This window comes from Schistocerca piceifrons, chromosome 6 (assembly GCF_021461385.2).
Source record: "Schistocerca piceifrons isolate TAMUIC-IGC-003096 chromosome 6, iqSchPice1.1, whole genome shotgun sequence".
Classification (NCBI taxonomy): Eukaryota; Metazoa; Arthropoda; class Insecta; order Orthoptera; family Acrididae; genus Schistocerca; species Schistocerca piceifrons.
In genome coordinates, this window is record NC_060143.1 from 380,608,820 (window position 1) to 380,752,998 (window position 144,179).

Consider the following 144,179-nt stretch of genomic DNA (forward strand, 5'->3'; position numbering starts at 1 on the left):
AACGCGAATCAAGCGAAGAGATGTGATAGCATTTGAGGCTTGATAGTAGGTTAAGTGAGGACTCAGCTTTAGTTTCCAGGATCGGTGGGTGACGAACTTCGTAACCCTCGCAAGAAGCGCCTCACAATCCCAACCACGCGTGCACGCCGGCAGCGGCTCCGGCCTGACTTCCTTGCTGCTCAGTGATAACCGACCAACTACCTCACACACGGAGACGGTCAAACGACCACATACACGTCGGACGATAGGACTATCGATCCTACGACCAACCAACGGTAGTTCCCGCTCCAGTCTCCTTCCGTAGGACATTGCATGTGTGTCCCCAGCGGTCGGCAAATACTGTCTGTCCTCACCTCACTGGTGCTCCGTCCCCGAAGCTCCTTCGTCGCCGACCGCTGCTCCGTCCCCGACTGCACTACTGGTCTGTCTCCAAGTGACACACAACCGTCCGGCAATACTATCGGTCGCTCCAGAGATGGTACGACAATGCACTATCGATACGCGCTGCTGCTGCCACTAACGGGCAAGTAAGATAGGAAGTTAATGACGCCCGTAAATGGATCAAGAAAACGAATCGGCATTACCTTAATAGGAGATGACAAATAATAAACGGCATGAACACGAACCGTGCACGGCTCACTGTCTTACATCCTTCATTCTTAGTCGTTCACTCTTACTATTCCCTCTTGGCTCTTGTACATACTGTGTATTACCCATCTCTCCCTATAGCTTATCCAATTTTTTCCTAAAATTTTGAACATCTTACACAATTTTACCTGATCGACAAATCCTATGAACGTGTCTTGACTTTTTTTAGTCTTGCTTCCATTATCAACCGCAATGTCAGAATTGCCTGTCTGATTCATTTACCTTTCCTAAAGGTAAATTGATCATCATCTAACAAAACCTCAATTTTCTTTCCTTCTGTATGTTATTCCTGTAAGCTACTTGGATGCATCAGCTGTTAAGCTGATTGTGCGATAATGCTCGCACATGTTGGCTCGTGCAGTGTTCCGAATTGTGCGGATGATCTTTTTCCATAGGTCAGACGGTACGTCACCAGATTGATACATTCTACACACAAAGTGAATTGTCGTTTTGTTGCCACTTCCTCCAATGATTTTAGAAATTGTGATGGAATGTTATCGATCCCTTATGCCTTATTTGATCTCAGGTCCTCCAAAGCTTTCTTAAATTCTGGTTCTAATTCTGGATCCCCTATCTCTTGTAAATCGTCTCTTTCTTCTCCTATTACATCAGACAAATCTTCCCCCTCATAGAGACGTTGAATGTACTTTTTCCACCTATCCGCTCTCTCCTTTGAATTTAACAGTGGAATTCCTATTGCACTCTTAATGTTACCACGTGTGCTTTTAATTTCACTGAAAGTTGTTTTAACTTTCCTGTATGCCGAGTCAGTCCTTCCGACAGTCACTTCTTTTTCGATTTTTTCATATTTCTCATGCAGCCATTTCGCCTTAGCTTTCCTGCACTTCCAGTTTATTTAATTCATCAGTGACTTGTATTTCTGTATTCTGTCAAATTACGACCAAGTGTTCTTACCATTTAAACCACAGATTTTACGTATTTTAACAAAGGGCACAGCTGGGGAGAACAACAACCGGCGCAAACAAGTCAAATAAAATTTTCCATAACTTTTGACAAGAACTTTATACCCTTGCTCCGCTGGGCTGACTCAGCGTTTATGCAACCATGAAACTAAGGTATAACGGCGTGAATTTTAGAATTAAAAAAAAAAGCATTTATTAAATGAAGGACTAGGCACTGCCTCTATATCTCCAGTGAGAACCAAATTCCGATACCGTAGTTATCCGTGGAAATCAGTGAAATGAAAAACATATTTAACATCGGACGGCGGGTGCTTTTCTTTTTCCTCCCTTTTTTTAAATGTTCAATATCTAGAAACTGTACCCGAGCAAGATTTGTTATACGAGTAATTATCAACGCAGGGTCAGAATCTTACGCAGAGACACATCCCTTAAGCACAAGGTTTAAGCCACACAAAGCAGATTATATATTTTACTCTTACACCATGCAATAAATGAAACCCAACAGGGCGATGATATGACAAAATAAGGAATAACTAAGAAGAGTCTATTTGCATCAAGGCACCCCACCTTCGAAATAGAGTCAACTGTGCCGAAATCAAGTGCGAGGTGTCCAAAGCCGGAGCCATTACAGCTCCTAACATTGAAAGAAAGAGTGAGGGACTACCACATTACATAAGCTGCTAAACCAAAAGAATGAGCAGGTCACAACAGGAGTAGCTTCCCATACTAATAAAAAAACCTGGCCAAGTTTTGAAGCATATTATACTATGAAATGTATAAAATGTAGACTGGCAATGGCAAGGAAAGCGTTTCTGAAGAAGAGAAATTTGTTAACACCGAGTATAGATTTAAGTGTCAGGAAGTCGTTTCTGAAAGTATTTGTATGGAGTGTAGCCATGTATGGAAGTGAAACATGGACGATAAATAGTTTTGACAAGAAGAGCATAGAAGCTTTCGAAATGTGGTGCTACAGAAGAATGCTGAAAATTAGGTGGGTAGATCACATAACTGATGAGGAGGTATTGAATAGAACTGGGGAGAAGAGGAGTTTGTGGCACAACTTGACAAGAAGAAGGGATCGGTTGGTAGAACATGTTCTGAGGCATCAAGGGGTCACAAATTTAGCATTGGAGGGCAGCGTGGAGGGTAAAAACCGTAGAGGGAGACCGAGAGATGAATACACTAAGCAGATTCAGAAGGATGTAGGTTGCAGTAAGTACTGGGAGATGAAGAAGCTTGCACAGGATAGAGTAGCATGGAGAGCTGCATCAAACCAGTCTCAGGACTGAAGACAAGAACAACAACAACATACTATGAAAACGAGGGGTACTGGAATGGCACACAATAAGTGGCTGCTTAGGCCCCAAAAACGAGAAAAACAGAAGTTACGCCAAAATTCAAAGAGTTTCTAGACTGCAAATGCTTAAGGTAGTAGTGGAAACTGCCAATGACCGCTCAGGCGCTTAGAATGAGGCGAAAAAGCAACATGGGAACTTAATTCTGCTGCCACGAATGAGCTATCTTGAGCAACTAGATTACCACGCAGCAAATTAATCAATTCAGGAAGACTTGAGTGAACGTACACTAAGAAAGGGCCTGACCCCAGAAGTCGTTGCACATTCAAAAGCTTGCCAGTGCCTAAAGTCAGTATGCCTCACCACTAATTCGTGCCATGTAATTGACATCGAGAGAAGAGGACGTCACCGCCCAAGCACCGCCAGCACAGCTCACTAGACCCCAAGGAAAGGCCGTAAACTCATGCAGACAAGGCAGGCAGATTGTGAAAGGAAATGGAGATGACACGGTTCTATCTCCCCGATTTTTTAAAAATAAAATAACTAATTCTTCTTCACTTGGCTCACGCAAGCCCGCAGAAATCTATATTTGTGGCGAATCGCAAAATGAGTTTAACAGGACTTATTTTCTGCACGATCTAACAAGGATTAGCGTAGCGTGCCTCCACTTTTAAGATGACACTGGGCTTCAGCACAAAAACTCGGTCCCGCACTGTACCATTTGTTTTTTCATCAGTCCCCTAGAACTACTTTTTTTTTTTATGGATCAGGTAGTGGGGTGGCGGAGGCAAGGTGGGCAGGGGTCGCTACCGGAGGCCTGGCCACGATGTCACCTCCCTCCCATCCTGGGGATGTGATGTGGTACAAAGGATGCAGATGGTTGGTGTATGACTGGGAATTTTCTTATTTTTTTATTCATTTTTTATTTTTTTTAAATTTTTTTAACAGTAAGGAACTGAAAAGTAATAAGTGCACTCGTTGCGTCGAGTTGGGGACGTACGTAACTAAAAACATGCTAATAGTTGTAGAAAAAGGCATAAAGAAAGAGAGCAAAGTGCGGGGCTAAGGAACCCATGAAACAAAACTGAAGGGTGGAATCCATACCACCATTAACCAGTGGTACATCTTGCACCGGATGGGAAACAAAAACTGCAAAGACCTTTTCGCACCGGGGACAAAAAGAGGAATTGGGGCAAATACTGCTACAGGATGTGAGGGTTCACGACGAAACTCTCCATCTGCTGTATCATCCAGGTATGACTTCTCGTAATGACCAAGGTAGATCCCACGTTGTACCGTGTAGTGTTCTATCATCGTCTTGTAATTTTAGCTTCTCTTACCCGTGATGTTCCAGCTACGTGAAGGGTCGTGGAACGCACTCCACAAATAATTGGAAAAATATTGTCGATACTTTGGGTTACGGAGGACCTTGCAATGTCGTTCCTGCAAATAGTTCCAAAAGTCTAAAGTGTCCTTAGTGCCATCTTGAAACAAATAATGCACTGCATGTCCACGAAGCCACGTCATTGCACTAGTTTTAGTGCGTGGGTAATACGTTTCATCCGGGAATGAGATAGTCTTGGGGTCGATATGATTCGGCGTTACGCGAAAGAAGTATGCTGACATTTGCCTCACTAAGTGCCACACTGCCGCAGACTCGCCACAGCTAAGACGGTGTTCATCGTTGTCTTGAACGCCACAGCTCGCGCACGTGGGTGAGTCTACCATGTGGATCGCATGTAGCCTTGATCTGGTCACCTGCTTACCGTTGACAGTGATATACCACATCGCTGTGACGTCAGTGTCCAGTGTTACGTGGTGAATTGTCCTCCACACTACTCGCCAGTTGACGTTCGGGTGCTTCCTCTCCACGACGTTATCGGGTCGTCCACGTTGCAGGACCCTATAAACCGTCTTTGCCGTCGCCAGTTGAGTCGCTGGTAAGGCAAGTCGAACGTAACTGAGTTCGAGGTGAAAGACACCGATGTAGAAGAGCGAGGAGAGGACATGGTGTATTGGCACAGTCGGCAACAGGGAGGGCGGTGCTAGTTCTTCTATTAACAAACTGGTCAGACTGTCCGGACGGCGGTGCCATAGTTTGACTAATGTGCTCACAAATAGGGCGATCGCTCTGTCATAAACGTGATAAAGGCCAAGCCCTCCCCTGTCCGGGGAAAGGGTGAGAGTCTCATATTTGATCTCAAAAAGCATTCCTGAACTCACGAAGGACCCAAAAGCCGCAAGTATACGGCGAGCTAACATCACCGGTATAGGTAATATCTGGGTGATGTGCGGAATGCGTGACGCTAAATGTGTGTTGACATACTGGGTCCTTTGGACGATGTCCAGGGCTCGCAGGCGGTTGTTGGCAATTGCAGTCCGAACATTTCGTAAGAGCCGTCGAAAGTTGTGAGCAGCGGTCCGTCGTATATCGTCTGTGAAATCAATGCCGAGACATTTGAAACTATCTCTGAGCTGTAAGGGGGTGACACTGTTCTCAGACAATCCGACCCCAATGTTCATCGCCACCGATTTTGCGACGTTGATACGACTACCAGTGGCCATGCTATATTTCGCTATCCAATTCAGTGCGCTAGCGTTGTCGTCACCGTTGTGGATGACAATCACCAGGTCGTCAGCGTACGCTTGACATCGGAAACTGTGGCCTCGTAACGTCATACCTGTTAGCCGTTGGCGCAGGCCGCAGAGAAGTGGTTCCATGGCCACGGCCTAAAGTAAAGTGGACAGAGGGCAGCCTTGGCGTATCGATCGTGAAATGGTGAGGGGCTGCGTAGGTCGGCCGTTGACGATCACCTTGGACGTCGCGCCACGGAGCAGTCGCATGAGGACAGTGACGAATGGCTGTGGGTACCGCATATGTTGCAGGACCGCTTCCAAATAGTCGTGGTCCACTCGGTCGAAAGCTTGACTAAAATCGATTGCCGCCAGTGCACCCTTCAGACGACATGCCCTCGCCAGTGAGATCAAGTCGCGATATTCACTGAGTGCCGTTTGAATATTATTGTCGCCTCCTAATGACGTTTGATCGGGTGAGATAACATTTCGTAAGGTCTGGCGTATCCGTGCCGCTAACAGTCGAGAAAAGATCTTAATGTCGCAGTTCAATAGGGTCAACGGGCGGTAGTCCTGCAGTCGTGAGCCACCGGACGGTTTGTGAATAGGAATAATCATCCCTTCCACAAGGGCCGCAGGGAGCGGCACATCCGGGGATAGTAGTTCACGACAGATGTCCGTCCATAGGGAGGCTAATAAATATTGAAATGTCTGGTAAAATTCCAAGGGGAGGCCATCAGGACCCGGAGACTTGTTGACAGCTCCTTTTCTAATGGCGTCGATCACTTCTTCTTCTGTAATTTCTTCCATCAAGGTCGCTTCCATTGCCGAGGTGACGGTGCCGTAAATCGTCTGAGAGACGTCCTCCAGTGCTGTCGGATCAGGGGTCTGAGCGGAATAGAGCTGGGAATAATGATTGTAGAACCCTGTGTTTATGTCTTGTTGCGTGGTGAGGCGACGACCGTCCTCCGTGTCGATGAAGCGTATCAGCGCTCGTTTGCGTCGTTTACGTTCACGAAGGACGTGGAACATTGACGGGCGTTCGCTAGGTATCCGATCCTGCGTCCTCTGGCGGATGACTACCCGCTCTAGGTGGCGTCGCATACGGCGAGGATCTGAGCCTTAGCACGGTGGACCGCCGTTTGCCGTTCCGGAGACGGCGCCATAGCATCGCAGTCACGCAGTACCCTGAAGCAAAAGTCGAGTGTATGTCTACGCCAAGTAGCGTGGTCACGACCGTAGGTTATCAACGTTCGCCTCAGTGCCGGTTTGGCGCAGTCCAACCACCAGCGGATCGTTGTGGGATATGCACGGAGGCGGTTTTCACACGAATGCCACGTATCCTCAACGGCTTGGCGGCAATCCGGGTACGACAGGTGAGCGATGTTTAATTTCAACGGGCTGCGGCTTCTCCACACTTGTTGCCGCCGCAGGGTGACGGCACAAATTTAATCTGAGTGGTCCGAGAATGCTGCAGGCCACAGTTCCGCATCCTGTGTTCCAGCGGCGAGAGAGCGTGAGACATAAATCCGGTCTATACGACTGGAAGAGTGACTCGTGAAGTGTGTGAATCCCGGTCGGTGGCCGTGAAGATGTTCCCAAGTGTCCACCATCTGCAGGTCTAGAATTAGCGTCTCGAGTTCCGGGAACGGATTATGTCGTGAGAGTTGGTCTCTGGGCGCCAGTACGCAATTGTAGTCACCTCCAAACAGCAGATGGTCGTGGCGGCCTTGGGAGAGCGGGGCGACGTCTTCCGCAAAGAACTGTGAACGTTCGCGACGTTTGTCCGTCCCGGAAGGTGGTAGATATTGATAAGGCGGACACCCAGTACTGTGAGTGCCATTCCTCTTGCCCCAGGCAGAAACAGGATATCGTCCGCCACTATCCCTTCTGGAAGAAGTACAGCGACACCGCTGCCTGTAGGGGAAGCTGGAGAGACGCAAGCATCGTAACCGTACATGCCTGGGAAGTCGTCGACATACACTTCCTGGAGATGGGCTATATCGATGGAAGCAGAGTTCAACATATCCTGAAGCAAGGATAACTTAGCGCGCGTCCGTATAGTGTTGATGTTTATAGTTGCAACGCGATAAGTTTGAGGTCTATCCATAGCACCCGTGTTGGCCATCAATACCCTTGTAAGGCTGTCTCGTCACTGTATCTGATGGCGGAAAAGGATCAACACTGGTGGGGTAAATTTCCCCGCGTGTCGTCCGACACGATGGGTAAGAAATTCTCCTCACTGTCGTCCGCTCAGCCGCCATGAAATACCATCGGCTGTTGGTGGCTGTTAGTGGCTGCTGTGGCACTCGGTGCTGACTCCATCGGCTCTACTGGCTGGGAATTGGCAGCGGCTGTCTGCTTGTGATCCTGCTGTTCTGTGGGGTCGGAGGGGCTGAAGCCGTCACCACGGCGATCTGTTGAGTTTGAAGTTTCAGCGGCCTCTGTACCGCCGGTACCGTCGTTGGAGTGTCCATAGTCCATGTCAGACGATCACTGCAAACACTCGTCCGATGGAGCACGCCGCCGTCTCTTGTGTTTGCGCGGGGAACGCTGTTTACGGACGTGTGTTTCAGTATCTGAATATGGGTGGATTTCTTCAGCTGCTCCGGTGTCTGGTAGAAAAGCCGCTGTCGGCACAACCCGTGGGTCAATGTCCATCTTGGCATCCACGCCTTCTTGCAAGGTCGGTCGGTGATTATCTTCAGGTGGGGGCGCCGCTGTAAAGGCCGGATACTGTACTGCAGAATCCATCATGGTCTCGCTATCGGGGGCGGCTATCGGACTAGTGTGGTCAGCATCGGAAAGGGTTGCTGCCCGTGCAACTTTGACGTAATTGAGAGGAAGGGTCGTCACGGTAGAAGGTGTCATAGATTCACCTGTCGGGATTTGAGTAAGCCGTCGTCGGAGACAATCCGACCGGCCGTGCCCTTCTTGGCCACAACCAGAGCAAGTGCGTGGCTGACCGTCATACATAATGATCGCCCTACATCCGCCGATGACAGGATATGACGGTACATGTTTGGTCAGTTCAATTTTGATCTGTCGTACCCCGTTCGAAAGGGAGTTCGAAGACGCGTATCGTAAGGAGGCCAAGCCTCACGTGATCGATAGAGACTGCCCCAATATGGCCATCAGAATGTTTGAATATAAGATCGTTCGCATGTGCGCGCACGATTCTGTTGCACACCTCGTCACTTCATAACTTAACGTAGACAACACTGCTCGTGATGGAGAGATGGATACCAATTATGTCTCACGGTTCAATTTTAACGTCGTCACGTAGAAAACGTTCCACTTCAAAAGCTCGCGGTCATGCATGATCGGGTTGAAAACTGATCTTGATGGTGGTTTGTCTGTATGAATGTGCCATGTTGCGTTGGTAGTGATGGACTCTAAACTAGCGACAACGCAGTAGTAAACAACTACCGGCACTCGCGACCGTGCGGACGGGACGTAAACAAGACGCCCTCGCCGCAGCGCTGCAGAAAGCAGACTGACCTTTAAACTCTTTACGACCATGATTGTAACGTCTCGTTATCTTCTGATGGGCATGGTGGAAATTGCGTCTCGCCCTCCTCCATTTCTGCTGAATAATTTCCGGATTAACCTACTCGAGAAGAAGATCACTTGTGAACCATAAGTTAGCTAAATGGAAATTCACCTGATAAGCAAATAGGCCAGGGTGGTCATTAGAGACTCCTGTCGAGACGCACTGAACACGAAATTGAGCCAGGGAATCGAAAGATCCTACTTCCTTTGAGACTTTACCTAGAAAATGATCAGTGATGGCCTCGCTCCCCAAAGGAATTTTGCAGACAGTCCGAAGTGGTGGAAATATGGTTAACGAGATTCTCAAAACAAAACCGTTTAAACACTTTGGAAATGAAAGCCTTAGCATTATCACTCACAAGAGACCTAGGTAGTCAAAAGGTGGCAAAAATACTCAGAAGGTGGCCAATGATCAAAGGAGCCGTTACGCTGCTGCTTGGAACCAACCAATAGAGACGAGAAAAAACATCAACGACCACCAGGATATACCCGTTATCAGCATGAGTATGAAAAGAGGTTCTATATAATCGGTAAAAAGTTTCTCCATAGGACAATGCTCCCTAATCAACCGCAAAGCCCCTTACGCGAGTTGGAACTGGGCTTAGCGCTCTTGCAACTTTCACACTCCCCCACCAATCTCCAAATATAAAGGCGGGGCAAGTTACACATTCCTTAACCTTAGCAATGGCTCTATGATTACTGAAATGGCCAACCACTATGGTATCGTGAAAGTAATGACAGGCAAACAAATTTTAGGTTCGTACTGATCGTGGCGACTATAACGAAGTGCGACTATAACCAAGTAACAAAGTAGGCCTTCGTGCAGGCTATACCCAGAGACCTGTCCTGTGGTAATAACCTCCTTTTAATCCTGACGGTTGTAGGATCAAGGTCTTGCTTCCCCTTCAAATTACACACATCAAAAAAAGTTTTGCATCTCCTCGGTTCCGAGAGTTCCGGACCCTCTACAGGAAACTGGAATAGACATCAGCATAAACATCATTTCCAAACTTTCTTTTGCTCATGAAAACCACACATTTCATCTCGTACCACCATACAGGGACACGTTCAGAGGTAGTGGTCCAGATTGCTGTACACACCGGTACCTCTAATACCCAGTACCACGTCTTCTTTCATTGATGCATGCCTGTATTCGTCGTGGCGTATTATTCAAAAGTTCGTCAAGGCACTGTTGGTCCAGATTGTCCCATATATCAACGATGACTAGGCGTAGATCCCGCAGAGTGGTCGGTGGGTCACGTCGTCCATAAACAGCTCTTTTCAGTCTATCCCAGGTATGTTCGATGGGATTCATGTCTGTAGAACATGCTGGACATTCTATTCGAGCGCTGTCGTTATCCTGAAGGTAGTCGTTCACAAGATGTGCACGATGGGGGCGCGAGTTGTCGTCCATGAAGACGAATTCCTCGCCAATCTGCTGCCGATATGGTTGCACTATCGGTCGGAGGATGCCATTCACGTATCGTACAGCCGTTACGGCTCCTTCCATGACCAGCAGCGGCGTACGTCACTCATCCGTGAAGAGAACGTGATGCCAATCCTGAGCGGTCCATTCGGTATGTTGTTGGGCCCATCTGTTCCGCGCTATATGGAGTCATGGTTGCAAAGATGGATCTCGCCATGGACGTCGGGAATGAAGTTGCGCATCATGCAGCCTATTATACACAGTTTGAGTCGTAACACGACGTCTTGTGGCTGCACGAAAAGCATTATTCAACACGGTGGCGTTACTGTCAGGCTTCCTCCGAGACATAATCCGTAGGTAGCGGTCATCCACTGCAGTAGTAGCCCTTGGGCGGCCTGAGCGAGGCGAGTCATCGACAGTTTCTGTCTCTCTGTATCTTCTCCATGTCAGAACAAGATCGCTTTGGTTCATTCCCAGATGCCTGGACACTTCCCTTGTTGAGAGCCCTTCCTGGCGCAAAGTAACAATGCAGACGCGATCGAACCGTGGTATTGACCATCTAGGCTTGGTTGAACTACAAACACGGGCCATGTGTCTCCTGCTTGGTGGCATGACCGCAACTGATCGGCTGTCGGACCCCATCTGTCTAATAGGCGCTGCTCATCTTTGGGCGGATTCAGTGACATTGCTGAACACTCAAAGGGTCTGTGTCTGTGATACAATATCCACAGTCAACATCTATATTCAGGAGTACCGGGAACCGGGATGATGCAAAACTTTTTTGATGTGTGTAGTAAATAGTTCATGGACCTCAATCAATACCTGTATTGCTCAATCCTCGGAAGTACTGCCCTGTTCTTGATGATCCTGGACCTCGCCGTCGAACATGCGGCTAAAGATATCCGCCACCCGATTTTCGGGACCCGTAAGATGCCTGACCGTAAAACGAAAGGCGGAAATCCGGATCGTCCAGTGCGCTATTCGCGCAGTCTTCCGGTGGCATGTCAGAATCCTGGTTATCCGTTTCTAGAAAAAATTCCCTGTGCTGAAGATAAACCTTAAAGTTGTCGAGAGAAAAGAGAACAGCCAATGCTTCCCATCCGTAAACGGAGCATTTAGTTTCAGGTGGAACAACTTCCTAGATGCGTAAGCTATGGGTCGCCGCTCCTCAGTTTGTTCTTGCAGAAGAACATCCGCTATTTCACAAGTAGCAGCATCCATTTGGACAACAAACGGGCGTTCAAAGTCGGCAACAGCCAAAACGGAGTGTTTACTATGGGCCTCTTTATTTGCCTCAATTGATGCTTGATAACTCTCGTCCCAGTGTAAAAAAAGAAAAAAAATCTGTCGGACAAGGGTGATGAAGGGGCCCAGCTAACTGAGCAAAATTTAGAACAAAGTAAAATATTAGTCGTGTCAATATACCTAGTCACAGCCTTCTTGTTTCTGGGTGTAGGGAATTCACGCAATGCCTACTACGACCTTGGCCGATCCTAATACCATCGGTGGAAACTAAATGCATCAAAAACGATATTTACTGACGTGCCAACGTAATTTTGAATTATATGGTTGTGCGAATGTGTGATGTCTGTAGACACCATGCGGAAGCTGCAGCTAATTTTAAATGATTTGACGGTCAACCCTGCCTCGCTAAGGCGCTCAAGAACCACCTAGGCGCAGGCGTTTCAAATGATCAGAAAAGATGGCGCTATAAACCACCACATCGTCGAGATAGTTATATATACCTTTCAGCTTCAGATCACCGAGACACAATCTAAAAAGTGAGACAGAACAGCCGCTCCAATGGACAAGCTCAAAGGAACCCTGTTGAACTCATACAAGTTCCCGTCCGTAGAGAAGCCGGTAATATGTTTAGAATCCTTGGATAAAGGGGTCTGATAATGTTCTTGATCAAGAACCGTAAAGAACTTGGTCCTAATGGACCACGTAAAAAAGTTATGTAAATCAGGCAAGTGTAGAGATTCAAAAACAGCGCTTTGGTTATTTAATCTATGGTCAAAAACGGGATGGAAATCCCCCCTCTTGGCTTTAGGTACTAGAAATATGGACGGTGCATATGGCGATGTAGAGGGCCTGATCATTCCATCACGTAACATGCCGTCAATCAAAGAACGTAAGTTCTTAATTTTCAGAGCTTACCGAACAGTCGCCTCATCAGTAAGGATGATCTTATACTGAATCTTATTCGTTATGACCAGCTTGTCAGTTAAGACATGTGGGATAAAACTAAAACCTTGAACAATTGATTGGGCTCATCTGGACTCAACTAACCGTGCTCAAATTTTCCAGATGGGCCCAACACACTACAAACTTCCAAGGAACTATGACAGGAACATAAGACAAACCTCTCAATAGGACGAAACTTGAACTAAATAACTCTCTTCCAAAAATAAAATGTTAACCCAGTACGCTCGATAAAATTGCATTCCAAAATTCAATTGGCAGACAAGTTCTTCACCACTACTAAATTATTCGGCTATGAAAAGTTAACAGTGCCTTTGGCTCGCAATTCCCCTACCAGAGACAACACTTGCCAATTAACATCCCGGCAACTTCGGGAGGAAGGGCGCAAGCAAGGTAATTTTCAGATAGCCCTGAATTCCAAATATCACTGGTAGTCAAGAAAGGAAACCGAAGTGCCAGAGTCAGTAAGTGGGCAAATAGGTTCTTCTTTAAACTGAGCGCAAATGTAATGAAAAGGCTCCCCTACCACAGCTGGAATGTGGTGACAGCATTTCAGGAGCGGGTATTCCGCTCCCTTCTGTTTCCGATGGAGTCATTTGTTTGGTCCCTCCCTCCAGTGAACAGGAAACTAACGTTCGAGATACCCCGTATGATGACACCGAAAATATTCCCAAGCCCAGCCCTTTTTAAGGAATTACCTTGGTAGTGCTAGTTCTACAAGGTTCGCAGGAGAGCTTCTGCAAAGTTTGGATGGTAGGAGACGAGGTACTGGCAGAAGTAAAGCTGTGAGGACGGGGCGTGAGTCATGCTTGGGTAGCTCAGTTGGTAGAGCACTTGCCCGCGAAAGCCAAAAGTCCCGAGTTCGAGTCTCGGTCCGGCACACAGTTTTAATCTGACAGGAAGTTTCATATCAGTGCACACTCCGCTGCAGAGTGAAAATCTCATTCTAATTACCTTGGTATTCTTTAGAAACCACAAAGACATCCTGACAGTGATGATCCATACTTCCACGTTGTTCGTTTGTGTAGCCTAACTCCTCAATAGCGGAAATTAAGGAATTCCATTCAAGGAAGATGGAAGGTCTCTTAGCGAAGTAATACACGAACTGTTAACCGAAGCCGACCACTGTGGCTACGGTCGCAGGTTCGAGTCCTACCTCGGGCATGGATGTGTGTGATGTCCTTAGGTTGGTTAGGTTTAAGTAGTTGTAAGTTCTAGGGGACTGATGACCTCAGATGTTAAGTTCCATAGCGCTCAGAGCTATTTGAACCATTTGATGACCGAACTCATACTCTTCAATATATTGTCAACTATTTGGGTTTTAGTAAACTACAGTTCCAAGGCAGCGACTTGGGGTTGGAATTGGCTCAGTATACCTAGCCAAAGTCTCATTGGTGACTTGGACCCGCCAAAAGTATTTTCGCTCGAATTCATTTTTAATATGGGGTGAAAGCTTAAACTCAATGACACACCTTCACACACTTGTCAGTCCCCTTCCCATTGCAAAATTTCGGAAAATACACAGTTTAACACGCCACATTTCAAGTTGCTGAAGTAAAATATCAAGTGACATGGCCAAGCGTTAGCATGGAATTCAAAATTAACAGTAAGACACAAAACAGATTCTATCACGATCAGATTCTCCATCGAGAATTGTTTAATATCATAGAGCAAAAAGCCCATATGGCGAGGCAATTTACCAAAGATATCCTCAGCTCACTGCTGAACCCTTGCTACAAAATGATCACTACTTTCGAGCATACTTGTCCGGACGAGGATTCTTGCTCGCCAGTCACTGTCCTCAAGTCATCTAAACCGATTAAACGCCTTACACTAGCTTCTAAATCCCGCATCTACGCACGCAAATCTTGAGCGACTTTACGCTGTTCGGAATTAATTTTTAACTGCGGTTAATTAGTTAATTTTTAAGAGCGGTTGTCCCAATGAATTACTTGGGCTTGGATCGTACAAACTTGTTTACTGGTAGGTTGACTAATTTCTACAAGATTTACATTTTGGCATAAGGTCGATACGGCAGGAGCGCAGTCAGCTAGTGCGGCACCTGCCTCGCCTTTGGCGTCAACGGTGAGGATCAACGGGCTGTCCAAGGCTGCACGCAGACGAGCCACTAACTCAGTTAAATATTCGTCAGAAGGGAGTTGTATTCTGATCTCACAGTCCAAGTGATTTTTCGTAAGAAGGGAAATACCAGGAAAATGGCGAGACATCATGCTTGGAAATACTCCTGTAGATAGGACAGAATTAGTTACAACAAGTGAATTACAATGAGCAAATACAATAAAAAAGTAATGACTAAAAATAATTACATAAGAAATGCTGAATGATGCAATGGGGAAAAGTCGGAATTTTAGCCCAAGAAACCATGCTCTGAACAACCATTGACACTGACATATCAGAATGCAGCTTAACCAAAATGAAACACGTGAAACGACTGGCCCAGAAGAAGGTACAGGCTGCAGTGGCCTGTAGGAATACAGTTGCAAAGGCACTATAGTCCAAGAGTTCCATAAGGAGGCACGACACACTGTCCGTGACGCTGGTACGGACTAAAACGCTTTTTAAGTCTGGACCACCATTGGAGGCTCAACACCATCGCAGCTATACCGCTCAGCAAGATGGCTACGGCTGAGTACACACGCACTGTGGGTATCACAAAACAAGATGATAGAATAGAAAAATAATTCCAGAAATACTACCGATGTAAGGTGTCAGGCAAATCCAACAGCTTCCTTGAAAACCCTGACATGATAAGCAAATCCAGCAGTATGTCACATAGCTCCGAATAAATCCTGACATTAAATTAACCAAAGTAATACGATCAACGAGTGAGCAAATGGAATACCACAGACTAACACAAGAACGCCTAAATGAACGTCATACCTTCCAACCATGAAACAGACGCAGTTCCGAGGGAAGAAACGAGAACAGAAGCCGAGAGCAGAACCGTGTTAAGCTAGAAGGCCCTACGATAAGGGACGGACAGCCACGTCACCACCCAACCACCAGGACCACCCCCCAGCCCATGTTAAAAGATAGAGCCCTCCAGAAGAACAGTATAGATCTTACGATAACACTAAAAGGGCCACACCAGCTGCAGGTTTTAGCGTGAGACTTTTTCGCGTCTCTGTTACGTTGCAAACGTTAAAAACATTGCCCCACCATGAAAAGTATAACGTTTCTCATTGGATAGACAGAATTTTTGTAGGCGGAGCTTAAGGTTAACATTGAGACCCTGATTGGTCGGATGAAAACACAGCCAGATAGTTTTTTTTAAACCAACTTCGGTAAATTGTAGTACGGAGAACTTAGGAGAGAGTTGCTTCCGAGACGGCGAGGTGAATGGAGCTGTGCCGTCCGCCGCCCCCTGATGAACACCGACAAGGTAATGAACGCACGCGATGCCGAATTTTTTAGCGCATAAGGCTTCACTCATAACTGCGGAAGTCTCATCTGTTACATCCCCTTTTAACGTAATACTAGTGTCGATCGTCAACTGAAGCTCATGGTATTCACATTTGCTACGTAAGTTAAAATCTGAAACGCAATGATTTTTCTGTTATATAATTATTGAGAAGCCACATCAGCCACTGTAATTTACGACAAGTTAGATAAGTAATTAAAGAAAATTGGGGGTCACTGTAGACCATTTTGATAGTTTTCTCTTTTATGAAACTTAATTTAAACCTAGATTATAGATGTGATATGGCATAGGTCATCCTTCGATCCATTGTAGAACTTGGAAACCTACTCAGGGAATATTGGTTCACATTTTTGTTGAACGCAGTTGGTTTTTATCATCCTGTATCAAAATATTTCCTTTTATCAATAGTGCAATTTATAAACAATGTTTTTGTGAGAAGAATAAAATTTCCAATGCTAAACTTAACTGCTTTTTCGACGTTATTTTACCAGTTAACTAAAAATAGGAAAGCCTTGAACCCCTTCCACTAAATTTAGTTAGTATTAAGATTATTTTACAGGGAGTACAGTGCAGCTGACACTGTAATCATTAAGTATTTGGTTATGTCATCGCTAGTCTCACTGAACTCTTCTGAACTCTACATGTCATGTGTGGTCTGGCGTCTCCTTACCAGAAACAGGTCCCAGGTTCATACTAGTCAATGCCCTAAAAAACACGCTCCGAGCATCGTTGTGCATAAGTGGTAGGGAGACATGACTTAGAACAAACAGACACCACGCAAAATGTTAGAGAATGGCGACCCTGCCAGGATGGTAAAATTCCATGATTGAAGGTCGACCACATGCCTAACTAGGTCAGAAAAATATCTTGCTGAAAAATTTTTGCAACAAAAATTTTTTTCCTAAAGTTACAAATAGTCGAAAACAGTAGCTGCAGCGATAGATAGTAAGAAAGTATTCATTAGAGCGTGAGACATTCTAGCAGAGACAATAGCATAATTAAGTTATGAATTTTAATATTGTTAGAGTTAAGTTTTCTCTGCAATGCAAGCGCACAGGTGGCGGATACATTGTTGACAAGTTGGTTTTGACCCAACAAGTAAGTGAATGGATTGTCAAGTCGTGTGTGCAAAACGTTTATGAAACGCGTGAGATCGTATGAGCGCATGTTGACGCTAAGTAGGGCGCGTGAATTGCTTTTAAAACGGAAAATAAGGGATTCGGTAAGATTAGCAATGGTAGATCGAGACCTTGACCGAATTGATGTAGAGACCCAGCATGAAGATGGACAGAGAATAGAGGACAGTACAAAAGACGATGCAGTATCACGAGAAATAGGACAGATAATGGACCATAACGAGGATAATGTACGCCAAGGCATAGAAAACGTAGGTCAGCATACGACAGAGGAGCAGGAAAGTAGAGAGACAGACGATGAGGATTCTAACTTGCGTCTTGAATACGTAGAACCCATAGTACAAGTAATGAGAGCTCCCTCACCACAGAGTACAAGGAATTCGAGCAGAAACGTGTCACCACAGTTCAATGCAATCGGTTGCGAACCAACACTTGGGCGAAAACACAGAGCGTAGGACGTCGAAAGAAAACGCAATAGGACCCACCAATCTGGCAGAATTATTACAACAAATTACGGAAACCATGACAAGGCAAAATAAAGAAATAGCAACCAAATTCAAATTCAGAATGCAGAAAACACGAGACAAATGCGTGAGAGAACAAAACAAAAAAATTCAGTTACACCTAAGTCATATTGAAGACGAGACAAAAGAATCTCCAGAGGTGATAGGAAACTTAGTAACAGGTAACAATCAATTGAGAACAGACATTGACAAGGTACAAGCGGACGTACAAACATTGCGTAATGACACTCAGGGCGAGATCAAAACATTACGTAACAACACCCGGGGAGAAGTCAAGAAACTAGAGAAACAGATAAACGTAATTACTAGACAAGCAGCAGGTACAGCGCGTGAAATTGTTGAAAACAGTGTGTTACGCAAACGTATCACAAAAGCAGCGCTGAAAAGATACGATAACCGCATAGTCAAAATAGAAGCGCAAACGAGTATCTGTAACAGCACCGGAAAAACAAGCAATTATCGAAGATATCATGCATTTGCGATTCCAATCACAGGCGGAAACTAACATACGTGAAATCAGACAGCCTGCACAGCAACAAACACGTTTCGAAATTCTTGATGAACAAACGGCACCACAAACACATGCGGAACAACAAATGTATGTTTCAAGACAGTTTGGATCTTGCAATGAAGCAGCAAGATTAGCCAGACAAGATACCGAACCAATACCTGACAATGGAAAGCCAGGTCGCGAAGAGTACAGTGCAATGCATTCAGCTACACGTTCACAACCGATGGAAGAAAATTATTGCGTACCACTCCAACGATACTACGCAAGGGTACGCGAAAGTTACAGTGGACAATATCCAATGGATCTACCACAACCGAAAGAACGACGGGAGAAATGATCAGAAACAAAAGAATCGCGAATTTCATATGGAACTATGACGAAGTACGACAACGATCATTTCCTCACAGTCAGAAAATTTCGGTACTTTCGGAAAGGAAACTCATTACATCCACGAACTTTTATTGATCAATTCCGAGTAGGCTTACCAGAACACTGGACGCCAGCACACAAATTAGACTTTATATATGCACACATGTCAGGAACAGTCGCAGAAACCATGCAGAATGTTGCAGCGACATGCCGATCGTACGAAGATTTCAGAGAGAAGTTTCTCTCACGATATTGGTCCAGCGAAGCACAGAACAGAGTGAAGTCCGAATTATTACAGAACTCTTATTTTGAAAATTCAGAAGAGAAGAGTCCCGTGAAATTTTTCGAATTAATGGCAAAGAAAAATCAATGCTTAGATGTAACATACAGTGACGGAGAGTTGATTAAATTATGCGCGATGAAGTTACCGTTGAAATACCAGCAACCATTAGTAGGTCGCGGAGGCAATGGCGTCGAAGCATTTAAAGGTATTCTAAGGTAACTAGAGTTCATATTTTCGGAAGATGACGCAAGAAAAAGAAGAAGCGCACGTGAAAACGAAAGCAAAAAGCAGTGGAATCCACAAGACACAGTACGAAGAAACAATAATTACGAACCAGGTGATAACTTCGCACCAAGAAACGACAATAGATTTCAACAAAGAACCGGTTATGGAATTAGAAGAGAACATGGCAATAACTATAATTCACCCAGGATCGGCAACAACTATTACAGAGGGAATAACGACAACCGGAACGGGTATTGGAGCGCCAATAGACCGACAAATTATCAACAAAGAAACCAATATCAACAAGCGGAGCAAGAAAAGAGAATACAGATAGAAGATGTGGAGGTAAGATCACCAAACCCTGAAAAACGTTCGAATTGACAACTAAGCGCCCATGCCAAAGGGAATGACGCACCAACCCAGGACAATTGCAGCACCTTGAACAGAGAAGTAAATACCTTATCACGAGAAGAGGAGAAGGAAGAAACAAATCCGCAGGGACCAGATGAAAACGAAGACAGGAAAATAACAATATCGTGTTGGGACGAAGTTAATTGCGAGAATACTGACGAGGAAGATGAATTACCAGAGGCATGCACAACGAATGTAGGAGGAAAGAGCGAAGTAATGAGTATTGCAGAGCTATTTGAGATGGAAACCAGGGAAAGTGAATTTAATGAGGATAATGCGCGGTCGACAGAAGTTGAAAATAAGTTACTAGTGGGCACACAACCCAACGAATATAATGAAAGAAGTTATGATGCGATAATTAGAGCATTTAGATGCGATTATGTGGAAGTAGTGACGAAGAAGGAGAAGGTAGACGAGGAGGAGGAAAAAGTAGAGGATGTTGAAGAAAGCGTAAATGAAGGAAGAAATAGAGAAGAGGAAATAAAAGAGAGAGAAGTAGCAGTCGAAGCTTATCCTACAGAAAGTTCGAATTCACAAGGGAAATTCGTGAAAAGACTCATGTATGATTCGGTGGAGGATTCGTTGATGCAAGAAGAAGAACAGAACCAACCCTTTCAAATTCAACCAATTGTGAAGGCCATGGTAAAGCATATCCCAGTCAATATTGCAATTGATAGCGGAAGTGAACTGACTGCGATCTCAGAAAGTTTATTCATGCAGTGTAACGCCAATGAGGAATTGCCAGTTCTGAAAACACGTAAGATTAAAGTAAGAGGTCCTATTAGAAACAATGTTGTGGAAGTTACGAGACAAACAAGGTTAACTCTTTCGTGTCAAGGTCAAAAGATCGAAGCCATGTTCGTGATTATACCTAAACTAACTGTAGATTTGATTATAGGTGCAGATTTTTTAAAAGAGAGACGAGCGATAATAGATATGGGGAAAGGTAGCGTAACATTCGGGAATGTCACACTTCTCTTTGAGCAAAAGCTAAAATTAGAAGAAATACCAGTTATAAACAAACAATTAAGAATGACGCGAGATAAAGAGGATGAAGAATTAGAATGGTATGCACAAAAGGGGGAATCGCCTAAACTCATGTTAGAAGTCCATAAAGGAATCGACAAAAAATTGCAAGAAGTTGAAGGTATTTCGGAACACAGTAAAAGAGAATTAGATGGTATTTTACGAGATAAAGCAGAGGTATTTTTACCTAAGACTGGCAGTACTAAACACTTTCAGTACATGTTTGAAGTAAAACAGCACAAACAATTTAGAGTGCCATCCTATACAATCCCATTAAGCTACAGGAATAAAGTATTCCAGGAGATATCTAAAATGTTAGATGATGATATTATTGAACCAGCTACCTCCACATATAACAGCCCGCTCCATATTGTACAAAAACGAGATGGGAGCATCAGGTTAGTGCTTGATTCCAGACCGATCAACACAATCATAATCACTGAGACAGATCGCCCAGAAAAATTAGAGGAATTGATACAAAACTTCCATGGTGCTAAGATATTTTCATCAATTGATTTACAGAGTAGTTTCTGGCAAATTGAATTGGCCCCAGAATATAGAAAATTTACAGCATTTATCGTATTCGGTAGATGTTACCAGTTTAAACGATTGCCATTTGATTTAAACATATCATCAGCAGCGTTTATTATGGGATTTAATACTATACTCAGTTCTGAAATTTTACAAAAAAATACTTGTTGTGTTGACGATGTGATTATAGCAGAACCCTCTTGGGAACATCACAACGACACATTAAATCAGTTTTTACAGATCATGAAAGAGCATGGGGTCACAGTAAATATAACAAAATACAAATTTGGAAGGCGAGAGGTCAAATTTCTAGGACACATAATTTCAGAGGAAGGGGTAATGCCCGACCCAGAAAAACTAATGGCAATCAAAGAATTCTGTACTCCATATAATAAGAAAACTCTCAGAGGATTTCTAGGTCTCACTGGATTCTATAAAAAATTTATTTGGATCGGTTCTCTCGCAACACCACGCCTATGTGCATTGACTGGAAAAAACACGCCATGGGTATGGGATCAACAAGCCAATGAAGAATTTTTAAAAGTGAAAAACGCACTAACAACAGCACTGATTTTAGCACATCCTGATCTAACACAAAATTTTTGTATGGCCACTGATAGCGCGTAAACAGGTTTGGGAGTTGTTTTATTCCAAGAATACGAACAGGCAGGGCTACGTTCACATAGAACAATTGCATTTGCCATTCGTGTACTCACAAAAAGCGAGAAAAACTATTCAGCCACGGAGCTGGAAGCATTGGCCATTGTATGGGGCTTCCAACGTTTTCGATACTTCCTATTCGGAAGAAAAACAAAATTATAAACTGACCACAAAGCATTAGAATTTCTGTTATCCGCCAAACTAACTCATGGGAGGTTAGCCAGATGGATGTTAATACTACAAGAATTTGACTTCACTATTACACACATACCAAGACCAGCGAATGTATTAGCAGATGCTTTATCACGATGTCCACAGGGTGCATCCAATAACATAGGTTTGGAAGCAGCAGAAGACCAGTTTACAATGTACTGTACGAAACAAGTACCTTTCGAAAACTACATTAAGACATCATTGAAAAACATAGGCAAAGAACAGGACAAGGATCCCGAAATACTAGGAATCAAACACAAGTGGAGAAGTAAGGATTTTCCAGACATTCGACAGCAATATCTCGTAAAAAACAATCTTTTAATTTTTAGACGAAATGTTGCAACGAATGAATGGTTAATTTACATCCCAGATGAACTAATTAATAAGTACATATGGTATACACATTTAAGTAATGGCCACTTTGGACCAAAGAAATGCTTTTTAAAAATAAAACAAACAAGCCATTTTCCTAATATCGAAAAACGAATTAGAACAGTATTAGTCAAATGCAAAAAATGTATGAGGGCTAAACACGTCACTTTCCAAACCAAACCACCTATGTTTCCAATAATCCCTAAAAAATTAAAACAAATAGCTGCAACAGATTTGATGGGGCCCCTCCATTCACAAAAATGGATGTATTTTCATATTTGTCATTTTGGAACTTACTTCTAAATATGTTACCTTCACACCATTAAAACGGGCAACAGGTCTTACCATAAGTAGAGCATTTAGACAAGATTTTCTCAGACAAGTAGGTCGAGTGGAACGAATAATTTCGGATAATGGCCCACAATACAAATCAGTGCAATGGCAGAACACGTTAAAACAACACAAAATAAAACCCATCTACATATCTAAGTACAAACCTAGCATAAATCCAGCAGAACGATCTATGAAGGACATAGGCACTTTATGCCGATCATATGCAGGCAAAAGCACAACACTTGGGATATATACCTTAAAGATTTTCAAGAAGTAATAAATGAAATGCCACATAGCACTACACTACTACCTCCAGTTACTGTAATTTAAAATATTGAACCCCAAACATAACCAGAGAAAATGTTGGATTTCCTATTGTACCACGTAGACAGCACAAACAAGTCATAGCAACAGCACTCTCCAACATCAGAAAGGCAGCCATTAAAAGAAAAGAAAGAGGAGATAGAACAGCAATTAAAAGAACATTCTCAGTAGGCCAGTAAGTATTTGTAAAAAACACAGCATCTCTCCAGCAAACAGGAACACAAAATATATAAGTTTTACGCTGCATACAAAGGACTTGTCATAATTAGCCAAATTGCTCACGATAATGCTGTGGAACTAATGAACCCAAAAACAGGCAAAACCTTAGGCCTTTACCATGTGAGCCATATCAAAAAGTTTGAAGATTAATTTTATTACTAGTAAATAATTAGCACAATATTTTAAGTTTATGTTGCAGAAAAGATAGTCAGGGGAAAGAAGACTGAAGAGAGTGGAAGGTGGAAAAAAGAAAGTAGTTTCAATAAAAACAAAAACAAAAATAACACCAATAGTAGCATAGATTAAGGTGAAGGGATAAAGCATGGATAGTCTAACAGCATGAAATACTAAAATGCTATACACCACGACACTACACAAAGATAAAAAACGAATTTGAGGATTCTTGTAGAAGTTAGACTCAAAATATCTTTGAATTGTAACATGGAAAGGGCGCCGAAGTTTGTAAAGCTTTTTAAAAAGGAGTTAAACATTGTAGGTACTAGGCATATGTTAGATGAATATAAGTAAAACTTTTAGTAAGAACCATTGTAAAAACTCTAGTAAGGACCAGATGCAACGACCCACAAGTTGCAACGTGAGAAGTATCAAGAATGAAAAGGACGTAATTAGCAAGACACGATTCCTACAAGGCAGAAGCGTCGAGAGAAGGGAAAGGACAGCGACCGGTGCAGGGACAGACAAGCAAACATCGGACTTCCACCGTTCGTAAACCCCGGGACGTCCTGACTCAGCGGAGCGAGCAAAAAATGGCCCGACGAGAAGACCGCTTGGGCAAGCCACCACTGGCAGAAAAAACAATATGTGTAAAAGTCACACTACTGCTATTAAACAGCATGCTGATGCACGAAACAGGAGAAAACTTCCACAAAGTAAAAATGACATGCCCAAACAAGTTATCAAACTGTTACTAAGAGGAGAACTTCAAAGCGACTAGTTATCAATAAATATTTCCATATCCTGCCCAGAGAAGAACCAAGAATCAAGTAAGAAGCAGAGAAAAAGCAGGAAGAACAGAAGTTGAAGATTCGCGAGACTGAGACCAAGAAAGAAGATGGGTGAAGAATAGACGACAGACCTTCCCAAATCCCTATCCTATTGTAAACTAGTCGTCTGCAAAGTATTACAACAAAAAACGACTGCTTTCAGCGATACATAGCGATGACTTTCACGCATACAAAGCCAGTAAACCACGAGATTTTGCACTCACATTCCATTATGGGACTTCCACAACAGCAACACACACTTAAAAAGCCAACAAGGAACGACAAACGAAGCTGTACATCAAATACTTGCCCACATCCATCACCTTTGTGCAAAAATATTCGCCAAGCTCATGCTTAAACATTCATAGGATTGTGTGAATGTATGAAATCAAATTATGTGATGTAGGAATTGTGCAAAAGTAACGTGTGAAAAACTAAATAAGTTAAGCACGCCAGACAGCTAATAAACTACAAAATAACAGTAATTGACTATGGACCTAAGGAAAAAATAGACTATCGATAAAAATAAGTCATTAGTTCTGAAATGGTCAGTATATAAAGAACAAAAGTAAGGCATAATAAACACTAAAACTATATGCCACTTTCTCCTCATAAAAATAAAAGAATAACTATATTTTAACTATTTTCTCCTTATAAAAACAAAGAATAAAAAATTATCTTGTTGGATGTTTTCCTTTTTTTTAAATTACCATTTGTTAGGATAATATCTCAACACTTGTGGATGTATATTTCTTTGTCAAAGCAATTCTTGGAGATAATTTTTATTGTTAGTGTAACAATGTTGAAATGAGTGCCTCGAAACAAAAACATTTTACTTGTACATGATATTTAGATAATGTGTTAGGAATAGATTTTACTTAATTACTACATTTATAAAAAAACAATAGTTCTAAGAAAATCGATGTGAAAGACTCCTCACTTTCGATAACAAACTTCTTAAAAAACAAACTTCACACTTAAATAAAGAAAGAAAATAATTAAAAAATAATAATTATAGTAGCATAAAAATATTCTTCTCTTGACAATATAAACATATTTTTGAGAATAATGTCGAAGAATACAAAAATATAAATTAGTAATACAAACTGGCATAGAACCAGGATAACGTGGCTGAACAGTAGGCAACAAAATTTAGATAAAGCAATAAATTTTTACTGTCATAGACAACGATTTAGTCATTGCCTAAATTCAGTGCAAAAATTAAGTTCGAAGGGTGGTGATATGTGAGGTGTCAGGCAAATCCACAACCTTCCATGAAAACCCTGACATGATAAGCAAATCCGGCAGTATGTCACATAGCTCTGAATAAATCCTGACATTAGATTAACCAAAGTAATACGATCAACGAATGAGCGAACGGAATACCACGCCTAAATGCATGTCATACCTTCCCACCGAGAAACAGATGCAGTTCCGAGGGAAGAAACGAGAACAGAAGTAGAGAGCTGAACCGTGTTAAGCTAGAAGGCCCTACAATAAGGGACGGAAAGCCACGTCGCCAGCCAACCACCAGGACCACCGCTCAGCCCATGTTAAAAGATAGAGCCCTCCAGAAGAACAGTATAGATCTTACGATAACACTAAAATGGCCACACCAGCTGCAGGTTTTAGCGTGAGACTTTTTCGCGTCTCTGTTACGTTGCAAACGTTAAAAACATTGCCCCACCACGAAAAGTATAACGTTCCTCATTGGATAGACAGAATTTTTGTAGGCAAAGCTTAAGGTTAACATTGAGACCCTGATTGGTCAGATGAAAACAGAGCCAGAAAGTTTTTTTTTTAAACCAACTTCGGTAAATTGTAGTACGGAGAACTTAGGAGAGAGTTGCTTCCGAGACGGCGAGGTGCATGGAGCTGTGCCATCCACCGCCCCCTGACGAACACCGACGACGTAATGAACGCTTGCGATGCCGCATTTTTTAGCGCATAAGGCTTCACTCAGAACTGCAGAAGTCTCATCTGTTACAGCCCCTTTTTACGTAATACTAGTGTAGATCGTCAATTGAAGCTCATGGTAATCACATTTGCTACGTAAGTTAAAATCTGAAACGCGATGATTTTTCTGTTATATAATTATTGAGAAGCCACATCAGCCACTGTAATTTACGACAAGTTAGATGAGTAATTAAAGATAATTGAGGGTCACTGTAGACCATTTTGATAGTATTCTCTTTTATGAAACTTAATTTAAACCTAGATTATAGATGTGATATGGCATAGGTCATCCTTCGATCCATTGTAGAACTAGGAAACCCACTCAGGGAATATTGGTTCACATTTTTGTTGAACGCAGTTGGTTTTTATCATCCTGTATTAAAATATTTCCTTTTATCAATAGTGCAACTTATAAACAATGTCTTTGTGAGTAGAATAAAATTTCCAATGGTAAACTTAACTGATTTTTCGACGTTATTTTACCAGCTAACTAAAAATAGGAAAGCCTTGAACCCCTTCCGCTAAATTTAGTTAGTATTAAGATTATTTTACAGGGAGTGCAGTGGAGCTGACACTGAAATCATTAAGTATTTGGTTATGTCATCGCTAGTCTCACTGAACTCTTCTGAACTCTACATGTCATGTGTGGTCTGGCGTCTCCTTACCGGCAACAGGTCCAAGGTTCAAACTAGTCAATTCCCTAACAAACATGCTCAGAGCGTCGTAGGGCGAAAGTGGTAGGGAGGCACGACTTAGAACAAACAGACACCACGCAGAATGTTAGACCGATTACGAGCTAAGAAATTTGCAACTCGGCTCCTGCGAGACAGGTTGGGCAGAGAAACTCTTATACAGTCAGAAAAATCATGCTACTTGCAAATGTTTGATCTACACTTTCAGACAAGAAGTGGGTTTCTCGGAGCGAAAATTCACACTAGGTGATCAGGGAACAAGAGGGCTTAATTTCATAGCCTCGATCATCTACCTGCGCAACTAGATTGCCACACGGCAAATTAATCAATTCAGGAAAACTTGAGTGATCCCTATACTAAAAAGGGCCTGAACCGAGAAGCCGTTGCACACACGCGGATAGCCCAATGCCCAAAGCCACAGATTCTAGCCACGTGACCACCTTGACACCGAGAGAGGAGGACGTCGCAGCCGAAGCACCACCAGTCCCAGATCACTGCTACCCAGGGTGAAGCCTCGCTTGTCCGATCGCAACACCACCATCACGCCCCTTAGATAAACAACTCTCTCTATACCGCGGCCGCGAGCTCATTCGGACGAGGCGGACAGTTTGTAAAAAGGAAAGGAACCGAAACGTCTTAGTAACTCTCTCCTCCTAAACTGATATTTCGCCTTCTACTCCTGTGGGTGGAGCGAACTGAGCCACTCACATAGCAACACAAATTCGAATTCTGTGAAAAACTTGTAATGCTCTCAATTGTAGCAGAAAAAGTTCAATAAAATGTTTCAAACCGTTTTATGTTTCACAAGAGCAAATTTGAAGACAATCATTGATAATACTGAGAAATTAAGTTCACTTTAAATAGGTTTCTCAACCAATGAAATGCAAGAAGCAGAAATTGTTTAGCTTTTAGGACTAAAGGCAGATGACAAACTCTACAGGAAACTCATTGTCTAGAATTAATGAAATGCCTTCGTTCAACGGCTTGCAGCACATATGACTACTCACATAGCTGGTTTCAAAATAAAGAAACTAGTTTATTTGGCGTATTTACATTCAGTAAGCAGTTTATAGAAACGGTTTCTGGAAAGTTACACTTATAGCGATTGTACTTGGAGAATACACTATATCTAGTGCCATATGTTAGATGTCAAGCAGATTGGCTTTGGAAAATGTAAAGGCACCACAGAGGCAAGTATAACGTTGTGCTTGATAATGGATGGGCCGTGGTGCGCCTTTTCTGGCACAGCAACTCTTTGGCACGACTATCCATTACCCGGCTGTACTACGATCTTTTCCCCTGTTGTGATTTGGCAACTCCTTCTGCTCTATTGAAGAGTACTGTAGCATTTGCAGGGCTAGCACCCTACATATGCACCCACCACATTCGCAGACATGCTTTGCGTTCCAAGCATATGCCCCTGCAAGTGTTTGTCAACAGAAGAATCACTGAGTTGTTTAACGCTAGGCATCCTGCAGTCACCATAGCGTCCACGGGCCAAAGTCATCGAGATACATGGTGTGCAGTTCATGGTAACTGTGCTGCAGTCACAGGCACCTATTCGAATCCATGTAATCACGTGTTCACGTGACATAGCGTCTGTACTTTTCAGCGGCTGGGTATTCAGTGCACCACTCAGCCTCCTGCCAGCCAATTATGCTCTGGCTTCCAGACTAACTGCCAGCTGCCTTGCATCTCCATTACAGACCCAGCCTCAACTATCGATACTACCCATCAGACAGTCCCACCTAGACCTCGCCACGAACGACTTCAGAGTATCATGCTTTTCTGGACTACCTATGATCCACTGTCACATGGGACCGCTAAAGGCCGGCCGTTGTGGCCGAGCGGTTCTAGGCGCTTCAGTCCGGAACTACGCTGTTGCTACGATCGAAAGTTCGAATCCTGCCTCGGGTATGAATGTGCGTGATGTCCTTAGGTTAGGTTTAAGTAGTTCTAATTCTAGGGGACTGATGACCTCAGATGTTAAGTCCCATAGTGCTTAGAGCCATTTGAACCATTTTTTTGGACCGTTACTGACTCCTCATCAGTGGACTGTACTCAAGCTCGCTCATCTTGGAACTGTATTGATACTCTTCTACGCACCTCCCTGGTCATTGCCATTATGACATTCACGGATTTTTTCATACTGAGCACCTTCGATTTATCGACAAGGATTAATATTTCAGATGCAATCAAGTTCTGTTGTCACTCGTTCTGAGTAGCTTTACTGAGTGTAGTTCATGTTTAATATACACTTGATATTCCAATACACACATATCAATCACAACTCTAGTACAGCAGTCGGTCAAGACTACCAGGTAGAAACGTGACTTCTGCGATGTCACTTTCCTTTCCAGTCTCTTGTGCAAATTGGTTAGCCTTTATTCTGAATTCTTGTGCCCTCCACACGGTTCGTTAATGGTGTGGTGTCCACCAGTCGTTGTTTGTTGTTTCATTTGGCTTGTTTGCAACTGTCTTCATGCACTTTTTTGATTTTTCACATTCCGTGCTTGTGTACCATCTTTTACTCTTTATTCAGCTATATTTTCTCTTGTTTCTTATTCGTGCCAGCGCAGTTTCATTCGTTGTTCTAGTTTTTTTCGTTTTTTGGCTGTTTTCTTTGGCTTTTTTACATTGTCTCTGTAAACGTTTCTGGTCTATGGGAATCTGTGTTTATATGTCATATTTTATCCCTTATTCTGCCATGTTTTCTCTTGTTTTTGTCTCGTGCCAGTACAGCTTCATTCATTGTTATCTTGTTTGCGCCGTTTCACTACACCCCTTAGCTTCTCTTGCATCCTGTCAGTCCTTGGCCCTCTTCTGTGCTTTTCCCTTAACTACTTGCCATGGGTCCCAGCATGTTGGAATTTTTACCCCTGCAGCTTTCTCATTTACAGGGTCGTCACTTCCACCATCTGACCAAACATGCTGTTAGTTTGATCCAGAAATATTCGGTAATTACGCCAGCACGAGTTACCGACAGAACCGGCAGAACGGAAAGCTTTTTCATAACATGTGGCACTTCCTGCTCAACATCAGCCTTCTTTGAAAGCTCCTCGTCAGCTCCAATACTCTCCCTGTCATATCTAATCTCTGTTGCTTCTGCTTCCTCTGAAGTTCGATTCTGAATTGGAGTGATGCGCTTCTTTTCTTGTTACACTGAACTGCCGCCTTTACACCTTTGCTCTTTTCGATATTCTTGTCCTGGCTGCCTCCAGTCTCTTGACCACTGGTTCCTTTTTCTCAGGCCCCTCTGCCTCTGACTCCTCGGCATCTGGTCTCTCGGCCTCCAAATGTCCCTCCAGTCCGTCTGCCTCTAGTCTCTACGCCACCAACTCATCTGCTTCTACCTCCTGCCCCTCAGGCTCTACTGACACTGGCTCCTCTGCCTCCTGGCTGTCACCTCCAGCTGAAGCACCTCAGCCTCCACCCACCTCTGGCCACTCTGTCTCCAGCCCCTCGGCATGTGACTCATCTGCTTCTAGCTCCTCTGCTTCTGGCCTCTGTATATGGCCCTCCAGCCCCTCTGCTGCCAGCCCTTATGCTTTCTGCCCCTGTACCTCTGGTCTCCCTGCCTCTGTCACAACCATCTCCAGCACACTCCTTGAGCTCTGATACCCTCTCTAGCTCTTTGATATAGACTCTGATACATCACTGGTCGTTGTTACAGTCTCCAGTGTGACGCATCATTAGGCTCCTCTGTCCTCTTCAGATCTACTGCCACCTACTATGGCACACCTCCATGCTGTGGGCCACAATGGCTCAGCAGCCATGGTGCCATTATCTCCAGCAACACCAGCTCTTGCACCTCTTGTCCTGGTGCATCCCTCTCCAACACCACCCAAGGTAATGCCATCAGCACCCTTAATACTGCCTGTGGCTGTTCTCCAGGTTTCAGCGCCCTTGCTGCAAGCCCAGGTGCCTCTCACAGTTCCAGCAATGCCGGTGCCCTCAACATTAGTCGCAACACCCCAGCAGGAGCATTGCCATCGCCTCCCCCTTTGCTGTTGCCCGCTCTCTGCTATCTCTCACTGCACTGGCCAGTACTCCTCTAGTTCACTCTTCATCAGCTCACACTCCACCCTGCCACTCCACAGTCCATGGTCCTGCAATGATGGCACACAGCCTACTGGTCCCCCTTCCCACCTTTACCCTTCCTATGCCGTCCACTGCTGTTCAGTGATGGTGTCACATTATTCGTTTTTGGGTCCACTGACCAATGCCGGTTAACTCCTTACATGTCTGAACCGTCATTTGATTCCCCAGGATAAAGGAACAACTAAACGGGCAGTAGACAGGTGCAAGCCATTTATCAAGAGTCATTTGTTACTTCACAAAAGGTCCAAGAATATTTTATTGCACAAATGACAAAAACACTAATAAAATACAAATGATAATGGCTGCTTGCAATGACGTAATTAAGAAGGCGCAACTAAAGAGTGACAATAATTAACGCCAGCAGCAGATTTAAAATGTTAACAGCAACTCAAATGTCAACAGAAAATTTGGTAAAATAATAAAGGAAAGGCATTCGGGCAGTTACTCCAAAATTTCTTCAATTAAACCAACTGATGGTTGATAAGTCAATTTAAACGAATAAGTTACACCAATTTCGGAAGGACTGACAAGTAAGTAGCACAATCAAATGTACCGTAACTCAAACAAGCACTTAGCGCTGGGGAAACAATGTCAGCAGTGATGCTAAAGATTACAATTCCAACATTTGGATGCTCAAAGAGGGTGCCTGACATTAATGAATATAAAAGTCTAGTAACATGAAATTTCACAAGTCTTGTATTTGACAAGCTGAGGGCCGTTAAGAACTAATATTGTATGCTAAGAGCACAGGAGGAACAATTCTCAACGCAAATATCCAATATTTGATGAAGCAGAGACGCCCCTTAGGCATAATGAAGAGACTGGCATGGAAAAATAATAAAATACCATTTAACAAATTGAGCATTATATAGCCATTAAAACTATTGTGCCAAAACCATACTTGAAACAGGGAAAACATGGGAGGGGTGGTTACGGCCGGCCAGGTCTAAGTAAGATGGTTTAGAATAACTGGCGCTTCATGTTTAATTAACGTCCGCTTGTTACGAGACAGAAACTCAACTTACGCGGGAAGATGAACCGGTGGATCGTGAAATACGTTTTGCAAGGGGCTACAGTTTCGAGCAGGCCTTGGTAGATTTGCGGAAGGGTGATAGTGATAATAAATCAATTTTTGGAAACGAGGATGACAGTGATACTGATGGAGTTTGATAGAGGAAGACATACAGGTCGCAGATGAAGTGGATATGAGTGACTGTGAAGAAGGTGATAATTGTAGGCAGGTAACGAGTGCATCTACTTTTGTGTCTGGAAGCGGACAGATAACATATAACACAGTACGACCTGATGTGCGCAAGCAGGTTTCGGGGAATGTATTACGTGAAACTGCGCATCCTCCACGTCACCTTAGACCACAATTACAGACAAGGGCAGATTGTTTCAGGCTTTTTATCACCAATCACATGCTAAGTGTAATAGCAATCCATACCAATAATCATGAAAAAGAAAAAAATTCTTTACCCAACTCTTCAACGCTGATTGAACTTGATTCTACAGAGCTGCAGGCATTCTTTGGTCTAATAATAGCTGGCTTGCATAACGTACGTGGGAAACCTTTGAGTGAATTTTGGTCAGAAGTATATGGCTTACCTATTTTTCGAGTCACAGAGAGCTTTTCAAGATTTCGTGATATTTTGATGTGCCCTCAGTTCGATGATAAACTTACAAGGGAAGAAAGAAAAGCTGGTTCTGGGTCAAAAGCTGAACCTATAAGGGCTGCTTTTGAAATGTTCATTGATGCATGCGTTTCATCTTATGTCCTTGGACCTCATATTACAGTTGATGAGCATCTGTGTACTTTCAGAGGACGATGTCCATACAAGGTGAAATCTGGAAAGTATGGGATAAAAGTGTGGGCTGCTGTAGATTGTGAGACCAATTATGTTATAAATGCGCAAGTGTATACTGGGAAATCTGCTGAAGGAAGCGAAATAAATGAAGGGAAACAAGTAGTACAAGATTTAGTTGATCACTTGAAGGAAACTGGTAGGAACATTACCACTGAAAACCGTTTTACACGTTTTGATTTGGGACAAAAACTTCTTGCTGATAAATAGACACTTGTGGGAACTCTTTGGACCAATTGAAAAGAGGTACCAAAAGAACTATTTCCATCAAAACAGATGCGTCCCTTATCGACCACTTTTGAGTATGCGCAGAATATTGTTTTAGATTCGCATGTTCCTACACAAAATAAATCAGTCATTTTGTTGTCCACTCTACTCCAAACATTTGATGTAAGTGGACATGAACACAAAAAAACCTGAAATAATAATGTTCTACAACTCAAAAAAGTCAAGAGTTGATACAGTTGATAAGATGAATAGACATTATTCGGTGAAACGTGGAACAAGAAGGTGGCCACTTGCTGTATTTTTTGATATACTAGATTTAGCTTGTCTCAATGCTTACGTTATGTATTGTAGATTTTTACATGATATGACAAATAAAAATGCAATGAGAGAATTCCTCTCGGAACTAGAAAAAGAACTAGTCAAACCTCACATTGAAGGATGAATCCTGTCGCTCCAGTGCGGAACACAACGCATTTGTTCAGCAATAGTCATATGACACATATGACACGGAGAGCGATTATGAGTGTGTTTCTAATAAAATTCCATGTAAGTGATATTAAACGTAATATTAATAAACTACAGTAATGTTACATAGTGTTTGGGTTATGAATAGTTTATGTTAAAATAATTTTTGGAACTAAACAAACTAAACAAAATGTGTTTCCATATTTCAAACACAATAAATAATTACAACTTACATGTAACTTAATTATATTAAGAAACTATGGAGCTGTATCAACCTTGTGCACATGTTTTTCAATAAGTTTATAAATACGTTTGTGGACATTTTTCAGATTTTATCGCCCTAAAGTTGCTTGAATCACTTTGGGGTCAAGAAAGACCCTAAGCATACAGTGTGTTTTTCAAGAGCTGATACAATGCGAGGGTTGTTCATCGTTTATGGACCCTGAAGATCATCTGGCGTCCTCACCATCCGCTCCTAGTTGCTGTGCTCGTGAACTGTTAGCGTCCGGTGCAATACAACCCCAAGCTGTTTGTCTTAAGACATCCATGACTTCAGCCGCCTATCGCTTGCTAGCGCTGCCAAACGGATGTGTTCCTTCCAGTCTTCCGACCAAATCGGCATGACCTCTGCGCTGTTCCGGCAGGACATCGAAGCCTTTTTCCCTTCATTTACTGGACAATGTTGGGGTCCCTCGCCAGTTCGTACAGTTCTTGCTTCTTTTGCACATGCAGAATGTTAGGGGTTGAAGTGCAGACATTTTATTGGTGACTGAGGACAGTGTACTGGTCAACATTACATCAGTATTTACTTCATTTGCAGATTAATAATTATAGGTATTAGTAGTAGTATGTTTTTAGGTTGTTAGTATCTCCAAGTACATGTTGCAAGAGCAAACCATTACTGCCTATTTTACCCTGTCCAGCATGTCAGGTGATAAAGTGTGGATGCGTGGACACAAATAGGTTACTTTGTACGAACAGTCATTTATTTTGTATGTCCAGTGTGTTAAGAGTATAACTGCAGATAATTTTATTGGTGAGTCAGGACAGTGTACTGATCAACACTACATCAGTATTTACTTCATTTCTAGACTAATAATTGTAGTTATTAGCAGTAGTATGTTCTTAGATTGTTAGTGCCCCCAGGTACATGTTTCCAGAGCTGTCCATTCACACTTATTTTCCCCTGAACAGTACGTCACATGCTGAAGTGTGGACATATGGACACAAATCGATTACTCTTTTGAAAGGCGTTGTCCACTTAATGATGCAGTTAGGAGCACGCAGAAAACCCCAGTTAGTAAATTATATGACGTGTTTTCTGGAAGACAGAGAAAAACAACTGACAGACTGATGCGAGTACATATACTGTGTAATCACAAGTATCCGGACACCTGTCTGAAAATGACTTACTAGCTCGTGGTGCCCTACATCGGTAACGCTGGAATTCAATAGGGTGCTGGCTCACCCTTAGCCTAATGACGGCTTCCAATCTCGCAGTCATACGTTCAATAAGGTGCTGGAAGGTTTCTTGGGGAATGGCAGGCCATTCTTCACGCAGTGCTGCACTGAGAAGAGTTATAAACGTCGGTCGGTGAGGCCTGGCACGAAGACGGCGTTCCAAAACATCCCAAAGGGGGTCTATAGGATTCAGGTCAGGGCTCTGTGCAGGCCAGTCCATTGCAGGGATGTTATTCTGATGATGGTGAAGTTTGGTTTGTGGGGCGCTCAACTACACGGTCATCAGCACCTGTACAAAGATCCAGTATTTACACAGTCCAATGTTTTTCACAGTGTAATCGAGCCACTGTCACGAATGATGATGAAATGATGAGGACAACACAAACACCCAGTCTACGGACTGAGAAAATCCCCAACCCGGCAGGGAATCGAACACGGGACCCCGTGATCCAGAGGCAGCAACGCTAGCCACTGCACCACGAGCTAGGGACGGGATGTTACTGTCGTGTAACCACTCCGCCGCAGCCCGTGTATTGTGAACATGAGCTCGATCATGTTGAAAGATGCAGTAGCTATCTCCAAATTGCTCTTCCACAGTGGTAAGCAAGAAGGTGCTTAACACATCAATGTAGGCCTGTGCTGTGATAGTGCTACGCAAAACAACAAAAGGTGCAAGCCCCCTCCATGAAAAACACGCCCGCATCGTAATACCACCGCCTCCGAATTTTACTGTTGGTCTTACACACGCTGGCAAATGACGTTTACTAGGCATTCGCTATACCCACACCCTGCCATCGGATCGCCACATTATATACCGTGATTAGTCACTCCACACAACGTTTCCCACCTTTCAATCGTCCAATGTTTACGCTCCTTACACAAAGCGAGGGGTCGTTTGGTATTTACCGGCGTGATGTGTAGTTTGTGAGCAGCCGCTCGATCATGAAATCCAAGTTTTCCCACCTCCCGCCTAACTGTCATAGTACTTGCAGTGGATCCTGATGCTGTTTGGAAGTACTGTGTGATGGTCTGGATAGATGTCTGCCTGTTATACATTACGACCCTCTTCAAGTTGGCGGTCTTTGTCAGTCAACAGACGAAGTCAGCCTGTACACTTTTGTGCTGTACGTGTCCCTTCACTTTTCCACTTCATTATCACATCGCAGACAGTGGACCTAGGGATGTTTAGTAGTGTGGAAGTCTCGCGTACAGACCTATGACACAAGTGACACCTAATCACCTGACCACGTTAGAAGTCCGTGAGTTCCATGGAGCTCCACATTCTGCTATCCCACTATGTGTAATGACTACTGAGGTCTCTGACATGGAGCACCTGACAATAGGTGGCAGTACAAAGCACCTAACATGAAAAACGTATGTTTTTGGGAGTGTTCGGATATTTTTGATCACATAGTGGTTCAAATGGCTCTGAGCACTATGGGACTTAACATCCATGGTCATCAGTCCCCTAGAACTTAGAACTACTTAAACCTAACTAACCTAAGGACAGCACACAACACTCAGTCATCACGAGGCAGAGAAAATCCCTGACCCCGACGGGAATTTAACCCGGGAACCCGGGCGTGGGAAGCGAGAACGCTACCACACGACCACGAGCTGCGGACTGATCAAATAGTGTTTTACGGTACCAGTGATCACATTGTATTCTTGTATTACACGCACGGTGTTAGGGATGCAAGCGCAGATATTGTGATCATTGGCACGAACATCCATCACCTGTATAAGGGAATGACGAGAATGAAAATTTGTGTCAGATTAGAACCCGAACCCGGATGTCTCACTTTCAGTGAACGGTCGCCTTAATAACTTTGGCTATCCGTACATGAATCAGAGCGAGATGCAGACGTTCATATGTCGTCGTTGCTGCGTCGCAAGCTATACTAGAATATACATTATGTAATACCCATAAAACGGAGGGTATTTTAATTGAAAGTCGCTGACAGGTATCGGCAGATAAATACGATATGACTGTACCCGTGTTGTTAAGAAGAACAATCCACTGTTTCTTCCGACATGCATGTATGTTTCAAGGAACATAGAATTGTTTCTTTTAACAAGACAGATGTTGCATTATCATATCACCCCTGCGTGTGTGTGTGTGTGTGTGTGTGTGTGTGTGTGTGTGTGAGATTTTTTTTTTTTTGGGGGGGGGGGGAATACAGTCGTCGTTCTGGTAGTAGATGGGCAGATCTACCCCAAACGACCGTCTTGGCATCTATCAGCCAGTGGCGTCACTGAAATGCGATAATTTTTGGATGGGGAGCTAAGTGGGGGCTGGGCAGCACACTGCTCTCCAGGCCATTGTCGGGTTTTGAGAGATGTAGCCGATATCATTCGGTTATGTTGCTCCTCTATTGGCATTACGAGACCGACTGAACTCTTTTCTAGCCCTCCCACCAGTGAAACATCCCTACTGTCACCAGGAATCGAACCCATGTCCTGCACATGGTAGCCATCAACAGTGACCGTTCGACCACAGAGGCTATTAAACAATTCTAGTGGTTGCAGGGGGACTTGGAGATGTTGTTTTGGTAAGGAACCAGTGTCCGGAAATGTACTGTCTTAATGTAACATAAGATTGAGGATACCATCAAATTAAAATCTCCAACTTCGAGGTACGCACACAACGGAGACAATTTCTAACCTGTGTGCTCAACAAGAGAAACTTTACGAGTCATCTTCGCCGATTTTTCTTCTACATGACAAACGTCTACGTGAGAGTCGAGCGAGCGGAGCGTCCATGGAGGACTACAGTCAACACTCCAAGTTGCAGTCGATCCAGTTTCTCGTAGCCGCTGTTGTAGCCTGACGAAAATGATACATGGCACAGATAAATCGAGACTGATGATGGCGCCCTTTTCTCAATTGGTGTGCACACTGTGACGCGTGAGTTTTGAAAGTGATCCATCGTTGAAACTTATTTCATACCCAAACCCTGCGTTTCCGCCGGCCGTTGTGACGAGCGGTTCTAGGCGCACCAGTCTGGAAACACCCGACCGCTACGGTCGCAGGTTCGAATCGTGCTGCGGGCACGGATGTGTGTGATGTCCTTAGGTTAGTTTGGTTTGAGTAGTTCTAAGATCTAGGGGACTGATGACCTCAGATGTTAAGTCCCATAGTGCTCAGAACCATTTGAGCCTGCGTTTCCGGTGATGCTTTTCTTTCCAGAATGAGATTTTCGCTCTGCAGTAGAGTGTACGCTGATATGAAACTCCCTGGCAGATTAAAACTGTGTGCCGGACCGAGACTCGAACTCGCGACCTTTGCCTTTCGCGGGCAAGTGCTCTACCAACTAAGCTACCCATGCACGACTCACTCTACTAAACAATGTTGTATCAACTTTCCAGTATCTTCGTCAGGCAGCCGCCTGTGCTTTTGGCCTGTTATCTGCACTGGTGTTATCTGCACATGTTGTCAGGCGTTGTCGGTGGATCACGATAGCAAATATACTTCAAGTTTCCCCACAGAAAAAAATCCGGGGACGTCAAATCCGGTGAACGTGAGGCCCATGGTATGGTGCTTTGACGACCAATCCACCTGTCATAAAATATACTATTCAATACCGCTTCAACCGCGCGCGAGCTATGTGTCGGACATCCATCGTGTTGGAAGTACATCGCCATTCTGTCATGCAGTGAAACATCTTGTAGTAACATCGGTAGAACATTACGTAGAAAATCAGCATAGCCGGCCGCGGTGGTCTCGCGGTTAAAGCGCTCAGTCCTGAACCGCGCGACTGCTACGGTCGCAGGTTCGAATCCTGCCTCGGGCATGGATGTGTGTGATGTCCTTAGGTTAGTTAGGTTTAAGTAGTTCTAAGTTCTAGGGGACTGATGACCACAGAAGTTAAGTCCCATAGTGCTCAGAGCCATTTGAACCATTTTGAAAATCAGCATACGTTGCACCATTTAGATTTCCATCAATGAAATGGGGGCCAATTATCCTTTCTCCCATAATGCCGCACAACACATTAACCCACCGAGGTCTCTGATATTCCACTTGTCGCATCCATCGTGGGTTTTCCGTTGCCCAGTAATGCATATTATGCCAGTTTATGTTACCACTGTTGGTGAATGACGCTTCGTCGCTAAATAGAACGAGTTCAAAAAAATCTGTCATCGTCCCGTAATTTCTCTTGTGCCCAGTGGCAGAACTGTACACGACGGTCAAAGTCGTCGCCATGCATTTCCTGGTGCGTAGACATATGGTACGGGTGCAATCGATGTTGGTGTAGCGTTCTCAACACCGACGTTTTTGGGATTCCCGATTCTCGAGCAATTTGTATGCTACTGATGTGCGGATTGGCAGCGACAGCAGCTAAAACACCTACTTCGGCATCATCATTTGTTGCAGGTCGTGTTTTTACGTTTCACATGTGGCTGAACACTTCCTGTTTCCTTAAATAACGTAACTATCCGGCGAATGGTCCGGACACTAGGATGATGTCGTCCAGGATACCGAGCAGCATACGTAGCACACGCCCGTTGGGCATTTTAATCACAATAGCCATACATCAACACGATACCGACCTTTTCCGCAATTGGTAAACGATCCATTTTAACACGGGTAATTTTTTTTTTTTATTGAGTTTCGATTCCCCCCGAAGGGTTGGGTAATGTATCACGAAGCAAATACCGTCCGCACTGGCTGAATGTTACGTTCAAAAATGGTTCAAATGGCTCTCAGCACTATGGCACTTAACATCTATGGTCATCAGTCCCCTAGAACTACTTAAACCTAACTAACCTAAGGACGTCACACAACACCCAGTCATCACGAGGCAGAGAAAGAATGTTACGTGATACCACGTAATTATATGTTTGTGGCTACTACAGCGCCATCTATCACAAAGCGAAGAAAGTGGTCCAACTAAAACATTCATATTTCTTTTCGTACTACACGAATATATGATAAAATATGGGAGTTCCTATTTATAAAAACGCAGTTGACATCCGTTTGACCTATGGCAGCGCCATCTACCGGGCCAACCATAGCGGCCATCTGGTTTCCCCCTTCAAGCTAGACGACTTTCGTTCTTTGTAGTTTTTTCGTTTGATGCTTATTTCGTGAGATATTGGCCCGGTCACTATCAATGGACCACCCTGTATTACCCGTCTATATTTTACCCCTATTTTTTCAAGAATTTCGAGGGCCTTGCACCATTTTACATTGTCGAACGCTTTTTCCTGGTCGTGACTTGAAGAGTCATAAATAGTATAGCCGGTTACACCACCACCGACACCTCCCGCCGCCTTGATCCCCCTGGTTGCTCCTCTCCTCTCCCATCCCCGCCCCGTGCCACATCTTCACTGTTGTGTCCCCCCTACCCTCCATCTCTACACCCTACATCTCCTTTTCCCAAGGTGGCTTCCATCCACTCCCCCTCCCGGATGATGCCCTCTCTCCCTCCATTTATCCCTCCTATCAACTCTGATCCTCACCCCACCTCCTTTCCTCCATGATTTTCTTGGGCTCCCTCTCCCCCCCTTCCATCCTCTTTTTTCTCCACCTACCCTCTCTCTGCCCCCCTTCTCTCCCCTGACTCCTTTTGCATTTCCCTCCTCAACCTTTTCCCATTCCCTCTCACGTCTGCCCTTCACCTCCCCATTTATGGGTCGTCTCCCTCTTTGGTTTCCTCCCCCCTTTCGTTTTTCCTCTCCTCTCTCCTTGTTTTCCCCCTCATTTGTCCAGGTCCACCCCCCTCGCCCCATCTGCCCTAGGCTATGGTGTGTCCTCTTTGTGCCGACATTTTAGTGCAGTGTTTACAGTGAGTGTTCAGTGTTGTGTGTCTTTTCCAAAGAGTTGCGAACGGCATCATACTATCGCTGGGTGTGATTTTATATCTCTTGCAAACAGAAACCACACTGTCGCCATGTTTTTTAATTGTCTGTATCCCATGTTACCTGTCTGCGTCCTGTGTATTTTTATTCGCTTTGCCAGCCCTTTGCTTTATGTATTAACTTTCGCCAATTTTCCACAGTTTTATAATTTAAGTCCCAGTTTTATCGCCTGCTTTTATTGTTTCTTAACTTCTCCTTACATTTTAAAAGTCTGTAGGCTGCAGAGCAGCGTAATAAACTGCTGCCAGCCCGCCCCTCTTCGGGGGAATTGAAATACAATAAAGGAAAAAAAACACCTCCAGGGTAAGTTGTCGAAACGGAGTGAAAGAGCGAGTTAAGTCGATGACCTAGTCGGTATGTAAAGCATCATTTTTTTCCGGGTGATGAGATCGTTCGTGGCCTTTCTGAAACTGTCAATCGCATTTGACGTAGCAAGACAACCAGGAACTCTTATTTGTATCAGGGGTACGTGGTTCGCGAAGCATGTTCAGCGATGCCTGTGGGGAGTGTTTTCCGCCAGCTGCGCTGGCCACCCCGCGCTTGCCGCGCCGCTGCTGCAAGCCCTGAAGCCTCCGCGGAGCGCCCTCATCGGTTCTGCTCGACGGTGCGGCGCGACGCGACGCGATCCATATTCAGCGGCGGCCGCGGCGTGGAGCGTGGAGTGTGGAGCGTGGAGCGCTGCCAGACCACACCACAGCGCGGCCCAGATATTTGTCTGCTGGCGATATAATTTCAGGGCGCGATGGAGCGACGGACTGCAGTTCCGGAGTAGCACAGCTCTAGACACGATGCCAAACTATCGAACATATCTTTCATTCATTCCGTGATGTCACTCACACTAACAGAGTGGACCTTGAAAATTCAACATCACATTTCCAGATAAATTGTGTAGCGGAATAGCTCATATCCTGATTTGCGATACAAAATAAATATATTTTCATATGAGATTTGCCTTTAGTCGTCATTTAATGTCATAACCTTGCCTTTCTATTCGGGTCTATATGAACCGAATCAGCTATAAATTTCGATTCACGTTATTTAACTGCCAAGATAACATAATGTGGTAAATTTTTCTGAAAATGGCCCGACGCAAATATGAATACAGAAAATATTTATTGGCAATTGCGAATATGAACCACCATCGACTTTATATTGGAATGACGACGATGGAAGTTTGTTTCGGGCCGGAACTCAAACCAGTTTTCCCACCGCTTCGCCGGCCGGTGTGGCCGTGCGGTTCTAGGCGCTCCAGTCTGGAACCGCGCGACCGCTACGGTCGCAGGTTCGAATCCTGATTCGGGCATGGATGTGTGTGATGTCCTTAGATTAGTTAGGTTTAAGTAGTTCTAAGTTCTAGGGGACTGATGACCACAGATGTTAAGTCCCATAGTGCTCAGAGCCATTTGAGCCACCGCTTCGGCTATGTGTGCACGAATCACGGCCAGTTCCAAACTTCCAGATTTCGTCGTCTATGTGTCACAATCTGTAGTCGTACGTTACGTAGATTTAAGTCCAGGAAGAACGTATTTATTGAAAGTCGAGGACTTGTATAGGTGAACAAATACGAAATAGCAGTGTCTGCGTTATTAAGAAGTACGATCTTATCTCGTACCAGTATTATTACCCTAATGTGAAATAGTCTTTTGTAAGTTACATATTATGGTACTAATGATGATGGACGGTATGGCCGAGCAGTTCTAGGCGCTTCAGTCTGGAACCGCGTGACCGCTACGGTCGCAGGTTCGAATCCTGCCTCGGGCATGGATGTGTGTGATGTCCTTAGGTTAGTTAGGTTTAAGTAGTGCTAATTTCTAGGGGACTGATGACCTCAGCTGTTAAGTCCCATAGTGCTCAGAGCCATTTGAACCATTTGGTACTAATGATCTTTACGGTCCTAACTTACTCCGAACTATCATAACCCTCTTCATTTACAGAAAAATGCTTGTTTCATACTTTTTACAGGGAATTGTATACCACTTCTTTATTATTTTTTAATATTTTAGTTAGGCGACTTTCTACAGCTGGTAGACACTTAAAGAACTGCATTTTAAACATGATCTGTATGAATAAATCTTTATTTTCTACCGTATTCGGTCATTCACAACATCATCACCGGCAGAAAAGGGAAACACATTTGATGGAAAGGCATTTCAACTCTATCTTAGTTGTTTCGAAGGCCTTCATCACTACAATGATCATACATGACCTTATATTATTTATCTTGACCTTAAATAGTAACAAACTGGTCCTACAACAACACACGAACAAGAATAAAGGAAACTTCCTGGCAGATTAAAACTGTGTGCCGGACCGAGACTCGAACTCGGGAACTTTGCCTTTCGCAGGCAAGTGCTCTACCAATTGAGCTACCCAAGCACGACTCACGGCCTGCCCTCACAGCTTCACTTCCGTCAGTACCTCATCTCCTACTTTCCTAACTTTACAGAAGCTCTCCTGCGAAGTGTAAAGGAACTAGAGTGAAGGCTGATCCCAGTATTTAAAAAAAATTACCATCAAAACAATGGACTCCATTACCGACCACTTTCGGGTACATACAGAATACTGTTTTAGCTTCTTACATACTTAAAGAAAACAAATCAGTTATTTTGCTGTCTACTTTACTCCCAAAATTTGATGAAAGTGAGCATGAACACAAAAAATGTTCTGCAATTAAGGTCAGGAGCTGAAACCGCGATGAAATGGACAGGCATCATTCTATGAAACCTGGAACAAGTAGGTAACCACTTGCTGTAGTGTTTGATATACTTGATTTGACGTGTTTCAATGCTTGCGTCCTGTACTGTAAATTTTTACACGATATGAAACGTTAAAGTGAAAGAAGAGAATTCATCTCGGAACTGGGAAAAGAACTGGTCAAACCCCACACTAAAAGACGAATTTTATCCTCCAGTGCAGAACACAAATCATTCGCTCAGCAATAATTTCTTCAGGTTCAAAATGGTTCAAATGGCTCTGAGCACTATGGGACTTAACATCTGAGGTCATCAGTCCCCTAGACTTAGAACTACTTAAACCTAACTAACCTAAGGACATCACACACATCCATGCCCGAGGCAGGATTCGAACCTGCGACCGTAGCAGCAGTGCGATTCCGGACTGAAGCGCTTAGAACCACATTTCTTCAGGTGTCAGGTATCTTCTTAAGGGGAAGCAACATGATAACGAGAATGCAGATGTTCCAAATCTGAAACGAAAAATGTGTGATTCCTGCCCAAGATCAAAGGGCGGGAAAGTGAATCAAGGAATGTCATTAGTATCACAATTTTTTCTTAAAAATGATGCCAGAGTGAGAGCGTTTTGTAATGAGTGTTCATCACATGACGTGGAGAGCGGGTAGAAATTTATTTCTAACTCTGTTCCTTGTGATTGGTAATACACATCGTATTAATCAATTACAGTATTGTCCCGCAAGTGTGGCAAATGAGTATTTTGTGTTAAAATAATTTTTGGAATCAAACGAACTAAAATATAACGTAGTTAGTATATAATTACAACTTATGCATAATTTAATTAAAGTATGCAACAACGGAACTGCAGTTTCAACAATGTGCATGGGTCTCAAAATAAGTCGTTATTATTTTTGTGGAAATGTTTTACATATTATCGCCATACAGTTGCTAGAATACTTTGAGGTCCAAAATGATCCCATACAAATAACATGTTTTCCCGGACCTGGCATCATGTTAGGGTTAAAATTGTGTGTCCAACCGGGACACACGGACTAGTCTGTGAGCAATATCTTGTTTTCACACAAGAGATTCTCCCGCTATGTACGCGGTAGGGCTTCTGTGAAGTTTGGAGAATAGGAGAGACGTACTGGTGGTAAATGTTCGAAACAGGGAGGAAGTAAACTTTATCATCAGACCGTGTGCCTATGCTCTGTGCTAAACCTAGAAATTTTCCAGAGCAGGTTGTGCGTGTATGAGCTGGCTGTTCTCGGAATGCACGATTCAGAATTTCTGGAGTAAATGTGGCTGTAATGCAGAACGTTTTCACATACAGCGTCTGCCTTTATTTTATGAGCATTTCCACGAGGCTCTCTTACTCTCTAAACGCGTAACTTAAATAAAAGTTAGCCAGGGCGAAAAGTTATAATTTAATGGAAAATGAAACCTATGAAACTCTGAGTGCGCCTCCATAGTCAGTTTGTCAGACTGACGTTAGGAGGACCTTAAATTCACTCAACTTGCGTAGATTATTCCTTGGTGGGGGAACTAGAGCGGGGTGCACTAAGCCTCGTGAGGGCAATTGAGGAACTGCTTGAGTGAGATGTAATGACTGTAAGGTATGCTAAACCGACAAAGACTACGAACCAGGCTTCCACCCCCCCTCCCGCCCCTGCAAACGACTCTCTCTCTCTCTCTCTCTCTCTCTCTCTCTCTCTCTCTCTCTGTATGTCTCCCCAACTCCTTTTTTTTTTAATCATCAGTCTTCTACCTGGTTTGATGATGTCGTGGTTTCAGCGATAACGCCGCCAGAGTTCTACATAATTTCAATCCTGCTGCAATTAAACGATTCCTAAGGGTCCCTGACGACACAGCAGGTGCAGCGTGTACCCATCTTTGTCACTGGATAATGTTCGATCTGCCACCTTTGCGGGCACCTTGCGTCGATCTTAACGTAGTCTGTACTACGCGGTCTATAACTGTGAGAATGTTCCACAGACCATTGTTGAAAGCAGCGAGACATTACCGAAACACTGCGCGCAATATGTGCAGCAATCCATCGCAAAGTCCATACAGCTTCTTGCGGGTCGACAGTGCGTGCCCCAGTCAAATAACCGAAGCTGTTTGGCAGGAGTACGTACTCGTAAGTGAGGCTTTGGTATACCCTAGAGTGAATGCTGCAAACGCTGTACGCCTCTAAACTCAGCGCAGTTACTTCCTGAAGAGCCAAAACAGAAGATTCGCAGAGCGGCCGCCTGAGTATCACCTGGTCGCCGATGACAGCGAAAAATGATATTGATTGGCGACTCCATGTTGCCTTGTGCACTACGACCAGGTAACAGGTACACTTGAAAAAAGAGACAGCATTGGTCGTATATTTTTTACTATTGCAAAATCGATTTTCTGTCACTGAGTGACCATCTTCAGTGCTATATTGTATAACTTAAATTGGGATGCACTGTTGTCACTAAGCTTACGGCAATCACATAGACTGAGGTCGCTGTTTACCTGCACTAACACTACCACCTTTCAGTGTGCGCAAATTATACCCTGTTGACACCGAACACAGTCCTTGAGGGTGTTGCATTTCTTTTCCGACAGTGTACACCGCATTACAATAAAGCCATATGGCAGAGGCTGACGTGGTGTTGGGTTGGTACAGCGTGGTCTTTAAGGCAGGATTGTGGATTTTTTTTAACTGTATCTGTATTCTGTTCCAGCTGCTCAGCTGTCCTACATATTCAGCTGCAACCACCTTTAGTGTATTGAAAGCGGTTATCCAGTAAACGGTGTTTAAGCGATCTTGGCCTTTGAATTACTTCTATCACACAGTGATCGCCCCATTAGGCACTATATGTTCACTGCAAAATATATCCCAATGGTTTACAAATGTTAATCTACATTCAGATCCAATGATGGCACCTTTAGTGTGTTGAAACCAGTTATCCAGTTAGCAGTATTTAAGCGATCTTGGCTTTTGAATTATTTAGCAAATGGAAAAAATTGGAATTTTCAATTGCTGCTTTAGATAATGTAGCGAGACCATTTCGGACAGACTGAAAGAGCAGACCGTAGATGTCACCTCGCTCTAAATACATTCAAAGCTGTAAAGCTGTGCCTTCCTCAGCCAAGGTTATGCTCCCCATGATTTTTGACATCCGGGGTTCCATAGACAGCGAGTTCCTCGAGCACCAAAAAGCCATCAACAATGACGTGTACTGTGAGACACTCTACAGCCTACGCAAATACATTAGCAGGAAACGGTCTGGGCAGCTCACGGAGGGAGTGATTTTACTCCACTATAAAATGCGTCCAAATGAGTGAACACGTGTTTTCGTGGAGTAGAATCACTCCCTCCGTGAGCACCAAGGTGACAAAAAGTATAATGCCCAAGTTCCAGTGGGAGCAACTTGATAATCCCCTCTACAGCCAACTGTCAATACATGTCACCGTGCTACTTCTATGTATTTGGTATAAAAAAAGCACTCCGTCGTCAGGCCACAAGTGGCCCATCGGGACCATCCGACTGCCGTATCATCCTCAGATGAATATGCGGATAGGAGGGGCATGTGGTCAGCACACCGCTCTCCCGGTCGTTATGATGGTTTTCTTTGACCGGAGCCGCTACTATTCGGTTGAGTAGCTCCTCAATTGGCATCACGAGGCTGAATGCACCCCGAAAAATGGCAGCGCATGGCGGCCCGGATGGTCACCCATCCACACGCCGTCCACGCACGACAGCGCTTAACTTCAGTGATCTGACGGGAACCGGTGTATTCACTGCGGCAAGGCCGTTGCGACATGTATTTGGTAAGAAAAACAAAAAATCAAAAGGAAATACTTCATCTCTGACGACAAACTGAAGGGCTCAGTGGAGGACTGCCTCCTGTCACAGCCATAGGAATTCTGGTAACAAGGAATCCTTCTACTCGTGAAACGATGGGATAATTGTGCTCTGGTCTCTGGTCATTACTTTTGAATAAATGCCAAGATTGTAACCTCAAACCTTTTGTTTGCACACCCCTCATATATATATATATATATATATATATATATATATATATATATATATATACACTCCTGGAAATTGAAATAAAAACACCGTGAATTCATTGTCCCAGGAAGGGGAAACTTTATTGACACATTCCTGGGGTCAGATACATCACATGATCACACTGACAGAACCACAGGCACATAGGCACAGGCAATAGAGCATGCACAATGTCGGCACTAGTACAGTGTGTATCCACCTTTCGCAGCAATGCAGGCTGCTATTCTCCCATGGAGACGATCGTAGAGATGCTGGATGTAGTCCTGTGGAACGGCTTGCCATGCCATTTCCACCTGGCGCCTCAGTTGGACCAGCGTTCGTGCTGGACGTGCAGACCGCGTGAGACGACGCTTCATCCAGTCCCAAACATGCTCAATGGGGGACAGATCCGGAGATCTTGCTGGCCAGGGTAGTTGACTTACAGCTTCTAGAGCACGTTGGGTGGCACGGGATACATGCGGACGTGCATTGTCCTGTTGGAACAGCAAGTTCCCTTGCCGGTCTAGGAATGGTAGAACGATGGGTTCGATGACGATTTGGATGTACCGTGCACTATTCAGTGTCCCCTCGACGATCACCAGTGGTGTATGGCCAGTGTAGGAGATCGCTCCCCACACCATGATGCCGGGTGTTGGCCCTGTGTGCCTCGGTCGTATGCAGTCCTGATTGTGGCGCTCACCTGCACGGCGCCAAACACGCATACGACCATCATTGGCACCAAGGCAGAAGCGACTCTCATCGCTGAAGACGACACATCTCCATTCGTCCCTCCATTCACGCCTGTCGCGACACCACTGGAGGCGGGCTGCACGATGTTGGGGCGTGAGCGGAAGACGGCCTAACGGTGTGCGGGACCGTAGCCCACCTTCATGGAGACGGTTGCGAATGGTCCTCGCCGATACCCCAGGAGCAACAGTGTCCCTAATTTGCTGGGAAGTGGCGGTGCGGTCCCCTACGGCACTGCGTAGGATCCTACGGTCTTGGCGTGCATCCGTGCGTCGCTGCGGTCCGGTCCCAGGTCGACGGGCACGTGCACATTCCGCCGACCACTGGCGACAACATCGATGTACTGTGGAGACCTCACGCCCCTCGTGTTGAGCAATTCGGCGGTACGTCCACCCGGCCTCCCGCATGCTCACTATACGCCCTCGCTCAAAGTCCGTCAACTGCACATACGGTTCACGTCCACGCTGTCGCGGCATGCTACCAGTGTTAAAGACTGCGATGGAGCTCCGTATGCCACGGCAAACTGGCTGACACTGACGGCGGCGGTGCACAAATGCTGCGCAGCTAGCGCCATTCGACGGCCAACACCGCGGTTCCTGGTGCGTCCGCTGTGCCGTGCGTGTGATCATTGCTTGTACAGCCCTCTCACAGTGTCCGGAGCAAGTATGGTGGGTCTGACACACTGGTGTCAATGTGTTCTTTTTTCCATTTCCAGGAGTGTATATATATATATATATATATATATATATATATATATATATATATATATATATATATATATATATATATATATATATTATGTTACGAGTACTTCTATCCGGTACATTACATTATAGCAGACTACCTTCTGCATTATATAGAGTTTAGAGTTTTAGGAAGAGCGATATCTATTTCCCACTGTTTATATAGGGTATTACAAATGATTGAAGCGATTTCATAAATTCACTGTAGCTCCATTCATTGACATATGGTCACGACACACTATAGATACGTAGAAAAACTCATAAAGTTTTGTTCGGCTGAAGCCGCACTTCAGGTTTCTGCCGCCAGAGCGCTCGAGAGCGCAGTGAGACAAAATGGCGACAGGAGCCGAGAAAGCGTATGTCGTGCTTGAAATGCACTCACATCAGTCAGTCATAACAGTGCAACGACACTTCAGGACGGAGTTCAACAAAGATCCACCAACTGCTAACTCCATTCGGCGATGGTATGCGCAGTTTAAAGCCTCTGGATGCCTCTGTAAGGGGAAATCAACGGTTCGGCCTGCAGTGAGCGAAGAAACGGTTGAACGCGTGCGGGCAAGTTTCGCGCGTAGCCCGCGGAAGTCGACGAATAAAGCAAGCAGGGAGCTAAACGTACCACAGCCGACGGTTTGGAAAATCTTACGGAAAAGGCTAAAGCAGAAACCTTGCCGTTTACAAATGCTACAAGCCCTGACACCCGATGACAAAGTCAAACGCTTTGAATTTTCGGCGCGGTTGCAACAGCTCATGGAAGAGGATGCGTTCAGTGCGAAACTTGTTTTCAGTGATGAAGCAACATTTTTTCTTAATGGTGAAGTGAACAGACACAATGTTCGAATCTGGGTGGTAGAGAATACTCACGCATTCATGCAGCAAATTCGCAATTCACCAAATGTTAACGTGTTTTGTGCAATCTCACAGTTTAAAGTTTACGGCCCCTTTTTCTTCTGCGAAAAAAACGTTACAGGACACGTGTATCTGGACATGCTGGAAAATTGGCTCATGCCACAACTGGAGACCGACAGCGCCGACTTCATCTTTCAACAGGATGGTGCTCCACCGCACTTCCATCATTATGTTCGGCATTTCTTAAACAGGAGATTGGAAAAGCGATGGATCGGTCGTGGTGTAGATCATGATCAGCAATTCATGTCATGGCCTCCACGCTCTCCCGACTTAACCCCATGCGATTTCTTTCTGTGGGGTTATGTGAAAGATTCAGTGTTTAAACCTCCTCTACCAAGAAACGCGCCAGAACTGCGAGCTCGCATCAACGATGCTTTCGAACTCATTGATGGGGACATGCTGCGCCGGGTGTGGGAGGAACTTGATTATTGGCTTGATGTTTGCCGAATCACTAAAGGGCCACATATTGAACATTTGTGAATGCCTAAAAAAACTTTTTGACTTTTTGCATGTGTGTGCAAAGCATTGTGAAAATATCTCAAATAATAAAGTTTTTGTAGAGCTGTGAAATCGCTTCAATCATTTGTAATAACCCTGTATAAAGAGGAACACAAGAAATCCGAACGCCCTATCCGCTGTGGTTGTCAGTCAGTCAGCGTGTCTGCTGAGTGGTCAGAGAGGGGAGGCAAATCCGCTTGTTTGACGTATTGAGGGACGACGACAGCCGACGCGCAAAGTCAGCGCTGATTGGCGATTACCCCCAAAGTCCCCCTGGTTCCGTCGACGCCCTCCGCTTCCCACGTTTGTCGCGAAGTGCCTCCCAGGAATATGAGTTCGCCTTCCGACATATTTAAAGTTAGATGTGCACTCACGTAGAGCTTATTTGTTGCGCTATTAAAGGACTGAGGGAAGCATTTATCACATTACCCTCGGTATTGGAAGCAAGGCTTGAGAAAAAGACGAGACTGTCTTCATCCAGAAGCTAGAATTCAGTACCGCTCACTTCTGTCTCGGATATTTTTTTTTTCAGCAGTGTTAGTTGTATCGCAGTGTAACATATACAGACGCAACAGGCCCTGTTGCAAAAGTTTTTGTTGTCTGACAGTTTGAAAGACACTACCACTCCAAGCGGCGAGATAGCAGATGCAAGATTAATGTTCATTTTTAACTACGTTTTTACTTCATAAACGGAATAGTTATTATATTTTAGCGTTCCAAGCATTGTTAAAGTATCAACAAGCCTAATTGATAGTGAAATAAATATAAAAACAGCCGAATCTCGCTGATGCAGTGGCGTACGTTACACACATACTTTCGAAAGTGTGCGTAATGGATGCTTATTTCGCTGAAAGCAAGGGAATACAAACACATATTTCATGCATTAGAAGCATATGTTTCTGTAATTGTCAGTGTCAATGAAATTCACCGACATCCGAGTAACTTAGGATGTTATTTTATTGTATTTTGAAAGCTACCAGTTTCAGCATTTCATTATGCCTTCTTCCGGCTTCATATGCACCTCTCAAAACGAACGAAGATGTGACATCTGGCCATAAATCACTGGATGTCGTGAATTCAATCGTTACACTAGTACTTCATTAGAAGACTTGATGCCATCATTGACATTGACAATCACTTAACCAGCTGATGTCCCTCGTACGTAATGGACCAACAGATATGTATTTCTGTTCTTATTGTGAAAGGCGTATTCCTTTTGACGTTTCATTATCACGTCTGTGTGGTTTTCCCTTCAGCTGCAATTGCGGTGGCTTGTTTCGTACGTTAAATAACGGAGGTATTGAAATTCATACCAGTTTCGTAAGTCTGAGATTCACCGGTTTGAGTGGAAGTGTAGTGACGGAAACTTCACGTTGCTGAGTAGATATACGACGTCTTTCTGCAAAAGATGATTTTCGGTAAATATATGTAAGGTGCCGTTTCGTACCTACCTAGGTTCCTTACTAAGCTACAGAAAGGAAAGTATGGTATCATTTTCCAGTTATTGCCGATTTTTAAATCACTAATTGCCCTTCCTATTGTAAAAACTTCATTACAAGTCTGTGTAAAGGATACTATTCGCATTCACTCGATATCGTATTCAGAAGGCAGCTTTCTTGCCGTTTTCCGCACAGCTGTCCCAGTGTATAACAAATATGAGCGGAAATGTGGTGACTCAGTGCACTAGGTAGACTGTGGTCGTATGTTAACAGTGACAGACAGTAGAAAGGATGTACTGTATTTACTGATGAAGAGCTGTCCGATACGTATTTACTGATTGGATTTACTGAATGCAACGGAAGAGCGGAACAATGCCTCTGCGCTAAGCTTTTCACGCAGTAACGAAATTCACATCTCATTACATTTCCATCTGCGCCACAACACTGCCGGAAAAACAAAACAGAACCCTGCATTACTTTGTCGATGCTTACGGGTGAAGAGTACTGTGGGCGTGGATGTTGTCAGCAGCATGTACCATGAGTGAGTGGAACTAGAGACACAGCGCATACCGTCGACTTTTGCTACGATGTGCAGTAAAGGTGCACAGGTGAGTAGAGGTGGTAAATCAAAAGAAAAGTTTCTCATACCAAATACTCAGAAAATGCGCCTGAACAACCCTCGAAATATTCTCAGTGGACGTCATATACCGCCTGATTTTGTATGTTACGTGGAAAATACACCACTAGCCATTAAAATTATTACACCATGAAGAAATGCAGATGATAAACGGGTATTCATTGGACAAATATACTAGAACTGACATGTGATTACATTTCACACAATCTGCGTGCATAGATCATGAGAAATCAGTACCCAGAACAACCACCTCTGGCGGTAATAACGGCCTTGATACGCCTGGGCATTGGGTGAAACAGAGCTTGGATGGCGTTTACAGGTACAGCTGCCCATGCAGCTTCAACACGATGCCACAGTTCATCAAGACTGGCGTATTGTGACGAGCCAGTTGCTCGGCCACCATTGACCAGACGTTTTCAATTGGTGAGAGATTTGGAGAATGTGCTGGCCAGGGCAGCAGTCGAACATTTTCTGTATCCAGAAAGGCCCGTACAGGACCTGCAACATGCGGTCGTGCATTATCCTGCTGAAATGTAGGGTTTCGCAGGGATCGAATGAAGGGTAGAGCCGCGGGTCGTAACACATCTGAAATGTAACATCCTCTGTTCAAAGCGCCGCCAACGCGAACAAGAGGTGACCGAGACGTGTAACCAATGGCACCGCATACCATCACGCCGGGTGATACGCCAGTATGGCGATGACGAATACACGCTTCCATGTACGTTCACCGCGGTGTCGCCAAACACGGATGCGACCATCATGATGCTGTAAACAGAACGTGGATTCATCCGAAAAAATGACGTTTTGCCATTTGTGCACCTAAGTTCGTCGTTCAGTACACCGCCACAGGCGCTCTTGTCTGTGATGTAGCGTCAAGGGTAACCGCAGCCATGGCCTCCGAGCTGATAGTCCAAGCTGCTGCAAACGTCGTCGTACTGTTCGTGCAGATGGTTGTTGTCTTGCAAACGTCCCCATCTGTTGACTCAGGGATCGAGACGTGGCTGCACGATCCGTTACAGCCATGCGGATAAGATGCCTGTCATCTAGACTGCTAGTGATACGAGGCCATTGGGATCCAGCACGGCGTTCCGTATTACCCTCCTGAACCCACCGATTTTATATGCTGCTAACAGTCATTAGACCTCGACGAACGCGAGAAGCAATGTCGCGATACGATAAACCGCAATCACGATAGGCTACAATCGTACCTTCATCAAAGTTGGAAACGTGATGGTACGCATTTCTCCTCCTTACACGAGGCATCACAACAACGTTTCACCAGAGAACGCCGGTGAACTGCTGTTTGTGTATGAGAAATCGGTTGGAATTTTTCCTCATGTCAGCACGTTGTAGGTGTCGGCACCGGTGCCAACCTTGTGTGAATGCTCTGAAAAGTTAATAATTTGTATATCACAGCATCTTCTTCCTGTCGGTTAAATTTTGCGTCTGTAGCACATCATCTTCGTGGTGTAGCAATTTTAATGGCCAGTAGTGTATGTGTGGGGAGGTTATAATATGGAATGGTATTGCCTGTGCTATACTACCAGCTTATTGTCAAACAATAGAAGTTTGTCAGCTACGAACGAGGGTAGTTGTCAAATCAACTAGGTCGCTGATCCGATCATAGCCACTGCTTAAATTTTGAACAAAAATAACCAACAGTGGTGACTGCAGACTTCCGGAATATGAAATTAGCCTCTTTCTGCCAAAGGCCTTGTCGTAGAAGCCGGAGGAACGCACAGAGTCTATTAGCAACCTCTTGCCCTTGAGGCGGAAATTGCTCCTGAAAGGCGGAAGAACCTACTGTTATGAACTGCACGGAGATACAGAATTCAACGGAATCCATTCAATGGAGAACACGTAATATGGATCTGCATAACATGTATCCTTCAACTGAAAATGTGTCATGAAGATCGCTCCATTGGAAGAAGATTTTGGATTAGTCCAAAATTTAGATCTACGGAAAGCACTACTAAAGGTGAGGTAAATATGAGAGATTGAATAGAAGTAAAAGGGTGCATTCCACGAGTCGGGGCTTGGAATGTCATACGTTTGAACGTGGTAAGGCCGCCAGAAAATCATAAAATGGAAATGCCAAGGCCCAGACGCTGTGGATGTGTCGAGAGGATGTGGCCTTCTGATTAGCCTAATATAGGGTACCATTAGCATCAGCAAAAAATGTTATTGGAGCAGTACGAATCGTTATAAATGTAATGTAGGGCAGAGAGTGAGTTATTGTAAGTAGCCCATTGATGACGTTGTTCTCATCAGAATCGACAGCAAACCAACGATAACAAGAGATATACATTCCAATCACACTTCTGTGAGCCATGCTGCGGCTCGCGTGGATGCTGTTTGTAGGTTTCTGTCCTCTGTTGGAGGCCAGACTGTGTCGTTTAGTTGACATAGTTGCGGTTGTTCGTCTTCTTCTCGTGTTGACTGGCACCACTCGGTTTCGCAAGCGTTGCCTGTCTGCTAGTGGCAACAGAGGCGGTTTTCGATATGTAGTAACTGTGACCCTATGTTTGGGGCCGCGTGGTGGTTCTTCCGGGTCGTGTTAGTGTGCACTTCGGTTAGGGACTGTGGAGGAGCCAGGTCCGTGCAGTGCCACAACACGCCGGGACCACTGGCGGCGCGCATGGACTGCCGGATCGAAGGCCTGCGGTCACGAGGGTGCACGACCTCGTCGTAAACCGGTTCCTGCAAGTTTTAAGTTGAGTGCATTTGGATTCAATTAGAGAAACCTCCACCACTGCGAGATCTTGGGATTCTCCAGCGACTTGGGTTCTTTTTGCTGCTCGTAGTGTTGCCGAGGTGAAGAGCAGCGAGAAGAATGCTGGGGGAAGGCGGATCTGATTAGCTTTCCTGGACTTCTAATTACGATTTACTTCGTTCATTTGTTACTATTTGCCAAGTCCAACCAGTGGCCGGTAACGCCTCAGTTACCTGCCCTGGGGGTTAGTGTATGTAACGGCAGTGTACGTTTCCTCGCCTTGCCGCTGCTGTCCGGTGAGGCGTGTAGTTATGACAGCTTTCTTGATTATAGTTTGGTTGGCGATTCTTCTACTCTGGTGATAGTGATTCCCTTCTCGTTCCAGGAGCACTAAGCACAGTTCTGCGGGTGGAGTCCAGACCTTCAGTTCCAGCTTTCGCATATTTTTACATCTTTGCATTTGGTTTATTGTACGTAAAGTAGCCTCAGCATCATTTGTCATTCGTTAGACTGCAACTAGTCTGAATTACCATCTTGTAAAGTGAATGCAACTCTTGGCTGCCTATCTCATCGCTCGCGAAAGTGTTTTTTTGCCAGACCTACTCAGAGGTCGATTCCCTGGTGCACTATCTGTGACTGGCCCTTGTGTCTTATTATTGTATTTGCTGTTTTATTGTATGTTCCTAAATTTTTTTTATATAATTGCCATTCTTAGCGTTACAGCAGGTTTAAATGATTGTGCTACCAAGTTTAGCATAATTTTGTCTCACCTGTCTGGTGATCCGTTGCTTGTCCTTTTAAACTCACCTTTGCTGTTGTATTTGCTGTTTTACTGCATGTTGTTTAAATATTTTATATAATTGCCATTCTTGGCGTTACATCAGGTTTAAATGATTGTGCTACCAAGTTTACCACCATTTTGTCTCACCCGTTTGGTGATCAGTTGCCTGTCTTTCAAATTAACCTTGCTATTGCATTGCTGTTTTACAGTATGTTTGTTAAATTTTTTTATAGTTGCCATTCTTGGCGTTAAAGGCCTTCAGACATGACTGTGGTTAATTGCCTTAAAATTCTAATTGGGATCACGTTGGTTTGTTTTTCAAGACATTATTTGCTGCGTCTGTATTTTATGCCCATTTGGTAAATTGTAACGCATTGAGAGCACTATTAATTACACAGCTGTTTATTCCTTCATTAATTGTGTATGGTATCTTTATTTATGGCTGAGCCTGGAATTATCGTTTTAAAATAAATGCGTGTAATTGCAAAAGGAAACCAACTGTAACAGATGACGGCCCCGTTCACAGTCGTAACCGAATCCTGCCTTCCTTGACTATCGGGTATCATACTGAAATAAAGATGTTCTTCTAGTGAACGAAACGAGTTACTACCGTGAAATAACTACCAAAACAGTCTTCAATGAAAGACTTAATGAAGTCTTTGTACTAGCTGATAGTGTGTGATACGTCACATTATGAAATAATGTGTGTATAGTGTGTATAATTTGTGTATAGTGTATAGTGTGTGACTGGGAGTGACAAATTACTTGACAGAGTAGCACTAATGTTTGGCACTATTAAATAGTGTGCCCTCGGTAGCTGAGTGGTAGCCGGCGCGGTAGCTCAGCGTGTTCGGTCACAAAGCCGGTTGGCCTCTGTAATAAAAAAACTGAGTGGAATGAACAACAATCGAACTTGAACGGATGTCATTGTGACGTCCGCAACGATCAAACACTACGATCAACAACCAACAAATTAAAAAACAAAGTGGTCAGTGTGACAAACTGTCAATCCTCACGGCCCAGGTTCGATTCCCGGATGGGTCGGAGATTTGCTCCGCTCAGGGATTGGGTATTGTTTTGTCCTTATCATCATCGTTTCATCCCCACCGACGCACGAGTCGCTGCAGTGGCGTCAAATCGCAAGATTTGCAGCCGGGGAACGGTCTACCCGACGGGAGGCCCTAGTCACACGACATTATTATTATTAAATAAATTCTTTGAGAAGCAGTGCTGTACAATAAGGATAAACTGAATGCGGTAGTACCTGTATAAACAAATTTGCCTTCTTTCGTGTGGATGGAGGTGTCAATCCTCAACCGACCATCCTCATTTAGGTTTTCCGTAATTTCCTTAAATTATTTCAGGTAAATGAAGGAATGGTTCCTATTTACAAAGGAAACGCCCCTCGCATTCCCCTCAGTGAACAGCCCGTCGAAAACTGAACAGAGATCAATGATGGAAACAGGAAGAAGGTGTACTGTACCGTGCAAAAAATAGCAAAATAGAAAAAATGAACGGTTGAAGGAAAAGAAGTACAACATGGAGCAGTCTAAAATAGCAAGGACGTCATGGTTATATAATCCGCTGTCTTGGTATCGACGTAACGGATGACATCTTAGGCACGACGACCCTTGATTATCGGAGCCCCTTGCAACACATTCGTGCTAGACTTATGGATCACCGTCTCCGTGGTTTGGACCTTCATCAACGGACTGAATTTATTAATGTCTATCAGGTATCATCAGTTCCGCATACAGCGCAAACACTACCGATGCCTAAACATATCATGGTGGCATTCTGTTCATTTGTCAGTGTTCGAATGGTATTTAGAGAAAGAATGGGGCGGATTTGGTCTTATCAGTGTTCATGATCGAACAGAGTCTCTATAGTTTAGTATTCACCTCAAGCTTTGGCTACGATGCCCAACCAGCCTCACGGGCTTATTGTTGGAGGCTCTGGTTCCATCTTCCCTCGACCCTCCGGTGGAGCTTACTGAGATTCCGGTGCCATTTTCCTATTGTGGGAGGTTTCATCCGGAGTATAGTTACCTACAGGATGTTCTCCCCGTCTCTAGCTTACCAACGGCCAGTGACATCCATCGCATCCTGCTTCGCCGCCGGTCGCCTAAACTCGTCGAATTGACGTATCTTACCGTGCATTGGAACGTAGTATGGCGAACTGTCAAGGTCGTTACGCTGGAGTCAGACGTACGTTAGATCTGGTATTTGATGGTTAACAGGGGAGAAATTATTCGAGAGAGACACCATTGGATCCATCTTGCAGATTCGCCTTTGTGTGTGTAATGCAACGCCTAGAATACATACGGACACCGGCTAGAATGCGTGCCAGCGGACGAGATCTGGTATTTTGTGCGTCAGATTTTAGCTCCTTCTTTTTCGGACGTCGCCTGCTTATGTCGATTCCCGCACTCTCCTCCACTCGGAAGCTGTTTATTACCCGAGGACGAAACGCAACGCTTTCACGTGAATGACAGGTCACGCGATTCATTATTTATTAGAAGTGGTGTCATAGGACTCATGGCTTTTGGAACTATTTATACGATCGTCATTGTGCCGTTGTGACGAACTCTAAGTACAGTCAACAATTTTCGAACTTCTTGCGGAGCATCTTCCACAACCCGCTCCGTAGGTGGATTATTCACGGCAGGAGATAAATCTGATACATTCACACGTAAGAGATTGAGGAGATAACAGTAACTACACGGCATCACGAGAAGACATTCCACGTAGATGAGGCGGCGTCGTCCGTGGAGTACAGGTGCCTCCTGTGCGTGTTAAAGAAGTATAAACTTTATGTTTTGTTTTCATTTTTTTTCAGAGAAAGTAATGGAAAAGGGAATTTATTTTTTGTCAATAAGTAAATGAATAACCTCCTGTGGCCATTTACCCTTCCATATGATGCTTTTTGGTGACGGAGATATCGTGGCCAGACCTCGTAATATGACCCAGGCCCACATTTCTCCGGAGATCATTCCTTCTATTCCTTTACCCTATGGTAAAATAAGTGCTTAGCGTCTGCGCTTAGCGAGAGGGTTGTGGCTGAGGGAGATTTAGAACACGGCTCGCACACAGTTCAACAATGTGACCACTTAACCACGACGACATTGCCGTTTCAAGCTGCACGATATTGTACTTCTTGTCCTTCGACCGTTCACTGTTTCTATTTTCCTTTTTTTCACAGTTCAATACACCTTCTTCCTATTTTCGTGCTTGATCTGTGTTCAGTGTATCCACTGAGCCATCTTATCACTAAATCTATGGGGGTGAGATGGGGAGTTTCCCTTGTTACAGTTGTAAAACTATGGTGCGCTACAGCAGACAACCATAAGAAAGCGTACACTATGGTAGCTTTCCTAGCAGCCTTAGTCAGTTAAGGTCGTACCCGTATTACCTGTATGTTGGGTGTATTGCCTATCTTGGGCGCTACCTCATAATGATCGCTTTCTTTACGCATGCTGTCAATGACTTACTAGATTCCCCTAGAAACCGGATAATATGAAACCTCGACATACTGAGTGAGGATATATAAAGGGCACCATAACCTACGGACCATTTTTGTTTCACATAATTATCCTCCTGTCTGTTAGTTAAGAATAAAGAGTATTTATGGCAAAATTGAACTTGTCAATGTTTCATTCAGGTTTCATTCGAAAATTGTTGAGTGCAATAAAAATAAAAAAGACAATACAGATTTGTGGTATAGTGGTAGTAAATGCAATTTTCTGAACACAGATGTAATATAAGGAAAAATCCGCAACACAGAAATATATCAAACATCGCTTCAATAATTCGCCTAAGTTTTTACTGTTCATAAACAATGTCCGGATCTATCAGTCATAACAGGACACTACTGCCTTCGATGAAGATGAAGACCGTTCTATAGAGTACAAAATAACAACAATAATTACGCATTCTTGGATCAAGATTAACAGCTTTAGTTACTTAAAAGCTCAGAAGTTACGCTATCAACTAATTTTCATTACTTATAAAATGCAATTTACATATTATAAAATGCAGTTTACATTCTGTAATGGTGTAAAATACACAATGAACTGACACTGAATGACTTACGGCTCTAATTATATGCAAAACAAACCACCAAACAAACAAAATAATAAAGATAAGTCGTTGGCTCAAAAATCCTCTCTTACACATTCATTTATGTTCCTTTCCCTACAGTACTACCGGTAGTCCTACCATTTACTACGCCATTTATGTTAGTGCTCCCTAACTGTAGAGCTGCACATTTGATACAGCGCAGCTCTTTCCTACTATAAAGCTGCGGCCGAGTATCTTTCCGATGCTTGTCAAACAAGAACTGTAAGTAAATAACCCTTTCTCCTGAATATTGTCGAGTAACTTCACGAGGTCAGAGTACTAATTTTCGAAAGTTGAGAGGTTTGCAATGCAGTGGCAAATAGGTCAATCCCTCTTTCAATAAGTGAATACCAAGCGCCTCGTTTCCAAAGGGACTTTCTTTACGTGGCGGATTGACTCTGAGCACTACGCGACTTAACTTCTGAGGTCATCAGTCGCCTAGAACTTAGAACTAATTAAACCTAACTTAGCTAAGGACATCACACACATCCATGCCCGAGGCAGGATTCGAACCTGCGACCGCAGCGGTCGCTCGGTTCCAGACTACAGCGTCTAGAACCGCACGCCCACTCCGGCCGGCTTTACATGGCGGATTAACTTTTGATAGGACGGTCGGGTGCTACCACTCATCCATGCTACTTCTATGGTCGTTAGCTTGTCCTTACATCAAACAATTTCCGCACGTAGTAATAATAGCTCCTGCTACACAACGACTATCAAGCACTTATAATAACCAAGAAACGTGGATAAAAAATTTTGGCCGTTAGTAACACCAGAGCTTAGCGTAGTTAGCTAATTTAAAGTCAGGGCCTTGAATTGAACTGTAAATGTTACTTAAGAAGAGAACGAGCTGGACAAGCTAACTGAGAAACCATCGAGAAATCTGAACATTTAAACAAACTCAGTACCTCAATTTCTTGGTGCAGTTTAAATCAAGAAATTTAAATTACTAAAAAAATATATTTAAAAAGGAAAATAGCTGGGCAAACTCAAGAATAAGGAGCATATGAGTTGCTTGATGCACTACACAGTTAAAATTTAAGGAGTTCTTTCCATATTGTTGCTAAACGGGCATTGGAACTAAATCAATGTATGGTAACCACTATGGTGAACTTTCATAAGGTTTCCTTTAGTACAAATGTTTTAGCGCAGGAAAAGTGTTTACCAAATGTAAGACTTTCACTGCGTCCTTCGTCGCTAGTTCAAAAATGGCTCTGAGCACTATGGGACTTAACAGCTACGGTCATCAGTCCCCTAGCACTTAGAACTACTTAAACCTAACTAACCTAAGCACATCACACACATCCATACCCGAGGTAAGATTCGAACCTGCGACCGTAGCAGTCGCGCGGTTCCGGACTGAAGCGCCTAGAACCGCTCGGCCACCGCAGCCGGCTAACCACATGTTATCTTTTAGTGTAGGTTTATGTGACAGGGTTAGTGTTTACGTCTCCTCTACCAGCAAAGCCATCAGAATTGCGAACTCGCATCAGCAGTGCTTTTGAACAGACTGATAGAGACATGGGGCCCCAAATGTGGGAAGAACTTGTTTATCGATATATGAAGAATCAGTAGGGGGTGGGGGGAAGGGGCAAGTATGAACCACTTCTAATATATCAAAAGAACTTTAGTTTTTTTTCTATGTGTGTGTGCAAATCAATGCGACAGTTTGTCAAATAATATAGCTACCGTAAGTCTGTGAAATTCCTTCAGTCATTTATAGTAACCCCGCGCTCAAATGCCGAAGTATCGTGTCAATTAGTAGCACATCCACTACTCCGTGCCTCTTTGATGCTTAGTGGTTCTGCCATCGATGGCCCAACTCGAAGGAGCGTTAGCTGGCGGCTCTCGGTGCTGCAAGACGTTTGGTGTCCGGTGGGTTCGCGCAGTGTCGGCCATCTGCAAGTTTCTTGCCTAGCGAATGGCATCGATTTTGTTTTGGGATACGTCGGTACTCACCGGGATTTGATGCCCTAATTTGCAAGTAGAGATACTTTATAACTGTCTCTTGAGGCGAAAGTTGTTGGACTCCCTTGCGGGAGTAATACGATGTTAGACATACGCCCGGGAAAGTGTTGATGCGCTGTTCGTCAGCGTTCTGCGTTTCCGATCGCTCAAGTCAGGATGTATATTGATAGTGGTCAAATTACTCCACTATTAAGATCATTGCCTTCGAACAGTTTTGATTTCACCACTAAATTGATTATATTAATAGCAGAGGCTATTCGTTTGCTAGCTCATACCGTTTTTCATTCCACTACACCCTGTCTGAGTGTTGTGAATGCCACAGGGCCCACTCCTTAGTGGGCTGAGACGGCGTGTAGTATTTTCTTCGTGGCACAAGCACGGTGAATCTGAAGATCCAGAATGCACTGGCAACTATACCATACAGATGTACATAAAAACTTGTTTTTTGGTACACTGAAGACGTGTCTTCACTATTAGATTAGGTGGAAATTTACTGAAGTGATTGTTATCAGCATCCAATGTCTTTTGATGAACTCTGTATGTAAACGCTTGTAGGACCTTACGTAAACGTCGAGATGTTTTACGACTGCTTAACTTATGGATTGAGAGAGGTGTGTTATCACTATGGGAAATTAACATAAGGAAGAATTTTTTCTCGTCAACGCTGTCACCGTAATTGTCTTACGACTTTGCTAATTTCCTGTGCCTATCAGCTATTACTGGTGTTGATTTTCAGGAACTAATTATGGTTCTTTTTACACAATCTAAAGAAAGATCCTGTCATAAGAAACTATGTTACTGATAGCTGTTAACTATTTAAATAAAGTATAAATGGTTCCAGAGACCTTTTCATGTCTGGAACGTCTATGATGCATATAAGCAGGCTGAAGTGATGAATGAAAATTTGTAGCAAAGCGGGGACTCGAACCTGGGTCTCACGTTCGATAGCCAGATGCGCTAACCACTACGTCACCCTGGCACACTGGCTTTCTGCAACTGCATCGACTAGTAGTGAGCTGAGGCGTGAATGGCAATTTCGATTGAGGAGGGAGGCTTCCACAATTCAAATTCCAATTCACACATCAGCTCACTTGGTAGCATATAATTATTTGAAATTTTATTGTCAGATCTAGATTTCAGCTAGAAACTAGCCATTCTCAATGCACTATCATTTTTCATCAATGCATGTAATGCCTGTTGGTCGGTCTTCATTCACTGAACTGTGAATGAAGTCCGACCAACAGGCATTACATGCATTGATAAAAAATGATACTGCATTGAGAATGGCTAGTTTCTAGCTGAAATCTAGATCTGCCAATAAAATTTCAAAAGGACGACTGATAGCTGAAATCTATTATTTACAAGTCAATAACAGTCGCTGGGTGCAACAGTCTCTGAATGGAGGGCAACCTGATATAATTATTGTCACTATTACTTGACTGTAAGATAATTTACAATACTTGCTTCCCTTGTGTGCAAACTATGTCGCTATTGCTATTAAAGTCCTGATTTAATTCTATATCTCATCTGTTACAGAACTTGATGTCTGCTACGTTGGGTGAGATGGTTTAAATGGTTATTGTTGTTTTTAAATTCTCCTTACCTAGTAAATTTGAGAAACTTGAGAACTTACAGGAATCACCTGTAGTTTTTAATTCAAGATCTTTGCGAATGGTTTTACTTTGATATTTCGTGAATTTATTGATTGGAACACAAAAAATGAGAAGACTGTACGTAATATTGACGGTTAGGGAAGAGTATACGTTATAGTCTGTGACTACGTTGTGAATGTTTACTTTCAGGAAATATTTGCATGTGTCTATTTGGTACAGTATTAAACACCATACCCAAGGCACCCTGTTTTCTACCAACGAGTTTCTCAGTTTCGGGAACGTCATCAAGAATGTGTTTAATAGCCATATTAAAGCAGTCAGAGGCTTAAGAGCAGGGAGAGCCGACCGCTTCCTCGGCAGCCCCTGCGCGCGTGGCTAACGCCCCGTGTCTCAGCGCGTGCTGCCCGCTGGACCGGCAAAAGCAGTCTGTAGGGCGGCCGAACCACGGAGGGGGTGGAGGTGGTGGCCGAGCTCCCGGGCGCAGTCATAAAGTGCGGCGGCAGCAAGCAGAGCTACGCCGACTGCAGCCATTGCTGCAGTCAAGACTCAGCAAAACGTCTTCCAGAAAGCTCTAAATAAACGGTGGTCTTACGAAGAAGGGCACACTGGTTCGGAAGTTTCCACAGACGGCACATACAATGATCGAATCGATTAAAACTCAATTCCCTCTGCCAGTTATGGTTAGAAGGACATCCGGAAATGAGCTTCGTAGCAGATTTACATAACTAACGGCTTCAGATGTAAGTAATTTCATTGTTTCAGAATCACGACTGGTTTCGGGCAGTTTTAAGCCCATCTTCAGGTGTACAAGAACCATGAAGAGCGTAGTCGCTGCACGCTGTGAACACTATTTTGCCGGCAGGTGACAGCACCATTTAAAATCGTGTGGGGCGGCTGCCAAGCGCCTCATGGTTCTTGTACTCCTCAAGACTGGCTTACAACTGCCAGTAACTGGTGGGAATTTTGAACCCAAAAAACTATTTACAACTGAAGAGACCGTACAGGCAGCAGGTACAGGCACCCTGGTCCATGACGTATTCCTTGACTCACCGAAAGCGTCCGATAACGTTCCACGCTGTCGCCTAGTGAACAAAATATAGTCTGCAGTCGCATTAATGTGACCTCCCGTAAAAAAACATGAATAACCCACCCTACGCAGCTCGAATCGCTGCAATATGTGGAGGTAGAGAGTCAATGCGATTCTGGAAGGCACTGATAGGGATGTGGAGCTGTGTCGACTCCAGTGACGTCGTCAGTTGGGCTAGGTTTCTCGGTTGACGATCGTTGGCGCGAAAAGCCCAGTCGAGATGATCCTACAGGTTCTCGATTGGCTTTAAACCAGGGGAGTTTCGTAGTCAGGGTAGTACGGTAAACTCATCTTGGCGCTCTTCCAGCAACACACGTGCCGCGTGGGATTAGCCGAGCGGTCTAGGGCGTTGCAGTCAGAGACTGTGCGGCTGGTCCCGGCGGAGGTTCGAGTCCTCCCTCGGGCATGGGGGTGTGTGTTTGTCCTTGGTTAATTTAGGTTAAGTAGTGTGTAAGCTTAGAGACTGATGACCCTAGCAGTTAAGTCCCATAAGATTTCACACACATTTGAACATTTGAACAACACACGTGTACTGCAAGCTGTATGACGCGTTGCATTGTCCTAGTGACAGGTGCCACGCTGCAGAGGAAAAACATACTGCATGAAGGGAACGACAGACATTATTCCCAAGGGTAACTACATACTGGTGTTGATCCACTGTGCTTTCCAGAACGACGAGATCACCTAGGAAATGCAAGAAAAATTCTCCTGACCATAAAGCTTCTTGAGCACTTCCGATTATCTGTCCGATGGAGAATGAACGAGATTCATCTGAAAACGTCACTTGCCGCCCCTTAGTGGACTCCAGCTGCAGTACTGGAGTGCAAATTCCAACCTTCGTTTCCGATGAACAGCAGTTAGTCTGGGTGTATGAACTAGGCTCCTGCTGCGAAGTTCCATTCGCAGAAATGGTCGATGAACAGTCGTTGAGGAGACACTGTTGGTAGCCTCTCGGTTCATCTGGGCGGTACGTTGCTCAACGATTGTACGTCTATTCGTCCGTATTCATCTCCGCAGCCGTTGTTCACCATGTCATCAACAGCCTGTAGTGTATCACACTTCCGCGCGACCGCTACGGTCGCAGGTTCGAATCCTGCCTCGGGCATGGATGTGTGTGATGTCCTTAGGTTAGGTAGATTTAAGTAGTTCTAAGTTCTAGAGGACTGATAAGCTCAGATGCCAAGTCCCATAGTGCTCAGAGCCATTTGTATCACACTTCCCTTGGCGCTTGTTCTGCATACCGCCATTTTGACACACGTGGTCTACTTTAACGCCGGCAACACGCGAACTGTTTACAAAACTAGCGTTTCAGAAGCGCTTTCACCACTAGCCCAAAAGTTATTGACCCTGCCATTTTGCATGTCAGATAAATCGCTCCGATACTGCAATATGACTACGACTGCTCAGCTTCCCGGGGCTCTCCGACGTGCTTGCTCTATATACCCTCCACTGTTAGTGTTGCCACCTGCCATCTGTGAGTGGTTATTATACTTTCACGTCCAACATAGGTGCTGGTCACGTTAATGCGACTGCACCGTGCGTGTGTGTACCGTATATTAAACCTGTTTTATTAATGGGCTGAGGTGTTCCTGGCAAATAGATGGTAGGTGAAGGCAGTTGCCTTTAGTTTACAGCTGAGCTTTATGAGAGTCTTATTGCACCGAAATGAGCTGTTCAAGGAAGAGTTTTATGTTTGAAAATGCTTGTTCGATGCTGGACTTTTATTTCTAGGGATACCTAATGGCATAGTAACTTTAAGCATTTGATAATAGGATAACTTAGTCCACAAACATATGGTAAATATATTACACATTCAACAAGTGGTAGGTAACATTCTCAGTATTTGTTCACTAGGTTGTTGTAAGATTGGGTCATAACAGGTAACTCATGAAATCTGTTGTCAAAATTCCTTTGCGATCCCAAAAAACTGCAACAATTACTTTGCTTTTTGGCAATGTCTGCTTCATTTTCTTGTGGTTGTAGAGTATCCTAAAGCCTCTGTGACAATATTAAGGAGGACTGTCTGAGGCACATCTTCCGAAAGTTCGGGGATTGTGAACCGACATTTCTGACGCCCAATTTCGTCCACATATTGCACATGTTTAACAGTCACATTTGACTGCCTTCCTCAGCCATTTTCAGCATGCACTTCCTCAATTACTTGCACCACTTCCTATCAACATCATCAGTCATAACGCCTTGCCATGCGCGTGACACAATCTTGATTACAGTATCTCATTCTGCTTACAGAATGACAGAATGTATGGCTGCTGGCTCTGGCTGAAATGTTATGTCAGAAGAGATCAGTGCCTGCTGCTACAATTTGGAGATGGGGATAGCTAGAAATGACCTACACCTAAGTAAGAAAGGGAAATATAGGTTGGATAAATGTACTGTAGTAAATGTACGGCGGGCCACCGTCACACAAAGCAAGACCCCTACGGTTATTGGTGTGGGTACCTTTTATAGGTTAGCATCAGGATTCATCTGCTCTGTTATGGAAGAAATAGAAATAACAGATGAGCCCCACAAAATTCTTAAGAATGCGCAGAAAATGAGGTTAGCTTATTTCATCAGAATATTAGATGACTGAGTAACATGGTAGAAGAGCTTCTTGCCTGTCTGGAAAATTTGTAGCTCTGAAAAGATAAACAAACCGTACCTATGTGATCAACACTTAACCACAACACTACAAAATTTTATATAAAAAATCACATTCTAGCATTTTACTCACGTTGAACTGATATGGAAAAGGTGGGGTTGCTACGTATCTTACAACACAACAAGTTGAAAACAATTGAGACAGGTAGATTTTGTTGTTGTTGGCAGAAAAAAAGTGTGTGCTTGTGAATTAAAACTGGAAAATAATTCAGCTTTGATTGTAAATGTATATACAGGGTGTTACAAAATTACACTGACAAACTACCGGGAAAAGTCATCCAACGTCGCTACATAACGTCGAAGTTATAGATACCTACCCCATCAGCACTGCTACGGTCGCAGGTTCGAATCCTGCCTCGGGCATGGATGTGTGTGATGTCCTTAGGTTAGTTAGGTTTAAGTAGTTCTAAGTTCTAGGGGGCTGATGACCACAGATGTTAAGTCCCATAGTGCTCAGAGCCGGCCCCTTCAGCAGGAAATGTGGTTCTGTATGCTGACAGATAGTAGGCCGAACGTCTGATTACGTTGCCTGTTATTCAATGATGGCGACTGGTTGCCACGATCGCCAGTGGAGGAGATGGTGCTAACTGCTGCGAAAAAAGGCCTTAACTCCTATGAATGCGATGCCCTGTTGTTTTGGTGGATGACGGTTTCGGACCTATGTTTCTATCCGCACTTTTTTGTTCCGAACCCTGAAACTCGCAATGATTTTCGGTAAACAGGAGAAGAATAAATTACAGAGGGAAAACCGTTTCTGAAACCGTGATCAAACTAGGCAACAGAGCATCGTATCCACAGGAGACAAGACATGTCTGTGCAGCAGATATCTCTATCTCCTCCACTGGCGATCATGGCAATCACTTGTGATCACTGAAGCATCTTTAGGAGACGATCCGAGACACTGTTTCCTAACCTTGATCTTCTCCTCCACACACTCTCTATAATCCCTCGAAATCTGTCGCAACATTTATGCTACACTCTATACACCTCGTATTGCAGATCTTGAACTGCTTATGAGTCATGTGGAACTCTTACAAAGCTATGTGTCAAAAACGTTCAAATGTGTGAGAATTCCTAAGGGACAAAACTGCTGAGGCCATCGGTCCCTAGACTACTTAAACTTACTTACGCTAAGAACAACACACACACCCATGCCCCAGGAAGAAATCGAACTTCCGGCGGGATGGACAGCGCTATCCGTGACATGGCGCCTCAAACCGCACAGGCAATCAGCGTGGTGAGCTGTACGTCAGACAGCAGCAAAGGCAGCAAAGTCTATGTGGCCTTGCTCAAAATGTGTGCATCACTTTATTTTGGCTGGATGCAACACTGCATTTGGGCTGTACACTGCCAGAACTTCACGGTGTATCTGTGTGTGTGATTTAGAAGTTGTACCTGTAAGAATCGCGCTGTCCCGACTACTTCAGCTTGGGAGTACGTTTCCAGTTGGCGCGCCATTTCAGTCACACGCCGTGGTTCGCCTGTAACCCGTACCGCAACAGAATGTGCAAGACACCCAGAACATGTACTCTCTTCTCAAAATGCGAAACTTCTTAGCATGTGACCATACATGTATTGTGGACGCTTAAAAATACCATATTTTTAAATTATTGTTTGATTAAAAGATATGTAGGAGAACCATAAATTTGAAAGACTGTATAACTCAATATTTGTCATTTCTCACTAGGTTCGTGAACGTGATATAACACATGGTTGCTGTTGTATTCACGTGTAGTTGCTTTGTGGATCTTTCATGAGTGCAAAATTATGTTTTGGAACAATGTAAAGGGACAGTCAGCAGTTTGGTTGAAGATGACTATGCTAAGCTAGTTCAAAATGGTTCAAATCGTTCTGAGCACTATGGGACTTAACTGCTGTGGTCATCAGTCCCCTAGAACTTAGAACTACTTAAACCTAACTAACCTAAGGACATCACACACATCCATGCCCGAGGCAGGATTCGAACCTGCGACCGTAGCGGTCACGCGGTTACAGACTGTAGCGCCTAGAACCGCACGGCCACTCCGGCCGGCTAAGCTAGTGGCCCGAATATTTGACAGATTAAGTATACTGTAGACGAGAGGGTTTCCCAAGGATGTTTGCATTAAGGAGCCATACACATTGATCCCTGAGCACAGAATGCGGCATGGCAACGATAATCGACCTGATCTGCACGTTTGAGCGCTTTGCCGAAGACACTACTTTGGGCACGTTTAATATCATCTGTTACTCCCATTTAACCTGGTGAAAACTGGAGAGTTGTTATTTTCAGCAGGGTGATAATTAATTTTAATTTGAGGATAATTAGGGGACAGAAAATGGTTGAAATGGCTATAAGCACAATGGGACGTAACATCTGAGGTCATCAGTCCCCTAGAATTAGAACTACTTAAACCTAAATAACCTAAGGACATCACACACATCCATGCCCGAGGTAGGATTCGAACCTGCCACCGTAACTGCAGCGCGGTTCCGGACTGAAGCATCTAGAACCACTCGGCCACCGCGGCCGGCGAGGGGGCAGGATTTAACAATAATAGCTTTGAAGAGTAAATATGAATGCAGAGACTTTATGTCCTTACTTCTTAGTAGCATCTTGTCTTAGCGTTTTCACATTTAACCATGTCTGGACCTGTTCCTTGCCTTTCTGAGTGAGCTCTGAAATAGCATACGTGATAGGCTCAGGACAGGCTTTGCAGGGTCTATCAGAGGAAAAACCAGGGTTTCACATGCAGCAGGGACACAGGCTGGAAGAGATGTGTTGACAGGGTGAAAGTTGCATTGCCGGGAGGCACCATGGCAGTCCGTAGCTTTTGTTCAGTTTTATAGCCTGCTTTCACTCTGTCCGGAAGAACAGAGCTGTGAGATGGGGAAAAAGAACTTATATTATCATGTTGGGAATAGTTCCTCCATCAGATAACGGATTCCAGCTTTGCAAAAGAACGTGAAGAGACCATAGACTATCATCCATCATAGTGTAGGATAGGTTACAGTCTTCTACGGTTGCGCCAAATCGAGGAGAACGTAGGTGTGAACCGCAATGCCATTCGGATGAGGTGTCGATCTTCACGGCGGTTGGTCTTGGTGGTGCGACCTGATCCATCCCGCGATGTTTGACGCCCTTCCGTGAGTCGTTCTGCACAGACCGATTGCAACTGCCGGAAAACTTTGTCCCACGCGAGCAGCAATTTCTCGGATGAGTGATCACTTTTCCTCTTGGCAATAATGCGCCCTCTTTCAAACTCACTGATCTGATGGTACGGTACACGCATACATCTGCGGGGCATCCTACACGTCCACTCAAGTCACACCTACCCATCACCTTCGGTTTATATCGACACGACAGCCGCAGGCACCTGTTAGTGGTAGCTGGTGTTGAGCGGCGATATCGACGCCGACCTTGAACCCGCTGGCCAACATGATTCAAATGGTAAAATTTACTGCAGAACATACTAATGTACCTGTCCTATGGATACGAACATCCTATCTCTAGTCGTTCAAGATGTTCTGTTGTTTTCTCTGAACATGAATGTTTATTTATTTAAAGTTGTTTATTGTCAGATAGTCATATGCGTTTCCGTGTTTGTGATTGTTGGAATAAATGGACACGTTTATTTAAATCGTATTTTCTCTTTTAACAGATTAAATATTTTCGTTTTGGTACTATGCAATTCCCACCTTAAGGAACTACAACTTGGGCCTACACATTTATCTGCTTTTATGAACCTGTCTGTATACAATAATTTAGCTTGGTGTTTGAGGGTGTGTGTCTGTATCATAATAAATTTTCTGTTTCCGATTTTTACATTCAAGGCAGGGGGGTTTTACATTGTGCCCCTCAAAATTGAACAATATACCATGACGATTTGTACCACTGTTTTGCAAGCGACATCCTTTGTAATGCGGGCGCTCCTACTTATAATTTAGCTAAATATCTTGCTTTCGTTCTCAGCCCTTACTTTGGGAAATGTGAACATCATTTATCCAACTCAACTGGTTTTATGCAACGGTTGAAGTCTTTATCCATTGGAACATCTGACCTTTTAGTTGGTTTTCATGTCGTTTCTCTTTTCACCCAGGTACCTTTGGAAGAGTCCTTGTTGTTAATTGGTCAACTTTTGGATGATAAAATTATTGAGCTGTATCGCCATGTGTTGACATCGACATATTTTTTATTTAATGACGTATTTTTTTTAACAAACCGACGGTGTGGCTATGAGGAGTGCTCTTTCCGCTATTGTCGCCAGTCTTTTTGTGGAAGATTTTGAAGATATTGCACTCAGGACTTCTTCTTTTCAACCTACATATTTCTGGGGATACGTGGGTGATATTTTCATTGTTTGGTCACATGGAACGGAAGCTTTTAAACGGTTTTTAGATTATTTTAACTGTCTTCCCCCGTGCATCAAATTTTCTATCCAAACTGAAAAACATGGGAAACTGCCTTTTTTGGATATTCTAGTACACAAAAAAACAAACTGGTACCTTGGGACATGGAATATATTATAAACCCACACATACGGACCGCTGTCTTCATTCTACGAGCTGTGATCCACCACGTCAGCGCATGGGAATTCCACGTACATCGGTCAAGAGAGCTTATGCGATTTCTGATTCCGAAAATTTGACACAGGAACTGGATCATCTTAAGGCTGTCTTCAAGCTCAACGGGTATATCGATCATCAAATTAATCGTGGTTTTCAGTTTAGACCAAGTGAACCAGCGCCGGATACTAGTAAATCAGTTGCTTTTCTACCCTTTGCTGGAAGTATTTCTCCAAAAATTTCTAGAATTCTCAGGTAATATGATATTAAAAGTGTTCTTTTGCCTTTGGCCCAGGAAAGAGCACTGTTTGGATCTGTTAAGATGATTTGGGATTGTGAAAGCCTGGAGTTTATAAAATTCCCTGTCATTGTGGGAAGACCTTTATTGGGCAGACTATTCGAACTTTTCATGACCAACGCGTGGAACATCAGCGTCACATATTTTTGCTCTAGCGTAAAAAATCTGCCGTTGAAGAACATTGTTTCAATGAAAGGCATAACATGTCGTTTAAAGAGACGCAAATTAATGCTGGGATTGTGTGCTCAAGGAATCCATCGAAATACTATTATCTGATGACATTATTAATAGAGATAAAGGTTTTCCTTTAAGCCAGACATGAAACCCTACTTTATCTGATATAAAAGAACAAAGATCTGGTTTTCGTCCCACTACACCTTAATTTGCGACTTATCACTTTCGCCAGTTTCCACCGCCGACGGCGCTGCAATTCTTCGTTTCGCAGGGGGCAGCTCTTCCGCTTCTAGCGCAAGCGCAGTGGCCTGGACCCGGGCTATAAAAGTGCTGCCGTTTCTGATATTTATTCAGTTCCGGCGTGATTGTGTACCAAGCGATCACAACTGAAGATAGGAGCCAGGTGGATCGCCGTAATATCGTGTGGTTAAGACGATTATATCCGGCGACATACTCGTGAAGAGCATAAACTTATAAGACGCCGTTAATATATGCGGAATGACATCCTCTGTACACTGTTCGATATTTTGAGTACTGTACCAATAAACCCGAAAACTTTCTATGTCTGAACGAATGCGGTCATTCTCTTTCACTTCCCTAAAACTTGTTCGATCAATCTACTTGTACGAGTCGACCTAATAAGTGGTAGAAATCAGAGATCTCACTGAAAGGTTCAAGTGTTCGTTTTACCCATGCACTGTTCGAGAGAAGAATAGTAAAGAAACAGTATGAAAGTGGTCCGATTAACAATTGTGAATTGCAGAATAGTCATGTAGAAGCACAAGCAGATATCTTGTGTGACCCTTGACATTGGAATTTGAAGAATACTCAGTATTGTAGAATTGTTTTCCTCTTGGTTGCGCCTGCAAGTGCTTGTGTATGTTATATGGTACATAGGGGTGTCTTGAGTGTAGTCTGCATGGCAGGGGCCGTCTGTGGCAGACGTAACATACCAACCTTCCGGGCGAGGGGGGGGGGGGCGGGGGGGGGGGGAGCTGCGCGAAAAATCGACAGCTGCTACGTCGTGGAGATCTGCGGCTGCGGCTCCCTGGAGGAGACTGTGGAGGCTGCCTCTTGGAGAATATGGTGCGGTACGTCCTGCGATGCGAGCTGACCTGCGTACGGGTTGTGATGGCAGCATGGGTGGGACCAGTGGCATCGGTTCATCGTCATTGGTGGCCACCGGCGGTGGGGAGGCGCCGAAGAGGGGCGGGGCAGCTGGTCCGTCGGCTGCGGCTGCTGTGTTGGTGGTGCTGGTGGCGGCGATTGATGCCCTGAAACGTCACCCATGCAACGAGTAGATGGAATTAGTGAAGGGTTCTGTGTAGGTGGTCCGGAATGGGTTCTAGGGGTGGCGGTGGTCCGTGTCGTAGGGTGCGGTGCAGGTGTCGCAGGGTGGCGAGGACGCAATTGAATTCGATGGCGACGGACTATGTGGCCATCCAAGATGACATCAAAAAATTGGCGACCCCAGGAACGCTGGATGACGGTGGGCATCCAACCTGCTTTATTGCCAAAACCTTGGGTCAAGACTAAGGAGCCAGGGAAGAACTGGGACTGTCCAGGAAGAATCTGAATTCTTGGAGAGGGCAAGAGATGTAGGAGGATCCTCGGTTGGCGGCTGTGGAGTGCCTCCGCTGGGCTTTTGTCCCGTATCGGAGTGACTCGATAGGAACTGAGGAATAGCGTCAGAGCATCTTCAAGGGAGTGCCGTCTTTGATATATTTGAGCATTTGTTTCATGTAAGTTCTGACCAGGCGTTCCGCTTTCCCATTGGATTAGGGATGGAAGGGCGGGGTGAGAAGGGGCTGATGCTGTTGTCGGTGCAAGAGGAAAAGAATTCCTGGCTTCGAAATTGAGGACCATTGTCTGTGACGATGGCTTTCGCTAATCCTTCCAAGCAAAATATTTTTGGGAGGGCTGATAAGGTAACGTGCCTGGTGATTGCTGAACACCGAACAACGTACGGGCAATGGGCAAATGTAAATGTGAGTAGGGGCCATTGCTGGCACAGAAATGGTCCCATGAAGTCAAGGTGGATGCATTCCCAGGGACCATTTGGCATAGGCCAGGGAAGGAATTGTTGGGCACAGACGGTACAGCGCTGCACCGTCTCTGTGATGTTAGACGCGAGGCCGATCCAAAAAACATGCCTTCTTGCGAGGGATTTGGTGCGAACAATCCCCCAATGCCCTTGATGAAGAATATGGAGGATCGTCGGCTGCAGGGATCTTGGAACGATGACCCTCGGTTCTGCTGAATCTAAGTGAAGGAGGACTCCATCCACCACCGAAAGCTGGTGTCGGAGGAATAGTACAACCAGAGGTGGCGTTGGTCCTGAGAAGGTTTCGAGGATGGCCAACCATGTAGAACGCAGAGTCGGACGACTCAGAGGAGGGATTCTTCTGCGGTGGCTGCAGATACTTTGACAGCTGTAACAGGAAATGCGTTCAGGGCCTCTTGGACGTCATCATCAAGCTGAAAAACGAGGAGTTCCAACTGGTCAAAAGCAGGGTCCGGACCTTGTGGCAGACGTGACAAGGCGTCCGCATTGACGTGCTGGGAGGTGATACGGAAATGCATGGTGTAGCGAAATTGGGATAGGAACAACGTCCAACGCTGGAGATGTAGGGATGTTTTGGCCGGTAATCGCGCGGAAGGCGCAGATAAAGGGAGGAGCGGTTTGTGGTCAGTAATAATGTCAAAGGACTTGCAATAGAGAAAGGGATAGAACTTGGAACAGGCAAAAACCATGGCAAGTGCTTCTTTCCCGATTTAGGAGTATTTGATTTGTGCTTTTGAGATGTATGCTGTGGGAGCTCTGTGCCATCTGGCAATTTGTGAGACACGACGGCTCCCACACCATACTCAGAGGCGTCCGTAGCAAGTATCAAGGGAAGAGTTGGATCATAAGGCATGAGACATGCAGCGCATTGAAGCTGCTGTTTGAGGGTATGGAAGGCAGTCTCGCAGACTGGGGTCCAACAGAATTGGTCATTTTTGCGGCAGAGATGGTACAGGGGTGCTGCCACTTGAGCTGCAGAAGGAACGAATTTCCTATAATACGAAATTTTGCCCAAGAAGAATTTCAACTGATGAAGGTCCCAGGGACGGGGCGTCAATATAAGAGAAAGATGGAGAAATGCCATTCTGGGAAATGAAGTGTCACATATAGGAAGTAGATTGTTGGAAAAAATGAACATTTAGAAATATTACACTCCTGGAAATTGAAATAAGAACACCGTGAATTCATTGTCCCAGGAAGGGGAAACTTTATTGACACATTCCTGGGGTCAGATACATCACATGATCACACTGACAGAACCACAGGCACATAGACACAGGCAACAGAGCATGCACAATGTCGGCACTAGTACAGTGTATATCCACCTTTCGCAGCAATGCAGGCTGCTATTCTCCCATGGAGACGATCGTAGAGATGCTGGATGTAGTCCTGTGGAACGGCTTGCCATGCCATTTCCACCTGGCGCCTCAGTTGGACCAGCGTTCGTGCTGGACGTGCAGACCGCGTGAGACGACGCTTCATCCAGTCCCAAACATGCTCAATGGGGGACAGATCCGGAGATCCTGCTGGCCAGGGTAGTTGACTTACACCTTCTAGAGCACGTTGGGTGGCACGGGATACATGCGGACGTGCATTGTCCTGTTGGAACAGCAAGTTCCCTTGCCGGTCTAGGAATGGTAGAACGATGGGTTCGATGACGGTTTGGATGTACCGTGCACTATTCAGTGTCCCCTCGACGATCACCAGTGGTGTACGGCCAGTGTAGGAGATCGCTCCCCACACCATGATGCCGGGTGTTGGCCCTGTGTGCCTCGGTCGTATGCAGTCCTGATTGTGGCGCTCACCTGCACGGCGCCAAACACGCATACGACCATCATTGGCACCAAGGCAGAAGCGACTCTCATCGCTGAAGACGACACATCTCCATTCGTCCCTCCATTCACGCCTGTCGCGACACCACTGGAGGCGGGCTGCACGATGTTGGGGCGTGAGTGGAAGACGGCCTAACGGTGTGCGGGACCGTAGCCCAGCTTCATGGAGATGGTTGCGAATGGTCCTCGCCGATACCCCAGGAGCAACAGTGTCCCTAATTTGCTGGGAAGTGGCGGTGCGGTCCCCTACGGCACTGCGTAAGATCCTACGGTCTTGGCGTGCATCCGTGCGTCGCTGCGGTCCGGTCCCAGGTCGACGGGCACGTGCACCTTCCGCCGACCACTGGCGACAACATCGATGTACTGTGGAGACCTCACGCCCCACGTGTTGAGCAATTCGGCGGTACGTCCACCCGGCCTCCCGCATGCCCACTATACGCCCTCGCTCAAAGTCCGTCAACTGCACATACGGTTCACGTCCACGCTGTCGCGGCATGCTACCAGTGTTAAAGACTGCGATGGAGCTCCGTATGCCACGGCAAACTGGCTGACACTGACGGCGGCGGTGCACAAATGCTGCGCAGCTAGCGCCATTCGACGGCCAACACCGCGGTTCCTGGTGTGTCCGCTGTGCCGTGCGTGTGATCATTGCTTGTACAGCCCTCTCGCAGTGTCCGGAGCAAGTATGGTGGGTCTGACACACCGGTGTCAATGTGTTCTTTTTTCCATTTCCAGGAGTGTACATTTCAGACCTGCAGTTCGAAGGCGGAGGTTGGGTATGTGCTCTTCGAAGGAGGACTCCGTGACGTCTAAGTCATTTCTACAGCCCGGGATATCAGTGAGTTGTTCAAGGTATCTTTGAAAGATTGCAGGAGCACTGGCTAAACCGAACATGAGTCGGTTTAGATGGAAGAGGCCGAAAGGAGTATTTATAACAGAGTATTGTCAGGAGGAAAGATCAAGAGGAATTGGGAGATATGCTTCTGCTAGGTCGATTTTGGTAATGTAGGAGCCCCCTGCCAATTTGCGAAAAAGATCTTCCGGTCGTGGAAGGGGACAGTCGTCAACGAGAAGCTGTGGGTTGACTGTAGACTTAAAGTGACAGCAGAGGCGAAGGCGGCGGCCTGGCTTCTGCATGATGACTAAAGGCGTGGACCAGAAGCTGAACCGCACGGGCTGGAGAACCCCTTCATCTTGAAGACGTTGTTCTTTGAGCGTCTGTTGTAGTGCCACTGGTACCTGGTGTGCCCGGAAGAAGCAGGGCCGGCCAGCGGGATGGAGTTGGAGCGAGGCCTCAAAGTCCTTGGCGCAGCCTATGCCCCATGAAAACAGGTCCTGGAATTCAATACAGAGTGCATCAACTTCAGGAAAAGGAGCGTGCTGAGACACTAGGTGCAAATCGTTCACAATGGGAAATCCGAATAAGCGGAAGGCGTCCAGTCCGAATAAGTCTGCAGTGGAGGAATTGTTGACAACCAGAAACGTGACTGGACGGTGAACCGATTTGTACTTGACTTGAGCCGTGAATTGTCCTAGGAGAGCTATCTCTTGTTTAGTGTACGCCAGTAGGCGCTTAGGGGCTGGAGAGAGGGGTGGTGAACCATTGTTGGCATATGAAGTGTAATTAATCAAGGATACTGCTGCGCCTGCGCCCACTTGCAGACGCAGAGGCTTGCCATTGATAGTGACGTCTATAAAAATTTTTGATGTCGAGGAGTTGGCTAGCTGGTTGACGTCGATTGGGGTGTTGTTCAAGGCGTCTGGATATGGCCTGGGCTGGCGGTGGCTGGAGGTGGTGGTTTTTGCCCGACAAACGGACGCTAAATGGCCGTCCCTGCCGCAGTGTGTGCATTACGCCCAGCGGTCTGGGCAATCTTCTCTATCATGTGTTGAATAGTAGGTGGGGCGGGTGGAGACGATCTCCACGACGACGTTACTCGTTGTGTTGTGGTTGCTGCAGTGATTTCTGGCTCTGGCCAGGATGGTGCGAGTCGGCGTCTTGTTGTGGAGGCGGTCTCCGACCGCGGCGGAGGTAGGAGCGCGGCGATGAGCCCTGGATTGCTGCGACGTCTTCGGTGCCCGTCGTGGCGTCGTCACGGATTGCTGCTACATCTGCCCAGGATTCCAGTCGACGATCGGCGGCTGTAAAAATTTCGAACTTATAGGCTAGTTCTAGGAGCTGCTGAGACATTGCAGCCCTGTGGCCCACTGGCGGTAGGTCTGCTCGGATTTCTTCCGGCACTGGTAGAACTCAATGCGGGCTGTTAGTACATGATATCGGCGTTTGTAGTAGGCATTTAACGTCGCACACATGGCGGTGAAGGTGAGGGAGTAGGGGTCCAGCGGCTGTAGTTTCCTGAGCAAGACGTACATCTTCGATTGGTTCCCTGACAAGAAAAAAAGCGCGCTGCCTGTCTTCTTGGGTGATTTGATGAATCGTGAAGTGTTGTCGGATACTTCGTTCGTATGTTTCCCATTCTTCAACTTCATCGTTGAATGCTTGGAACGGCGGTGGCGTCACGGGGCAGTGGAGGCTTCGGATTTCGGCAATCAGTTGTGTCTGAGTATCCAAAAACTAGTGCAGAAGTCCTTGAAAGAATTATTGCCATTTCGTAGGTGCTGCTGTCGTAACCGTAATGTCCGTTGGTTCGTTCGACTATACTCGTCGCCACTGAAGAATACTCAGTATTGTAGAACACTCAGTATAATGTCGTTTATTGAACTGAACTACACTTCTCGGTCAGTCACTATATACAAACAAGAACAAATAGCTTGTAGACGACCATTCATCAAGAGCGTCAGTGAGATCCGTTGGAGCTGGTCCTGGCTCAGTGAGGAACTGGCTGTACTGTTTTTTTTTTTATTGATTTTCAATTCCCCCCGAAGGGGGCGGGCTGGCAGCAGCTTAGTACGCTGCTCTACAGCCTACAGATTTTTTTAAAAAACGGAAGAAGAAAAGAAACAAGAAAAACAGCCGATAAAACGATGACTTAAAGTGTAAAATGGCGGAAAAATGCGGAAACGTAAAGCAGAAAGCAAAAGGGGTTGGCAATGTTAATAAAAGACACAGGAATCAGACAAATAACGTAGGACACACACAATTAAAAAACATGGCGACAGTCTGGTTTCTGTTCGCAAGAGATAAAAGCACACCCAGCGACAGTATGAAAGCCGTTCGAAACACTTCCCAAAAAAAAAAAAAAAAAAAAAAAAAAAAAAACACTACACAGAACACTCAATGTAAAACACTCACTGTAAAACACTGCACGAAAAATGGCGGCACAAAGATGACACTCCTGAGCCAAAGGCAGATGGGGAGGGGTACCTGGAGGAGGGGGAAGAACGAGGAGGGAGGAAGGAAAAAACGAAAAGGGGGGGACCAAGGAGGGAGAGGACTCACAAAGGGGGAGAGGGGCAGGGCAGACGCGAGAGGGAATGAGAAGAGGCAGAGGAGGGAAATGCAAAAGGACCTGGGGGAGAGAAGGGGGGCAGAGAGAGGGGAGGTGGGGAAAAAAGAGGATGCAAGGGGGGGAGAGGGAACACAGGAAAAGGACAGAGGAAAGGAGGGGGAGTGAGGATCAGAGTTGATAGGAGGGATAAATGGAGGGAGAGAGGGCATCATCTGGGAGGGGGAGTTGATGGAAGCCACCTTGGGAAAGGAGATGAAGGGTGTAGAGATGGAGGGTAGGGGGGACACAACAATGAAGATGTGGCAGGGGGTGGGGATGGGAGAGGAGGGGAGAAATCAGAGGGTGAGGGGGCTCAAGGCGGCAGGAGGTGTAGGGGATGCGGATATGTTCGAGGAATAGGAGCAGGTGGGGGAAAGGAATGAGATCATAGAGGATCCGTGTGGGGGATGGGAGGCGTATACGGAAGGCGAGGTGGAATGCATGACGCTCAAGGATCTGGAGGGAATTATAGAATTTGAGGGGGGGGGGGGGGGTCAGATATCCAAGCAGGACTGGCATAACAGAGGTTGGAACGGATTAAGGGTTTGTAGGTGTGGAGGATGGAAGAGGGGTGCAACCCCCATATCCGGCGAGAGGGGAGTTTGAGGAGTCGGAGGCGGGTGTGGGCTTTGGATTAGATGGAGTGGAGATGAGGGATCCAGGTGAGGTGACGGTCAATGGTGAGGCCAAGGTACGTGAGGGTGGGGGTGAGGCAGACAGGATGGGTGCAGACAGTAAGGGAGAAATCCAAGAGCTGGAAGGAGCGACTGGTACAACCTACGATGATTGCCTGGGTCTTGGAAGGATTGATTTTCAGGAGCCACTGGTTACACCAGGCAGCAAAAAGGTGCACTGGAGGGGGGGGGGGGTTGGGGCATATCTTCCATGTACAGGAGGTAGAGGAGAGGGGAGAGGACAGAACCCTGGGGCACACCTGCAGAGGGGTAGAAGGTGTGGGAATTGGCATTATGGGTGGTAACATAGGAGGGGCGGTGGGAGAGGAAGGAGGCCATCAGACGGATGTAGTTGATAGAAAGGGCGTAGGTTTGAGTTTAAACAGGAAACCGGGATGCCAGACATGGTCGTAGGCCTTTTCGAGGTTGAGGGAGACAAAAATTGCAGAGCGACGTGAGTTAAGCTGGAGGGAGAGGAGATGAGTGACGTGGAAGAGTTGGTCATCAGTAGAGAAGGAAGGTCGAAAGCCACATTGGGTGTTGGGGAGGAGGTGGCTTTGGCGGGGGTGGTGGTGGATGCGCCGGGAAGGGATGGATTCCAAGAGCTTGCTGAACCCCGATGTGAGACAGATAGGACGATAGGAGACGGCCATGGTGGCCGAGCGGTTCTAGGCGGTACAGTCTGGAACCGCGCGACCGCTACGGTCGCAGGTGCGAATCCTGCCTCGGGCACGGATGTGTGTGATGTCCATAGGTTAGTTAGGTTTAAGTAGTTCTAAGTTCTGGGGGACTGATGACCACAGCAGTTGTCCCATAGTGCTCAGAGCCATAGGACGATAGGAAGAGGCATCAGATGGGGGCTTGTTGGGTTTGGAGAACATCAGGATACGGGAGGTTTTCCACAGGCCAGGATAGAAGCCAGTGGCAATGATGACATTGTAGAGGGTGGCAAGGACTGAAAGGAAGGAGGGGGGCTGGCTGTACTGCTGCTGAGATGGCCTTGTAAAGCCGGCGGAGGGCGGTGGAGTACTCCAACTTTCCCTGTATCTGTGAGGCGACCTCTGCAGAAAAAGGTTCGCATTAGTCTCTAGCAAGTTCTGTTTGTTTTGAAGAATTGCTTTCCTTTTGGTTGCGCCTGCAAGTGCTTGTGTATGTTATATTGTACACAGGGGTGTGTTGAGTGTAGTCTGCCTGGCAGGGGCCGTCTGTGGCAGACGTAACAGTAATCATAATTATTAAGTTCACAATTTTTATGAACTCTTACTTCGTTACGTATGTTTCCATGCTGAAATTTTCCCCACCACGAAATCGATGACTACTTCCTTCTAGTAGGCACCGTTACATGCGGTCGTTGCTAAGATGCAAACCCAGATAGCAGTGTTCGTTCACCAAACTCAGAAGACTGCAGATGCCGATGCCTAGGTTGATGCTGTCTCTCTTGAGTTCCAGAAGGCATTCGACACAGTTTGGCACTGCCCCCAATGAACGATATTCGAGCGTACTTAATATGTGAGCAGCTGTCAGGTTTATAAATTGACAACGTGAAGGGAAGGTTTAAAATATCACGTTTTGTCAGTTATTAAACAAGTTTGGCAGCCGTGGATGCAGTTGGTAATGTCAGACTCCCATGAAAACGAACTGTCCAGCGTGGCTCGTTCGCGCTCCTTTTCTATCTCCGTATCCCAGCAGTGCAGCGACACCTGCAGCAGCAGCAGCAGAAGAAGCGGCAGTGCTTGCTGGCTCGAGAGGGCGGCCGCGCAGTGCCGGGCCGAGAGCCGGCTGCGGCAAGGCGATCGATGGCGCTGCACCCTCGTGGCCACAGTGGGCCCCGCTCCTCTGGTTCCGGCCCAGCCAGCGACTGCCCGGTCTCGGCTGCAAAGGCAGCGGTGCGCTAGAAGGACCGTCCTCTGACTAGACGAGTGCTACCAGACAAGAGCAGAGAACGCTACACTCTGTCACGCACTGTTACATTTTGAACTACTAAATGTAACATCGTAATGCAACAAAAGTAATCAGTCCAAATCGCAAGTGGTCTTTATTCTTCTGGTATGGCAGGGGCGGCCAGGGATACGGCTCGCGATTCATGGCGCGCAGCCTGCTAGCTGCACATTCCCGCCCTACACGCACCCTCCAACGCCACGGAACGCTGTCTGAGAGTGCGGGGGGAGCAATTGTAAATGTGCTGCGATTAAATGACAATGCAGTCGCACTGCATACTACTTGGTTTTAGATCACAACCAAAACAAATTTTCAGTATTATTTAATTACTTTTGGGGGCGGCGCGGGGACAGACTTTCACACTTTAGGTTACCATGTAGTCATGACTTATTTCGTTTCATAATCAAGAAAAGAGCTTTCATACTCATTAGTTGACTATATTATTTTAGCGCTTTCGCAACCTCATTACGGAGGCTCAGAAACTCTATCTGAGGAAAACTGTAATTACATTGCAGATTATTTAGTTACATCTTCACATGAACAGAGACGCTTCCAACTAAAATGGCAAACGGTATCGAAAAGAGCTCAAACCAGATGTAAGAATCGCAGTGTCCTCAAAACGTTTAGAGAACTGTCCATGGAGTTCTTTCAGGGTTACGATGAAAATTTCAGACCTCGTGTTTGCGTTAACACCAGTGAGCTCGGTGAACTGGGCTGTGTTTGTTGGAATTTGTCCCTTCAGCAATACGATTTTCTTTCTAACGCATCCCGGTCAAATCAGAAATAAACTATTTCCCCTCTTACTGCGATTCTTACTGATGGCAGTGTGCAGTCAAGACCATCTAATATTCGAGGTTTTGCAATCCATCCCAGATGTTCTAATTTTCTTTCCAGCACTTATTTTCTCCTCATAAATTCAGCAATGAGGGTTTTAAATCATTTCAGGCATGCCGCTTGAGTTAACCAATGTACTTTGCAATAATATATAAAGTCTTCATGACCTTCCTTCATTTTCATTGAAAAGTGTAACAACTGACAGTGGAACAATGCCTGCGACTACAGAAATTTCACCATTCGTACCATTATTTCACATGCTCTTTAGCTGCAAATTTGACACGAAATCCATCTTGATGTACATAACAGTGTATCCCTTCTATCGTTCTAATATTTATCCCTTTCATTTCCAACTTTTTTTTTTTTTTTTTTTTTTTTGGTCATCAGTCTACTGACTGGTTTGATGCGGCCCGCCACGAATTCCTTTCCTGTGCTAACCTCTTCATCTCAGAGTAACACTTGCAACCTACGTCCTCAATTATTTGCTTGTCGTATTACAATCTCTGTCTTCCTCTACAGTTTTTGCCCTCTACAGCTCCCTCTAGTACCATGGAAGTCATTCCCTCATGTCTTAGCAGATGTCCTGTCATCCTGTCCCTTCTCCTTATCAGTGTTTTCCACATATTCCTTTCCTGTCCGATTCTGCGTAGAACCTCCTCATTCCTTACCTTATCAGTCCACCTAATTTTCAACATTCGTCTATAGCACCACATCTCAAATGCTTCGATTCTCTTCTGTTCCGGTTTTCCCACAGTCCATGTTTCACTACCATACAATGCTGTACTCCAGACGTACATCCTCAGAAACTTCTTCCTCAAATTAAGGCCGGTATTTGATATTAGTAGACTTCTCTTGGCTAGAAATGCCTTTTTTGCCATAGCGAGTCTGCTTTTGATGTCCTCCTTGCTCCGTCCGTCATTGGTTATTTTACTGCCTAGGTAGCAGAATTCCTTAACTTCATTGACTTCGTGACCATCAATCCTGATGTTAAGTTTCTCGCTGTTCTCTTTTCTACTACTTCTCATTACCTTCGTCTTTCTCCGATTTACTCTCAAACCATACTGTGTACTCATTAGACTGTTCATTCCGTTCAGCAAATCATTTAATTCTTCTTCACTTTCACTCAGGATAGCAATGTCATCAGCGAATAGTATCATTGATATCCTTTCACCTTGTATTTTAATTCCACTCCTAAACCTTTCTTTTATTTCCATCATTGCTTCCTCGATGTACAGATTGAAGAGTAGGGGCGAAAGGCTACAGCCTTGTCTTACACCCTTCTTAATACGAGCACTTCGTTCTTGATCGTCCACTCTTATTATTCTGTCTTGGTTGTTGTACATATTGTATATGACCCGTCTCTCCCTATAGCTTACCCCTACTTTTTTCAGAATCTCGAGCAGCTTGCACCATTTTATATTGTCGAACACTTTTTCCAGGTCGACAAATCCTATGAAAGTGTCTTGATTTTTCTTTAGCCTTGCTTCCATTATTAGCCGTAACGTCAGAATTGCCTCTCTCGTCCCTTTACTTTCCCTAAAGCCAAACTGATCTTCACCTAGCGCATTCACAATTTTCTCTTCCATTCTTCTGAATATTATTCTTATAAGCAGCTTCGATGCATGAGCTGTTAAGCTGATTGTGCGATAATTCTCGCACTTGTCAGCTCTTGCCGTCTTCGGAATTGTGTGGATGATGCTTTTTCGAAAGTCAGATGGTATGTCGCCAGACTCATATATTCTACACACCAACGTGAATAGTCGTTTTGTTGCCACTTCCCCCAATGATTTTAGAAATTCTGATGAAATGTTATCTATCCCTTCTGCCTTATTTGACCGTAAGTCCTCCAAAGCTCTTTTAAATTCCGATTCTAATACTGGATCCCCTATCTCTTCTAAATCGACTCCTGTTTCTTCTTCTATCACATCAGACAAATCTTCACCCTCATAGAGGCTTTCAATGTATTCTTTCCACCTATCTGCTCTCTCCTCTGCATTTAACAGTGGAATTCCCGTTGCACTCTTAATGTTACGACCGTTGCTTTTAATGTCACCAAAGGTTGTTTTGACTTTCCTGTATGCTGAATCTGTCCTTCCAACAATCATATCTTTTTCGATGTCTTCACATTTTTCCTGCAGCCATTTCGTCTTAGCTTCCCTGCACTTCCTATTTATTTCATTCCTCAGCGACTTGTATTTCTGTATTTCTGATTTTCCCGGAACATGTTTGTACTTCCTCCTTTCATCAATCAACTGAAGTATTTCTTCTGTTACCCATGGTTTCTTCGCAGCTACCTTCTTTGTACCTATGTTTTCCCTTCCCAACTTCTGTGATGACCCTTTTTAGAGATGTCCATTCCTCTTCAACTGTATTGCCTACTGCGCTATTCCTTATTGCTGTATCTATAGCGTTAGAGAACTTCAAACGTATATCGTCATTCCTTAGTACTTCCGTATCCCACTTCTTTGCGTATTGATTCTTCCTGACTAATGTCTTGAACTTCAGCCTACTCTTCATCACTACTATATTGTGATCTGAGTTCATATCTGCTCCTGGGTACGCCTTACAGTCCAGTATCTGATTTCGGAATATCTGTCTGACCATGATGTAATCTAAATGAAATCTTCCCGTATCTCCCGGCCTTTTCCAAGTATACCTCCTCCTCTTGTGATTCTTGAACAGGGTATTCGCTATTACTAGCTGAAACTTGTTACAGAACTCAATTAGTCTTTCTCCTCTTTCATTCCTTGTCCCAAGCTCATATTCTCCTGTAACCTTTTCTTCTACTCCTTCCCCTACAACTGCATTGCAGTTACCCATGACTATTAGATTTTCGTCCCTCTTTACATATTGCATTACCCTTTCAATATCCTCATACACTTTCTCTATCTGTTCATCTTCAGCTTGCGACGTCGGCATGTATACCTGAACTATCGTTGTCGGTTTTGGTCTGCTGTCGATTCTGATTAGAACAACCCGGTCACTGCACTGTTCACAGTAACACACCCTCTGCCCTACCTTCCTATTCATAACGAATCCTACACCCGTTATACCATTTTCTGCTGCTGTTGATATTACCCGATACTCATCTGACCAGAAATCCTTGTATTTCTTCCACTTCACTTCACTGACCCCTACTATATCTAGATTGAGCCTTTGCATTTCCCTTTTCAGATTTTCTAGTTTCCCTACCATGTTCAGGCTTCTGACATTCCACGCCCCGACTCGTAGAACGTTATCCTTTCGTTGATTATTCAATTTTTTTCTCATGGCAACCTCCCCCTTGGCAGTGCCCTCCCGGAGATTACAGGCCACATGTCCTGTGGATACACGTTACGTTTCTTTAATGCAGTGGTTTCCATTGCCTTCAGCATCCTCATGTCGTTGATCATTGCTGATTCTTCCACCTTTAGGGGCAATGTCCCACCCCTAGGACAAGAGAGTGCCCTGAAACTCTATCGGCTCCTCCGCCCTCTTTGACAAGGCCGTTGGCAGAATGAGGCTGACATCTTATGCCGGAAGTCTTCGGCCGCCAGTTATTAAATTCTTTCTCCATGGTATTGTATTGTCGCTTCATAACAAATCTGGATTAGCCGCCGATTATGCGACTGCGTAATAGATATTGAGAATTTTCATCCCTCCCTTCTCTCATTTCTCCTCAGTTTTATAGGCTTCTCAGGATAGTTCGCTAGAACGCCGCTTCTTTTATAATCAGCCACTGGACCCGTGAATAATTATCATACCATAGACAAAAAGCGAAGGGCAGACAGTGCTCACGCCACGATTCTGCCGAACTGAAGAGAGTTGTGCCCACCGAAAAATGCCACATTGCAAAACTAAATGAGATATCCCGCTGTACCGGATACATCCGAGAAGGAACGAGAAAACCCGAGACAGTCCGACCCTCGGCCCACACGAGGCCACCACACGAAGCCCACACACGGTTTGGCATGCTGTGGCCGCCCCTACGATATGGTAAGCCGGTTTAAGTCGTACATCTACCATCGTCAGACCAGTAACATCTCCAGTGGTGATGCGCACATCCAGTTTAGGAGCTGTTCACGACAACGGTTCCATGCACCGTCTCCGTGCATCGTCACTGGAGTTGTTACTTGTCTGATAATGATCTGTATATGACCGAAACCGGTTACCATACCAAAATAAATAAATAAGTAAAAAATAAATAAATAAAATAAAATAAAATAAAATAAATACAAAATAAAAACCATTTAAGATCTGAACTGATCGTTTCTGTCACTTTTTCCACACAGGTTGAAAGCATAACTGTGCATCTCTTTAGCTGATTCATGTAGTGTCGACGGGGAACTCTTCACAGTAATTGGCTCAGATATACGAGTGTTTCATAATTAAGTGCGATTACCAACATTGGTGAAAATCACCTCCTTTACATCCTGTGCACCGAGGACATTCGCATACCAACTCTCTCCCAACCCCATCATTGTCCACTTCCTGCAACTTGCCTGCAACATAGCCTACCTATATTTGAGTCGGCTCGATGCCTGACATTTGTAATAGGCTGGGTGCAGCAGTTTCGCGAGCCTACATGAACCAATAACATAATACAATATTTTAAACGTTTCTGTGACAGCACTTGAGTGTTGTCACAGGTCTGCAGACGTCTCCTGTTTTCGCCTGCAGCAGTTACTACTTCGCGTTTGAACGCTGGTAGCAGCACTGCCAGCTCTCAGGGACCTTCTTACAACGTCTCCACTAAAGCTACTCACCACGCCCTGCTCTACAACCCTCTCACGACTCTTCGACGCTACTTGTGGCTCCTGCTCGTGTAGTGTAATAGCAGCATATAGAAACTTCCAGTAAATCCACAGAAAAGTCAGTCCATCATTTTAGGTCTCACCACTCAGCGTTTCAGAGTCCTAATTTACACCTCTCCACCTACAACCCGCCGATGTCTCTGACTAGCACAGTGAAATATTTAGCACTAACCCTTCACAGAAAACTAACGTAGAATGCACGCCTCCATATCATCCAACACAGTGTCTGAAACCAGGCGACAGGCCCGTACATCAGTCCTGCATCCGTCTACTATTACCTTCATCTATAAATCCTTCATCCACCCCATCCCAAAACTGATTTCTGCCTCATCTAAATTCTACAAATCTCTTGAAATCCTGGAACGAAATGCACTCCACCATATACCAAGCACAAATGAACGGTGAACGACTAAAAATGAACGGTTCCCAAAAAAGAACGATCAGCAGTGAACTAGTTCCCAAGGTTGAACCAGTTTGCCCATCTGTACTTTGGGAGTGCACTAACAGGCAGCAGAAAACATCAGGGGTGAAGCTTGTGACATGTTTGTGGAAAGACGGATACAGAGGAAAACAACCGTCGATATACAGTATGTACATATTAAGGAACCTGATATGATAAAATATGTGTCAGTTGGGACTGTAATACAACATTCAGTAAATATTACTTGCTCTGTCATAATAATACACTCGTGTTCAGAAAAAAATAGAACCTTTTCAACGATTAGAACCACGACCTTCATATTCACAGGACATGTATGTTAGAATGTTCTGCAGAAATGATTAGCACTTGAACCGTGTCGAGCCACGGGTTCAAGGTCAACGTGGATACCGCAGTGCAACTCCATCTGCTGGTAAATTGTGCCTGCGGCTCTCGTTTTCGCTATAAACCGAAGGTATTGGACCAGTCTGACTTGAACAGACGTGCAGGATGCCTCGCAGACATATGGGCGAACTGTACGCTCAGATAATTGTGTTTGAAAGAGTACGCATTGTTGACATGAGAGAATGTGATGCGTCCATCAGGGAAATTACTACTCGTGTGGGACGAAGTGTTTCGGCAGTACAACGGGTATGTGTAGAAATGTTCATGGAAAACCGTGGAACACGACCAGATGGGTCAAAAAATGACTCTGAGCACTATGGGACTTAACATCTGAGCTCATCAGTCCCCTAGAATTTAGAACAACTTAAACCTAACTAACCTAAGACATCGCACACATCCATGCCCGAGGCAGGATTCGAACCTGCGACCGTAGCGATCGCGCGGTTCCAGACTTAGGCGCCTGGAACCGTTCGGTCACAACGGCCGGCACGAGATGGGTTAGGTCGCACCACCTACACCATCCCCCTTAGAAGGTTAACACGTCATCTGAATGGCATTGCAGGACGATCTGCGTTCTCCTCGACTCTGGCGCAAGAGTGGAACAGTGGAACACATCGCACACTATCAGGAGCGACAGTCCGCCGCCGAAGAATACACCATGGGTTACGTGCGCGTAGTATACTTTTCCGCCTACCAAGTAGAATGTCTAGCAGAAACATGCCAAACGCAATGGTGTATGGAACGACGTCACTGGAGACAGGAATGGCATAAGATAGTGTTTTCGGACGAATCCACGCTCTATTTGTTTCAAAGTGATGGCGACAGTTTGGCTAGCATGAGACAGTGCGTGCGGCACCACTGTGACTGTATTAGCACTAAACATACAGTTCCAGCTCAAGGCCTTAGAGCGTGGGCTGCTATTGGGTACCGCAAATCACAACTGGTGCCTGTCCAGGGCACTGTGACTTGTGTGACCTACGTGAGTGATATCCTGCGACCTGTAGGCACATCCTTTCTGCAAAACATCACTGTCGCCATTTTTCAGCACGACAACGCACGACCACATATTTCTGCACGAACATTAGCCTTCTTGGTGTCACATGTTGTCAGCTTTTTCCCCTGGCCCGCCATATCACCAGACTTGTCGCCTACCGAAAATGTATGGTATATGGTGAAACAACAGCTGCAGTATTGTGACTCAATGCCAACCACCACAGATGATCTTAGGAATCAAGAGAAGTCAGCATGGATGGCAATACCACAGGACACCATTCGCGCCTTATATGCGTTGAAGGCATCACGCATGGAATAAGTTATAAGGCCTGCAGCGGACCCTGTGCCTACTACATAACATAATAAATGCTGAACCAAGGTGACTACAGAACGTACTAGTGCAAATCTCTTGTAAATATTATCGTATTGTCTCTACTCGTTCAAGGTGTTCTATTATTTCTGAACGTGAATGTATATGACGTACTTTTTGAGGTAGCCTCGTATCGTGTAAAAATACAGCCACCTTTCCATGAAGTCATAGCGCTACGATATTGCTTAATATTCAGTGTCAGATTTGATTTAATTTTCCGACATAGAGGGGCCTTGAAGAGAGGTAGGGTGGCAGAGAAGTTCATTACTGGCTCCCCGCCGAGACCCGCCCACAAACAGGCTGCCGTCGGTGGCCGTGGAGGGGACTGACAGACAGGAATGCACCGGGTGGGTGACGTGGTGGCGCGGTGTCGTGTCGCGTGGCGAGACGTGATACGTGTCCTGTGCCCCTGTCCTGCCCTTGTGTGACTCAGATACGTGTGTGGCCGGTGGGGCGGGGGGGGGGGGGGACACCTGCACATTCCGACCTCCTCCCCGCTGTCTAGACTCCAGAATCCTGCTCCGGACGACAGACAGTTCATTGCCGTTTGAGAAATTGCTGCAGTTTATTTACTGCACGTCACTGTGTAACGAATTACTTACAGGGTAACGGAGAAATAGGTCACATACAACCTCGGGTTTTGCACAAATGAAAGGACACATGAGACTATACTAACCTTACGACTCAGGTTGAAGACAGGAAACTCTACGTTTATAATATTTGTAGATTTAGAGAAGTATTTGACGGAATTGACTGGACAACAGTTTTCGAAATTCTGAAAGTAGTATGTATAAAACTGAAGACGTGAAAAACTTATTTAAAATCTGTAAGGCACGGGTGGGTAACCGGCGGCGCACGGACCGTATCCGGCCTGGTTTGGTTTTTATAAGGCCTGAGGGAGAAATTCTGGTTGATACCAGAATGAAAATTTTCTGAAAAACCTGACTTCTCACGTATAATTTGTTCGCGTGGCGTGTCGGGAAGGAGGTGCCATTCGTGTTGGAGCGTTCCTTCTTGAACATGAAACTCATCGATCCTATTGTTTGGACTTCATGCACTGGGAACGTTGTTGTCACGCTATGATGCTGCGACATGTTAGCTGGAATAAGTATGCGAATCAGGACCACGCGCCACTAAAGGTTGCCCATGTCTGCGTGTAAGGTAATCATAGGAGTCGAAATACATAAGAGGAAAAGGGGTAATTAAAAGGGATGAGGTATGTCCCCGATGTTATGCAATCAGAACATCGGGGAAGCAGTAGAGGAAAGGAAGAGTTCGTCGTATGTTAATGATGTGTGATCAGTCTTGTCCTGCTGCAATTACCGCATGTACGATAATAAACTCCAGTTGTATACAAGTGCAAAACTAATAACCTTCATTACAGCTATCGAGAAACTCAATATCAATCTGCGTTCACTATCAAATGGGAACAGAGTGTAAGGTTAAATGTCAACCCACTCAAACGCAAGTGGTACTGGTTGGACAGTGTAGGATCATTATTGTATGATTATATGATAGCGGAACAAACACTGGTAGCAGTTGCTTCTGTAAAATATCTGGCAGTATGCGTGCGGAACGATTTGAAGTGGAATGATCATATAAAATTAATTGTTGGTAAGGCGGGTACCAGGTTGAGATTCATTGGAAGAGTCCTTAGAAAATGTAGTCCATCAACAAAGGAGGTGACTTACAAAACACTCGTTCGACCTATACTTGAGTATTGCTCATCAGTGTGGGATCCGTACCAGGTCGGGTTGACGGAGGAGATAGAGAAGATCCAAAGAAGAGCGGCGCGTTTCGTCACAGGGTTATTTGGTAAGCGTGATAGCGTTACGGAGATGTTTAGCAAATTCAAATGGCAGACTCTGCAAGAGAGGCGCTCTGCATCGCGTTGCACCTTACTGTCCAGGTTTCGAGAGGGCGCGTTTCTGGATGAGGTATCGAATATATTGCTTCCCCCTACTTATACCTCCCGAGGAGATCACGAATGTAAAATCAGAGAAATTCGAGCGCTCACGGAGGCTTTCCGGCAGTCGTTCTTCTCGCGAACCATACGCGACTGGAAGAGGAAAGGGAGGTAATGACAGTGGCACGTAAAGTGCCCTCCGACACACACCGTTGGGTGGCTTGCAGAGTATAAATGTAGATGTAGATGTAGATGTACCATGAAATATCGGAAATCCACACCATATGTAATACTAAATGGAACAAATATCAACTTCTCTCCATCAGTGAAGATTCTAGGCGTAATTATAGACGAAAGTCTAAATTGGGCTGAGTCCGTAACTGCAACGTGCCCACGCCCTAAAAAAACATAAACAACTCCTTCCCCTTGACCTTAAAAAGAAACTTGTACAAATATTTATATTTCAGTTAACAGTTACAGCGATATCATACTGTAAGATGTTTCTGAGGGTATCTCAGGGCGCCTGGAACTGGTTATGAATGCCTGTGTTCCTTATATTTGTGTTGTTCGATTCTGAGCGTGTTTCACCATCATATGCACAGTTAACCTGGCTGCAGAGGTTTCAATATTTCTTGCCTTCTCTACTATGTTAGCATGTTTTTTTCGTATCTCTCCTCGGCCTTAACGTTCTTGTCTCAACGACATAGCAGAGAGACTCGTTGCCAGCAGAGCAACATCCTTTCTGTCTCACGCCATCGCTCAGTCACTTACTCGACGTCCTTCTCAGTCGCAGGAACCCGACTCTGGAATGACCTCCCGCATTAGAGGACTGAATAACATATCCAGTTTCAGAAAGCGGTTGGCCTTTTTTTCCTACCACAACTTTCTGATTTCCCAATATTCTTAGCTTTTAAGGTAGTAGCTTAACCAGTCGCGTTTCCAGGCCTCAGGGAAAACACTTCTTGTTAAAGAGTGTTTGAAGTTATCTATTATAGCAACAGTAGTGGGTCAATAATCATTTGGACTGTGATGCTATAGTATCCAGTTGATGCTGGTCTAATGTGCAGGAGAATACCGTATACGGTGTAGCAAGCAGTGGATTTAGTTTATGATGATTTTTTTGGGGAACTGAGAATATTTTCAGTCAGTACGCTGCATTTGAGCACATTTTAATAAGAAAGAAATTACATACAGAGTTAATTAACACGTGATAGAACTGACCATAATAACTTACTCTTATGAATCTTTTTCTTGAGTACATTGGTTCTCCCCACCTTTGTGACATCTGTTCAGTACATGACAGGTTAACCAATGACTGTACATTGGCACAATTACTTGTACGTTGAGAGTTGCTATCGTTCCAGCAAAACACAACAGTGGGCAGATTGAAGAATAAAGAGTCCCAAACAGAAATCCTAAACTGCAAACCTAGACAGAAGCGTCCACAATCGAATGCCTATATGAGATCTAATTAGCATCTGTTGGTCTTGTGGCAAATGTCAAGAAACCTTCTCTGTGGACAGTCGACTGCAGCACTGAGATCAGCAGCGATAAAGGTACACTGCGCACGCTGAAAAAGTCATGGGCTTGGTTGTGTGTTAACATAAACATTAACGCCTATACAAACACTTGGTTTCCATGTTTATTTTTGCCTGGGTCATATAATCCTTGGAATTAAGTTAAAATAGTTCCAATCCCCCAATTCGGGAAAAGGTTTTCAGTATTTTCTCTTGGCCCTAGGGCGAATGGGGAGCTAGATATTCTCTCGCACGATCGGTTCCTATCGTGTGGCTGGAGACTGCTGCAGCTGATGCAGCTTACCGCCCAATCGGGAAATACCGGGAGCGGTTACCTAGTAGCGTCTGCGGCCTGCGGGAACAGGAGCGCCACGTCAGCCGGGCAGCTACAGCGCTCAGAGAGCAGTCCAGCCGCAGTACACTGGCGTTACGGAATCAGTCACTGAACCTGTCTGCTATAAAAGTGTCGTTCACAGTTGTGGAAGATGAAAACCTAGTGGAAACGGTGTCCAAGTTTCAACGTACTTTTGGTGTAGCTAGTGCTTTGTATAAAGATCAAAACGTGAAAGACACTGCTTGAAAGGAGACTGGAGACTTTGTTCAGAGATCAAGTGAGAATAATACATTCACTCTACTTATGTGATTTATTCAAATGTTCAAATGTGTGTGAAATCTCATGGGACTTAACTGCTAAGGTCATCAGTCCCTAAGCTTACACACTACTTAACCTAAATTATCCTAAGGACAAACACACACACCAATGCCCGAGGGAGGACTCGAACCTTGGCCGGGACCAGCCGCACAGTTCATGACTGCAGCGCCTTAGACTGCTCGGCTAATCCCGCGCGGCTGTGATGTGTACTACAATTACATGAAGTTTCACACAGTAAGAAACAGCTATTGTAATGGGCATGAGCAACCTGGTTTTTTTTGCCATCCTGTTGTCCCTGCAAAGCTGTTGAAGTAGCTCGTGTATAAATACCGCAGAGGAAGCTCTTCAATACTGTCAAACCACCACACCAGCAAGTGGTATAAGATTTTTAGATGGTGGTGGTTCAGTTTAATCTGTGTCTCGTTGTGGTTTACACGACTAAACTGATATGTAATTTTTTTTTTTTTTTTTTTTTTTTTTTTTTTTTTTTTTTTTTTTTTTTTTTTTTTTTTTTTGCAGCTTCAGTTCGGGATATAATCTCAAGCTCTCGACGATAGCCGCCATCGTCACAGGAGCAACTGCCTCCACTGCTGCTGTGGTGGCCTTATATAGCCCGTGGACGGCTTCTGATTGGTCGGCTTGCGATTCGTCAGCGATTACGGACTGCTGTCGCAGACGGTCACTGTTGTATCAACCTTTACAGGAATCGGTATATAAAATATGCGAAATGTCTGACTTAATAAAGCAAAGGCATTTTGAGACACTCTACGACCTCGACAAGTGGCGGTATAAACAATTACTTTCTTGTTGTCGACACTTGCAACTGGCCCACAATAGTGCTTCACCATGTTTACACTCTTTCGAAATGCCTCATCTCCTAATCCCCTACAAGAACATGTGTCGCAACGATGCCAGAATTGAGCACTTTACAAGGAGGTGGAAACATAGTGCCACTTCCGAAATGTTACTCTACATTACTCTTGTCAAAAATTCCAGCCTCACCTTCCTTCCCGTAGGAGCAAACATACGTGAAAGTGAACTTGTAATTATCGTCGATGATAGAAAGCGGAAGAAGGGATAAAAAATCTCGGATGAAAGTGGCTGCAGAAACAGAGGCACTAAATTCTTTCGAAGTACTGACAGAGTGCTTTACACTCTTCCGCTAATGTAATTATGCGATATTCTGAGAGAAAAGATTAAAGATATAAATGACTCTCCTGTTGTCATGAACCTGGCCAGGAAATAAGTAAATAAGTAAATAAAGTTCAGAAAACAAGATCGAGATGCACATTGGACTGAAAGTTCTACATAACTGCACTGTGGATGCAGTTATGGGATGTGACGTAATGTGCAGGTGAAAATTGTAAGAGAATATGGACGAATATTAAAGATACGTATCAAAAAAGACAAAGAGAGAGTAAGTCATTCTTCACCATTGTCTGAGCTCTTATAATTCGCTCGTGATCAAGAAATTTTAATTCACCTTATTGGAAAAATAAATTGTTAATTTCAGTTTCCCTCACCGAAGAATATTGAACATTCGTCGTTCTGATGTAAGTACTGAGGAAGGTGAAGATGATAAAACAGTGCAGTGGCGCATCCTTCGGCCGAAAATGAAGTAACAGTTGTTGATTGCATTCGATCTACTAGTAAAAGTCATAAAAGAAAAGAAAAACATTTGGAACTTGAGGAGGTGAGGTGCATCGAAAAAGAAAATATTGTTAAGAACTTTAAGCAGATGCCTGATGACGGTGTCGATTTATTTTACTGCAGTATTGTACTTTATATCAAAAACCTGAGTTCAGTCTTAACCAAATAGGCAAAAATTATGTCACTGCAGTTGGTTTTAGGTCCAGAGATCGTAGCGACACAAACAGAAATAATTCGACATCTTTATCATCACAAAATGTTCATTTTACTACAAAGCATGTTACTAAACGTAACAGATTATTCGGAAATTTCAGTTAATTGTTAATGTTTTTCATTGTTCAACATCGAAACAAATGTTAAATAAACCACTGTAGTCTTAAAAGAGTTTTTACTTCTCTTACGTTAGTGTTGTGGCTAATTTTTCGTCAGTTGTTATTGAATACAAATATCTGTTTGATTAACGCTTAAGATCGTCTTTGACAACGTCTAGGACGTAGTGGAACTGGACATTGCTTAACCTGAAGAAATGACGAAACTTTTTGTCGCCGTTTAATAAATGACGATTGACAAGTGTTGTGAAGAAACTTTCGTCAAGTCACGTCCAGTAGTTGGGGGATGTATTACGACTTTTCCGTTGTGTACCTGTTGAAGTACAATGTCTTTTCTTCTTCATAATCATTTTCTTCCAGCAGTAAATCCAACAACAATAAATCGTGACCGCTCATGACGCAACGGTCAGATCCAGTACAGCACTCGTGGCTGCTGCGATCGCCAAGTCGGGCCGAGGCAGTTTCAGATAAGTTTTTACAGTCTGACGATAATTTATTGATTTGTAGTTTTTGCTTGACGCTGTACACTAACGACAAACGGTAGTTACTTTTATTCTGAAGTTGGGTGGGTTATCCCGACTGAAACCTAGGTAAATCTAGGTAAACTTTGCAACTGAGATTGTTGGTTTTTTAAATTAATATTGATATTTTTACAGTTGCTGACAAGGCCGCGAAATGTTGAAAATATTTAAACATTTAAGAACCATATCCTGCTCGTAAGTATCAAATGTAATTCTGAGTTTCTGTCAATGTTAGAACTAGTGACATTTATAATTGTTGGCATCTTTCACTCCGTAAACTTTTAGGCCAATGTGCACACTTTGCTGTTGTTAAGCGAATTACAGTCACCTTATCAGCTCATTCATCCAAGTTACTGACTGTAATAACACACAGAAGAATGAAAGAGGTAATAGAAGACCTTTCGGATGATGGAGCGGTAAAGGTTCCAGAGAGGCAGTTCGGTTGTTACACTTCATAAGGGAAGCAAGATTTAAGAAAATGAAGATACGTACCGTACACAAGATTTTTCTTCCCACCTGGACAATACTCTTCCATTCCGTCAGTCGTCAAACCCACATTGAAAACGATATAAAACCGTCGTTTCCACCATCTTTGCAGCGATATCTTCAGAGCGACTAAAATGCTGATTTCTTAGAATGGTCTTGTATATTTGTCTGTCGGACCTTTCAGTCAATAAGTAATGCCAACTATTTTTGTTTCTTTATAGGAAAGACTTTCACAAATGGCTATTGTTCAGAACAAGCAGCCGCACTCGTAGGTCATAAGGTAAATTTTACGTGGAGAGAAATGCCACTTGCGCTCTCCATTATCGCCAACTAACTCTGTGCAACCGAGTTGCAACACTTTTTTTTTGTAAGACAAAGGAACAACGTGAAATGTATGTAACTATCAAATTTTCCATATGATTTAATTAGTTTTGAGTTCGTCCGACGTATACTTTGCAAGATTCAGAAAAGAACTGATCTTCATAAATATTAGTTTTCTTGATAAATGATCCATGAATTTTTAATATTGTTTTAGCATTACCTCTACGTAATTTAATTTGTATGTACCAATGGCCCCGTGAATCGGCCCAGGCACGGCAGTGCCAGTATGTTACAAAAAGCCGAGTGCGAAATTATAATTTTTAGGGTTTTATTTCTTGGGTGCTGTTGATCAAAGGAGTAAGGCATCAAGTGTTTCGGAGGGCCCTTGTCCTGGAGATCATTTGTATACCTATCGGAAGAGCTGGCGTACTGTAGCCGTTCTACAGTACAGGGACAAATTTTAAACATTACAGACTTCCTTTAGACTAGGCAGTTTGACTAAATCTGTTGGTTGTTTGGCATTAAGTGTGGTCTACTGTGGATCTTAGGAAGCTCATAAAAGAAACACCTTTTATTCGGCGCATCCTGTGAAAACGCGGGAAACCATAATCTTTGGTACGAAAAATAGCAGTTGTGGGGATAGCCACTTCTATAATTTATGTTCATGGCAAATTATTAAAATTTTTACCGTATGTTCTTAAGATGATGTTTTCGGAGAACATTGAAACTTTTTTTGTGTATCTTGATCCGCTAAGGGGATTGAGATGTCCAAACTTATCGTACTTACGCACCTTAAACAAGCACGAAATATGGGGTTTGTGGCGAAGCCACTATAAGACAAGGATCCTGGGTCCATGGCAAGGCTTCTGAGGTTACCTAAGTACGTTTTCCGTTACTTTTTTCACCAATTAAAGTTTATGACGAGTTGTCTATAATGGGCGCTTCACCTACGCACGCTATCTGGACCTGGAAATTATTCGACGACACCACCTGGCGGTGCTAGCACCTCACAAATAACTATTTTGTTATATAAAGTTCTTTGTACTTGCAAATTAAACACCGCAATTTTTCGAACACCGTGAGTATGTCCAAAAACTCTTGTACATTTTATGTAAATTAGTATAAAGTAAACTTGTGTTTCATGGGAGACGATTTTGTATTAACCTTATATTAAGCGGACCCTTATATGTGTCAAAGTATGTAATTGTGTGGAAGTATCTAAATAATCTGTCAAGTCATTACTGATTAGCCGCGTGGGATTAGCCGAGTGGTCTCAGGCGCTGCAGTCATGGACTGTGCGGCTCGTCCCGGCGGAGGTTAGAGTCCTCCCTCAGGCATGAGTGTGTGTGTTTGTCCTTAGGATAATTTAGGTTAAGCAATGTGTAAGCTTAGGGACTGATGACCTTAGCAGTTAAATCCCATAGGATTTCACACACATTTGAACATTGAACATTACTGATTTATAGAAATGGTTTTATATCAGCAGCACTTCCTGCTGAAAAGGAAGGAGCCAGCTGCAAAATCCTCCTATCAGAGCACAAAAAAGACGGATTTGATGCTCTTTGAAAGATTCTGACAGAAAAGTGTGGAAACAGCTGCTTCAATTCTTATTCTCGTTTCCTCACGAAAAATTTTCATTTATGAATGTACTCGCACTTTCCTGTGTCGGAAGAGAAAAGAAGAGAAACAGTGTAGGTGGAAAAGAGGGGAGACGGTGCCAGTGAGAGAAAGAGAGAGAGCAGACGCTGATGGTGGGAGTGAGAAAGTGGCACTGAAAGAGAAAGGATATGGATGAAGACAAAGCAGTGGGAATCAAAACAGGAGATAGTGATGGTCAGTCATAGACAGTGGCAGTAAAAGAGAGAGACGGACGGAGAGAATAGCAATAGCAGAGAGAGAGTGGGCATTTCAGCTGAAAAAGATAGATGAGTGGTTACCATACATAGGTTTGGTGGGGGGTGTGGGTTGGTAGGGGGATGGGGGGAGTGAGCGAGGCGTCTACATGACGCTCCCTTCCCCCATATGCTCCCAGACCAGAGAACCTCAACACGAAAAAATTTGTCTACTTTCTCCCATCCCCCACACTCGTGTTAAAAGTTGTCAGGTCTAGGGGGTCAAAATGTATAGCAATCCATGTGTGGAGAGGAGACAAAAATGGCTCTGAGCACTATGGGACTTAACTGCTGAGGTGATCAGTCCCCTAGAACTTAGAACTACTTAAACCTAACTAACCTAAGGACGTCACAGACATCCTTGCCCGAGGCAGGATTCGAACCTGCGATCGGAGCGGTTGCGCGGTTCCAGACTGTAGCGCCTAGAACCGCTCGGCCACTCCGGCCGGCTGGAGAGGAGACAATGGCAGTAGAAGAGAAAGGCAGTAGAATGTAAGCAAGAAAGATACAGTGCCAATTTGGGAGAAAAAGAATGGGACAAAGGCAACAGGACGGAGACCAGTGAAAGAGGCGAAGAAGAAGGCTACTTCATTACACCTTCGCCCTGTTTCCATGCTTGATCTGCGTTCGGTTTTTGATGAGTTATCCACTGGGCCATCTTACCATTACATCTGTGTGTGTGTGTGGGGGGGGGGGGGCGATGCGGTGTTTCCCTTGTTAGTTTGAAGACTTCACACCAACAACTTGAGCATGGGCAAAAGGATGTGAAGTGTTCTGTTTTAGAAGAGTCCGAATACATTCGCATGCCACAATTTTTGGTGTGGAAAGCGGAGTGAAGATTAAGGATGCTGATGCCCCTCTTTCCTGTCAGAATGAAAGAGGATCATATTCTTCTTTTCTGTGCTCCGAGAGTAGCATTTCTGAGCCGTTATTATCGGACGTTAACAGAACTGTGAAGTAGCTAGTTCGTCGTCCGTAGTTGTATTGGATAGCTAGCATTGGTTATAAATTAAAGAGCAAAGCACACTTTCTGTACACAGGAGTGCAGTGTAGGTTCACTTTCTTTGTTGGGTGGTCATGGTTTATGTTCTTCTGGTTTATTTCGCTCATCAAATATTTATAAGCATTTAGATAGAGGAAGATTATTATTTAACAAAGATGTAATTAATTAAATACCTAGAATGGCTTTCTGATGGTTTCTTTTAAGATGGGTGAATCATGTCTAACCACTTGAACTCTCAGGCAGCTTGAACCGTAGCAATAGGACCCGAGAGCGATAAAATGGAGGGAGCCGTGAAGCGTCCCGCGCAGCCCACGCACGCCATTGGCGGAGACGGGCGGCGGCCTCACCTGCCCCCTCGGCACTTGTGAATTAATTTCCTACAGCAGCGGAGTGGGCCGGGGGTGGCGGCAGGTCGGCTATCCTGAGAGCAGCGCTAATTGCAGTCCCAACGGGCGGAAGCGGGCGCGGCTAATACTCGGCCGCCTGCCTGCCCGGACCATCCACGCGAGCCCAAACTAATTTTATTTGCTCGCTGCAGGCGTCGCCGAGGGGGTCACACCGCGCTGCAGCTTCTCTAATGATTTTCAGAGCTCCGTCATCGACGTCTGCGTTTCTCTGTATCTACGTGAGACACTGGCGAAACTATTCGCGTGGGTGTTACTTCTGTGTCACCAAGAGCGGGACTCAGCGTACTTTCAAAAGTAAACCACGACACGACTTTCTCTGAGCAAAGGCTATGACACTTTTAAAGAATTATCCATAGAAATTATAAAGATCTATGTGTGTAAGTTCCACATCGCCTCATAAAATACTCGACTAATTTCAACCAAACTTGCTATACATATGTCTGGAAAGAATCATTTTGGGGGGAAAGAAACACCCCCCTATGGAACGGGTGGGGGTGAAAAATCAGTGCAGCATATGATGTGAAAATACCTGTGTGTACAGTATTGAGTATTTAAACCAGGGACCTAGAAACGACGGAGAGGCGTCGTTCCACTGTAGCCCTCAGGGGTTTACAACCCTACAACAGGCCACAGTAGTCCTCCCATCCCACCACCACCCCAAACCGAACCCAGGTTTGGGACCCGGTGTTATCTGACATCAAAAAACAACGGTCTGTGTTTCGATCGTCGGAATATAAAAAATTTAATTTTTGACAGCGATATCTCGATTTCGCCTATTTCCATTCGCTTCACTCGAAGACAACTGGATCTCATATCCAAGGATTTACTTTTCTTGCACTTGGAGTTATCGTCCCTGCTGTCGGACGCATCCTGGGAATGGGTGGATAGTTCTTCTTGGGCACTATCAGATTGGACGCATAGGAGCGCCGTCATGAAACAGTCTTCGAAGTTTCAACGGCTTTCTTCTCAACCCACGACATCTGATGACGACACCCGTCGACGGACAGTGATTAACCTCACGAATAAAGAACTGGACGACGCCACGCTGGCCGGCCGAAGTGGCCGTGCGTTTAAAGGCGCTGCAGTCTGGAACCGCAGGACCGCTACGGTCGCAGGTTCGAATCCTGCCTCGGGCATGGATGTTTGTGATGTCCTTAGGTTAGTTAGGTTTAACTAGTTCTAAGTTCTAGGGGACTAATAACCTCAGCAGTTGAGTCCCATAGTGCTCAGAGCCATTTTTTTGACGCCACGCTGTCAGTGTTGGAGAAAGGCCTGAATTTGGCCCCTACACCGAGGAATGTGCCTATCAGCGAAATCATCTGCGCATCTGCGCAGTCGAACAAGCAGTGTCCAGCTTTTCGGAGGACCAAACTGAAGAGATTAGGCAAGAGGTCTCACATACATTGCGGCGGGCGCCGCCTCCACGGAGTAACATCTCCTCTCTCGAAAGGGCAGCCGTCTGGTCCATTAGAGAAGACGAAGATCTGATAGTTCTACCAGCAGACAAAGGCAACGCAACGGTTCTTCTGTCACGTGATGACTATCTGGGAAAGATCTTACTTGAAGACTCAGCATACAGAACATTGCAGGACGACCCAACTGAACGGATAAAACGGAAGACGCTTTCACTGCTGAAGAAGAGTTCTTTACCTGACGACGTTCTCAAAAAACTTCGTCCTGGTGCTGCCGTGCCACCGAGATTATACGGTCTACCCAAGATTCATAAGAAAGGGGTCCCGCTTCGTCCGATCGTGAGTAATTTGGATGCTCCTACCTACAATCTAGCCAAGTATTTAGCATCTGTTCTTGGCCCTCACGTCGGTAAATGCGAACATCACATTTCCAATTCTATGGTGTTTATTCAGAGATTGAAGTCCTTGTCTCTTAGTCCCTCGGATTTACTTGTGAGCTTCGATGTCGTGTCGCTTTTTACCCGGGTTCCTCTGGAAGAATCCTTGCAACTAATTGGTGAGAAACTGGATGAGGAAACAACCAGGCTTTGTCGCCACGTGCTGACGTCGACGTACTCTTTATTTAATGACAAATATTTTGAACAGACTGACGGAGTGGCTGTGGGGAGCCCATGGTCCCCAATAGTCGCCAATCTTTTTATGGAAGATTTTGAGGACATGGCGCTGAAGACGGCGTCCTTAAAACCAACTTGTTTTTGGAGGTGCGATGACGATACGCTTATGGTGTGGCCCCATGGGAGAGAAGCTCTTGACCGCCTCCTAGATCATTTTAATTCCCTGCATCCTAGCATCAAGTTTACCATGGAGGTGGAAAGTGATGGGAAGCTTCCGTTTCTGGATGTTCTGGTGTACAGAAAGGATGATGGGACACTGGGACACAGTGTTTATCGAACGCCCACGCACACGGACCGTTACATGCATGCTTCTAGCTGTCATCCATCGTTCCAGCGTACGGGGGTCCTGCGGACGTTGGCGAGAAGAGCTTATGCCATTTCAGATGGAGAAAGCTTGACACAAGAATTGGACCATCTTAAGGTTGTTTTCAAGCAGAATGGCTATACAGATAAACAGATCCGTCGTGCTTTCCAGTATGGACCTTCGCCTGAACCACCAGAAGATACCTACAAATCGGTGGCCTTTCTGCCTTTTGCTGGGAGCATTTCCTCGAAGATAGGAAGAATTCTGAAAAGATACCATATCTAAAGTATTTTTCGTCCGCCAGCCAAGATTAGAGCGCTCTTTGGCTCTGTAAAGGATGAATTGGGTTTGAGGAAGCCCGGTGTGTACAAGATCCCTTGCCACTGTGGGAAGGCTTATATTGGGCAGACAATCCGGACCATTCAGGACCGATGTGTTGAGCATCAGCGACACACACGGCTGCTTCAACCTGAGAAGTCTGCAGTGGCGGAGCACTGTCTCACCGAAGGACACAGAATGCTCTATGACAAGACACAAATGGTTGCCCCTGCATCTCGCTATTGGGACTGTGTTTTAAAAGAATCCATAGAGATTCGTTTATCTGACAATCTTCTTAATAGAGACAAGGGCTATCTTTTAAGTAAGACTTGGGACCCGGTGTTATCTGACATCAAAAAACAACCGTCTGTGTTTCGATCGTAAGAATAAAAAAAAAAATTTAATTTTTGACAGCGATATCTCGATTTCGCCTATTTCCACCGCTGGCGGCGCGGTATGTTTACTGCGCTAGAGGGCAATCACGGCACCTTCTCGCGCACGCGTTGTGGGTCTTCTGCTGGCCTATATAGGGGCCGCAGCTTGCGCTAGGAAGTCAGTTCCTGCGAGTTCGTGCACCAGCACTCTCACCTGAAGATGGCGGCCAGATGGACCGCGGAAATATTGTGTCATGAAGACGTTGTGATCCGGCTGCATACCCGAGAAGAATATTATCAATTATTACGCCGGGAAAGCCTTCGTAGCCACAACATTTATTTTCTCAAAACAGAAATAAATTATGGTAAACAAGTTATTGATTGAATATCATAAACAAGTAACAGGTGATTTAAGACTACACTGGACAAGGATCTTGGGTGGCAGAGACAGTTTAACTAGGTGATCAGTGAGTCAAGTACTCAGGCCCTAAAAATGTGAATAACGCAAACTGAATTGATCTGACACTGAACAGACTTTGATTGATAAAATCTACTGAAATATCTCTACATAGGTGCAGCTGAGAGCAAGTGGCGATTGAGATCTGTACACCCAGACAATGCCAGAGCAGCAGTGCGTTACCCTGTGTACTTCGTGTGACCACGTGACTTGCAGCTGGCGAAATGTGTGCGGCGGAGGTGATACTTGGAAGCAGCAGCTGTGAATCAATTGCAGCCACGAAAGAAATGCAAAAAATCTCATGGTCTAGCTATTAGTCACATGGGTCGTAATTTACTCTCTACCGGATACGTGAATCATGGTAGATTTCGGATCTATTCGCTGGTCGTACCAAGGACCACTTTTGCTCACTTATACAACAGAGCATACAAGGATACCAAACGTCAAGGCTGGCAAACCAAAACCAATAAGTGTGCTCTCGACAAACGAGTAGTCCGAGACGTTTGAAGTCACACTGTCGGTACAATAAGAACTTCACCACAGGCTCTCCAGTCTAAACTACTCGCAAGTGAAGTCAGTCTCAGGACAGGTCCTAAGTACCAACCACATATGTACATATGCACATTCGCCCAGAAGAGCTTACCAGACCAAAGTCCCGCAACCGAGTGCTTCGCACCTCTCCCAGAGAAACAAAATTCCTTTTTCCCGCAAAGTGCATGAACGACATCGCTTTCACACCGTCTTGAGCCAATCACAGAGCTATAGAGGCGTTAAACCTCCACTCCCACACGACAGCACAAACTCATGTCCAACAAGGGCTAGAGTTAAGAAACCCGTGTCTCCGAAAAAAAAGAAACCTCTAATCACTGGCTTTTTTTAAGTTCAAAATGGTTCAAATGGCTGTGAGCACTATGGGACTCAACTGCTGAGGTCATTAGTCCCCTAGAACTTAGAACTAGTTAAACCTAACTAACCTAAGGACATCACAAACAACCATGCCCGAGGCAGGATTCGAACCAGCGACCGTAGTGGTCTTGCGGTTCCAGACTGCAGCGCCTTTAACCGCACGGCCACTTCGGCCGGCTATTTTTTTTTTTTTTTTTTTTAAGTTTTCGCAGAGGGGGAAGCGGTGACTTTTTTTCGAATTCGTGTCTCTTCCCACGGCATCAAGTGAACAGATACAATCTCAAAGATCTTTACCTAAATCGCCTATGCCTTGGAGCTTGTTAGTCCTAGTTATGAAGTATAATAAAGAGTCTGTCTCCAAACATTTCTCAGACGCCGATTTTTCTTATTCAACCGCGGCGGCCGGGGAAAGTGGTTCGCTGTCCTCTTTGCACTATAGGCGAACTCGGAAACAGGTGAATTTTTATTACGCATGGCTCTGCACACAATGCCTCTTTTACAATTCCACCGTATAGACGCATTCCTTTAGACTGTCGCTCCAGCCCAGGCTTCTGCTGGCGCCACGACATATAGCACGGCATTGTTCTGCTGGAGTCCATTCTCGACGAGGTACTGCCCAGTCTGCCCTGTACAGCTGTGGGCCTGTCCGGCTAGATTTACTAAGGGATGGGCTCACTGCCAAGTTCGTTGAACTCCCAACATGCCGTTTCTATGAGGTAAGAATCATAAAAACACCTCATGCTGTTAGCTCCCTACCATGCTCCGTCAACGTCTGCTCAGGCCATTAATTTTCTAGAGTCTCGCTCAAAGTGCGTCAGGTTGTAATGAAATTCTTTAATAATTTTCTGTATGCCAAAAAATAGGTTGGAGAGTGAGAGAGAGTAACTTGTCCTCTCTCAAGAATTACACCAGTGTACAGCACATTCACGAGGTACAAAGTCTTAAGCAATGACGTCCGTGAAAATGAAACTGCAGGACGAAATTCGCTCGACATAGAGGTGAAATAAATGTAAAAAATGTGAAGGATATTAAATATGTGTGAAATGTATTTGATCAAAACTCCAGGTTGGAATATCAGTTCAAAAATGGCTCTGAGCAATATGGGACTAAACTTCTGAGGTCATCAGTCCCTATAACTTAGAACTACTTAAACCCAACTAATCGAAGGACATCACACACATCCATGCCCGAGGCAGGATTCGAACCTGCGACCGTAGCGGTCGCGCGGTTCCAGGCTGTAGCGCCTAGAACCGCTCGGCTACTCCGGCCGGCGGAATATCAGTAATATAAAGAAAATATAAACTCCTTTTTACTGATAATATGACATGTCAAGTTACAGACTGGCACAACTGAAAGACACACATTTGATTTCATCAGAAAAGGAAACACACAAGCAAGCACACTTCATTACATATGACAGCTATCTTTGGCAGATCGGACCAGAATTGTTTGTGTCAATGAAGACTGTGACCGAAAGCCAAGGTATATGTGTCTTTAAGTTGGGTTTGTTTACAATTTAACGTCTTATCTTTACGGAAAGTAGCAATCTGTATTTTCCTTACATTGTTGAGATATATTTGACGTGCGCGTATCCGGACAAAGTCATCGGTAAAAGCGTCATCTTAACCTCCTGGAAAGATTTCAATAAAATTTGACACAAACATGAATTACAATCCGAAAAAATGTTCTAGGGTTAAAAATTACCAGCCTCTTAATGTAGTGACTGTGGAAACGTTGAGAGAGAAGTGAGGACGAGGAAATGAACAGACAGCGAGGGGAAAGGAGGAGATAGGAATAGATAAGAGGAGGAGGTGGACAGAGATGGGAAGGGGGAACGAACAGTGAGGGGGGAGAGGAGCAGATAGACAGAGAAAGCAAAGAGGGACAGCGACAGGGGGAGATAGAGATAGGAAGAGAGACGGAGGAGGAAGAGATGAAGAGACAAAGGAGGAAGAGGACAGAGAAAGAACAGAAGGGGAGATGGGCACAGAAAGGAAAGGGGAAAACAATCAGGGAGAGGTGGTAGGTGGAGATGAACAGAGAGAGGGAGGAAAAGGAGTTTTACGCATGGGGGAGAAGGAAATTGATAAAGAGAGGAGTGAGGTGAGGAGGAGATGGAATTATGGGGAGGAGGAAGAAATCAAGAGAGGGGAAAGGAGCAGATGGGCGGAGGGTGAGATGCAGATGACAGAAAAAGACGAAGGAGGAGATGTACAGATGGAGTGGCAGGCGGAGACGGACAGAGAGTGGGTGTGGAGGAGGTGGGCGGAGAGAATTGTTGATGGAGGTGGACAGAGACAGGGGAGGAGGAAATGTACCAATAGAAGATATAAATAAATAAATACCCAGGCAACACTGGGAACTCTACTAGTATTAAATAAATGTAAAGTAAACTCTGCTATAATCTTTCATTTTATCTCACGACACCTTTGCAGATTTAGTCACTACTAAACCTTGAAAGAATGGCATAATTTCAGCAGTGTAGGCTGTGGAGTGGAAGTGACCGAGATTTGGGGACCGCAAAATATTTCAGTAGTCACGCATCTTTTCTACTAAGTCACAATAACAAATAACAAGTAAAGCAACAAACAAAAAATTATTAATGCCAAAATGAACACACACTATTTCTAACCATAAAATTAATGTTACATATTTACTCTCATGCTGTGCGGTATAATATTACTTTTCCGGACCGGATAATTGTACTCCAATATAAAACTGACTAGCATCCTCTAACAAGTTACTTTGTCTCACAAGGATTTTCAGGATTCGGCCAGGCAGATACCTCACATATATCGGCCGAAGTCTTTGAATAGGTTGCAAATTTAAACCTATTTTACCAGTATATTTCCTCCACGGAGCACCCGTCGAATCAAACCCTTGTAAACTAAATGCGTCCAGACTATTACTACAGCCACAAATAAAGAGTGAATCCGTGATGATATCACAAACTATCAGGGCTGATGGAGAACGGTGAGTGTGAGGTAAGAGACCATGGTCAGTAAAGGATGGAATCGAAAGTTGTAAGTGAAAATCGTTCAGATACCTGTGACTGTGAATTTCTTCTACAAACTCTTTGCTTTACATGTTTTGGAAGGAAGTAGAATGGACGAAACCAACAAAATATTGTCTAGCAAACATGGACTCTGAAACACCTAAGACATGAGCACTTTCCTGTAGAAGAGATGTGTTCCGCAGCAGGAAAGGTGAGCTCTTGTTTATCGGACTTTTTTTTTCTTGCTGGTGATTGAGCCACACGATATGATTATATAAAGTATATTTTGTAGCGTGTCTGCCAGTAATTCTTGGGTCACTCACGATACTCGAAAGCTTGACGATGAAAATGCAGAGATATATATTTTGGGCAAACCACTATTTTGTAGCCACTGTATTAAATTGGACATCGTGAGCAATGTTCATGATAGAACTGCTTTAAGTGCAAGAGAAGCTGAAGAGAATATGAAATAGTGATATCTTCTGAAGATCTTAGTACTGTGGCCGTGATGTACCACAGTTATCTGATTGTCGAAAGTGAATCTACACATTAACCCCTCCGTCGCCCAAATGGCATCCTCGTGGACCCTAGGGGCACTTTTTCCCTACCCAATTGGCATCTTGCCTCCCACTTCCCTCTCTTTGGATGGCTTCCTCTTCAGTAGGGCTCTACACGTCGGCAAGACAGCATCGCTCCTACAGGTCAGTAACTACCCCGACCCCCCCCCCCCCCCCCCACCCTCCGTCTCAAGGGCGTAAAAAGTTGGACACATGCGGAAACTTCTTGTTCTCTTCGATTTTCAATCTTTTGAGGTATGTATGGGTTATTTTCATTGTCTGCGTCATGGATAAAACTGGGAATGAGAGTTATTTTTTGTCCATGCTGCTTTTTGTTAAGCTATTATTTTTGCAACCTGAATGCAACATTTTGCTGTTTCAGGTTTTCCTTCGTCTCGAAGACGTTAGGTCGTTGGGGAGGCCTTTGGTTTAGCGGTGACGAACAAATCACAGCAGAGTATATTGAAGAAACAGACAGCGAAGTGGTGGACGAAATGTTGCCAAACGACAATACAGTGTCTGACGAGTTCTTCGTTGCTCCTGAAGAAATTGATTATCCCTTGCAACAGTCAGATTTAGTCAACTGTGTAGGTAGAGACTTCGTTTTGGCGAAGAATGGAGTGACCATTTGTACAACGTTGCCATTGAGAAATAGTACAACTAGAACTCCCCGAAGAAATACTATTTCTCACCTTCCTAGTGCAAAAGGAACTGCTGGAATAGGAAAAACATTTCTCTTCTTCTCTGAATTATTCATGAGTGAAGATATTATACATAAAATTGTACTTCGCACTAGTGAATTAATCAGTAAAAGACCGGCTTCGGACCCGAAGTTAGAGAGGTGCACTGGATCCTTTGATGACATAGCGATAAAATCACTAAGAACTCTGACGTGTGTCTCGATGGTCCTTATTCCGAAAGTTTGGTCTTCCTTTTTCAAATGAGTGATGTGCAAAAACCGGTTCAAATTCCTTGTTTCACATTAGAGATTTGATTCCAAACAAACACATGACGAGAGAGGGAGAAATGATGACTTAGCGTTCGTTCTACATCTACAGATATACTCCGCTAGCCACCAGGATGTGTGTGGCAGAGGGCACTATTCGCACCAAAGTCATATTTCCCCCCCCCTCCCCCACCCCACCCCCACCCCCACCCCTCTGTTCCTCTCGCGGACCGCGAGAGGGAAAAAACGCCTGTCTGAACGCCTCAGTACTACCTCTAATATCCCTTATCTTTGAATAGTGATCATTGAACATATGGAAGTTAGTGGCAATAATATATGCTCTACATCGTCGGCGAAGATTGGATTTGGGAATTTAGTGAGCAGCCCCTTCCGTTTAGCGCGTCATCTTCTGCAAGTGTGTCCCACTTCAAACTTTCTATGAGGTTTGTAACGCTCTCGTGACGGCTAAAGGTACCAGTCACGAATCTTGCCGCTCTTTTTCGGACATTCTCAATCTCTTGGATCAGATCCATATGGCAAGGGTCCCATACAGACGAACAATATGTCTGGACGAACTAACGTATTGTAAGCAATTTCCTTTGCTGAAGGACTGTATCGCTTCATGGTTCTACCAATAAACCGCAATCTAGAGTTCGTCTTACCCGTTACTTGTGTAAACTGATCGTTCCATTTGAGATCATTTCGAATAGTCACACCCAGATACTTGACGGATGTTATCGCTTCCAAAGACTGGGCATTTATTTTGTACTCGTGCACTAATAGGGATTTTCGCTTTGTTATAAGCAATAGGTTACACTTAATAATATTGAGAGATAACTGCCAGTCATTACATTACGCCTTTATTTTCTGCAAATCCTCATTGATTTGTTCACAACTTTTGTGTGGTACTACTTTCCTGTAGACTACAGCATCATCGGCAAACAGTCTAAGGCCGCTGTCAATACCATCACCCAGATCGTTTATGTAAACCGTAAAAATTTTTTGACCTATTATGCTGCCCTGGGGCACAAATGATGTTACGCTTGTTCCTGTTGAAGTCTCCACTTTCAGGACGACATACTGCTCTCAGTCTGTTAAAAAACTTTCTATCCAACCGCATATGTCATCGGACAGACCGTAAGCGCGCAATTTTTGGAGCAAGCGACAGTGCGGAACTGAGTCGAACGCCTTTCGAAAGTCGAGAAATGTGGCAGTAAACTGCGAGCAGGTATGCAGAGCCTGTTGTACATCATGCACAATGAGGGCCAGCTGTCTCTCGCATGACCGCTGTTTCCTAGAACCGTGCTGGTTTTTGAAGATGATCTTCTCAGAGTCTAGAAAGATCATTATGTCTGAGCACAAAATGTGTTCCATGATTCTACATCAAATTGATGTTAGTGAAATTGGCCGGTAATCATGTGGATCCGATGTTCTACCCTTTTTATAGATTGCTATGACCTGGGCCTTCTTCCAGTCTCGTGGAACTTACCGCCGATCCAATGATCTCTGATAGATGATGGTTAAGAATGGTGCTATATTTGTAGAATAGTCAGCATAAAATCGTACGGGGGTACCATCTGGGCCAGATGCCTTCCTGGCGTCCAAGGATCTTAACTGTTTTACAATCCCAGATACACTAAACACTATGTCAGCCATCCTAGCGTTTGTTCGATAATTGAAAGGGGGAAAGGTGCTGCAGTCCTCTACCGTAAACGAGTTTTTGAAAGCTATGTTTAGAATTTTGGCCTTCTGTTTATCATCATCCGTTACGTTATCGGCAGTGTCAGCAACAGAAGGTATTGAATTATTTGTAGTGGTCATAGATTTTACGTACGATCAAAATTTTTGGGGGTTATTTTTAGAATCTGCAGATACAATATTGCTTTCTAATTCGTTAAAAGAATCTCTCATTGACCTTTTGACAGCTGCTTTCATTTTGCATCATTTCTGTTTGTCTGCGGGGCAGTGACTACATTTAAAACGATTGTGCAAAATTATCTGTTTTCTCATCAACTTCCTAATATGTTTGTTGAATCAAGGTGGACCCTTTTCTTCCCCTGTATTTTTGCTAGACACATATTTCTGTAGCACGTGGTGGGCAATACCTTTAAATTCCGACCAAAGATGCTCAATATCTTTGTGTCCCACCGTGAATGCTTGGAGCTGACTATGAAGATATTCATTAATGACACTTTTATTTGCTTTCCCAAGAAAGAAAACTGTACGAGAGTTTTTTTTTTTTTTTTTTTTTTTTTTTTGCAACTTCCACTGACATAGAAGCCACAATGACATTATGGTCGCTAATACCTTCTTCTAGATTAACTTCCTCAAAAAGATCAGGTCTGTTTGTCTCCAAGATATCTAATATGTTCCCATATCGAGTTGGTTTTCTAACCAATTGCTCAAGTTTGTATGTTGAGAGTGCTCACAGAATAACTTCACACGAGTCTTTGCTTCTGCCCCGTGTGATAAATGTGTAACTTTCTCAGTCAGTGGACGCCAGATGAAAGTCTCCACCTATAACTAATGGATAATTTGGACATTTATTTCCTATGCATTCAAGACTTTCCCTGAAACGTTCTGCGACGTTTGTTGCGGATGCTGGTGGTCTATGAAAACATCCAAATACAATGATCACTCCATGTCTGATTGACAGCTTTATCCAGACTATTTCACAGTCCGACCCAGTATCGATCTGATCTGCATTTAAACAGCTTTTAACTGCAATGAACACATCACCTCCAATAGCATCAGTCCTATCCTTCCTAAACATTGTCCCATCCGGGTTCAAAATTTGGCTGCTATTTATGTCTGTTTCAACCAGCTTTCGGTACATAATACAATCTTGGGATTACTACTCGAGGATCTTGCTACAGACACTTCGACAATTTACTAACAGACAGGAGATTTAACATATTTAAATCCTTTGGAATGACCTGTTTAGGCGAACTAACGACTTTTACAGTTGGTAAACCCACATCAGTGTCATGAAGTTCGGACGTTTTCAACGAAAATTTTGGGAAGTATTATACTTCTTCCAAGTATGTGACTGTCGATGAAACTCTTCTTAATTTCAGAGGGAGGTGTACCTTCAAAATGTATTTCCCCAAGAAAACCGATAAATGTGGATTAAAGATTGTGTCACTTTGTCACTTTGGCTCCCACATTTTATTTTTTCCTACTTAGGGAAAAATACAATTGAAAGGGAAGGCTCCTTTTCTTTGTCAACGTGCTACATCACTCGTCTGTGTTAAAACATACAAAATACCAATCGCTATGTAACAGCCGACAACTGATTTGCATAGTAGGAATTGGCTGAGGAGCTTACTGAAAGTAAACTCAATTTTGTTGGCACTATGCTGAAAAACAAAACAGAAATACTTCCTTGATTGCTCGCTGGCAAAGGATCCTGTGATACCTAAAGATGAAACCTTTTGTAAGCTTATCAAGGCGTTTGTTTGCGCAGATCATATTACTCTCTTAGAAAAATCCAAGTTTCATGGAACTGATGGCTTAGCACACGTGTGGTTTCAATCATAAGTACTAAACAGAGTGCAAAAGGTTATGCTAAATAACTCACACAATGTTGGAAGAATAGAAATTTTAGTTGCTAGTGAGAAATCACACAGCGAGACCTACGAGGCTCAATTTTGTGTCCGCTCCTAGTCCTTGTATATGTGAATGACATTCTATTTAACATTTAATAAACAGAATTTATACTTTTTGCAGACGATAGTAATGCTGTAATAAGTTCCATTAGCGAGAAAGCAACATAAGGCACTGTTAATGATGTTTTACAAAGAATTATTAGCGGGCTCTCTTAATATGGACATTTCGTAATACTGAGAAAACACATTACACTGGGGTGAAAAAAGTGACGGGATACCTCATAATATAGAGTAGGATCTTCTTTTGCTTGGCCTTGGGCAGCAACTAGAAATGGCATGGACTCAACAAGTTCCATTCTGCCTCTAAAGCCGTCCATAATAATGAAACTGTTGCCGGTGCAGGATTGTGTACTCAACCTAACCTCTCGATTATCACCCATAAATATTCAGTCATGTTAGCTTATCTGGGTAGCCAAATAATTCGCTCGACAAGGCCACAATGTTGTTCAAAGCAATCGCAAATAATTATGGCCCACTGATGTGGCAATTTGTCATCATCCATAAAAAATTCATCGTTGTTTGGGAACATGATGTTCATGAATGGCTAAAACTTGTCTCCAAGTAGCCGAACATCCAAAGGACCCAGTCCATTCCATGTGAACACAGACCACAAAATTATGCAGCCACCACGTGCTTTCACAGTGCCTTGTTGACAAATAGAGTCCATGGGTTCGTTGGGTCTACGCCACATTTGCAACCTACCATCAGCTCTTACGAACTGAAATCATGGATCACCCGACCATGCCACGGTTTTTCAGACGTCTCGGGTCCAACCGGTATGGTCAGAGTCTAGGATAGGAGCTGCAGGCGATGTCGTGCTTTTAGCAAAGACACTCTCGTCGGTCGTATGCTGTCATAGCCCATTAACGGCGAATTTAGCCGCACTGTTCTAATGGATATGTTCGCCGCACGTCACACATTGATTTCTGCGTTTATTTCACGCAGTGTTGTTTGTCTGTTAGGACTGACGATTCTATGCTCTCGGTAATTAAGTGCAGGCCGTCGCCTACTGTGTTGTCCGTGGTGACAGGTAATGCCTGAAATTTGGCAATCTCGGAACGCTCTTGGTACTGCGGACCTCGGAATATCGAATTCCCTAACGATTGACGAACTGGAATCTGCCATGTGTCTAGCTCCAACCACCATTCAGTACTCAAAATCTGTTAGTTCCCGTTGTGCGGCCATAATCACGTCGGAAATCTTTTTAAGTGAATTAGCTGAGTACAAATGGCACCACCGTGAATGAACTGCCGTTTTATACGATGTGTACGCGATATTACCGCTATCTGTATGTGTGTGTATCCCTATCGCATGACTTTTGTCACCTCAGGATAAATTCAAGAGAAGTATACCAATAGTTGGTAAGGCACATGAACAGGAGTCAGTAAATAAAGTAGAACGCTCCAAATATTTGCATGTAGTTATTGACGGAAACTTGAACTGGAAGAAGCATATTACTAAGCTTTTTAAACAATTAAATTCACCTACTTTTGCACTTCGTGTGAATGCAAATCTTGGAAACAAACGAATCAACTTCCGGACATATTATGCATATTCCCACTCAACAACGATTTATGTAAAAATTTTCTATGTTACCTGACCAGGAAGAAAGTACTGCAGAAAAGCAGCAATGAGAATAATACATGGTGTTCACCCATGGATGTCATGTTGATACTTCTTCAAGGAATTAGGCGCTTTAATTGCGCCTTCGCAAAACATATATTCGTTAATGAAATTTGTCATACATAATCCATCACAATTTGAGAAGAACCCGATGTCCACATCTGCAACACTAAAGGAAAACATGGCCTTTATTGCCAATTATTAAAACTCTCACTGGCTCGGAAAGGAGTTCAACATACAGCAAAAAAAAAAGATGTTTTATCATTTGCCGACTAACACAAAACGTTTGACAGGTATTAAAGCATGTTTTAAATATGAATCAGAATCATTTCTCTCGGAAAACTCCATCTATTCTAATACTTAAAAACTGGAAGCCAGAAGAAAGGGAAAAAATTATTTGAAGTGTAACTGGATGAGTAGGACTATACTTATGTTCGAGTATTCATTGATGTTAATGCTGTCCATTATACATAACTTGTAAACTGTGTAGTCGCACATCACTTTCATAAAAGGATCGTTCAAATGATCTCCTGGCGTCCTGGTGACAGATCCACTAGAACATGGTTGTTGCCCCTCCTCCTCCGTTTTACATGAGTTTATCGTGGGTTGCGACATGATCTTTAGAAATGAGTAAAATTCTAGGAATCGCAGGAAAAAATTTAATATCAGGTGTACTCCAGAATCACGTTGTAATTGACTCGCCTGATGATTTAACTTTTTTTATAAGTCATCAGTCTTTTGACTGGTTTGATACCGTCCACCACGAATTACTGTCCTGTGTCAACCTCTTCTTCTCAGAGTAGCAGTTGCAACCTACGGCCTCAATTATTTGCCGGATGTATTCCAGTCTGTGTCTCCCTCTACAGCTTTTGTCCTCTGTAGCTCCCTCTAGTACCATGAAAGAAATTGCCTAATGTTTTACCTGATGTCTATCATCCTGTCCCTTGTCTTTGTCAGTGTTTTCCAAATATTCCTTTCCTCTCCGATTCCGCGCAGAGTCTCCTCATTTCTTACCTTATGAGTACACATAATTTTCAACATTCGTCTGTAGCATTCCATCTCAAAAGCTTCGATTCTGTTCTGGTTTTCCCACAATCCATGTCTCACTGTCATACAATCTTGTGCTCCAAACGTACATTCTCAGAAATTTCTCCCTCAAATGAAGGACTATGTAACTAACGTTATGAAATCGGTCGTGCTTTTTGGAATAAAGTAACCATGCAGCTGCAGCGGTGTTTTTATTCAACATGATGTATGGAATTTTCAGATGACTAACTCGGTCCGAAACTTCCTTTTCTTGTCTTCTGTGTTCATGGATTAGGCGATCAGCTGTTCCAGTGAGCCATTGGTTTCGTGGTCTACCCTGCTATCTAGTCCCTCAGGTTCGTCATACAACTGCAACTGTGTTTTTATTCAACACGTCCTATGGAACATTCAACTGCCGGCCGCTGTGGCAGAGCGGTTCTAGGCGCTTCAGTCAGGAACCGCGCTGCTGCTACGGTCGCAGGTTCGGATCCTGCCTCGGGCATGGATGTGTGTGATATCATTAGGTTAGTTAGGCTCAAGTAGCTCTACGTTGAGGCGACTGATGACTTCAGATGTTAAGTCCCATAGTGCTTAGAGCCATTTGAACAACTTTGGAACATTCAACTAACTAACTAACTAGGTCTGAAACTTTTCTTTTCTTCTCTTTCCCTCAGGAATTAAAGTGATCAGCTGTTCCAGTCAGCCATTGGTTACGTGATCTTCCTCTCTGTCTTTCCCCTCTGGGTTCGTAGTCAAGAGTTTGTTCTGAAACTTTCTGGCAGATTAAAACTGTGTGCCCGACCGAGACTCGAAATGGGGACCTTTACCTTTCTCGGGCAAGTGCTCTACGATCTGAGCTAGCGAAGCATGAATCACGCCCGGACCGGGCGTGAGTAGTGCTTCGGTAGCTCAGATGGTAGAGCACTTGCCCGCGAAAGGGAAAGGTCCCGAGTTAGAGTCTCGGTCGGGCACATAGTTTTAATCTGCCAGGAAATTTCATATCAGCACACACTCGGCTGCAGAGTGAAATTCTCATTCAAGAGTTTATTCTGTTTTAAAATTTTAAATTTGTGGTAAGGTCTTGTGGGAACAAACTGCTGAGGCCATTGGTCCCTAAGCTTACACACTACGTAATCTAACAAACTTATGCTAAGGACAACACACACACCCATGCCCGAGGGAAGTCTCAAACCTACAACGGGGGAGGGGGGAGCCCCGCAAACAGTGCAAGGCGCCCGAGACCGCTCGGCTACCCCGCGTCGCTGTTTTGTTTTGACACTCTATTGTCATGCATACTATCTACATGTTCCAACCATCTATTTCCGTCTGCATCTGAAAGTGACTTTCCCCCCGACGGTCTCTTCGTAGCGTATCAGTTTTTCTTTTATCCCGCAGTGTATTTACGCGAAGCACTCCTCGGTTCTCAGCTTCGGAATCCTCCCCTGGGTGGTAGTGAGACTTAAACTTAATCCCCCAGCAAAGCCGCTACACAACGAGAGCAGTTTTGTACATCCGGCTAGAGTCCACAGGGGCCGTTCTCTTTATTTTACTCTATTTCGCTGCGCTGCGGCTGAAATAATAAAGAGCCGGGCAGGCCGGGCAGCAAATTGTTTTTCTGGAAACGCAGTGTAACTGCGCCACCGTGGCCCCGAAAGCTTTCAATAAACGGCCGCGGAATCCCTCCACCCTTCCTCCTCCACCACACGGGCCTCGACCGCCCCCTGCCCCTGCCGCCGCTCTCCCCCGCGCCTACCGCCCGGCGGTCGGAGGCCCGCGAACGCCGTGTCAGCGCGTTTACAGCAAATGAATACTGATGAGGGGAGCCGATGTCTGCTACACGGGCCGTAGTGGGCCAGCCAGCCAGCTAGGCAGGCAGCGGCGTCCCGGGCCAGCCAGGGACGGGATGGGACGGGACGCCACGGCGCGGCGCGGCGGCGGATGGCGTGGTGCGGGGCAGCCAGCGCAATTCGTATTGATCCCTCCCTCAGGCCCCAGGCGCCAGTGGCTCAGCGCGAGCACAGCCCCCGGGCCGCCGCCGCCGCCGCCACGCTGGACGCTAAACGACGCCACCCCCTACCCCGGCCCCAAGGCGACGTGTTACTCTAAACTGCCCCAATCTGGTTGGCGTTACGTTATTGTGACCACTTTGCAGCTGTCAGCAGTAGTGTCCGTTTGTAGACAGGAGTTACGGTTTCAGATATCTTATCCTCACGGAAAGTGAGGTCATTAAAATTGGTACACCAAGAAGAAATGCAGATGATAAACGGGTAGTCATTGGACAAATATATTATACTAGAACTGACATGTGATTACATTTTCACGCAATTTCAGTGGGTAGATCCTAATAAATCAGTACCCAGAACAACCACCTCTAACGGCCTAGATACGCCTGGGCATTGAGTCAAACAGAGCTTGGATGGCGTGTACAGGTACAGCTGCCCATGCAGCTTCAACACGATACCACAGTTCATCAAGAGTAGTGACTGGCGTATTGTGACGAGTCAGTTGCTCGGCCACCATTGACCAGACGTCTTTAATTGGTGAGAAGACTGGAGAATGTGCTGGCCAGGGCAGCAGTCGAACATTTTCTGTATCCAGAAAGGCCGGTACAGGACCTGCAACATGCGGTCGTGCATTATCCTGCTGAAATGTAGGGTTTCACAGGAATCGAATGAAGGGTAGAGCCACGGGTCGTAACACACCTGAAATGTAAGGTCCACTGTTCAAAGTGCCGTCAATGTGAACAAGAGGTGACCGAAACGTGTAACCAATGATATCCCATGCCATCACGCCGGGTGATACGCCAGTATGGTGATGACGAATACACAATTCCAATGTGCGTTCACCGCTATGTCGCCAAACACGGATGCGACCGTCATGATGCTGTAAACAGAACCTGGATTCATCCGAAAAAATGACGTTTTGCCATTCGTGCACCCAGGTTCGTCGTTGAGTACACCACCGCAGTCGCTCCTGTCTGTGGTGCAGCATCAAGGGTAACGGCAGCCATGGTCTCCGAGCTGATAGTCCATGCTGCTGCAAACGTCGTCGAACTGTTCGTGGAGATGGTTGCTGTCTTGCAAACGTCCCCATCTGTTGACTCAGGGATCGAGACGTGGCAGCACGATCCGTTACAGCCATGAGGATAAGATGCCTGTCATCTCGACTGTTAGTGATACGAGGCCGTTGGGATCCATCACGGCGTTCCGTATTACCCTCTTGAACCCACCGATTACATAATCTGCTAACTGTCATTGGATCTCGCCCACCGCGAGCAGCAATGTCGCGATACCATAAACCGCAATCGCGATAGGTTACAATCCGACCTTTATCAATGTCGGAAACGTGATGGTACGCATTTCTCCTCCTTACATGAGGAATCACCACAACGTTTCACTAGACAAGGTCGGTCAGCTGCTCTTTGTGTATGAGAAATCGGTTGGAAACTTTCCTCATGTCAACACGCTGTAGGTGTCGCCACCGACGCCAACCTTGTGTGAATGCTCTGAAGAGCTAATCATTTGCATATCACAGCATCTTCTTCCTGTCGGTTAAATTTCTCGTCTGTAGCACGTCATCTTCGTGGTGTAGAAATTTTAATGGCCAGTAGTGTAGCTATCTACATCTGCATGACTGCCACAAAGGGCCGAGAGACGATACCTCTGTATGAAGCCAGAATATCTGGTGAGAACCTGTGAAGTGTCAACGACGCTAGTGAAATATTACTAGAATTCGATCATTTATTCTAGACGTTTATAAATCGTCGTTGTTCCGCACCATCCCCGGCTGTTGTTCGCTCAGCTGTTCGTTGAATTCTACCTGATGTCCATCGAGTCAGCTCAGTGCTTACACGCCCAGGGTTGGTCTAGTGACCTCCGCGCCTTGGCAGGTTGCTGGCGAGCAGGCGAGGCCATTGCCCATTGCTACGTGGTCTCGGGCTGGTTGCAAGAGCGTCCTCGATCCTAACTTCGAATTCTGTGATGACCCTGATGATCCATCTACAATGTATCTGATGTCAGTAGTTGTGTGTTCAGTTGATCTCCTCTCTATCCCTGACAGGTCAGCACCTTGAGATGGCCGAGTGTTAAATAGGAATGTGGATCCCGAGAGGCCCTGTTGCTTGTTTCCACACTGAAGTTCAATGCTGTCAGCAACCAGCGATGAGGAGTTCTCGGAAGACAGTCAGTTCCTCCAGCAGTAGGTAGGTGGCGGCAAGTGGGGTTCGTCAGGTGAAGGCCATCATACTGAGTGCATCTTTGGCTAGTTCATAGACTGTGCTGCAACGTCCAGGACATATATTCGCTACAGTATCATTATAGTTCAAATGCCTCTAAGCACTATGGGACTTAACATCGGAGGTCATCCGTCCCCTAGACTTAGAACTACTTAAACTTAACTAACGTGAGGACAACACACATAGTGTCCCTTTTGAAATATTCCAGCCGATATATTTGAAGTAAATAATAAAAGGACTCTGAATAATATTATAAGGATGTAAACGACAAATTAATTATGAAAATGTATTAAATTAGCTTCAAAGAAAGACTGACGATTGCAGTGTAATAAAAAGACATTATTTATATTAGATGAGATCGTAGTGCATAAAGTTCTAGAAACTAACATCATTATCTTTGTCATTATATATGAGTGTCAGATCATTTCTTCTGCTGTATGTAAGGTATGATTGCCACTGTTAAGCGGTAGCTTTTGTTCTATTTGTTCTCGTACGTAGCGAATAATTCAAGTGTATATTCTGCGCTTAGTTGAAATATATTTACAAAAAGCGAGTGCATTGTGATACTTAAAGAACCCATCCAAACAATTCTTCGTGAATTAATAACTGCAAGAAGTTATTTAGCATTTTTTTCAGTCTCTGCGAAGCGAGCAGCGATGACCTTTGACTGGCCATTGCGCGGCGTATCTGAACTTATTTTTTGGGGTAACATATCACCACGGCCGGAGCAGAAAAGATAATTTCAAGTTATTCGATTAACGAAAGTGCAAAGCTTCACTAATTTTATTTCGTCAAAAAATGCATACTTTCAAAGATACGATTTATTATAGGTCAGTGGACTTACATTTTTTTATTTCGCCGAAAGAACCTGAGACCGTAGCAGGCGCGCGGTTCCGGACTGAAGCGCCTAGAACCGGTCGGCCACAGTATCGTAATAATGGAACCGACTGCTATTACTGTGAATGCCATGGATCTCAACGATCAACTCATGATGAGATCTGGTTAGCTGGGTATTTAAAGAGAACTGACATTAGGTTATGACTCAGGGTTTGGCTCATAAGGCGTGCATGTGTCCTCCTTATCCTGCTATATTCACGTAACAAGCTGCTGACCGCTGTGTCAATTTTTCACAATGTTCTCTGCTGAAAGAGACAGTGTTTCAAGAAACATGTCTTACGAGAGTACGAACGTGGTTGTCTTGCTTCTTTAGTTTCTTTCACGCTCTCCTTTCTGCTGAATGCGTATCTTCAATAGACAGGTAGTGTCCTAATGTATAAATGATACGGCCCACTTTCGACATACTGGTTCACTTCCTGCTTGTGCCACAGTTCCCGGCATGCCTTGATTTTTGCCTTTGGCAACGTAAGTTAGTTTTAGTTAAATGTTTCTAACTTCTACCCTTTACTATTCTCAGCCATAATATTATTCTGCTAAACAAAGTTACTGTAGGGTGCACGGTCGTCCACAGAAATTTATTCAGGGAGTTGCAAGATTCTAAAAGTGCCACTGTTGATGTAGCTGATCCAGTGATTTTGAAGAATCCTGCGCCAAGTACTACATATCACAGAACATAGACAAAGTTTTAACTGGTCACAAAATATAATTTAGATGGTATGAGTATTATGATGCCAGAATGGTTCAGTAGTTATTGACTTAGTAAAATGTCAGGAAGAATATGAGGATGCTGAGCTGGTTGTGAGAGTAAAGAACCAGTTGCACTGCAGTTTCAGAGTCAGAAATGTAGCGGTATCAATAACATAATCAACCACATATTTTATTCATCAAGTGGGGGGAGAAAGTTGTGTCTTGGAACAATTTTCAGACTTTCACCTCTAGCCTGTCTTGAAATGGAAGTTTAAATTTCTTTATTGTATTTTACAATGGTAACATTCACTTTATGTGGAATGCTTTCTTTTCCAGAAATTACAAAAATTTCTCCAAATAAGTGTTCCAAGGAAGAACATGCTCACGTCCACAGGAACAAATTTTTCTTTTCTTTTCAAACCTGAAAGTAATCCAGTCGAGAAAACTTCGCCAATATTGTATTTTTTTATCTATATATTACATTATAAGGCTACTACTCTCAAGTGAGTGAAATCAAAGAAAGAAGCTTTATCAGAAACCAGTTGCAAACGTACTGAAAAGTACGCTGTTGCCAACTAATAGAGATTTACAATTTCAAGTCATGGAAATATATTAACACGTTAATCACATTGACAAGTGCCACCGAAGTTAAGAACTTGAGCATTCCAACTGCTATAGGGATCTGTATCAGAGAGTTCCTGAGAGGTAGATCACTCCACAAAGAACTCAGATACTGAATTAGGAACTGCATGTAAGGGAATTTATGATAGATAAGGAGTGGCACTGGTATGTGAGTCCTGGGTGCTGGTCTTGGGGTAAGTCATTGAAGATATGGTGATGGGATCTTGGCCATAGAAAATCTAAATTTATCGCAAACATTGTCAGCGTCCACACGTCAAATGTAACATTAACATGAAACTTAACTGATCATACAAGCAAAGCAACATTTAATTGGAACAAATAAATGAGATAGAACAAGCACTAGTCGACTTCACAAAATTCCCGTAAAAAGAATCAGATTTTATAGAAATCTATTCCCCTAAAAATCTTAACTACGGGAGACATGACCTTTGATTGTTACACAATGTCTGTAAGAGCATGCCAAATAGAAAATGAAAAACAAACATGCAGTTATTCTCGCTTGTCTGGTCATTGATGAGACCATATTAATTTAACTGAGTGGCGGAAAGTGCCTAAGTTCGCTCCTTCCTAACCAACCGATGGTGTCAGACGATCTCACCATAATCTATGTGTAGAGATACAAGCTGCCCAAGGTCCTGGAGGTAGCCACTGCCTCTCTTCAGACAATGTACGGGCTGCCTCTCAGAGCAGAAGTTCCACCCGCTGCTGCATCTCGTCGCTGAAGCTCCCAAGCCCAAATAAATGCACTCTTTGAAATCTGTGCACCAAGTCTTCTCCTCGTAGTCCTAGCCCTAACTTACTCTCCAGAATATCTCCTGTCCTTGCTCTCAGTAGAATCCATATCGTAACTTAACAATCACTGACATCATTACTGTAATTAGTAACCAATATAAATCAATCAGTAGGGACATAACTGCTGCTGGGATTAATAGTGTTTATGGAATAAAAGTGACATGTGTCGAACCAGGAATGGACTAATGCATTTCATCATTCCTAACTCAAAATAAAAGATTGGGTGTGTGGCATTACGGTGATTGATTGGTGTGACACCAACAATCATATTTCCTGTTTCCATTCATTCCACATTACAAGTGGAGGTAAGAATGTCAAGGACATGCGAAAGAAGGTTACTTCGAAACAGTTAGACATCAAATTTAGTTACTCATACTTATGGAAACCACCAAACTCATTTATCCTCATTTATTTAATGTTTTACCATTGCTGCCTAACTTTTGTTTTTAAGACCAATGCAACCTGGAAATCCCATTAATTCAAAAATTTAAAAAAAATAGAAATATTGCTCGTTTTAATTCTGATTCATTATGGAGCTTCTGATTTCTTAAGACTGCTGCTGCCTTCTCTTTATATTTTTATTGTAAATAAAGCAAGAGCTCCATTCACTTACCAATGGAGCTAACAACATTATTTTTGTATGCATTATCGTATCATAGATATACCCGTAGATGGTGGCTTACTGTTTCTCTCTTTTAGCCAAAAATTTTAAGATTTCATTAATTTTGCTATAAATACTACGTGGTTGACAAGCTATTCTCTATAACATTCACTTTTTACTGAATAAGTAACACATATTTCACATACGCTAAATGTGCTTCCTTTTACATAGTTGACAAACTGTTCTCTACAACAGCCATTGATTTTTTACTGAAGTAACTAACGCCCATAGCGTAGTTCACCTATACGAAAATTTTTTCTTCTGTTAACACGATTTTCTGTCGCCAGTAAACGTGCTGACGATTTTACAGGATCTTCCTTCCATGTAACCTCATATAGAATTTACTTATAAGGTCACTGTATAATTATATTATAGGGAACATGTCGTGTATTGCTAAACAGTAAGCAGAGATTTTGGAGCTAACGCTTATCAAAGTTTTTAACCAGGTTGTATAAAGTAGTGTACAGCTCTTGCGAGTGATCGCTTCAACTGTTTCTCCTAACGAATGGGGGCCGAACTGGGACAGTCAGTTTCTTCGTTATTATCGTCTATCAAAGTTTAAACATGACAATCGACTTCCAAGCCATGGGATAGCCGCCAGCTCCTCAGTGTCTCGTCCCTACCATGGTGTCTTTGGTGGGCCTCGCTGGAGTGCAGCTATTGATCTCAGCAACCCATTGCTATGACAAATAATACAGCCGTTTCTGCTAAGACTACAGCTGACGAAATCATAGAAAAGCCCAAAGAGGGTTTTCTAGATACGAAACCGATCAAATCATGTCTGCCATTGTATTTATTTATTTTATGAAGATTTATTGTGAACTATAATCTATTTAATTTTTATATAGTTTTTTATCAATTTTACTATTTTATTTAATGTAAAACACCTCTCGTAATAGTTACATGATTGGTAGTCAATGATGCAATGCCTTATATGATGAGAGGGGATTACAATTTATATTCTCGAGGAATGCTACCTCCTTCAGAAATTGACATCTCTGTTCTTTCGGATTTTGCTCCGCCCACAGCCACCAGTCGCTATCACGGGTATAACATTTTAATCTGTTATTATTCTAGTTTTTGTTCTTGATGTTTTTAACCGTGTTAGAATTTCTTTCTGCAGAAATCTCTCTGCATATGTAATACTATTGTACTGCAGTAACTATGGCATAAGATGATCTAAATTATAGACCGAATCCGGCTGCTAACCAAAATAGGAGAGCCGCCCTTAAGAGGATCACAGAAAGTCGGTCTAAACGTCGACAATTTAATTGTTTTACTAGTTTACAGTTAAGCGGCTCAATACTCCCAATTATTTCATCCAAAATGATCAACTATTGCGATCGAGATCGTTTTACTAAATTTTTGAAATATTTTACACATATTGGTGTCCACTCTCCATTCAAAGAATACCTTGTAGAGTATTGCTTTACGTTGCTTCAATAGGGAAACTTGAAGTCATCTTATAATAGCTGATGTACATTCTTTATAGTTGTCATTCTGTTGTGCTGTTAGCAGCCAACTGACAAAGTATTCACTTGGCATAGATGTGGCTTTTTGTGTTCTGATACGTTCTGGTCAATTATTTTGTAGCCGCTTTTGAGTAAATACATTCATTCCTTCCTAGCACAAAAATATAGTTTTAGTTTAGTAATACTCTAGTGATAAGTACGCAAACATAGACACGTGTTTTACAAAAATAATTAATAATCAAGATACTGCAATGAAACATAGCTAGTGTTCCATACTGAGGTGATTCATGAGCAACATTTCTTTACATTTACTATCACACTGAACCCGACACTACTTTCAACAATACAGAATATCAGAAACGCTTACCTGCAATAGCGCACAGGAAAATGTAAGCTTACACATAATGGGTATCAGTAGCATAGATTTTAAGTGTACACAGACACAGTTCACAAAACATTGTACAGCGTAAAATAAAAGAAAGGTAGTACTTCTGAAATAGAAGAACTTAAATGTGTGTAAGATGAAAGGTACAATAGATGATATATGCAGAAAAAATTTAAAATGAATTCTTAGTTTAATGCTCGACAGGTGTTTAGTGGACAGATCCAAGGAAGAAATGATAAAAAATACAAAGTACACTATATCTCTATCTTCTTCATCTTTACCTAGCATTGTGCAACCTAGCATCAACAAATAAACATCACAAATAACACTCAATAACTGAACACAGACACTGACCGAACGAAAAACAAGAAGCAAGAAACAGATGTGTAAAGAGGGTGGGGAGAGTGGGAGAGCTTTTATCGGTTGTCGTTGACTACTGGTAGTTGCGTACATAGTGGCAGGTTATGTGACGTGGCCTTCCAGATAAGCTCAACATTGCATTTGTTTGATGCGGAGTGATGGCGAGTATCAAGATGGAAGCCAGGCACAAGCCTCTGCTCCCACATCGTATGTATCGTCTGGGTTGCATCGTTATACAATAAAAGAGGAAATCACTCTTAACTACCGGCTCTACTGGGCGTGAAAGACCAAAGACAGAACTTGCGTGAAGGGAGCTGCTTCTGTGTTGACATCTGTGAGATGCCAATGTTATTCACAGGAATATGAGAATGAGCTGTACACGCAGTAGCACTAACAGACAATGTATTGGTGTTCACAGCTATTTCTTAAATTTGGTTTGCTTCTCTTGGCTACTTGTTCATGGAGGTTAGCTTGACAAGTCCTTGAGAAGAGAAAAAATAAGAATACGAGTATAGTTTCCAGCACAGTGTGGTTAACCAAGACAGGCTGGTCAGAATCGACTATATCAGGAAAAGAGGAAGGAACATGGCGATATGTATTTCTGCAATGTTTACCGCACCCACCTGCACAGAGATATTTCTGAAGTCTGTTTGCTGTTGTTGCATAAGGTACATGCAAATAACATTTCATGGCATCATCTCATCTCTCAGCATACATTTCAGAGTGGTCACAACAGGCGTGTGACCTATACGTCTTAACATCACTCATTTCAGCTATTATGGTTTACCAATAGCAGCGAAGCGCGTCGTCTTCCATCTCTCAAGATTGTTTCTCCAGACAGGTGGACATCCCATCAGCTACGGTTCTTCACAATAGTGAAAGGGAAAATGGGTAGCTCTCTTCCGGGGTCCCCTGCTTGGAATGGGGTGTCTCTCATCACCTCTGCATGGCTGCTTATCGCTCACATCTGACGCCCTCGGAAAAGTATCTAGTCGAACGCTGTCTACTAGCGCGCCCTGTCTACACAACAGTCGGATGTTCTATTAATTTCTTACGGTACGCTGCTGTTTAAACGTTACTTACAAAAAATACGAAAACTTTGTCCAGCATAGACGCTATATCTTTCATCACGTCACATCACGCTTCGTTAAGAACTGTTACTGTGATGCCTGTTACTGTGATGCTTAGTTCTCACACCATCTCCCATCACTTAAATATTATTAATTTACGATAATCTACTCATCGACAACTGATGCGGTGTCGTCAAGTATCGAGAGCGGCGCAAGAAGTATCGACCACTTCAGAGATACTGCACTGCAAACCGATATCACGAGGCACCGCTGAGATGCTAGGAAGAAGCCGTCCCTTCCTTACGTAGTTCCGATGCGTCACCGCCTCGGCTCTGTCCTGAAACAGCGTTGCCGGAGGCCAGGAGGGGAGCTCTGGTCGAGTTTTGATCCTGCCAACTTCCAGGAAGTTCCTGTCGGAGTAACATCGTTGTGCTGCTTACTCGTCGTGACACGGCCCATATCAACCGTTGGGGAGTGAAGAGACTTCCGTCTCCAGCGAACTATGCTCATGCGCCAACGTTATCAGAAAAGTGTCAATAAGTGTCTACGAACTTGGGCTTTCTTGTGACTTTAGAGAAGCCACAGTACGTCCAATATAAACTTGTATCAGTTCGCCACTCATTAATGGTGGTTTATGTGGAGTGTTCTAAACCTCAATTCCACATGTGCAGTCTCATAGCTGCAGCCGAACCTGGTGAGCAAACATAAGTTTCGTTGTAATTAATAAAGTATTATTTATTCAGAGTATTTTAATCAACTGAATAATTACTAGACACCCCATGAAGTCGGACACAACAAGTAAAGTGACGCCAAGAGTGCAGTTCGCGATTATTTCACCGTGGCATATTGTGTAACTAACCCTCTCTTGCTGCAGTGCTAGTTTTCTGTTTGTGTGTGTTGTTACATTGAGTTTTCACGACGCCTCTTCCGGGGTGTCTTTAATACAAGCTACGCAATTGCAACGGCAACGGATTGAACTGTCACTACAAACACTGCCAGGAATTGTGGCAGCACCAAGACTGCCATCTCATCCTGTTTAGTTGGAAAGAACTCAATAAACCCTTCAAGAGCCTAAATTCACAGAGTTTCTGGGGAAAAGCGAAGACTGGGCTGATTATGTTGCACAGTTGACAGCGAATTTCAATGACCACTGCGTAACTGGTATTCACCATTTCTCTTGTCTGCCCCCGGTAGCTGAGTGGTCAGCGCGACAAACTATCACTCCTAAAGGCCCGTGTTCGATTCCCGGCTGGGTCGGAGATTTTTTCCGCTCAGGGACTGGGTGTTGTGTTGTCCTAATAATCATCATTTCATCCCCATCGACGCGCAAGTCGCCGAAGTGGCGTCAAATCGAAAGACTTTCACCAGGCGAGCGGTCTACCCGACGGGCGGCCCTCGTCACACGCCATTATTATTATACCATTTCTCGTCACCGTAGGGTCAGAGGTACTCAGGTTGGTAATAAAACTGTTTCCATATCGCCAAACTCATAAAATTCCCTATGACGATTTAGTTGACAAACTGTCAAATAATTTTCAATCACAAGTGCCTCCTCGCTACAAGTTTTTCATATCTGGAAATTTGTTGTAAGGTCTTATGAGACCAAACTGCTGAGGTCATCGGAGCCTGAGCTTACACACTACTTAATCTAACTTAAACTAAAATACGCTAAGGACGAAACACACACCCATGCCCGAGGGGGGACTCGAACATCAGACGGGGGAAGCCGCGCGGACCGTGACAAGGCGCCCTATACCGCTCGGCTACCCTGCGCGGCGTTTTCGAATTAAAACAACAGCCAGGACAGTCCTACAAACAGTGGGCAAAAGAATTTCGTGGTCTTACTAGACAATGTCACCTTCAGTGTTCATGTGGATTAAGTTGCAGTGATATTATGATGCGATTACTCAGAGCGAGCCGGCCGGAGTGGCCGAGCGGTTCTAGGAGCTACAGCCTGGAACCGCACGACCGCTACGGTCGCAGGTTCGAATCGTGCCTCGGGCATGGATGTGTGTGATGTCCTTAGGTTAGTTAGGTTTAAGTAGTTCTAAGTTCTAGGGGACTGATGACCTCAGAAGTTACGTCCCATAGTGCTCAGAGCCATTTGAATCATTTTCCTCAGAACGAGTCTGATTCCCGTGTTTGTGCTGCCATACCAGCCGGCCGGTGTGGCTGTGCGGTTCTAGGCTCTTCAGTCCGGAACCGCGTGACCGCTACGGTCGCATGTTCGAATCCTTCCTCGGGCATGGATGTGTGTGATCTCCTTAGGTTAGTTAGGTTTAAGTAGTTCTAAGTTCTAGGGGACTGATGACCACAGATGTTAAGTCCCATAGTCATCAGAGCCATTTGAACCATTTTTTGCTGCATCCCAAACATGACCTCAGTACAGTGTAGTCAATTATTGAGTGGCGGGACATAGTCGATGTAACTGAGCATGATTTTCAAGCACCTGCAGTATCTGTTATGAAGAATGAGACAGATCAGGAGCCAACACCGCACCGCCCCTCTCCCACCCCCAACACTGCTGATCAGAAAGTCAGCCCACGTCTAGGTCATGTGTGAACAAGTTGCACCGTGAGACCGCGGTGAAGCCTGCACAATTTCGGAAATTATGCTCTCGTTGCTTTCAAACACGTGATAGGGCACAGTGTGCGTGTCGCAATGGCAAATGTTCCGATTGTGGAAAACAAGTCCGCATGCAGTCGGTATGTTTAAGTACAGATGGTGTTAGATAGCTTTCACATTCCATGTCAGACAGTGATTCTAATGAGGAGTATTTTGTGTCTACTGTGCAACTGTTTTCTGATCCTGTTGTTCTTTCGTCAGATTGTCAGGACACAAACTCTGAACTCATCAATCGCCAATCCAGTAAGTTGTATGTTGAGCTGCATGTGTTCAACAAGTGTTTTAAATTACCACTTGATCCGATGCTACGGTTACGCTGCTCATTCACGATGCATGTTAATAGCTAGGTATTCCAAAACTTCAGGTCCCGCGTAACTCGTAGTCAGCATACAATGGACAACCTATTCCAATGCTTGGAGTGTGTAGTTTATCAGTCACATTCAGTGGTACTACTATAACACTGTTATTTCACGTTTTGTGATCTCACGAGCCTATTGACCTATTTAGTATGGATAGATCTGACCTTTTCGGATTGTCAAATCACGGGAAGGTGCTACAAATTAATTCACCTGAGTTTATAGCCAATATCAGTGCATTATGTGACAAGTATAGTTCTTTGTTCCATGGTAGTTTACGCAAGGCACAAGGGTTCGATGTCCATGGACATTGAAAATCTAAATTTTTTCGTGCTCGTCCTCCCTTATGCGTTACGGAACAGGTCGCCAAAGAGTTTCGACAGTTGCAGGAGAGTGACGTCATCAAACTTCAGGTAGCCAAGGGGCATCACCCCTGGTCGTTCTTCCTAATGTCAGGTGGTTTGAGGTTCTGTGAAGACTGTAAATCAAGTGTCAACCTCTAACTGTGGTTGATTCTTTTCCATTGCCCTGGCCTGAGGACCTGATGGACAGATTGGGTCAGTATTACTTCTCAAAAATTTGGGTTCGGGGAGGTCTACCTGCCTTCAGATGAAGAGTCAAAGAAGATTTTTGTGATCAACACATACAAGGTATTATTTTGGTTTCAGCAGTTACCAGTCTGCAGCGCTTCCAACCCAGATATTTTCCAAGGGCACCTTGAACATCTGAGGTCGCAAGCATCTTCTTGTGTTAACTATTTAAATGATTTGGTTATCTCTAATCGTAAACTAGCAACACACATACACAATTTAGAGACATTGTTTCAGATGTTGTCCAAAGTGGCACTAATGTACAGCTGTTCTAAGTGTTCCCTGTTTCTCACTGAAATTGTCTTGGCCACATATTTAATGCACATGCCATCCATCCGTACATCACAGTGGCAATTCGCGACTTTCCTGCTCCAACCTATGCATCACAATTGTAAGCTGTGATGGGGAAGCTAACATGTTACAGCCGTTTCATCCTGTTTGCTGTTCAGATCATGACACCACTAAATCTGTTGTGCCACAAGGGCGCTCCGTTTGTATGATCAGCGAATGTCAGACCAATTTCCAGCAGCTGAAAGAAGCACTACAAAGCGATCGGTGTTTGGTCCACTTCGACCACAGGAAGCATGTCATTCTTGCAGTAGGTGTCTCATCTTACAAGATTGGTGTGGCGTTGTCACACTGAGTGGGCTCCAATGACAGCCCAATTGAGCCTGCATCAAGGACAAGATCCAGTGCAATTACACCCAATTTGAAAAGTAGGGATTAGCTATCATCAATGGGGTCATGCACTTCGATCAGTATATGCTTAGCCACCATTTTTCTAAGACCACAGACCACTGATGGTTCTGCTTGGATCCTTCTGGTCTGTCCTAGCGTGAACAGTGCTCGAGTTTGTTTATGCTAGGCGGCCACAGAGTCTGAAAGAGAGCGGCCAACTAGTGGTTCATCGCTACTTTGCTCGTCGGCGTCCCATCTCAGGTGGGTGTCCTGATGAACACTGAAAGTGGCAATGCAAGTGTGATGGTCCCTGCAGGGGGAAGTTCTTTGGTTGTATCACCTACAAGATTGACAAGAAACATTGTACATGGCTGGGAGCAGATGCACAAGTAGAAGCCAATGCATAATGAGTGCAGAGAATCAATCCACTCCCCCACAGCAGTACCTTGAGAGGCCACATCCTAATGAACCTTGGCAATGCATGGACATGGATTTTGCTGGACCACACTGGAAAATAAGCTGGCTAGTTGTTGACGATGCATACAGCAAGTTTCCCTTCGTCGTTCCAATGCGATCTACCACATCAGTCAGCACTGTATCAGATCTTACATTGATCTCCTGCACTCAAGGCTTACGTGAGGTGACAGTGTCGGATAATGGGCCGCAGTTCATGTCTCGGAAGTTTGAATAGTTTTGTGCCCTTTCAACTGCAATCGAATGGTGAAGCCGAACGCTTCATAAGGATCTTCAAATCACAGATGCACGAGTACAAGCCACCCACACGCGGTACCAGACTTTGAAAGTTTTTCTGTTATTCTATTGCTCCCCACCCAAAGACGGAAAGTCGCTAGCACAGCTACTGCGTGGTCGATGCAATAGGGCTCTTATCCATTTGCTATGTCCGGTGCAGAGATCTTATGTCCCTCTTTCTGAATCACAATTTCGGCCTCAGCAACCAAATTTCTTCTGTGTGTTTGGCAGGGGTTGCAGCTGGGAATGTGGTGTGGTGGCTAAGGTGTTGCCCCATTCCACCTACATCATCCCTCGTCCGATGGGTTTGCACAGGCAGCATCGGAACCAGCTTTAACCAATCCACTCGGGAGATTCTGTAGCCCATGTTTTTGTTCACAGATCTAGCACGCAGCCAGGGCGTAGAGCAGTCACCGTAACAGTCGCTGATATCTATCCCGGCAGCACCATCGTCTCTGCAGTGGGAGACGCCCACGGACGTCGACCTGGCGCGTCCACCAGCGTCGCAGTCGCTGGCAGCCCGTGACGCAGCCAGCAACGGGGTCTCGCACAGCCGAACGCCTCAGATCGCACAGATTTCTTCTCCAGCGGCTCGCCAGTCGCAACGTCTGCCTCTATCCGTATGGCCGCCAACAGGCACCCTGTTCCTAATTAGCGTTTCCAGCCACGCGAAGGGTGATATTGGGGTCCGAGTGGGTGCTCGGCACCAACCGAAGTTTCGACACTTCCCCCCTCCCACCCCCCACCACTGTCGGTGCTATATTCTCTCCGCTACCCCCCCCCCCCCTCTTTTCCTCCCACCGTCGTGTCCCAAATCCATAACCGACGCTGAGGCGTATGTTAGTGGAGATGCACGCGCAATCGTTGACTATCGAGAGCGGCGAAAAAGTATCGACCAACACATACTGCACAGCAAAATGGTATCACGAGGCACCAATGAGATGCTAGGAAGAAGCCGTGCCTTCCGTAGTTCCGAGGCCCCATCGCCGCTCCTCTGCCCTGTAACGTCGTCGCCAGCGGCCACGATGGCAGTTCTGTTCGAGGTGGAATCCTGCCCACTTCCAGGACGTTCCTGCCTGAGCAACGTCGTTCTTGTCAGAGCAACAGCCCGTGTCAACCATCTGGAAGTGAAGAAACTTCCGTCTCCAGTAAACTGTGCCTCTGCGCCAAAGCTCTCAGAACCGTGTCAAAAAGTGTCTACAAACTTTTGTTTTCTAGTGACTGTGGCGAAGCCACAGTAAGGACATTCTCAACTTGTATCAATAAGCCGCTCAGGAGTGGTGGCACATTTAGAGTGTTCTGAACCGCAAGTCCACATGTGCAGTTTCATAGCTATAGCCGAACCTAGAGAGCAAAGATAAGTTTTGTTGCCATTAATGAAGTATTACTCATTCAGAGTTTTCTAATTTACTATATTATTACTAATCACTTAAGTATCCAAGAAGTCAGACACAAGAACTGAAACTTTTTCAACAAAATAGTGCAACCATGAAAACGCTCATTGGTCATCAAAACATTACATATTCAAAATAGCTTAGCGCTCATGAGTAACAAAGTTAGGTTACTCGGAGAGGTAGGTTAGGTACTTGGTTAGTCAATTTGGTAGTAATATCAAGAGTCATAACATGTATCTTCAGTCCATGCAACCCGTTACCTCACCTTGGATGCACTTAAATTCAATAGTGTCGTACCTACTGCCGTCAAAACCCATTACACCAATAATAAACAAAACATAAGCGGTCAACAATTCTATGGCTACTGTCAACTAATTCGCTGGCCTGCCCTCCTACCCTTCCATGAATCAGGTTGTTTTTCCCTTTGCCATCATCTATCGTTCTCCATACCGCGAGTGGTCAGTACTGACGTATGGCCTCTGACTTTCAGTTAACAAAGAACAGGAAGCATCCACCAAACCTGTGAGCAGTAAATAGCGAAAAACAAACAACACATGATTTTCTTTCTCCATCGACACATACGAGACAGTACAAACAGCAAGATACATTTAAGTAACTTATCACTTACTTAAGCCTTTCGCGCATATATTCAATTGTGGTACGGTAACGTCAATAGGAAGCACTTTCTTCTTAGGTTATGCTGTTCAATTATTTTAATTCAGTTTTCAGTGCATTACGCTGAACGTGTTTTAGGGTATCCAAAATTCTATTCTTTCCTTCTGTCGTTCCGATTTCTGCTGTACCTCACGTCAGTTACTTAAAGAGAGTAAACAATTATTACCAATTTAATTTCCAGTCGGGAAACTATCATCTCTAGTCATATTCCTTGTGATACTTCATGATCTCAATTTCTAATCATCCCCTGTAAACCATGTAAGGCAAGATACTTGTTTAGGAACAATCTAGTAAATCCGCACGTTTTGAGCACCAAAACAATTTTTCTTTCTTTATAAACCAAAATCGGCAAACAGTCGTGTGACGAGGACTCTAATACTGACTTCCTCCTTACATATTTCTCCCTACCAGTTGAGGTCAGTTAAAGACTAGGAAAAGTTAGAGATCCGAAACAACGTTGGATAAACAAGAAAAAAAAAAAGGAGACGATCCACACGTTACCAGTAACTTTATCGGGAAAGCCTCTTACTTTTCCACTAATCTCTTCGCTCCCTACAACCATTCACGGACATTCACTTCTCTTGGGATTTCTATCAGACTGCTCTTTATTTAGCACATATATTTTACTTACTTCACTTCCCTCTATTACCTCTAATTCTACCCTCTACTTCATGAAATACGAGAGGAAAACGCACCTAAGAGCTCAGCACTGTAAATATATCACCGAACCATCTAGATACACAAAAAAGTTTCTCCCTTCCTGTTACTAGCAAACTGATACCGAACTAGCCTATTTTCACCTTGCCAACGAAGGTTACGTCTTATGACAGCTAAATTAGAACGAAACACTTTTCCAGTAATAGAACATAACATACAAAAGCCACAGTCATGACTACAAAACAGGAATAATAAAAGGAAAAGTGAAACACTTACACATCATTCGTAATGGACTACCTCTATCACTGAACAAGAAAAGGATTCACGCAGCTGTCGTCTATTACTTTAATAACATGCTGCAGTTTAGTTTCATTGCACCAATGCCATGTGCAATACTTCACTTCACAATACGATAAATTCAGGGATGCTCTCATTATCTTCTTCACTACTAAAACACATGTCGTGGTATTCCATCTATTCCACCTTATCGTGAAAGCAACGTTTTCACTTCACACCTGCAGACCTACCCAGACAATTCCTCTACTATTTCCATGTCATCCTTGGTATACTGTCGTTTGATCACCACCATACCTTTGTGGTCCTCATTGCACTTCATCAGTAGAAAGACGGTGGTTCTCCTCCCTCTTCCATGTCTGTCAGTCACGTACCGCAGTTCTTGCAGCAACTCCCAAAATTCCTCGAGACCTTCCTTACCATGATAAACAAGAACCCATTTGTAGCTATATGATAACTTTTCGTGACACATCTCTACTAGTTACAAAGCACCAAATGGGCTGTCAAGAAACGAACTTTTATTTTTCGTCTCTTGTTATATTTTGACGGGGCTACCTGCATGATATTCTCACAAACTACAGTCCTGCACCATCTCTCATTGATCCTTTCATGTTTCGCTTGAGGCCAATAACTAGCCATATACGCTTGCTTGACCTCCTCCAATAATGTACACTGTAAACAGTTACGTCCAAATTCTTGTAGATGCATCTTGATCAAAGTAGCCACAGAGAAATACTAAACGATTTCTCAATGACCAAGTATGGAGAAAGGATTGATGAAACTACTCAAGCCAGGCCTCCACACAAAAAAGAAGCGTTTGTGATTAAAAGACTCCACTTCTTAGCATTCAACTCGAATATTTGTCGTTTGATTCAGCTCTTCCTCATACATATGTGAAGTGGGAGCAACTTTCTTTACATCTTTCACTGCAGTTTTACCCCTTTGCGGTTAATTTCTTCTGGTTCACGGTGATTAATCCCACATTCTTTTGTGGTTCGTTCACCCAACGGTCTACCTCCACTGTCCTTTGCTACACTCATTCTTCCCTGTTACCCATGAGCATTTCCATTCCAACCACTTGGTTGTCCTGTACATTTCATGTTCGTTCTCCAATGCGGATATATTGCTGAGCTCTCATCATTCATTCCAACCGAGTCAAAACGTCTGCTAGGTTTTCTCCTGGACTACTTTGTACCCTGAATGTTACTCATTCCACCCTTTGTCGTTCTCTTCTCCCTTCATCCTCTTCTTGTCCCCAACTGTGTGCTGTGTGACATCATGCAACAATACATAATACTGCTCTCTAATATGCCTTCCCTTCGTTGTAAGAGTCACCCAAACATTGTGCCAAATAATAGTACACTTTTACTGTCACTTTCACCAACACAGCCATGATTCTTGCAGCATAGTTCGTCGGGGAATTTCAGGAAACGTATTACTGCATGATACTCCTTGCTAACAAAGGTCTATTCCATATTTTGGCCCCTCTAGCAGTGTTTTACGGTGCTGCCACAGGTTGATTTCGCGTGTATGAGGACTCAAAGCACGCACCTAAGAAAAGGGAAAAAGATATAAAACTTTCGTTTTTCGAGAGAAAACTTCATGTCTACCTTTGGTATACCTATTTTCCTGAGGATTTGATATACCTTGCTCCACTTTAAATAATCTAAATAAATTCCAAGATTTCTTAACAGTAACAGACGAATAGTACACAGATCGGCTTGGCAAATTCCATAAAAATTAAATTAGAAGCGTCGTGGATTGCTTAGACCAACAACAAATATTTAATGAGGCCAATGAAAGTGGTACTTTGGTATCAGGAAATATGTGCGATTCATGACACGAATTATTAAAACAGATTACTCTCCCTTCCTTTCACTTCGGGGCTGAAAAACGTTTGAGTGCGGTATAGAAGCACAGACATTTCGAAGACGCTATGACATCCCGATATACGAGATTGTCGAAACTCAGCGATGCGACAGGAATGGAACTATCATTTGCATACTTTAAGACTGATGAGCACTTATTCATTGCCGATAATGTGAAATAAATCTCTTACAGCAAGCTCATTGCTTTCCATGTTTTGGGAGGCGGTAGTATGGGGCAACCCAAGAAAATATTCTCTTCGTCAGTAATAAGAAAAGGACTGCTATTAGTCGCAAAATCCTTTGTCTATAGGTGCAGATCTAGACTTCGATTATTACATAATCTTCAGTGCAGTTACCACCAGCTGACGTAGATTCCAAGGTGTCGCAGGATAAACACTAATAAATGACATGAGCAAGCATGTAACTCACAGTTCCCATTAGCACTTCGATTGAGATACGGCGGTCGTCGAACACCAAGACCTTTTGAGGATTTGTGTTACTGACAATTACAAGCATGTCCGTATCATATATTAGTGTTTATAATCCTACACACTGGCATCCACGTCACCCAATGGCAGTTTCACCGATGATGACCATGCGGTAGTCGAAATCCGGATCTGTTCACATGAACGACTGATTTTGTGACGTATTGCTGTCCTTTCCTTGTACTGAACTCCTCCACGCTTGTCCTCCATTCAAAGCAGAGCTATTAATCCTTCTGCCGTCTGATATTGTTATCTCTTCTAAGCCTCCTCCCTCACTTCCGAATTGTCTCTTTCCCTTTTACGTTCAATGTTTTTCTATGAACAAGTTCTTAGGTCTGTTAACTGTGTCCAGATATTTTAACCTAGGTTTGCTCTTTCAGATTTCCGTAGTTGAGTGACAATTTCCAATTTCCTCGTAAAAAACCGTCTCAAGTCCGTCCTCTAGTACTGCTGCTCCAGGATACTTGAAGACACTTGCACTCTTCACTTTCCCCTGTCTCAGCTGTGTCGTATGCATGACATGTTCTATGTTATAGCTTCAGTGCACACCTGTAAGTTTTGCTATCCCCTGCTAGTGTTCTGATTCCTCTTTTGCCAAACGCGTGTCAGTGGTAAAGACTGCGACGTAGCACGTGCGTACCAGAGAGTCCTCCCACCCCTCTACACCAAGCCTCTCCCGATTCGGAATACTCTTTATGTGGAATTTCTTGCTTCTCTCGTCTCACCACATTGCAGATGATATCGCTGAACAGTACTGGAGAGAGCCCATCTTATCGCATTCTGCTTTTCAACTGTCTTTCATGTATTATTAATTTCTTTTATAGAACGTACGTTCACTGTGCATGAAACTTCCAGCATATGACAGAAGGATCTGGGTTGACACTCACATAATCAGTACTGACACCTTACAGTCTAATACACATAAGATTTTGTTCATGAAGATGTTGTTATAGAAAACAAGTGCTTCTATCTTAGGAGATCACCATCCAGCAGGTCCTAGAGTAAGGGTTCGTAAAACTATTGAACATCATTTTTTGCTACGTACTCTTTAAAACAGTTTATAAACCGAAAATAATTTCTTTTCCTTAACAGCAACGAGATACAAGGCTCAAAGTAAAAAGACATTAAAGATTAAACTTCAGCATTCACCCTTAAGAATATGCATTAAACGTGAAATACCAAAAGCGGTTAAAGGCGCTTCAGTCTGGAACCGCGTGACCGCTGCGGTCGCAGGTTCGAATCCTGCCTCGGGCATGGATGTGTGTGATGTCCTTAGGTTAGTTAGGTTTAATTAGTTCTAAGTTCTAGGCGACTGATGACCTCAGAAGTTGAGTCGCATAGTGCTCAGAGCCATTTGAACCATTTGAACCAAAAGCGGAAAAGTTTAGATTTTATTTAAAGTTCTTTTTTATTGAATTACAAATCATCATTACATTACATATCAATAATTTATACTGAAAGCCATGCTAAGGCACACCACAACCTGAAAATTACTGTAGACTAATAGAGCGGCCCCACTTCAGGTCAGGGCTCAAACCCGCAGATTATGCAACAGACACCAGTCGTAGACCTCGGGTCCCAACCCGCCTACGACAAGCCGAGAGAGGATATGTAGTGCACTATCACACATACAGCAAAGCTGTCTTAAGCAGTGAACAGGTTATATAAAACCAAAGCAGTTGCCGTAGCTCTAAAATAAATCCAATAACAAATATTAAGACTAAAGTGTCATTGAAAATTAACTCACCTTACGATGCTAGTTAACGTTAACAATTTCGAACTCTATACACGCTTAGAGCCGGAATTGCTACCGGCCAAGGATAAAAAATGGCTCTGAGCACTATGGGACTGAACATCTGTCATCAATCCCCTAGAATATAGATCTACTTAAACCTAACTAACCTAAGGACATTACACACATCCATGCCCGAGGCAGGATTCGAACCTGCGACCGTAGTGGTGACGCGGTTCCAGACTGAAGCGCCTAGAATCGCTTGGCCCCAGCGGCTGGCACCAAGGTTAAAAAAGTTATTATTATTATTATTATTATTAGTGTAGAACAAATATCACCACAATCTTGATACATGCAGAATCAGCATTCGAACTAGTATCCACAACCCAAGGCATACAAATGACCTCTTATTAGCTTAATGATCAAGTCATAAGCTCCCAAGAACCTCATTTGTCCTCATGGAATTGTTTTTAGCACTGTTTTACGCATAATTTAACAGAGGCAACCGTCATATAAAATATTCCACTTATTTATGCTAAAGGCCTTTGTGGGGAAACAAGACAGTGACACTAATAAGAGCGGATCTCTTTTCTTAAGACCACCCTAATGACAAAATGTGACTTAGAATTTAGCAGGCCCCTAGGCCTTAAAACTGAATCAGCTAAAGAACAGTCTGCACTTTACTTAAAACAGGGCGCCCAATTTAAAAGAAAAGTGAATCCAGACATAAGACAATTTCCCCACGGCAGAGTTCAGCACGTGCCACCAACCATTTCAAAAGGAATTAAATGGAAAATGGAGGAGTGCAGCACACCTAAATAAACTGAAAAACAAACCAGCGCCAAGCTGCTTCAAACACAATCAACAGTAGGCAATGGAGACAAGTCACTGGAGAACATAAAAATTACACTCGGCATGAACGTAAGGAAGAGGAACCGGGCTCTTTCCTCAACCAAGGAAAACGATAAAGGCGTTGACTCTGAGCCCAGCAAAATCCTGTGGTTAAGTGTTCCGGTCGTCTACCGCAGAAGGGGACACGACCGCTGGGTTTCTCCGAATCGCGCCAAATTCTACAGCAGGAACCCGGATACTGGGCGAAGAAGTACAGCCAGGACAGGACTAGGCTGGTCCTGCATGGCACGTCTACAGCGTCATCGCCCTGCACGGAGAACGCCGACCGCCTACGCTCACACCAGAAAAACACTGCACCAGCAATGCTGACCAACTGCTCTCCTGGAAGCCCATTGGACACAACATCCACCATGACCGCCCAGTCCCGACACAGACCCTCCCTTTCCACACAACCCACTTCCTCTCTTCCACCAAAGAGAAAACCAAAGACCTTCCAACCGACAAAGAACGTGCTCAACTGCCCGGACGCGAGCTATTGAACTCTGCACACGGCTGAGATGTTACGGTTTATTTCAAGCCAGAAAATAGCTATCGTAGAAAGGGGACAGATGCCCCTTCCGTGTCAGACATAAATGTTGATTGTAAAGGATGCTTTAAAATGATTCAACCGATTTGACAAGACTATACCGTCTTCATGAATGAATACAGAAAAAGTTATTATTTTGAAGAAAACATTCCGATTTTACAAGGTTATATCTTCTTTGTGCATACTTTTACAGCCAAGCAGTGCTTTTTACAATTTTGGGTAGTATAAAAGGTTTTATACAGGGTGTTACAAAAAGGTACGGCCAAACGTTCAGGAAACATTCCTCACACACAAATGAAGAAAATATGTTATGTGGAAATGGGTCCGGAAAAGCTTAATTTCCATGTTAGAGCTCATTTTGGTTTCGTCAGTATGTACTGTACTTCCTCGATTCACCGCCAGTTGGCCCAATTGAAGGAAGGTGATGTTGACTTCTGTGCCTGTGTTGACATGCGACTCATTGCTCTACAGTACTAGCATCAAGCACAACAGTATGTAGCATCTAGAGGTTAGTGTTCATCACGAACGTGGTTTTGCAGTCAGTGCAATGTTTACAAATGCAGAGTTGGCAAATGCCCATTTGATGTATGGATTAGCTCGGGGCAATAGCCATGGCGCGGTACGTTTGTATCGAGACAGATTTCCAGAACGAAGGTGTCCCGACAGGAAGACGTTCGAAGCAATTGATCAGTGTCTTAGGGAGCACGGAACATTCCAGAATATGACTCGCGACTGGGGAAGACCTGGAACGACGAGGACACCTGCAATGGACGAGGCAATTCTTCGTGCAGTTGACGATAACCCTAATGTCAGCGTCAGAGAAGTTGCTGCTGTACAAGGTAACGTTGACCACGTCACTGTATAGAGAGTGCAACGGGAGAACCAGTTGTTCCCGTGCCATGTACAGCGTGTGCAGGCAGTATCAGCAGCTGATTGGCCTCCAGGGGTACACGTCTGCGAATGGTTTATCCAACAATGTGTCAATCCTCATTTCATTGCAAATGTTCTCTTTACGGATGAGGCTTCATTCCAACGAGATCAAATTGTAAATTTTCACAATCAACATGTGCGGGCTGACGAGAATCCGCACGCAATTGAGCAATCACGTCATCAACACAGATTTTCTGTGAACGTTTGGGCAGGCATTGTTGGTGATGTCTTGATTGGGCCCCATGTTCTTCCACCTACGCTCAATGGAGCACGTTATCATGATTTCATACGGGATACTCTACCTGTGCTGCTAGAACATGTGCCTTTCCAAGTACGACACAACATGTGCTTCATGCACGATGGAGCTCCTGCACATTTCAGTCGAAGTGTTCGTACGCTTCTCAACAACAGATTCGGTGACCGATGGATTGGTAGAGGCGGACCAATTCCATGGCCTCCACGCTCTCCTGACCTCAACCCTATTGACTTTCATTTATGGGGGCATTTGAAAGCTCTTGTCTACGCAACCCCGGTACCAAATGTAGAGACTCTTCGTGCTCGTATTGTGGACGGCTGTGATAAAATACGCCATTCTCCAGGGCTGTATCAGCGCATCAGGGATTCCATGCAACGTAGGGTGGATGCATGTATCCTCGCTAACGGAGGACATTTAGAACATTTCCTGTAACTAAGTGTTTGAAGTCACGCTGATACGTTCTGTTGCTGTGTGTTTCCATTCCATGATTAATATGATTTGCAGAGAAGTAATAAAATAAGCTATAACATGGAAAGTAAGCGTTTCCGGACACATGTCCACATAACATATTTTCTTTCTTTGTGTGTGAGGAATGACTCCTGAAAGTTTGGCCGTACCTTTTTGTAACACCCTGTATGAAGGGCTTATTTCAATAGTGGTACAAGTCCAATACCTCCACTTATGTCTATAATGTCTCTGAAATCAAGGAGGGAAACAAACAGAAAGAAAGGTTCATCTCTAGCAAGAAGCCATATGCTTGAATATGTCTGGTATCTCAACTGCAGATTTTGAGAAATCAGTACCCAGAACAACCACCTCTGGCCGTAATAATGGCCTTGATACGCCTGGGCATTGAGTCAACAGAGCTTGGATGGCGTATACAGGTACAGCTGCCCATGCATCTTAGACACGATATTACAGTTCATCAAGAGTAGTGACTGGCGTATTGTGACGAGCCAGTTGCTCGGCCACCATTGACCAGACGTTTTCAATTGGTGAGAGATCTGAAGAAGGTGCTGGCCAGGGCAGCAGTCGAACATTATCCGTATCCAGAAAGGCCCGTATAGGACCTGCAACATGTGGTCATGCATTGTCTTGCTGATATGTAGGTTTCGGAGGGATCGAATGAAGGGTCGTAACACATCTGAAATGCAACGTCCATTGTTCAAAGTGCCGTCAATGCGAACAAGAGGTGACCGAGACGTGTACCCAATGGCACCCCATACCATCACGCCGGGTGATACTCCAGTATGGCGAAGACCAATACGCGCTTCCAATGTGCGATCACCACGATGTCGCCAAACATGGATACGACCATCATGATGCTGTAAACAGAACCTGGATTCATCCGAAAAAATGACATTTTTCCATTCGTGCACCCAGGTTCGTCGTTGAGTATACCATCCCAGCCGCTCCTGTCTGTGATGCAGCGTCAAAGGTAACTGCAGCCATGGTCTCCGAGCTGTTAGTCCATGCTGCTGCAAACGTCGTCGAAATGTTCGTGCAGATGGTTATTGTCTTGCAAATGTCCCTATCTGTTGACTCATGGATCGAGACGTGGCTGCACGATCCGTTAGGCTACAATCTGACCCCTGTCAAAGTCGGAAACGTGATGGTACGCATTTCTCCTCGTTACACGAGGCATCACATCAACGTTTCACCAGGCAACGCCGGTCAACTGCTGTTTGTGTATGAGAAATCGGTTGGATACTTTCCTCATGTCAGCAAGTTGTAGGTGTCGCCACCGGCGCCAACCTTGTGTGAAAGCTCTGAAAAGCTAATCATTTGCATATCACAGCTTCTTCTTCCTGTCGGTTAAATTTTGCGTCTGTAGCACGTCTTCTTCGTGGTGTAGCAATTTTAATGGCCAGCAGTGTATCTTTTTCAAAGAGTATACATTTATTATTAATTTGCGCAATATTCTTAAAATCAATACATATCTTGTACTGCACATTTCATAACACAGCCTATGTTCTTCATCAAGGTTCAAGCTATCGTCTTACCAAATTTTATCGAAATCGTCTCAGCAGGTGAGTCGTGAAAACGTAACAGCCAG